This window comes from Castor canadensis, chromosome X (assembly GCF_047511655.1).
Source record: "Castor canadensis chromosome X, mCasCan1.hap1v2, whole genome shotgun sequence".
Taxonomy (NCBI): Eukaryota; Metazoa; Chordata; class Mammalia; order Rodentia; family Castoridae; genus Castor; species Castor canadensis.
In genome coordinates this window covers 118256275-118400453 of record NC_133405.1, presented here as the reverse complement: position 1 = coordinate 118400453, position 144179 = coordinate 118256275, and the positions used below count along the sequence as shown (strand labels likewise).

Here is a 144179-nt window from a genome sequence, read left to right as displayed (position 1 = left end):
GTATATAAATCCTTGAATATAAGAGAAGAGGGAAATTAATCTTGAAAGAATGAGCTGAGAACTGAAGGAAGAGGCAATTAGAAGACGATAGTATTCAGTCTTTTAGAACTTTACCTTTTCCATTATTTCTAAAGGCTTTAGGATGAGAGGAAAGATATAAATAATTGATTTGATTCCCTTTTGCATTTTGTTGAGAATTTGTCTATTTTGCCAACAGTTTTAGTTTAAATATTTCAGAATTGCACTTATGACCAAGGTGTCATAACGACTAGATTCATCTTCTCACATAAGATACTCAAACATAGACAAGAGTTAGTTGCAGGTTTCCAGAACATCAGAAAACAAAGGGCACATCATTCTCTGACAGAGAGAAGAGAGAGAGAGAGAGAGAGAGAGAGAGAGAGAGAGAGAGAGAGAGAGAGAGAGAGAGAGAGAATTGTATGGTTGTTTGGTGGTGCTTCCTCCTTGTAGAGAGAGTTTCCTTGCCATACCATATGGAGGGTGAATCCTGGTATGGTGCAACTCTGGAGACTCCCTGGAATAGAGACAAGAGGCTAAAGAGAGCAACATGGATATTGTTCTTGGAAAAGAGTATTGGAGCTGCATAGAGAACACCCCTGGGGAGGGTGTTTCTAAAGAATTCAGCTCACTGCTGATCAGTATATTCACATGGGAGAAAAGAACCACTAAAAACATTATGGGAATCATGCCTGGTATTCAATTGGTGGAGAACTTGAACAATCTATTCTTTTATTGCCAAGCTCTTGAAACAGAAATATTGACCCCCATGTTGTAGAAACACACGGTGCAAAGGACAATTTTATAGTTGAATGTATCACTCCTTTAACCTTCTTTGTCATCCTCATTGCAGCCCTCTTTATCATTTTGTTTCCTCATCAAAATTTTCATTTAGAGAAGAAATGATTTTTATATAAACACACATGTGGTCTATTACAGTTTTATGTATGTATTTCACATTTTTGTTACTTACGAGTGTGTATTTGAGCTGGACGTCACTGGCTCACACCTGTAATCTTTGCTACTCAGTAGCCAGAGATCAGGAGGACATGGTTCAAGGTGAGCCAAGGCAAATAGTTCCTGAGACCCTATCTCAAAAACATTCAACATGATAAAAGTGCTTGTGGAGTAGCTCAAATAGTAGAGTACCTTCCTAGCAAGCATGAGGCTCTCAGTTCAAACCCCAGTATTATCCCCAAAAAAGTGTATATTTAAGATATTTCCTGAATCTACATATTTAGATCAATCTTATTCTGTAATTTAATACTCTTATTTAGAAGGTTCAAGTTGGTACAGTGCCAACATTGCCATGGTGCCTTCAAACATGCTTAATGGATTCTTTCCTCTGTTTTTGACAATATTTATAAATTTTTTCAGTTACTTTCAGATAGTAATGGTAATAATATGCTTGTACTTTTTACACAATATACCAATTTAATCGAATAATAAATTTTTGTTTGTCTTGCTTGTTAGGCAAACACCCAACTGTTTGAGCCATGTTCCAACACTAATAAATCCTTTAGTGCAATGAACCTCCAGAAATGAACTTTTGAAGTGCTCTTTTAGTCTAGCTTGATTCAGTTTCAGGAAGGAAAGCTGCAGAGAGGACCAGCACTTCTCCCTCTTAGTCTCTTCCCCTCACCTCCCCCACTTTTCCTAGCAGAAGACAGCATCTGACAATTACACAAGGATAGGTTTAGAGTTCAGACTTACTCAGTCAACAAACTCTGGGTTTGGCAGTTCAAAGACTGTTTTCTCAGAGTGATCATTCATGTGATGTGTGTAATTGCTCTTTTGTTCCTTAGTTTCTGATAGGTTACCCAACATACTCTCCAGACATGAGTCTCAATTCTCATTCAGGTAGGTATTTTAGGACAAGTTCTTGTTAAAGTGTCTTTGATCATTTTTCTTTCTATTTCTCTTGATCCCATATCAACATACTAGTTTGTGGAAAATGCACTCACAGCTTTGCTCATTCTGCAGGCAGAAGTGTAGCTTGTTCTTAATATGACACTGTTTCTCTCTGAATATTTCCACAGATTCTTTGAAGTCTCAGTAAGAGTCAAACATGAGGACACTGTGCCCCCCCAAACTTAGAGAACACATTTCAAAATTTCCAGCTGGTTTTCTTAAATAAATCCCCTCTTTCTAGACTAGCAATGAAAACCCCTTAACTGTGAAATCAGAAGTACCAGAGTACTACTGCAATCATTTATAAAAATTAGTTTTACCTAACTTTAACTCCACTTACAGATTCAGGTGTTGGCTAAAAACCAGACAAAGTTTTTTCATCAAAATTTTTATATGAGCTGTATAAATGGACTAGTGTCTCACTTCAGCAACTATTGCTTTGTTTTGTTTTCCAAATTTGGGACCTCAGTTGAAACTGAAAGAAAAAATCTCATTTAAAAGGGATTTTAAAATGTATATTCTATATTACATTGTTATCTGTAATTCCAGTCACTGGCTGATGAGCACTTAGGGTGCTCTTCCAGAATCTGCTACTCTAAGCATCACTGCAATTAATATCAAGAAATATTTAATCCTAGCTACTCAAGAGGCAGAGATCAGGAGGATTGTGGTTTGATGCCTGCTCCAAGCAAATAGTTTTAGAGATCCCATCTTAAAAAAAAAAGCTCATCACAAGAAAAGGTCTAGTAGAGTGGTTCAAGAAACCTACCATCATGAGGCACTGAGCTCAAACCCCAGTGCTACCAAAAAATCAACTCATGATTTTTGACCATTTTGCTGGAAAAACTTCAAGAAAATAATATATGAGTCAAAAATTATTTATTTCTCTGAAGAAACTGCATTGGAACAGAATAAAAGTATTCCACTTTCTCCCATCACTATATTTCATCAAGGTTTAAAATCCTTACCTGTAAGTAATAGCATGACAATAACATGTCATTGTTGTTTTAATTCATATTTCAATTGTTACAGAGCATACTAGTTTACTGTGGTTGCTATAACATATGACCACAAACTGAGTGCTTAACATATGAAAACTTATTCTCGCAGTTCTAGTGTCAGTATCAGTGGGTAGAAATTAAGATATAAGCAGAGCTACACTGTTTTCAGAAACTCTAGGGGAGAATTTGCTTCTTGCTTCTTCCACCTTCTAGTGGCATTCAGGCATTCCTTGACTTGTGGCCAAAACACTGCAGATGTCAAGACTGGGATTTCAAATCTCCCTCTACTCCAACTTCATATTGTATTCTTTTGTGTTATTATCAAATCACCCTTTGTGTTCTCCTTATAAGGACACATGGAATTTCATTTAGGGCCTACACATATATCCTGGGATAATCTTCCCATTTCAAAATCCTTAATCACATCTGCAAACACTTTGCCATTTCATAGAGCATTTACAGCTTCCAAGGATTATGATATTGATATTTTATGGGGGAATAACTTCTTTAGCCTGCCACTGAAAGAGCCAAACTGCTTTCCTGAGACTTGGGAGTTTTTCTTTAGAAACTTAGAATACTTTTCAAAAGAAGATGAAAGAGAATGGATAAAATAATGGGTAAATATCCACTAATACAGAAAAGCATGCATTTTATATACATAGATACATTAACATGAAGTTCTTATGCTTATATTTATATAAATCCATGGAGCACCATGTTCATTTACTTCAAACTAATAAGGGTGAGATTCTGAGAAAAATGTAGGAATTATAGATCTTAGATTTTATGTAATAGTGAAAGTAGATTTAAATCTTTTTACTAGGTATTTTTGGAAGAGTACAGTATTGACCTATGATTTTATAAATTTCCAAGATAAACAGGCAAAAAAAAGTACAGATAATATGTCAATTTTCTGACATCAGCATTGAATATCTAAGAAAAAACATTTAGATGACTGGTATAGTGGCCCAAGTGATAGAGTGTCTGCCTAGAAAACATGATGCCCTGAGTTCAAACCAAGCCCAATCAAAAAAGAAAGTAAAAAGTAAGACGTTATGGCAAATCATTGCTTACAGTCTAATTTCAGGGTCACAATATGGGATTATATTTCTTTATACCCTGATATAATATTTTGAGAACTATTAATGAAACTTCACAGGTTGTTAAGTTTAAAAGATAAATTATTACAATGTCAGATTAACTAAATAGGCAATATAATATTCTTATGGTATTTTAACTTTGTAATTTTATCTACATTTTTATTCATGTCAGCATCATTTTATATAAAAGTACCCTGAAATTCAGAGTTTTTATGAATGGTCTGAGTTCCCATAGGTAGAAAGTACTTTGATAATGACGCATAACTAGTCATTGTAATTCCATATCCCAAAAATACACTTCTCACCTGTCTCTAAAATATTAGTGAAGAATAATAAATCCATCATGCATAATTCAAGGATTAATGTATTTATCAAAAGGAAAATGATATATTTTCTAGTTTATACATAGTGTGAGTCTCCTGTAATGTTATGTATTATATATTTAAAATATTTTATTACTTAACATCAATAGAAATCATGCACAATTAAGTTACATTTAAAGTATAATCCTTAAGTGTGACAAAAAGTGTGAATAGCGTTCCAAAGAATAACTTATTTTAGGTATGAAATGAATCTACCATTTTTTGGAATTTTACAATCTTTAGATACACACCAAAATACTGTAAAATTTCTATTGCCATATGTGATAGATTAAATTACCCTTTGGATTTTATAGGATATGTTCAAAAATGTGTACTGTAGAAAACTCCAATATTATTGGGCAGCATCCCCTGCTCCTTAGCCCATTCATATGTCTTTCTTTTCCATAAAGGTACCTTAGTAACTGTCCAACAGAAGTAGTTTTCTCTAAATAGTATCCGCATAATTGTTCAATTTAATCATTGCAGTAGTGCAGGAAATAATGTATGTCAAATTTGGTTTGTTTCTGGTTCCAACAGTTTCAAGACCAAAAATCTTCCAGTAAAAAACATGTTAACACATCAAATATATTAAAACACCAATCACATGTAATACTATAGAGAAATGATGGATATGAAATCATTTCCTTATTATTCAAGGGAACAATAGAATGATCAAATCTAGTCTGTGTAAAATGAACAAAGCAGATTACAATTTAAAGGTAACTAGCTACCAGATTAGAATAGAGTAACTTCTAATCAATAAAGGTAAAAGGGGAACAAACACTGAAATAGTTCACTAGGAAGCTTGAAAGGAACTGATGCATTTCTAGTGGTGAGGACACTCAGTTCAAACACTCTGAAGTATACAATATTTAATTTCAAGGTTTATAAACTTAGATATAATTTCTAAATCAAGATACCATTCTTCAGTGGGGTTAAAACTTAAGGTCATTAGATTAAGAAGGTGTTTATTGCTAACATTTTCCTTTAATAAGCAACTAAATTTTCACTTGGGGGGTCATGTGAGGAGTGGACCTGCACTGTTATAAAAGTATCCCACTGTATGTGTGATGCCACAGTGCTTGACACATAGAGAAAGTTGTTGTTTTATTTCTCTTGATTTCAGAAGGAAGACTCAAAATTTCACTAGCTACCACTTTAGCAACTCCTGTGGCATGTGTGATAACAATGATTGGCAAAGTACAATGTTTTTGTGGAGGTGTATTCAAGCAGTGTTATCTTAACACGACCTTTGGAAACATGAATAAAGCAGAAAAATGGACACTATTACTATCTATGTACCTAGATTGCTCATAGCCCTTATACATTGATTTTATGTTTCTACTTTATTGTTAATAAACATATAAGGTTGATGCATATAATGATTTTGACATTTAAGGTAATTTCAGTATAGATTTTGAGATATATGTTAGGGAAAAACAGTCTATGGAGTCAGACAGAATTATAGTTGAATGCATTGTCAGTAGAAGTTATGTAATTCTGAGCACACATTTCTGTGTACTTCTGTTTCTTCAAGAAAATGAAGTCATAATATACACTGTGTTATTCCAAGTTCTCCAGGAAGCTGTTGTATTCTGAGGATTTGTGATACACTGATTTTGTTAGGGAAAATTCCAGTGAAAGGCATTGGGAAGTCAGCTGAAGGAGGTTGGGAGAGCCATGGGATCATGATGCACTCTGACTCCAAGTGAAGAAGGAAAGCAATGAAGCTATGATAGAAACATCCTAGATCACCATGAAGTCCAAAGAAAGTTCAAGAAGACCTTCAGAAGTCCCTGAATCCAAAGTCTCCAGTTGGAGGAGTCCCTCATCTCTCCTAGAAGAATATAGGACAATTATATCATAGTACAGTGGTTGGGGCCCTAAATCAATTATACTCCCTCTGTGTAAGGTACATTCTCATGATCATCACACTTACCTTGAAGTTCATTGTGAAATTAGAAATATTGTGAATTTCCTAGGACAGTGTGCTTGATATAAAATGCATGCACAACAAAGAATAGCTACTGTCATATCTCATTTGTTAAAACTATATCATAATGCCTGTAAAATATAGTATTTAATTCTTACAAAATTTCTTGTTATCTAGTGTTTGTATTAATTTGTTAGGCCTCTAACAAATTATCACACACTGGTAGCTTAAAAACAGACATTTATTTTCTCACAGTTCTCAATGCAGGGATCAAAGTGTCAAAAGGGTTTGTTTTTTCTGAGACTTCTTTCCCTGGATTGCAGGTAACCATCTTCTCCCTATTTCTACATAAGACTTTCTCTTTGTGTGTCTGTGTACTGATCTAACATTGGATTAAGGCTGGCCCTAGTGACCACATTTTAACTTAATTATCACTTTAAAGATTATCTCAAAATACAGTTACATTCAGAGATAGTGGAGGATTAGAACTTGAACATGAATTTAGAAGGAACATGATTCAGCCATACAGTGTTATTGAACATACTGTACACAGAAGAAAGCTGAGAATCACAGGTTTCAAATAAGATGTCATGATTATACTTGTAAGAAAATGCACAACCAAGATCTCTATAATTCTAAGCGAAATCCATCCTCTTTTCATGAAAGTGCATTATACATATGACCCTTGTGAAATTGAACCCAATATCTACAAAGTAAAACAAGATCATGACTCAAGCTCCACACGTCTTTAAATGAGTAAATCACACTTCAGGGTGATTTTTTTCTCACAAGAGATATTTAACATGCTCTGGATACATTTTCTGGCAGTACTGGTGAAGCAGGCTAAAAATAGGGAAAGATTCCATGGGGCACTTCAGATCTCATGTAAATTATTCACATTACACACTAAACTCCTTATCTCAGCCAAATACTATTGTTTGCTGTTGTAAATTATAATTAGGACAAAAAGTCTTGGGGTGATTCTGACTTCCATTATCCCTCAGAAAAAAAAACCATGAATATTGATCTCACCCAAACCAACCTATTACCATAGTCCTGTACTGTCCAAACCCCTTCCCACTTGTCAATCATTGGTGTTTGGTAACCACCCAAATCTTTACCCACTCACAGATAAGCTGTGGTCTAAAAGGCCTTGAAACAGAGGGATCTCTCTCTCTCTCTCTGCTTCCTTCTTGTTCTTCCCACCTGACACACCTACCCAGATGGGACCATCATTACTTTTTATAATACCTTTCCCTTACCTTTAATAAACTCTAATACCTCCCTTAATACATTCCCATGTTCTGCCTGGATGATTCCATGTGGGACACAAAGAAATGGGAATCTTCTGATCAGACACTAGATGAGCCAACAACACTGGGGGTTTGAACTCAGGGCTTTGTACTTGTTAGGCAAGTACTTTATCATTTGAGCCTTTCCTTCAATTCTTTCTACTCTGGTTTGTTTTGAGATAGAGTCTCACTTTTTTTCCCCAGCAGGCCTAGACTGTGATTGTCCTATTTTATATTTCCCTCTTAGCTAGGGTGTCAGGCATGTGCCACCATGCAATGCTTTTTATGTTGAAATGTGGTCTCACAAACTTTCTTTTGCCTGGACTGGGTTGGAACTGCTATCTTTCCAATTTCAATCTTATGCTCCAAAGTAGGTAGGATTACAGGTGCAAGCTACTGGCTCCCTGCTATGGATACATTTTTGATACTCACAATTGAGTTTGTGCTGCTAGCATCTAGTTGGTAGGGGTCATGTGTGCTACTAAATATCCTACAGTAAATAGGACATCTGCCACAACAATATATTTTCTGGGTCAAAATATCAATAATTGTAAAGCTGAGAAACCCTATATCAAAATTAGAAAATTTGGCCACTGAATGAGCTATCCCCAGAAAAGGATCACTCTTTGTTATCCATCCCAAAGCTAGTGATCAGGATTAATGGGATGGGAAATTATACATGCTTACCTTGAAAATTTAGAATTTTGTCCTGCCTGTTCCCAGAAATGGTGCATAGTTCTTTTCCCAGGCCAGCCTGATTAATATTTCCTGTGGGTAGCAACCTGGCAAAAATGAGACCTGTAAGATTCAAACTTAATTCTGGTTACCTGTTATAAAAATGCCCTTGTCCCTCTTTCATCCAATCCTTTTAAAGGTTTGGATAACTGTTGATTATGATTTAGAAAATAAAGGACAAGGTTATAGTTACTGGAACGAGACATTCAAGGTATTATCTAAGTGGAGGAATAAGCCAGCATCTGTGGTTGTACAAGAGACAGAGGGTCTGATAGACCTTTGTCTATCAGAACTGTCTTCTTAGCTCCAACTCCAAGGAATATGTTCTGGTGTCGCTTTCTCAAACTGTTGCAAGCACCTTTAATTAAACTGACTGGTAGGTCTGCCATCTCTGACCAGATAACTCTGACAACTGTCCCCTTTCTTTTATTGAGAGGACTATGACAAGCAGCTGGGGATGATCTCAGCTCCTCTCCCCCCTTTTCCTCATCCCTAATCTTAGTCATTTCAGGGAGCAAACCAATACCACACCTCTACCCCTAGCTAATGACATGGACAAACATGCAAATTGGATTGACTGCCCTTTAGCAGAGCATCCAAAACAATGTATAGATTCAGTTATCTAAACTGTGGACTTTAAGACTTGCCTACTAGTGTTCTGAACTGGTTTCCCTGACTGGTGTGGGTAAACTTCTGTTTTTAACTTTGAGTTAAGGACTCAACCTATTATAAAGACTTTCTTCCAAGACTAGCATTTGTATTCTTGGGATTGTATTTCTTAGGTGGTAAGCCAGACATTGACATATATCTCTCCCGAAAACATTGTGACTGACATCTCAGGATGGTAAACTTTTGGCATCTTAAACTTTTCAACACACTTGTGTTAGTCAGCTTCACATTACTATAATATATAGCTGAGACAATCAACTTATGAGTTAAAAGTTTTACAATCATTCAAGGTTGCAGAGGTTCCAATCCATAATCCTCTGGTTCTACTGTTTTCAAGTTTATAGAGAGGCAGAGCTTCATGGACAGTGCAGGTAGCAGAGATAAACTACTCACCTCATGGCCAGAAAGCAAAGGAAAAAGAAAGGGAAGAAGATGGGGCCACACTATTCCCTTCAAGGGCATACCCCTCATGATCTAACTTCATCTCACTAGGCCCTACTCTTAAAGTTTCCACCATATCCCAATACTGCCAAGATGTGGAGCAGATTTTAAACACATTGGCATTTGGGGGATATTCCAGATCTGAATTATAGCAATCCTAAAAAGAAAGGCTTAATTATGAGGCAACAACATCCATATTAAGACCTTCAGCTTTGCCAGTTACTTCAATAGCTTTAGAAAAAGAATATTTGATGTATTATCTAGGGATACATTCTAATTGATTGTTCTGTCTTCTGCGATGAGGCATGAGGGAATAAAACTTAGCGACTCTTGTCACTTTTACCAATCTTCAATTCCTATGCCACCTCTCTTTATACTTCCCTAATTTCAATTTTACTCTTTATTCCTGCCATCTCCCATTTCTTGGGTAACATGCCAGGCCAGTCCACTCAAGTGTCTGCATTGCTTATAGGTTGTTTTATTTTTTTTAATTTTATGTTTTTATTTCAGTTGTGTCTCAGCAGGGCACAATGCCTGCATATAGACTTTGCCAGCCAGAACTGAACTCATAAATTTTTGATTAATTTATTTATGTCAATTTTATCCAGAATATAAGATTATTAACTTATGGGCATAGCTAGTGATATAAGTGGGTATAGCTGGCTTTATCCCTCATTTCTTAGGAATGATTATACTGTCAATACCACTGATAAGAAATTTTAAAAGCTATTTCTTGAGCACTAAATTTGTCCTAAATAATTTACATGTAGTTTCTAATTCTTTTAAGGCAAGATGGAGAAATTGTGGTTAGTGGAGAAAATAAGTTGTCATGGAAAATGTTATGGAAATAGTCATAAGTGTCAGAGCTTGCATTATTGTTTGTTTTTACAGCACTGAGGTTTGAACTCAGGGCCTCACACTTGCTAGGCAGATGTTCTACCACTTGAGCCACTCCACCAGACCCAGAGCTTGCATTATTATCAAGAGCTCTCTGAATATGAAGCTTTTGCTTGCCCTGTTATATTACCTTCCCCTTTTGGTGTGCTTAGAAAGTCACTAAGCTATAAAAATTATCACAAGTCATGTGTTTAAAGCCAAAACCTTGATGAGTTCAGGGCACTTCTACAAAAACACTTGCCTGGATTTCACAGTAAATACAGGACCATTTCAAACTGTTTCTTTTCTCATGTCATAAATAACCTACTTACCAGACCTTTTAAAATTACTTCTCAAAAAACTTAAAGATAAAATTAAATATTCTTGACATGGTATCTTGCCCACACACTGCAGCTAGAAAGACTGAACATTTTAGTTGATTTTTCACTCTGTATATAGACAGTAAGAATTGCTCTTTTGTGTTTTGTTGCCCTCTTGAATGTTCCCATAATAGTAGGTTATGCCATATGATGGGCAATTTGCCTTTGCACCACTTTGCTTGTCATGCTAGTTCACCTAACCTTAAGTAGCTGAGACTAGAAAAGAGCTCATAGAGGTTACACAGCTCAGTAGAATGCCTGCCCTTTTTTTCTCTGCTTCTTTGCCTTCTACGCATTTTACTCAGTTTTACTTCTGTTGCACTTACACTTTTTAAAATTCTTTGCTTACAAATTCACTGGGGAAAATACAGCAAGAAATGTAAATATTCTTTGTTTCCTCATATAGTGTCCATTTTTGGCTACAGATTAAAAGTAGCTGATAGGTGAAGAATAAACAGAAATAAAATTGAAACAGAAATTTACTTCTTGCTCTAATTTTAAAAAGCTGCTCTGTTAAGGAACTGAGGTTACTTCCACCACAATTAAGGCTTAAATACATTGTTTTTCAAAACAAAACTATATATAAATAAGATAACTGTCTCCACGACAGTCTAGTCTGAAGGAAAATATGAAGTACTTTTCTAACAAACTATCTTTTTGACATACAATCACAACATGAATAATACCATTATAATATTTAATTTAACTACCATAGCATGAGACATATGAAAAAAAGAGTCTCCTGGCCGTGTTGTGTTCTTGTCAATGTATAATTGTATCCCCTGAGGTCATGTCCACACTTTAGTAGATTTTATGTCTGATAAAATTATTGTTTCTTGTTTTATGAATATACCCTTTTTAGCTCTTAAACATCAGTATCTTAGTTTTCTATAAAGTGTATTTCCTATTGACAGAATAATAAATTGAATAAGGTCTTTATTATTTTCAGAATTACAGGGTCACATTTTAATTTCTGAATTTTATAGTTCAGTTTACATATCAACATGTACAAAACAAGAACAGTGGTATTTTTAAAATACAAAATAAATATCTTTTTGTGGAACACTAACTATACTTTCTATTTAAACAGACAGCTAATATGGCAAAACAATGGCCCAAATTAACATTAACTCTAAAATCATCAAAATAGGAAGAACTGCTTTTCAGTTTAAATGATTTTAGGAAAAGTTAACTTGCACCTCTTAAAATAGAACCACTTAACTCACTGCTGAAACTAATTTTTAGAAGTTTGTTTGAATTTATTCTTTAATAAAGCATCATTCACATTATACATTTGTATATAAAATATCTTCATGTGCTTATCTAAATGCTCACTTTGATACTTAAGTAACTTTTTCTTAATCCAAAATGACTTCTAGATATTAAATGTCATTTCATTCTGCACTACTTTTATATTAGTCTTTATAACATATTCTAAAACATTATATCCTACTGCTCTGAAAAGGAGGACAAGCTTAATTAATGAATAAGGAAATTTGGACAGGTGGCTCACTTCAAAGGTCCTAGAGAAAACCTTTTAAGGAATACTACCAGAATGATACTTTGCGTCTCTTATCTAAGAAAAAAATCATGTTAACAACTTCAACTTTTGAATCCAGCTTGGTTTTTTATTCATGAAATACACACCAAAAGTTGCTTTCCTTCAATTACTCATAGGATTGAATTTTTGCTTCATCTTTACAGAACTGTCTGAGAAATCTTTGTTTTTATATAGTTCATTTTGTTTTCCATAAGAACATAAACTTCTTTCAAAAAATGCAACTTCAGGAAAGAATACCATAGCTAGATTCTTTTTGCAAGTAATGTAGACTTGGAACAGGACTATTACAGATGTTTCTAATATATAATCCTGAGTCCAAATTAAATTAATATTATTATATGAAGCTGTTTCTTCTTCTCAAACCATCCCCCAAAGTAAGATTTTTTATATCCTAGGAAGTTTTATTTTATTTCCTTATAAAATTAAGACTTCTTAGTTCTTAATATTTGCTACTTATTGAATTATTTTTAAAAGTTTATCTGAAAGAATTGTAATTATACTTTTCATCTTGACATTTGCAGAATTTTCATTGAACTAGATGTTGAAGTTCTCCCATAATGATTTTATGAGCTAAGATGAGGTCGTTTGGGGGGTGATGCTTTGTCTTCTTTTTCTTCTTCTTCTTCATCATCATCATCAGGATAATCCACTAAAACATGCATACTGCTTCTTTGGGGGCTATTCATTCTATTACTACCACCAGCAGCAAGATGACATGAAGAAAATCTGAAGTCACTCGAAGATGTTGTTTCAGGAATATCTGCAGTGTCTTCACTTTCTTTTGTTCCTTTATTTTCTATAAATTCATCAGAATGATCTGGCAACTCATTTTCCATTGGTGGCATCAATTCTTTTGTATTTCCCTTAAGACACATTTCTTTCTTCACCTTCATGATTTTGGCACATTTGCAAAATATTTTGCTAGATATTATAGAGTGCAAATTCTCCCTTATTTTGTTTTGTTTTTCTTTCTCTTCTTCATATTTAATTTTCAATCCTTTGAATGTCTGAACATATTCAATAGATTCAAAAGCCTTATAAAACTTCTCAACTATATGTGCAACAAGAGGTTTGATGTTTTCCACTCTTATATATTCAAATATATCAATAATAGCTGAATTTAACATATTGTACCGAGTTCCATTAAGCAGAAAAGTATTTACAACTGTCTCAAAAAGATTTTCCTTAATGATATAACAATTGTAAAGTTCATCTTTAAGGCCTATTATCTTTCTCACAAAGCGGACCACAGAACAGACCAGGATTGTGTGTTTTGAACTCATCAACATCAAGACTCTTCTTAACAAGTCTTTGCTTAAAATATAATTTTTAATATAATGTGTGTGATGTTCTACACAAAATGTGAGTAATTCTAAAATTAAATCAAGCAGCTGTGCTGTTTGATAATTATTGGGGCTATTTTTGTTTTTCTCAGTTTCAAATGGATCATTCTCTTTACCTTTTCCTTCTGAAGTGGCAGACAAGAGTGGCGCTATCAAGTTATGCATGCAATGTTTATAGAAGATATTTAGAAATTCACTACTTTCACATTCATTAGGCGTTGTCAGCATGTTTTCTGGATCAAGAAGAGAACGAAGAAGTTCCATCATATTAACGTCACCTCCAAGCTCAGGATCAGTGTCACAGATCATTTGTTTGATTATTACATTAATGATGACTTCATTACCTTCACCCTCCTGGGCTTCTTCCATTACAAATCCTTGGATGGTAGATGGACTATATTCTACTAGATAAGCAAGTATTTCTGTAGCAGTTAGCTTTATTTGGACATCATCTATACTCATTACAATTTTAAGAGCAGAAATGATTTCTAGTTGTATCAATGTTTGGAATAGTGCATTCTTGCATTCAGGCTGTAAAGTCTGGGAAAATGCACAGATTTCCTTGAAAAATAATAGCAATTCAAGTCGTTTATCATCATCTGTAGTCTCATCCTTTAATTGTGCAAAAACTTCAAACATAAACATCTCATCCTCCTGCAACATATTGACTATTTCCACCTTGTTTAAGAAAATGAATGTTGTAAGAGTGGAAAGAAGACTCTTTTCAAATATAGATGGTATAGGTAAGAGAATATCATGAATGTACTGCACTCTATATGTCTGATGTATTTTTTGCCTAAGTTCAAAGTTTGTTATTGGTATAACTTCTTTGAACTTTGCATTTTGGGTCAAGAATTCCCTATGCTGTGTTGGTTGAGCCAAAGCAGGATCATATTCAAGACATCCCACCACGTCCATGATATACTTATCAGAAAACATGATCTCAAGTAGATGAGACTTGTTGAGAAATAATATTGCTTTAATAATGTTATGCAAATGGTATAATCCTTCAGTGTTCTGTTGGTTCTCACAAGTATGGAACAGTTGCAGTAGTTTTTGAACATAATCCTCATTTTCCAAGATCAGAGCCAGCCTTTCCTGGCGGAGAGGAGAAGCAGAAACGGAATCAAATAAATTCTCAATTTGTTCGAGTGTATTGAGTTCGCAGTCAGGCAGCTCAATCAGATTACTGCTTTGTGGCATTTCATCATTGTTTTCTGATGTATCCAAAACGTTTTGTGTTATTTCCAAGCTTGGATCTTTACCTTGGACTTGACATATATATTCCCAGATCTCTCGACAGCCTGCTGGATCCTGGAAGCTTAGTGCTAAACCATCACTGTCATTTTCTGCTTCCGACCAAAGAATTAACACCCCTCTTTGTTTCTGATAGCAGGTGTTTGGATGTATCTTGGACTGCATAATCAACAACCCATCTGATTCAGAATGAACAAGTAGACACACTCCGTGGAGTCGCCCAATGTATCTAGATGAAACTTGTCCTATGCCAATTTCGCTCCACTTCCGGTCTTCGTCTCTCACATAGACTTTGACGCGGTGTCGCCTGCTGGCCATGACGACTTTTAGCCTGTCCACGCTAGGTCTGGTCTTCCTGCCGACCTCTTAGCATATCCCGGCCTGTGGTAGCAACCGCTACGTTAGCAGCGACAGTTGGTGACGTTGGCAATTCGAAAATGTCGTAATAGAAAATGCAGATAACTAGTGGTTACCAGGATGACAGAAATTGAGAGAGGACTAAGGTCAGCAAGATTCCTCCAAACACTCTGCTACCTCTGATTTTCTCCCACCTTGAGCTTCATCAACCTTCATCCCTTCTTCCTTGAGCTTCATCAACTTTCATCCCTTCTTCCTCCCTCCCTTACCCACACTAAGTGAGTCTCTGTGCCTGCTTAGGCTAATAACGTCTCCGTACTGGCAAGAATCTTGTGATTCTCCAGGATTTTGCCTAAAAAGAATTTGCTTATATAAGACATATTATACTTGTTAAAGGGAACTGCCACTAAGCTTAGAATGGAAGCTAAGAAATCAGATATATGGGGATGGATACTTTAGGACCTTTGACAAAATAAAGTTTACCTATGTCCTGAAGGAGTCCACACCTGACCGTCTATGTTAGTAAAACACTGGGTGAAATAAAAAGCAGTAGTAGATGACTAACAGACATTGAGCATCTCCAGAATCAGAGAAATTGGGTTGGATTTTCTCCTGCTTGGTCTAAATCTGTATCATTCTCTTATTCATCTCTGAGAGAAGCTGTTGTTACAAGGAGGAATGTGGCAATGCATTGCTCTGTTCAGCTTTGTCTAAAGTTTTATCTTTTAGCACAACAGGTGAAACATTTCCTTAAATGTTTTCCTATCCACAAGCATATTCCTTATTCTCAGGGAAGAACTGGGCCAAAGGGAAAGTGAAAGTAATTTGCCAAGAGTGAGTGTTGACCATTACAGATCAACTATTTTATTTCTTTTCTTAATATTGAAGATGATAACAATCTCACAAGAATTGAATGAGTGCTTATTATTTGATGAAGAAAGGTAAAATCAGTTGATCAACTATAATACTTTGGTGTTACTATGTCCGAGACACTGTGATAAGACTTATACACATACATACTTAGTTTTCATAGTAATCTAATAATATAGCAGTATTAATAATCTTTTTAGGATCAGGGAACAAACTTAGAGAAGTTAAATAAATTGTCAAAGGTCACACAATAAGTTGGAGAATTCTAATTTGAATACAAGTCTTTCTAATTCCAAACTCAGACATTGAACTATTATCTCCTTTTCTTGGCCTTCATTACACTTTATTTCACATTCTTTCCATCTATATAATTTGTAATCAACATAAAATAATCAAGAAAAGATGAAAGTCACACACTTCCTCCTTTAGATTCACATCTGTGTATAGCCAACTGAAAAATAGAAGCTTGGATATGGCAACTGTGTTAAATATAATTTTAATAGTAACCAAGTTGATTTTTGATGTAGCAGCAACTTCTGCAGTTTTCTTTCTTCAAAAATATTTTTCTGAAACATTAACCCTGCTATTGCAAGGGAAAAATTGAGACATCAAACAAACTTATATTTGAAAAGTCTTATTTGTAGTAATCATTTCATTTTATATAATATTGTAGATTTGTGATAACTCTCAAGTAGGGCACAGAAAAACCCACACACCTCCCTTGCAGTGTTATCTCCAGACCACAGTCTGGGATTTTCAGTGGCATAGTGAAGCTAGGGCACTGGGGGAGTTGAATGTAAGAGACAATCATTTCATGACAAAAGGTAAGTCAGTGCCAGAATACTGCTGGTTTAGAAACATTTACAAATAATAAATAATTTTTAAACACAAGAATTAAGGACTAGTATGAGAAGTGACAGATATATTAGTTAGAAAACATACCATATTTCAAAAAGAGAGAATTACAAATATACAATAATGATAATGGCATGTATGTTAATGGTCCAATTTTTGTCTCTGTTGTGTTTGTAGTAAACATAGAATCAATTATAGTACTGTCAATTTTCTTGATATACACTCAGGTTCCATTCTCTGAGAAGCATTCAGCACAAATCTATGTCTTCTCACAATTTTGTCACTGGGAATTTCCCTTTATCCAATTAAGGTCATTTTATCTTAATTATGTTAATAAGAGTTCCTTAAAATCTAAAACAATCTCAAGTATACGTTTCTTATTGCTATTTGTGCAATAGTTTCTTTCAATTCTTTTCTTGCTTATTTGGGGAAGTAATGTTCCTTTTTGTTTCATTATTTGTACCTGCCTAAGACTATTATTTTCTTCTTTTTGTTGCTTTATCAGGAGTAAAGTCTTATTAATAAGTAAATATTATATACTTGGAGCTTTGTAAATCCTTTTATATGCATTATTGATGTTTTTAATTAATTATCATATAATAGTGGGCCAAGGAAGATTTTATTACTACCATATTAGAGGGAAAAAACTTGAAACTCCAAAACTTAATCAAACATTTGGTTCAAATTCCTATAATAAGTGATGATGTCACTATCTGAAGTCCAGCCTTTCATAGTTTCAACTTCTCTTTTCTGTTCCCAATCTGAAATGCTCTCTCTGTGATAAAATCAATGTGTTTCTATCTTATTTAGAATAAAAGCGACAGTTCTAAGACCCTTCTGTAGAGTTAGGCAAGATCTGGCCTCCTTGACTTATCTGAACTCTTCACCTAACTGTCTCTCTCTCTTCTTTATTCTGTCCCAGCTACACTAACCATTTAGCTGTGTCTGAAATATATTGGATATACTCTTGTCTCATGACCTTTGCACTTGCTCTTATTTTGACCAGAAACACTCATATTTCTCAATATCTGCATGGGTCACAACCTAATATCCTTCAAAAATTTATTCAAATGTTCTTTATCTCTAGTGAGACCATCTCTAATCACCCCTTTAAAATTGCAGAGACTTTCTACCCAACCCATTCAACACATTTCTTTGATGTTTATTTTCACCATAGCACTTAACATCATCCAACCATTTTTAGTTAATTTTTTTTTTTTTGGGAAAGAGACTACCACTTGTATAAGTGCTGTGATTTTTATTTTCTTACTGCTTTTCCCCTTTTCCCTTCATAAACATGGTACATGATAGTTTCTCAAAAATTATTTATGGTATAAATACATAGATAAAAATCTTTATTTTTAATAATCCTTTTATTTATTTCTAACATAGTCATTGACTAGCTCTGTGTACAAGCTTAGGTACTAGGGACAAAACAGTGAATATAAACTCTATGTCCAGCCCTTTTATAGAGTGGATAGTTTTATCAGGAGATTTTTCTAATTTACAAGATAAACCTGGTATTTCCCCTGCCACCTTAGACCTACTCTTTTGGATAGTTTCCTACTTATTGGTGGTGATTAAGGCCTTTTGTTACATATTGAATTAACTGGATGTTTTCTTCTATGTTCTGTCAAATGTTCCTTCTCCAACTGAGTGAAGTGTTGGGTACAAACTGCAGATTTTCTACTCACTGTTAAGTATTGAAAGAATTCCAATTTTCTAATATTAAAATATTCAATCCATTTCAAGCTTCGGTTTGAATTATTGCTTTTCCAAAGCAAGTTCATGGCCAAGACAAGAATCAAGATTGGGAATGCTATGCTCCAAATTGAGTGTGAAATTATAGCTAATTTATATAGCAAACAACATGGATATAGGGAAGGGTGAAGAATTGGAGACATTTATGCAATCTTCCATAAGGTTCAACAACAAGTGTGACCTGGAACTTTCCTAGACAGAGGGATGTAGCACTCTATATGTAGAGTGTTAGAATGTGTATACAATTAAACCACTATATTTTCACCTTCATGCTACTTTGTGTTCATTGCAACAATAGTGGATATCACTTTCCTAGAATCTCACAGGTAAGGATCACTCTTTTGTATTTTTTTTGATTCATAGACATTTGTATTAGCACTAGTACATTCTCAGTAGTGTGTTTCACTTCTTTGGAAGCTCCAAAAACTATTGTTGACACTTCATGGATTTAGGCAGAAAGAAATTGGAGTAAACATTATCTTGACCTCATGTAAAATTTAGAGTCTGACTTTCAGTGGCATACACTCTTTGTTTTCATTTGCTCAAACAGCTTCTTCTAGATGAAGTTTAAGTTTTAATTTTAATTCCACAATTCATAGATCTCTTCTTTTTTCTCTGTCTGCATATACCATGTGTTTTTCTTCCTTTACTCAGGTCAATGGCTGAGAAGAACAATTGCTGTCATCTTGCTCCTTTTCCTACACCTGTGTTAGCAGTAATACCAATGAGCTTGATTTGGAATTTAAAATCTCCCACTTTTTGCTTAGAGATACAAATCATCTTCATTTCATCAGTATAACTCTAGATATATTTATATTATTTATTTATTTATATTATTTTTAGGTGACAGTTGATTTTAACTTAATATTTTACTTCAATCCCATTAATATTTGAAGGAATGTCTTGAACATAATGCATTAATATTTGAGGAGAGAATTTGATTAAGCCAGAAACAGAAAAATGTTTCATGATAAATAAGAGAAAAAATTAAATACCTTGGTTAGTATTTATTTTGAATTCATTACTATTTATTTGAGGATCTGGTTCATTCCTCTTGGAAAATAGCCTTTGTGTTTTGTTACTGGCAGGTGAGGTGATCTGTGATCACATTGTTTAGGCAGGAGAGCTCACATGGAGGTATTAGAATAATTTTTTTTTGCAGTAGTAGAGCTTGAACTCAGGGCCTAAACCTCAAGCCACTCCTTTGGCCCTTTTTTATGATAGGTTTTTTGAGATAGGGTTTCACAGACTATTTGCCTGGGCAGGCCGTGAACTGAGATCCTCCTGATCTCTACCTCCTGAGTAGCTAGGATTACAGACATAAGCCACCAGCACCTGGCTAGAAATACATTTTTTAATTATAGGCTAAAAACATTCAGAAAAATATCTGATTTTTATTTATATTTACTTAAGAGTATGATTTAAAAAATCTTTAATTTAAGAAGTTTATCAGATATCAGTTACAATATTATGTAAAACAAAGATAAAAGGTTTTAGTACTAATTAATTTCTTAACTAAAATGACTGTACTGTTTCTCAATGTCTTAGACAGCTCTTAATCATTGTATTTCCCTTAAAGTTACCCTATAAAGTGAATTTTAATTAATATATAATAATAAATAAATAAATGGCCTTTGTTCATTTGTTTGAAAGGTTGGTTAGTTTGTTGATTATTCTGAATACTGGAAGGGTGGAGTTATCTTTGCCTTCTAGATTCTATTAGCACCTCATCCACCAGTTGTGATAAGCAAAGATGACCCTAGACACTGTGAAATTCCCACCTCCTCAGTGAGGGTTGGAAATAGCCTCAGTATGAGAATGACTATTAGTAATCATTTTCAGTTCTTACCATGTACTTACTTTTAACAATGCAAAGAGTAGTTTAGAAAAGATGTTTTCTGATAATTTTTCATGTCTGACATGGTAAAAACAGTTAATTTGGACTTTTGTCATTCAAGTTTTCTATTAACCAGGATTTCTGAACATATATTGTAAAACAATCAGTGGCATTTATTATCAGGCCTTTCTACAAGAAAATAATTAAGAAACAAATCTGTTGTTGTCTTGCAGCTCTTTGCCTGCAGCATCCCAAGCTATAATACTCATTTTTACAAAGTAATACTTGTTTGTATCTTCCCAGGCCTCACCTCTTTATGCTCATTTTTGATCTTTCCTGAATATCAATTTCCCATCAAGGTCTCTATTCTTGCTGTTTTCTTTGACCAGAACTGCATGACACTATTATATTTCATGTGTGAAATATATCATCATCTTTCACAGTAACCCCTTCTCTTCTTACTCTTACTAACATAACTCTACTTTCCTTTCTCAATAATTTTTTCAATCCAGAATTGCCACACCATTTATTTACTTTTATTGTTTTATGCTATTCCCACCCCAATGTTATATGCTGATTTGAAGTGTTGCGGACCATCATATAGGGTCCTTGCCGTCACAGGCCAGAGAACTGGCTTGTAAGGCAGCTGTTTGATGGGCCAAAGCTGGTATACAAACTAGGATTTATTAGAGAGAAAGGAAAGGCTACAGATAGGGAGTGCAGTGGAGCCCAGAAACTGGTAGCTCCCTGCTCAGGTAAAGACTGGGTTTTTTATGGACATTTTAACTCTGGGTTAGGTGGGTTCCATCAATTGGCTATGGATTTGCAGGCTTTCTTAGGTGAACTGGTTTGTTTTGCCCCTTATTAGAGGAGGGAAAACAACCCTGAGAGCATTTTGCTCATCAGCCCTGTGTCAGATCTATCAGACCAGGTATCTCCTCTTCAGGATGCAGAAATGTAGATTTACAACTCTTTCTCAGGATGCAGGAATGCAGATTTCAGGATGCAGGAATCATAGTGGTCTCCATGGGGTGAATGTGATACTCACTTACCTGCCTTAAGTCTCCAGACCCAACACTAACAAAGGCAAAGATGGGTTCCAGCTAGCTTTGTTCTCCCCTATATTGCTTTACTTAGATGACAATAGTCGTTTAGCAAATATTATGAATGAAAGAATGTGTAAAAATCAGTCTTTGCTGTTTTGGAAATATTTCATTATAAAAAGAATTAAATTCCTCCCTATTTTGTTAAAATCTATTAACAGAGTACCTGGTTTCGTTAGCCACTATTTTGTAGGTTTTTTCCTAAACTTCTTTCTCTATGAGGATAGTGAGTTGAGCAAACTTGTCCAAATTTTCACAGGGAGTAAATATTCTGAGCTTAGATTTGAACCCCAGTGGTCACATTAAAGAACATATTCATTTAACCTCTTTGCTACAAAAGTATGTCACCATTCTCTTTCTCTTCTCTTTAAATAGGTACTAAAGCCAACTTACATATCCTAAAATCATCAAGTTATAATCCTAAGCATTTATATACAGGTAAATATATGTCTTCATGTTCCTCACTTGAATTTTTTCTCCCTAGTGGAAAACATAGAGGACAATTAGATATAAAATGATTCTACTTGTTCATATCTTTCTTTTAAAAGGTTTGCTTCCCTAAATAGAATCATTCTTATAGTATTTATTATTCTTCTCTAAGTGGAAGCAAATGAACTTTGAATTTAATTCTCCATTTTTATGCCTCTGATTGAATTAAGCACCAGTTGAAATACCAACTTTATAGATGTGTGGTAATTGAATTTGCCTTCAGCAATATCTTGCCCCATTTACTTTTTGAAATATATTTCTTTCCAAATTGAATTTTTCTTTTTACATTTTCTCACTCTGACTCATAAGAAATTTTTGTAAACATAGATTTTACAATTTTTTTGTTCCTGTCATGCATTAATTCTTTAACATAATTACATTATGGAACCTGCCATTTATTAGCTCATACTGTATTCTTTTTTTAATGTATTTGGAAAACCTCTTAATTATTTTCCATTTGAGTTTACCTAAATATCTTTTCCCTTGCCTCACACATATAAACACATATTATCCATAGCCAGAACTGAATTATATATTATCTTGAGCAGCTATTCTTTTTGCTTCAATTTTAAAGACCTCCAAGTAAGGAATGTAACAACTTCCATATATAATATTTTCTAAAATCATTCCATTTGTACCAGTGGGATCTTTTTTCTCTTGAATAAACCTTCATGTTTTAATTTTATCCTATTTTGTTTTCAATGGTTAACATATCTTGAATTGCTTTCTTTCACGCAAAAATAAGTGCCAGACTTCTCCATGCTAAACATATCTGACCTTACAACTGAATCTATTTTTTCTATTGTAACCAACTATTAATCTGACTTTTTGGTTGTATTTTCTCTATTCAACATTCCAGTCACATATCTCAAAAAGAAATATCATTCTAATACATAACAATCTTATCTATAAATGATTTCTCCTCTATTCTAAAATTACATATACCTAATTATGTAATCTTCATATTATAGGTACTTATATTGCCTTCAGTAATATCTGCCTGTTTTACATGTTAATTCAACAGTGAAAATATGAGAGTAATAATGTGCCTTTTCTACAATATTCTTGAAGTTGCTTTGAGCACATCCTTATGGGAGTCTTTGCCATTTATTAAAAATAAGCGTCAAAGGAAAGCAAAGAAAAAACAATAAGGCATATCCATTCACTAAGGGCTCTAATGCTCAGGCTCAATTGGAGTCCTGAGGGTATTTTAACAACTAAGCCCTCTGACTATAAATCTGTCCCTTAGGCCTTTTCAGTTATTTCAGGGAAGTGTCAGTTGTTCGTGTTATAATAAGTAATTATCTCCACACAGAAAATAGTTCAGGAAAAGAAAAGAAGAGGCCTAGGTAGTGATACAAGGCACTGACAGAAGAAAGCTTATAAAGAAATGAAAATAAATGAGCACATTTTCAAAAGTGCAATGGTGTATATATATATATATATATATATATATATATTTACAATTTATTTTACATTTAAAAGATAAGTATAGACACAATGGCATATAGTTATATTCATTTATATCTACATTTGCATCCATATTTCCATCTCACCCACATATGTATACAGATCCTGATCCACATTTCTGTCCTTATCTGTATCTATAAATGAGATGATGTAGGCTTGGTGGTTAAAAGCTCAAACACAAAAATAGAAGTTAAAATCCAGACTCTGCCAAGCATTAGTCATGTTCCATGGTTTTCATGCATCTTTAAAGTAGAACCTACTTCATTTCCTTGTTATGGGATTCAAAGAAGTAACAAGTATAAAGCACAATGGTGCCTAATGAGATTATTATTTAAACATGATGGTTCATTTAAAAATCTTATCCCTTACTTCACACCTTTTAAAAGGTAATGTATGGGTCCAAGAAACTGAAGTCCATTTGTCTGTGTTGCTTGACTTGGCTAGGTGTTAAATGTAAATTTATCAAAGTTTGGATGTGCTTGTGAATGTGATTGGTTTAGAAACCAGAGGGAGGGAGCCAGTCAAAAGAAATGAAGTCCTTCCTGCTATGCCCAGGGCTTGGGCACTATCTATGGTAAAGACAACAAAAGAAAGCCACAAAAGAAGGCCCCTCTGTGATCAGCTCATGCCTGAGAAACTTTGGGGTAGGGGCTGGTCTAAGGTAGTTTTTGAAGATGGTAAATGAGGTTCTCCAGGTGATCTTACCATTTTTCAATGTCCTTGATTTTAATTGGTTTGCTTGTGAAGACAGGTCAAGTTGCTTGATTTCTTTACAGCCTTGGTCCAGAGTAGAGTCAGTCTGTGTAGACTCAACATTGTCATGGGTTTACACTTTAAGAAAACAACTTTAAATTGCTGAGGATACTATGATCATGACACCTACTTCCTTTAGGGGTAAGTACTTTACCCTGAGTTGGGAATTTTCTTTCAATGATATCTTCATCACCAAAGTTAACTTTCCTAAATCATTTATCATTTCATTACTAATTCAACTTTCAAATTTTGAAAATTTTGCTAGGTGTTTTTAACCTAGAGATAATTTATATTTGAAAATATCTGCATGTATCTTGTAAATAAAAATAACATCGATCTTTAAGGATCAAAGTTTACAAAATATATTCTTCCCCCTTGAAAGTTATCACAATTCGACAGCTGAGAATTCATATTAGATTCAGAATAACCAAAGGTTTAGTTTTGCATTTTAGATTTTCAGCATGTCACTTGAGTATGTCACCTGACTTCCTTTTTGCTTTAGTTTCTTTTGTGACATAATTGGAATAGTAAGACCTCTCTTTTGAGATTAGACAAGGTAAATAAAATTTAAATTATTTTCACACCTAAATTTTGCCATGCAAGTGCTGAAAATATCAGAGTGGATGTAGCACTCAACTAACTAAATAAATTGCCATAATATTTAAATACAAACAAACACACTGTTGATGATTATATATATATATTAAAGCTGGAATTGATATTTATGAAAGTTAAGTGAAATTATTTCAAGTATCCAGTTAGTATTTGTAGAGTGCCTCATATGAGCCACGAAATTTGTTGGTGACACAAAGATGAATGTTCGCCCTTAGTTTCTCTTGAATCTCCACCTTTGACAAAAGGAGACAAACACTTATAATGTGAGCACATCACAGGGGCAAAGAAGATAACCTAAATGTATCAAGGAAGTATTCCTAGAGAAAATAATGAGTTAGGTCTGGAAGTATAATTAAGATTACAGATGTGTGAGTGGGAGGGTGGCAAGGGGACAAGAGCAAAAGGGACTACAGCTAGAGAGAAAAGAAAAACAAGTACCAGATTATGAAAGTTATGTAACTAAGTAAATTTGACAGGGTGAGCATCACAGCATCCTACCTATATTAAAACTGCATGGAGAATGGAGAAAGAAAAAAGTCAGAGGTCTTTAAATAAAGAATGCTGAAGAAATCTTAGTGAGACACGGTTGTGATCTGAACTACAATGTTAGCAATGAGGATAAAGAGAAGTTGATAAATTGAGGAGATATTTAAGGGTTTTAATTAACAGAACTTCCTGATTGATTAGAATGGAGGTGAGAAGGGCAAGTAGAGACACAATAAAAAATAATTACCAACTTGGGAGATGCTGATGTCTTTCAATTAGAAAGGAGGTCAGGTTTAGGGGGGAAAGATTAATTTAGTTTGGACGAATTGAGGTTGAGGTACTTATATGTTAGAATAACATAATAATAGGGCTGTAGTATGTTAAATGATTATTTAATCTTTTCATTCTGTTTATGTGGTAGTGACACAATGATGATCTGCAGAGAGCAGGAAAGGACTTTAGAAATGATGAACTGAATATTTTCATGCCATTGAGCTGTTCTAAGCAGAAAAGCTCAAGGTAACTCTCAAGGCTGAAGAAAAACGTCAATGCATAACATTACAAAAAGCACTGAAAAAACTGGCAAGTGAGATTAATTTTACTGTCTGTGCCACTCTTCTCTTCTTGTCACATTATTTCTTTATAGGTTTGTCTCTGTTTAATTCTGGACAAACTCTACAAGAATCCTTTATACTATTAACAGATAAAGCTGTGTTTTCTAGGTTGTGGATGAGAAAGTTGAGAATTGCTGCCCTCCTCTTTCTTCCACAACCCACACAGTTACTTCCTAGGACTACTTGAAAATAGATAACTCATTGAAATAATTCTGTGTTCTTTCTTCACCTTTTAAAATTCCTGGAAATAATGGTAAAGAAGATTTAGAACTTTTTTGAACAGCTTTATTGCCTTCCATCTCTCTCTCTTTCTCTCCTCTATGATAGATAATAGAGAGATAGATAGATGGGTGGATAAGCCCAAAGACATATTATAACATATGGGACAAAATCTTCCTGCTTTCTTTGAGCCGATTTTAAATAACATGGTAATTGATCTAAAGAGACCCTGAGTTTGGACATTTCCTTGTTCTGAGATGTTGTGAGCATAAATGATTTCAGGCAAAATGGAGAAAAATAAGCTGTTTTTCAGTGTTTATGTTTTCTTTTTTAGCTGCTGTACCTTGAGTTTATTTTGACCTCTTTCTGTGCAGATATTTGCACAGGGTACTAATCAATGCTCCTCTTTTACCTTGCTCCGGAACTTCTCCAAGCACATTTTCCATCATAACCTACAGCCACTGTATTTTAGGGTATTCAGTATATAGAAGAGGAGGGGAAACTCAGTTGGTTTTTTGTAAGCAGTATTAAATTAGAATGTGTATTCACTCAAGAACAACTAACAAGATTTAAAAAACATTTCACATATTAAACTTCAAGTAATCCTTCTATACTAAATATTTCAGTTATTTTTAGAATGAAAATGCCTAGAATATGAATTGTTAGGTCAACAAGTAGTTATATTTAGCTTGGTTGCAATTGCTATGATTTTCAACTAATCTTTACTTTCATGCATCCAAATCTGCTTTGTCATTCTATTATTTGGGGGATGGTTATCTTTAGACTTGATGTCCATGAAAACATTTTTTCCGGTTATATTCAGGGCCCCTTAAATATTGTTAACTCTCACTAATAGTCACATTTACCTACAGGTAAGGCTGAAATTGCATAATAAAATAAAATATTAGCTTCACCCCTTTTTTGAACAGTAAAAGTTCTAACTGTGGGGGAGGTAAAAAATTGAAGATTTGAGCTCAAAGGAAAGATTTGGGCTCTAGCTATCTGCAACTGTAAGGAGATGAGATTCAAATAAGGAAGACCTAGTATTGTGCATCAGAGAGAACTAAATGTAGAACGATTGCTTCTGAGGACTCCAGGATCTAGATGTCATGTTTTTCTTCTGATCTTGAAATGTTTCTTTTTAAATGGAATCATGAATTGTCTTTCATTCACCTTCTCAAAGTAATGAAAAATCCCTGCTTAAAGTGATGTTTGAAACACTCTGATTAAGAGAAAATAAACTGTTGCATTTAAAAAAAAATTGAAGATCATCTTAAAAATAAATTCTTCCTTTTGTTTTTAAAGCGTATCCAAGCTACAGAACAGATTTATGCATTAATAAGTAGGTTTTTGCTTTTCTGCTGAGAAGAAGTTTACTTTAGCTAGAATCATTTGATTCTTTATGGGTAATGAATTATTTGAAGGCATTCTAGTTAGTTTTAAGAGAAATAAATATAGGGTGTCTCACCCATAAAGGGTTAGGGATATATTTGCTTTCTTTTTGTGAAAGATACACAATTCATAAGCTAATGAACTATAAAGGCCTTCTCAAAAGTAAAATTATATTATCACTCCCAAGAGTAAGATAGTCAAACTATCCTGTAATAAAGTATAAAACACAATCCCCTCCTAAAATGTGCCACTCAAAGAATGCCAGGATACAGAGAAAACAGAAATTAGTAGAGCAGAAAAAGAGAGAAATCTTAGGTTGTATTCCTAGTTTTTGTCTTTTGGTTTAGGGGAATTTGGTATTTAAAAATTAGAAATTAAAATATTGGTTGTTTACCAGTAAAATATAACTATCAGTAGACAACAGGAACATTTGTTTCAAGATGCTTACTTAACTTCCCATTTTATTTAGCATGCTGTGGATTTAACCAAGGGCCTTACACATGTTAGTCAAGTAAGTACTCTACCACTGAGCAACACACTTACTTCCTTCACCATTGTGGTTTAATCCCTGTGGTAAAAGCCTTCTGTAATGACTCCAGCAATCTTTTCTGCTGGTGTTTTTGCCTTTGTGTAATCCTCTTCATTTATGTATGTGTTCAAACTAACAATTAAAAAACAGAATACAACAAAATTGAGGGCTCTCTCTCTCTCTCTCTCTCAGCAATCTCTGACTTTTCTCTGCTGTTTGCTCCAAGGAATAAAAGTAGCATATAGATAGGCCTAACGGTCGGTCCAGGAACTGAGGCCCTAAAACCCTTGGCTTCCTCAAGAAACTGCACCCTGACTCCAATATCTTGAGTGCACTCATGCAAGTAGGCTTGAAAGCAGATACTCCCCCAGAGTTTACATGTGAGGGCATAGCCCTGGCTGAGACTCTGATTACAGTGTGGTGGTCCCTCAGCAAAAGCATATATGTAAACTGCACCTTGATTACTGAACCACATGTGCTATGATCTAATATATGTGTATAATTTTATAGTACTATGTTTAGGGGTAATTTACTTTGGAGAAATGAGTATCAAATAAAATTCCAAATAAAACTTCACCACTAGCATATTTTATGTATTTATTTTTCTATTGTGTGTAAATTTATCAAAGCTCAGTGACAGCTGTTATGTAAATTAAACATTTATAAATATGGAACTCACGTATAGTCCCAGGAGCCTTTTTAAAATCATGTGGTGTTCATGGCGAACTTCTTTCTCACCAAAGAAAACAAGAACATTATTTTGAATTTGTTGGACAAATAATTTTCCTGTACAGTATAATTTTAATCTGAGGTCCCAGACTTCATGGTAGTCATTTCAGGTGGGAGAATTTTTCTCAGCAGGAAGTTTATAATCTGTGGTCCCCTTTCACTAAATGACAATAGTGGGCCCCAGACATTGTGTAAACAAAAATATGCACCAACAACTCCTCATAGATCTGGTGAGCATCAGATTGTTGTCAGATTAGAAGTACAAGAAATCCCTGCATGAGCTTCAGCCTATGAGCAAAAAAAATCACTGTAAAACATTGTGTGCTTATGTATATTTTTCTGGTGAAAGAGTTCATGACTTTCAAAAAATATTTTAACAGGATTATGGTCCCCAAATATGTTAAGAGTACCTGGAAAATATGTCAGATTAACTGTTAAAGTTTTTAAAGGAGAGGGTAATGGGAGCAAATATGATCAAAGAACATTAAATGCATGTATGAAAATAGCATAATGAGATCCATTAAAATTGCTTAAATAGGGGAGGAAAAAGGTGATAAGAAAGAGTAATAAAGGAGGTGAATATGATTAAAGTACATTATTTATTTGTATGGAAATATCACAGTGAAAGCCCTTTGTATAAGTAATACGTACTAATAAAATGCAAAAAATATAAAAAACGTTTTTTAAAATATCACAGTTAGTTGATTGGTTAAATTATTTTAAAACATATTATTTCAACACATTTATTGAAGACTATGTTAGTCATTAATGATATAATACTAAATATACTTTTGTGATTCCCCTTCTAAGGAATTTATTATATTTTAGCAGGGAAACAGACTAATCATAGAGATTTTTGAAAAGATTATGGAATTAGAGAATGTTTGGAAGCATATACATAACTGGGTATGCCACTTATTTGCTTGTTAGCTCTCAACTGTATTCCCTTCCCTTCCTTGCTTTGTTTTAGATGACATGGGTTGATCCTACAAATACCATCTTGCTGGATCCTTGATGGACTTGCTTAATGGAATATATGAGCAGAAGACTGAAGGGTCAAAGGCAAAGACAGGAAAGGATAATCTCCTCTCTCTGCTTCTCCTATCTCTTGGCTATGGTTCTCTCTGCCCATTGACTCTAGCTTCAACTGGGCAGCCTCTACCTCTATGGTACAAGTATCTATTTGGTGGTTCTGACTTCTGTCATCTAATAACACTTTTTCTCCTTTAGTCTTTAACTCTATTCATAGTAGCAAATTCCTGCAGTTTCAAATCCATGGGTGTCTCATCTTCTGTTTATTCCTTTAGCTCATCTAAACCTTCATAACTTGCCGTCTGTATTAATTATTTATGTACTCAGCTGACTGCTACAGTGGAACACTAGATCTGGTTAGGTAAGGGATGCAGCATGGAGGCTTTCCTTGAAGATGCCAGGGTTGAACTGAAGTGGAACTATGTATTAAGTAATCAAAATGATGGTGAGGCAGAAAGGAGAACATTCCTCAAAGAATATGGGCTTGTGATTTTCCACAACATCAGGTCAGTGCTGTTGAAGTTTGGAGAGTAATTTAGAGACTATTATGAGTGCATAAAATAATGAATTTTTTAGGAATTTAGTCCTTATTAAGTATATTGGCTTGTACAAAAAGGAATGAGAAGCCTTTCATGAGTTTTGAACAATTTTTTTTATTTGGTTGTGCTAGGGTTTAAACTTAGGGCTACACTCTTGCTAAGTAGGTGCTCTACCACTTGAGCCACTCCAGGCCCTCTTATGTACTGGGTATTTTCATTATAAGATCTTTTGAATTATTTGCCAGGCTGGCTTTGAACTGTTGTCCTCCTGATCTCTGCCTCCTGAGCAGCTAGGTTTTCAGGGGTGAGCCATCAGTACCTGGCTGGAACAAGTGGTTTCGAACATGTTCAGATGTGTGTGTTTTTAAATATGTTTTTTAAGTGTGTATTTGAACATTTTAATACATGGAGAATAAATCAGGTAAGAGTGTAAGTAGATGCTTGAACAATAGACAAGAGACTCATGTAGTTAGAGTGATGCTAGTTCCTGTGTTATTGGTGTTTTGGGAAAGTGGAGAAATTAGATGACATAAAGGAAAGTGACATAAATAACCATCCTTGAGATGGGCACCAGTGACTCATGCCTGGAATTCTAGCTACTTGTGAGACAGCGATCTGGAGGATCATGGTTCTAAGCCAGCCCAGGCAAACAGTTTGCAAAACTCTATCTAAATCATATCCAACACAAACCAGGGTTGGTGGAGTGGGTCCAGTGGTAGAGTACCTCTTTAGTAAGCTCAAGGTCCTAAGTTCAAACCCTAGTACCAGAAAATAAAGGTATTAAATAACCATCCGTGGCAAAAAAGGTGAATGATGTCATTCACTGAGCTAGAAAAACTAATAGAAAGAATGAATTTGAAAAGGAAGGAAGATAAAAAGTTCATTTTTATTTGTAGGATTTGAATATTTTTGCAAAAACAATGGGAAAGTCTATCAGGATAACTGCATTGAATTTATAATTAATAATTAACTAGATTTATTTACACTTGCTCAGTTGGTGATTAACAAGAAAACAATCTATATATATTACAAATATGTCATTTGTGATCTTGATTAGATCAACATGTTATCTTCATAAGATAAGATTTTCATCTAAAAATCTTTTAAGTGACTTCGGAAACCTTAGTTCTATAAACACTTATTATTCACCTTAGTGTTAATATTTCCCACATACCTTGACATACACTAAATACTACTATTTATTTATTCATTATTTATTTATTTATTATTGTTGTGCTGGGTGGGGGTACATTGTAGCATTTACAAAGGTTCTTAAAATGTATCAAATATATCATACTTGAATTCACCCCCTCCACCACTCTCCTTCAGCTCCCCTTCCCCGATTCCTGGAACAGTTTCAACAGCTATCATTTTTGCATTTATATACATATGTGTACATTATATGCACTGTGCTCACCCTCCTACTCCATTTCTCCACCACATCCCTCCTCCCACTGATTCCAAAACCACCACCCCCATCTGGTCAAAACCTATTCCTCCCTCCTGTTCTCTGATTTTGTAGATGAAAAAACATAAAGGTTAATAAGAGAAACATGGCGTTTTTGCTAGTTTGAGGTAAAGATAACTATACAGGGAAGCTCCTTGTGTTTTTTCCATTTCCATGCTTATATGTATTACAACCCCAATTAGTTCACCTCTACCAGTCCTCTTCACTATTCCCTAGTTTCCTTCCCACAGTGGCTTCGGCCAGTTTAAGATTACTATATTCATTCCTGTAAAGTGAGCACATCAACCACATTAAAGTTTTTGGTTTCCTTTCCTTGCTGTATCCCTTCCATGCATGGCCTCCCCTTAGTATGACTCATGTCCAACAATATTTCTGCATTTGTTTTAGGTCTATAATCAGCATATGTAGATTGGAATATATTTATTCCACTTTACATTTTTCCACCTGAGTTTTGTATACTCAAGGTTAAGCATGAGAGGATATGTTCCTGTGCCCAGACACTGTTTGGATGTTTAAAAGCAAAGTGTAATTAGCTGCAAGCAATAATGGTTTTGGTACCTCCCTCTTGGCTTTCCACACTCATTTGCATACCACTCTTAAAGACTTGAGAAGCCATCTATTTTGACAACCTCCACCAAAACATGATTCTTTGCTTCAAGTGGATTGATCCATGTAGAGCAGGAAAATTCACAGGGGCTGTAAGGAAAGGACCTGTGGCCCCATGGATTTAGAAGCACTGAGGTTGATTACTCAAAGATGAGAAAAATTAGCAGGGATGACTTAGATTTCAAATGAATGTATAACAAATTCAATCAGACATTTTTGATGTTTGGTATTGTTAGAGAATGTCATTTTGAGAGTAAACACATATTGCTTTTGGCATCTAGGCACATTCTTCTAAAAATTATTTTTGATAATGGTATCAAAAGATTGAGTTAGAACTGCAGAGCAGCAAGTATTAGCAATTACTAATAGAGTTGGAAGATTATTAAACATTATCCATCTGTTTAGAGGCAGCAAAACAAACAAAAATATTGGTAGGTAGAGGAAGGTCTTTGTTACAGCATCTTTCCACAAGGTTCTAATTAGTATTTAGTGAAATTCAAACCTTCTTGAATTGTTTTTGTTCTCATGGTGATTTTCAGATTAACTTCAAATTCTTCTTCAGTGCTTCACAGATCCTCTTATACTCAAAATTATTTGTTCATTTATTTATTTTTGCAGTACTAACAGTTGAACTCAGGGCCTCACACTTGCTAGGCAAGCACTCTACAACTCAAGTCACACCCCCAACCTTTTGTTCCATAGTTATTTCTTGCAGGCCAGCTTTGGACTACAATCATCCTACCTAAAGCCTCCCACATAGTTGAGTTTACAGAAACATACAACCTAGCCCAACTTGTTGGTGGAGGTCTCACTAACTTTTGCCTAGGTTGGACTCAAACCATGATTCTCCCAGTCTCCATTTCTCAAGTAGCCAAGATTACAGGCATGCACCACCACACTCAGCACTATTTATTATTTTTTATAGATATGGGGATTGAAACCATGGCCTCACACATGTAAAGCACACAGCTTACCACTGAATTATCTTCCTAGACCTATCTTGATTGTACTAACTTGAAAGAAATCAGAAAATACGACTACATGAAAATTGAGAATTTCTCATCTTCAGACTGATGATGGTCAATGAATAATTTATCTAAATTGCAATATTAATGATAAATGAGAAAACAAAAGCAAAACAACTTGTGATATTGTACATAGCAGAATGAAATATTTCCTGTATGCTTTATAGATAATGATAATGAGTTAAAATCAGATCAGTCTTATTGCAAATTGAGTGTCTAATTGAATGTGATGAGAATTCTATGTGACACTTTATTCACATAAAACAGTAATTCCAATTTTTGTATGTTTTAATAAGTCTCTTTTCTTTTGTGCAAAAAAAGATCACTATAGTAAACACAAGCATATGGAGTATGGAGTATACACTAGATATAAAAGTGGTTCTAAAATGTCATGAATTGTAACAAATTATGCATTAATGGAGAAAGAGAACTATGGCATATCAATGATCAGATACATCTGAATGCATAAACCTACAAATACAATGAAAACATAATCAAAATGTAAAAAGGAAATTAGTAGAAGTTTGAGTCACGTCTTTAAGAAGAAAAGGTGTGAGTAGAGAGGGAGTTTATTTCAAATAATGAATAGAATTTTCATGATTTGAAAATGGATTGAAATAATCATGTATAACTTGCAATGGAAATAGTAAGAGATCATCCTTAAGAACCCAGTCTGTTGGTGATATAGTGAAAACACTGCTGCAAATTCCTTCAAACATCACAGTATATTTGCTGTGCATAAAGAGGATTATAACTTTCCACTATGAGGCCTGTGGGGCCTTGTCTTTGTAATTGTGTGTGGTTAGGCCTGAATATTATACAAAGATGTTTTTAGTATTGTATCTTTATTAACCTGTATGAGTTATACAAATTAATATGCTTCATTGTAATATTCGAACATATTCATATAGTGTGCTCTATTCAAATTCAGACTCCTTTTTCCACCCTCCCCTGACCTTTCCAACTTCTAATTATTACTGTTCTCCCTATAGCCATTATGGAGAACAGTATGGAATTTCCTTGAAAAAACTAAAAATATATCTGCCATATGGTTCAGTTATTCCATTTCTGAGAATATAGCCAATGGAAGTGAAATCATCATACCAAAGGGCTATCTGCAGGCTCATGTTTATTGTGGCACTATTCACAGTAGCTAAGACATGGATGAAATCAACCTAACTGCCCATCAATGGATGAATGCATAAAGAAACTGTGGTACAGATGCACAATGAAGTATTACTTAGCCATAAAGAATAGTAATGTCCTGTAATATATGGCAAAATAGTTGAAGTTGGAGGATAGTATATTAAGTGAAATAAGTCAGGCACAGGAAGACAAGTACCACATACCCTCTTTCACATGTAGAAGATTAGAAAATGTCTAAATGTAGTTTTCTATTAACCAGGAGCTAGCTGGACTCCAATCAGTTTCTACATTAATATCTAATCTAATGATGTCTCTGATGGCTAATAAGATACTTTCTTCCTTATTGATTCTTAACCAATCCTGTGATCCTCACTTATATTTCAAAATTAACTTGCTTAAATTGTTATCTGTGTAAAACTTTGTATGAATTTTATTTATCCCATTCGTATTCTTGTCCTGTATAGCAAAATTGAAAGTTCTCAAATGATACAAAGAACACATTTCCTATGTATTTATTTTCTATAGTATTTCTGGGAAGATGCTCAAGGAAAATAGAGGAAATTTAAGTCTAAATACATGTGAAAGACTGATGCCATAACTCAATAATATCCATTTTCTTTTATCTCTGTGGTTCACCTTCCTGATCAAGTGAAATTTGTTTTTCTGCTTTCAGATGGATACCACACTTCAAACACTGCACACATTTTTCAGGTAGGAATGTGGAAAAAGAGAAGGACAATGTTCTTGCACATGTCAAGAAAGCAAATATTTTCTAAAGTATCTTCATATTCTATTTCATTCGTTAGTAAATTCCATGTCTGACATCTGTTCAAACCTTTGCCCATCTTAATATTGAAGTTTTCCTTTTCTTACTGTCTACTTCAGAAAGCTCTTTATATATTTTTATATCATTTCTAGCAAAACATGTGATTACCCAATATCATTTCTAGTTGTGGCTTAGTCTTTAATCTTAACATTGTATTTTCCAGAAGATACACAATTTATTTTGGTGTAATGCCCACCCTTTCCATTTATGCTTACATGGGTTGTGCTTTTGGTGTCATGTCCCAACACTACTTTGTCAAACTTTAAGTCATATAGAATTTTATAATTTTAGATTGTACATGTATGTCAATTACATACTTTGAGTTAATTTTTGTACAAAGTATGAAGTTAGGTCAAATTTAACTTTTTAATATTTTTTTCTTAAGGAATGTAATTGCTCATGTACCATTTATTGAAAAGATTGTTCTTACTCCATTGGATTGCATTTTAACTTTTGCAAGAAATCAGTTGGACATATTATTGGGGTCTTTTTTTGTTGTTTTTCTCTATTCTAGTCTTTTAATCTATTTACCAGTCTTTACGTCAATACCACTCTATAACTATAGAGGAAGTCTTAAAATTGGGCAGCATGATTCCTCCAACTGTCTCCTTTTTTTTTCTGGCTTCTTTACTGTATCTTAAGATTTTCTTTGTTTTATTATTCTTTTATTCACATGTGTATACATTGTTTGGGTCATTTCTCCCCCCTGTCCCCCTCCCCCAACCTCTTCCCCCTTCCCCCCTCAGTTCAAGGCAGGTCCTGTTCTGCCTTTATCACTAGTTTTGTTGAAGAAAACAGACAAGCATAATAAGGAAGACAAAATGTCTTTGCTAGTTGAGTTGAGGATAACTATACAGAAATAGTCCTAGCATTGCTTTCGTGTACATGTGTTATAACCCATATAGACTCATCTCTAACTGATCTTTACCCTGGTTACTGACCCCCTTCTCATGATAACCTCTGTTGTTTTAAGGTTTTCTATATTAGCTCCTCTGAAGTGGGGACATCAAACGCTTTCATGTTTTGGGTTTTCTGCCTATTTCTATATCACCCAAATGTGCTCTCCCCTTATCATGTGATCCAAGTCCAACCACATTGCTGCATTTGCCTAGATCTAAAGTCTGCATGTGAGGGAGAACATACGATTTTGATCTTCTGAGTTTGGCTGACTTCACTCAGAATGATGTTCTCTAGTTCCATCCATTTACCTGCAAATGATAAGATTTCATTTCTCTTCATGGCTGAGTAAAATTCCATTGTGTACAAGTACCACATTTTCTTGATCCATTCATCAGTAGTGGGGCATCTTGGTTGTTTCCATAACTTGGCTATTGTGAATAGCACTGCAATAAACATGGGTGTGCAGGTGGCTCTGGAGTAATCTGTGTTGTATTTATTTGGGTATATCCCCAGGAGTGGGATTGCTGGATCATATGGAGGACCTATGTTTAGATTTTTAAGGATTCTCCAAATTTTTTTCCAGAGTGTTGTACCAGTTTGCATTCCCACCAGCAATGGATTAGGGTTCCTTTTTTCCCACATCCTCACCAACACATGTTGTTGGTGATGTTTTTGATGATGGCTATTCTAACAATGGTGAGGTGGAATCTTAGTGTGGTTTTGATTTGCATTTCCTTTATGGCTAGAGATGGTGAGCATTTTTTCATGTGTGTTTTGGCCATTTGAATTTCTTATTTTGAGAAAGTTCTGTTTAGTTCAGTTGCCCTTTCTTAATTGGTTCATTGATTTTAGGAGAGTTTAGTTTCTTAAGTTCCCTGTATATTCTGGTTATCTGTCCCTTGTCTGATGTATAGCTGCCAAATATTTTCTCCCACTCTGTGGGTGGTCTTTTCAGTTTAGAGACCATTTCTTTTGTGGTGCAGAAGCTTTTTAATTTTATGAAGTCCCATTTGTCCATCCTTTCTCTTAGTTGCTGGTCTGCTGGGGTTCTATTGAGGAAGTCCTTGCCTATGCCTATTAGTTCCGGAGTGTTTCCTGCTCCTTCCTTTGCTAACTTCAGAGTCTCAGGTCTGATATTTAGGTCCTTGATCCATTTTGAGTTGATACTAGTACAGAGTGATAGACATGGATCTAGTTTCAGTTTCTTGCAGATGGATAACCACTTTTCCCAGCAGCATTTGTTGAACATGTTGTCTTTTCTCCAACGTATATTTTTAGCACTTTGTCAAAAATGAGGTGGGTATAGTTGTGTGGACCATCTCTGGATCTTCTATTCTGTTCTACTGGTCTTCATGTCTGTTTTTATGCCAGTACCATGCTGTTTTTATTGCTATTGCTTTGTAATATAGTTTGAAGTCTGGTATTGTGATACCTCCAGCATTGTTTTTCTTTTGCTGAGAATTGCCTTGGTTATTCATGGACTCTTGTGTTTCCAAATGAACTTTAGAGTAGATTTTTCTGTCTCTGTGGTGAAAGTCATTGAGATTTTGATGGGAATTGCATTAAACATGCAGATTGCTTTCGGTAGTATAGCCATTTTTATTATGTTGATTCTACCAATCCATGAGTTGTTTCCATATATTCCTTGTCAGTTTGTTTGTTGTTGGTGTATAGAAAAGCTAATGATTTTATAGGTTGATTTTGTTTTCTGCCACCTTACTGTAGCTGTTTATGGTGTCTAAGAGTTTTTGGGTGGAGTTTTTTGGGTCTTTAAGGTATAGGATCATATCATCTGCAAATAAGGATATTTTGACAGTTTCTTTACCTATTTGTATTCCTTTTATTTCTTCTTCTTGCCTAATTGCTCTGGAGAGAAATCCCAGTACTATGTTGAATAGGAGTGGGGATAGTGGGCATCCTTGTCTAGTTCCTGATTTTAGGGGGAATGGTTTCAGTTTTTCTTTGTTAAGTATGATGTTGGCTATAGGTTTGTCATAAATAGCTGTTACAATCTTGAGGTACATTCCTTCTATTCCTAGTTTTCTTAGAGTTTTTATCATGAAGTGGTGTTGGATCTTCTCTTGTTGAAGGCTTTTTCTGCATCTATTGAGATGATGAAGTGGTTTTTGTCTTTGCTTCTATTGATGTCCTGTATTACATTTAGAGATTTGTGTATGTTGAACCATCCCTGCATCCCTGGGATGAAGCCAACTTGGTCATGGTGTATGATCTTTCTCATGTTTTGTTGGATTTGGTTTTCCATTATTTTATTAAGGATTTTTGCATCAATATTCATTACGGAAATTGGCCTATAATTCTCCTTTTTGGAAGTCTCTTTGTCTGGTTTTGGGATGAGAGTAATATTGGCTTCATAGAATGAGTTAGGCAGTGTTCCTTCCCTTTCTATTTATTAGAACAGTTTAAGGAGGGTTGGTATTAGTTCTTCTTTAAACGTCTGATAGAATTCAGTAGTGAATCCATCAGGTCCTGGACTTTCCTTTTTTGGGAGACTCTTGATTGCTGCTTCAATTTCTTTTTGTGTTATAGATCTATTCAGGTGATTAATATCTTCTTTGTTCAGTTTTAGGTGGTTGTAAGTTTCTAGAAATCTGTCCATTTCTTCAAGATTTTCAAATGTATTAGAGTATAGTTTTTCAAAGTAGTCTCTGATGATTTCCTGGATTTCCATGGTGTTTATTGTTATCTCCCCTTTTGCATTTCTGATTTTACTGATTTGGGTTTTTTCTCTCCTCATTGTAGTCAGGTTTGCCAGGGGTCTGTCAATCTTATTTATTTTTTCAAAGAACCAGCTTTTTGTTACATTAATTCTTTGTATGGGTTTTTTGGTTTCTATTTCAGTGATTTCAGCCCTTATTTTAATTATTTCTTTCCTGATGCTTGTTTTGGGATTTGCTTGTTCTTGTTTTTCTAGGAGTTTGAGCTGGAGTATTAGGTCATTGATTTGAGCTTTTTCTGTGCTTTTAATGTATGTACTCATGGGTATAAGCTTTCTTCTTAGGACTGCCTTTGCTGTGTCCCATAGGTTCTGATAGGTTGTGTTTTCATTTTCATTAACTTCCAGGAACCTTTTAATTTCCTCTTTTATTTCATTGATGACCCATTCATCATTGAGCAATGTGTTGTTCTGCTTCCAATTTTTTACTGCTGTTTTTTGTTGTTGATTTCTAGTTTTAATGCACTGTGGTCAGGAATGCGTGGGATTATTTCTATTTTCTTATATTTGCTGAGGCTTGCTTTGTGCCCTAAGATATGATCAATTTTTGAGAAGGTCCCATAGGCAGCTGAGAAGAATGTGTATTGTGCAGAAGTTGAATGAAATATTCTGTAGACATCAGCTAGGTACATTTGATCCATGGTGTGCTTTAGTTCCAGGATTTCTTTATTGATTTTTTGTATGGATGACCTATCTATTGGTAATAGGGGAGTATTAAGGTCTCCTACTATCATTGAGTTGGACTTTATATATGTTTTTAGGTCCTTCAGAGTATGTTTGATGAAATTGGGTGCATTGACGTTGTGTGCATATAGGTTGATAATTGTTATTTCCTTTTGGTGTATTTCCCCTTTATTAGTATAGAGTGTCCTTCTTTATCTCGTTCAATCAATGTAGGTTTGAAGTCTATTTTGTCCAAGATAAGTATTGCTATCCTTGCCTGTTTTCGGGGGCCATTGACTTGGTACATTTTCTTCAAGCCTTTCACTTTTGGCCAGTGCTTATTTCTGTCAGTGAGGTTAATCTCCTGTAAGGAGCAGATTGTTGGCTCTTCCTTTTTAATCCAGTTTGCCAGTCGGTGTCTTTTAATGGAGGAATTCAGTCCATTAACATCCAGTGTTATTATTGATAAGTATGTGGTGATCGTGTCATGTAGTTGTCTTTGTTGATTATGTGTAGCTGAAACAATGTTACTGTTTACTTTCTTGCCTTTTCTTCTCCTGTGGTTTGGTATTGCCTGCCCTTTCATGGTTTTGTTTACTTTCATTATCTGTGTGCAGAATTCCTTAGAGAACCTTTTGTAATGGTGGCTTGGTGGTCATATACTGTATTAATTTCTGCTTATCATGCTAGACTTTTATTGTTCCATCTATTTTGAATGATAATTTTGCTGGGTAAAGTATCCTAGGATTGAAGTTATTTTTACTCAGTGCTTGGAAGATCTCACCCCATGCTCTTCTTGCTTTTATTATTTCTGTTGAGAAGGCTGTTGTGATTTTGATGGGTTTACCTTTGTATGTTATTTGTTTTTTCTCTCTTACAGCCTTCAATATTCTTTCTCTAGTCTCTGTATTTGTTCTTTTAATGATGATATGTTGTGGGGTAGCTCTATTTTGGTCAGGTCTGTTCAGTGTTCTGGAGGCTTCCTGTACTTGAACAGGCATAGTTTTCTCTAGATTTGGGAAATTTTCTGTTATTATTTTGTTGAATATATTACACATTCCTTTTGCTTGCACCTCTTTTTCAATGCCCATGATTCTCAGGTTTGGTCTTTTGATGGAGTCATTGAGTTCCTGCATTTTCTTTTCACAGGTCTTGAGTTGTTTAATTAACCGTTCTTCAGTTTTGCTTTAATTGCAATTTCATCTTCAAGTTCTGAGATTCTGTCTTCTGTTTGTTCTATTCTGCTGGAAGGGCCTTCCATTTTGTTTTGTATTTCTGTTTCATTCTTTTTTTTGAGGTTTTCCATATAATGGGTTACTTCTTCTTTAATTTTGTCAATTTTTGCCCTTAATTCATTCATCTCTCTGCTTATGTGATCTTTGTTTCACTTTGGTGTTTGTTTAGGGTTTCTACTATTTCATTTATTTGTTTCTGTGTTTTCTGATATTCTTGAGTTTTGTCATCTTGGAATTTCTTTTTTTTTTTTTCAGGTTTTATTTTGTTATTTTTTTTTCATTTTTCTTTTATTATTCATATGTGCATACAAGGCTTGGTTCATTTCTCCCCCTTGCCCCCACCCCCTCCCTTACCACCCACTCTGCCCACTCCCTCTCCCCCCCAATACCCAGCAGAAACTATTTTGCCCTTATTTCTAATTTTGTTGTAGAGAGAGTATAAGCAGTAATAGGAAGGAAGAAGGGTTTTTGCTGGTTGAGATAAGGATAGCTATACAGGGCATTGACTCACATTGATTTCCTGTGCATGGGTGTTACCTTCTAGGTTAATTCTTTTTGATCTAACCTTTTCTCTAGTACCTGTTCCCCTTTTCCTATTGGACTCAGTTGCTTTAAGGTATCTGCTTTAGTTTCTCTGCATTAAGGGCAACAAATGCTAGCTAGTTTTTTAGGTGTCTTACCTATCCTCACCCCTCCCTTGTGTGCTCTCGCTTTTATCATGTGCTCATAGTCCAATCCCCTTGTTGTGTTTGCCCTTGATCTAATGTCCACATATGAGGGAGAACATACGATTTTTGGTTTTTTGAGCCAGGCTAACCTCACTCAGAATGATGTTCTCCAATTCCATCCATTTACCAGCGAATGATAACATTTCGTTCTTCTTTATGGCTGCATAAAATTCCATTGTGTATAGATACCACATTTTCTTAATCCATTCGTCAGTGCTGGGGCATCTTGGCTGTTTCCATAACTTGGCTATTGTGAATAGTGCTGCAATAAACATGGATGTGCAGGTGCCTCTGGAGTAACAGTCTTTTGGGTATATCCCCAAGAGTGGTATTGCTGGATCAAATGGTAGATCGATGTCCAGCTTTTTAAGTAGCCTCCAAATTTTTTTCCAGAGTGGTTGTACTAGTCTACATTCCCACCAACAGTGTAAGAAGGTTCCTTTTCCCCGCATCCTCGCCAACACCTGTTGTTGGTGGTGTTGTTGATGATGGCTATTCTAACAGGGGTGAGGTGGAATCTTAGCGTGGTTTTAATTTGCATTTCCTTTATTGCTAGAGATGGTGAGCATTTTTTCATGTGTTTTCTGGCCATTTGAATTTCTTCTTTTGAGAAAGTTCTGTTTAGTTCACGTGCCCATTTCTTTATTGGCTCATTAGTTTTGGGAGAATTTAGTTTTTTAAGTTCCCTGTATATTCTGGTTATCAGTCCTTTGTCTGATGTATAGTTGGCAAATATTTTCTCCCACTCTGTGGGTGTTCTCTTCAGTTTAGAGACCATTTCTTTTGATGAACAGAAGCTTTTTAGTTTTATGAGGTCCCATTTATCTATGCTATCTCTTAGTTGCTGTGCTGCTGGGGTTTCATTGAGAAAGTTCTTACCTATACCTACTAACTCCAGAGTATTTCCTACTCTTTCTTGTATCAACTTAAGAGTTTGGGGTCTGATATTAAGATCCTTGATCCATTTTGAGTTAATCTTGGTATAGGGTGATATACATGGATCTAGTTTCAGTTTTTTGCAGACTGCTAACCAGTTTTCCCAGCAGTTTTTGTTGAAGAGGCTGCTATTTCTCCATCGTATATTTTTTAGCTCCTTTGTCAAAGATAAGTTGCTAATATTTGTGTGGCTTCATATCTATCTGACCACAATGCAGTAAAAGTAGAACTCAACAACAAAAGTAAAGACAAAAAACATGCAAACAGCTGGAAACTAAATAACTCATTACTTAATGAAGAATGGATCATCAATGCAATAAAAGAGGAAATTAAAAAGTTCCTGGAAGTCAATGAACCTATGGGACACAGCTAAGGCAGTCTTGAGAGGAAAGTTTATAGCCATGAGTGCATATATTAAAAAGATTGAAAGATCCCACATCAATGACCTAATGATACATCTCAAACTCCTAGAAAAACAAGAACAAGCAAATCCCAAAACAAATAGAAGGAGAGAAATAATAAAAATAAGAGCTGAAATCAACAAAATAGAAACCAAAAAAACCATACAAAGAATTAATGAAACAAACAGTTGGTTCTTTGAAAAAATAAACAAGATCGATAGACCCCTGGCAAACCTGACTAAAATGAGGAGAGAAAAAACCCAAATTAGTAGAATTAGGAATGCAAAAGGGGAGATAACAACAAACACCATGGAAGTCCAGGAAATCATCAGAGACTACTTTGAGAACCTATATTCAAATAAATTTGAAAATCTAAAAGAAATGGACAGATTTCTAGATACATATGATCATCCAAAACTGAACCAAGAGGAAATTAATCACCTGAATAGACCTATAACACAAAATGAAATTGAAGCAGCAATCAAGAGTCTCCCCAAAAAGAAAAGTCCAGGACCTGATGGATTCTCTGCTGAATTCTATCAGACCTTTAAAGAAGAATTGATACCAACCCTCCTTAAACTGTTCCACGAAATAGAAAGGGAAGGAAAACTGCCAAACACATTTTATGAAGCCAGTATTACACTTATCCCAAAACCAGGCAAAGACACCTCCAAAAAGGAGAACTATAGGCCAATCTCCTTAAGGAACATTGATGCAAAAATCCTCAACAAAATAATGGCAAACCGAATTCAGCAACACATCAAAAAGATTATTCACCATGACCAGGTAGGCTTCATCCCAGGGATGCAGGGGTGGTTCAACATACGAAAATCAATAAACGTAATAAACCACATTAACAGAAGCAAAGACAAAAACCACTTGATCATCTCAATAGATGCAGAAAAAGCCTTTGATAAGATCCAACATCATTTCATGATAAAAGCTCTAAGAAAACTAGGAATAGAAGGAAAGTTCCTCGACATTATAAAAGCTATATATGACAAACCTACAGCCAGCATTATACTTAACGGAGAAAAATTAAAACCATTCCCTCTAAAATCAGGAACCAGACAAGGATGCCCACTATCTCCACTCCTATTCAACATAGTACTGGAATTCCTAGCCAGAGCAATTAGGCAAGACGAAGGAATAAAAGGAATACAAATAGGTAAAGAGACTGTCAAAATATCCCTATTTCAGATGACATGATCCTATACCTTAAAGACCCAAAAAACTCTACTCAGAAGCTTCTAGACATCATCAATAGCTATAGCAAGGTAGCAGGATATAAAATCAACATAGAAAAATCATTAGCATTTCTATACACTAACAATGAGCAAACGGAAAAAGAATGTATGAAAACAATTCCATTTACAATAGCCTCAAACAAAATCAAATACCTAGGTGTAAACCTAACAAAAGATGTGAAAGACCTCTATAAGGAAAACTATACACTTCTGAAGAAAGAGATTGAGGAAGACTATAGAAAGTGGAGATCTCCCATGCTCATGGATTGGTAGAATCAACATAGTAAAAATGTTGATACTCCCCAAAGTAATCTACATGTTTAATGCAATTCCCATCAAAATTCCAATGACATTCATTAAAGAGATTGGAAAATCTACTGTTAAATTTATATGGAAACACAAGAGGCCACGAATAGCCAAGGCAATACTCAGTCAAAAGAACAATGCAGGAGGTATCACAATACCTGACTTCAAACTATATTACAAAGCAATAACAATAAAAACAGCATGGTACTGGCACATCTTGGAATTTCTTGAGTGCCTCTTGTACGTTTTGGTTGACTATGTCTAGTAGCATCTCTATGAAATTCTCATTAAATACTTGTAGAATTTCTTCTTTTAGAATGGTCTTGTGCTCTTTGTTGGGTTCCTTGGTATAGTTTATCTTTGTTTTGTTGGAGTCTGTGTCTGGGTATCCATTTTCTTCATTTTGCTCTAAATCCTTACTACTTTATTTTTGGGGGAAGAATGGTTTCCATCCATTTTTCTTCTTCCCATATTTCCACTGGTACCATTTCTGTCCCTGGACTATGTGTAATTTGGTATTAGCTGGGTTGCAATATTAATAATAACAAAATCGTTAGAGAAGGTTAAAAAAGAGAAAGAGAAGGGAAGCTAAAAGGAAGAGAGAAGAGAGAAAAAAGGAAAGAAATAAAGGAAAAAGAAATGGTAGAGATGGTGGAAGATCAGACAGCAATCCAGGCTGTCAAGCCCTTAAGGAAGGGAGAAAAAAAATCACCAGTTCTGGAGCAGTAGGATTGCAGGCTTAGTTGTTTTTCGTTCTTTAGTGTTCAGTCCAGTCTGTTGTGAGTGTTTCTTAGGCATGCTTGGAGCCCTCTAGAGGCAGCAAAGCAGGAGCCTGGTGGAGCGGTTATGTGGGAAACCTGTAGAGCTGGGGCCAGCTCCACACAGGGAGTGGGGTTCCTGGCAGGCTGGTGGGTGCAGCTGTCTCACACCAGGATGGGTGCCTGTCCCAGCAGGGCAGGGCTTCAGTTTTTCCACATGGAGCTGGAGCCAGGCAGGGCCTAATGGGTGGAATGGGTTCTGGTCCTCCCACGTGTGGCTGGGGCTCAGCAGGGCCTGAAGGGCAGTGGGCTCAGGGGGAGGGGCAGGTATCCCAGCGAGCTGTGGGACCGGCTCCAGGCTGGGTCCGGCGCAGACTGGTGGCGGGGATCCCGGTGGTCGGGTGGTCGTGGATCTGGCGGCAAAGCCAAGGGGCGGGTATTCATGCATGTGTGGGTCTGGAACAGAGCTGTGGCCTGGCGCAGCCAGAGAGGCAGAAAGCCCAGCAGAATGGAGCAGTGCCTCTGCAGACCTGCGGGGTGGGGATTTAGCAGGCCCTCTATTCTTATATTAGATCATGGTGTAGTGAAGTCTTCCACAATCTAACTCTTTATGCTGTGTTTCTGGCTATCCCTGGAGCTTTACCTCAGGCATGTCTCCAGCTTCTCCACAGAATCCCTGGGTCAGCTCATGAGGTTTGCGGCTCTGTCTCCATCGCCATCTTGGATCTTTCCTCCTCCAACTGTCTCCCTTTTTGAAAATTGTTTCAGTTGTCATAGCTTATTATTATTTAACATATCTCTAAAGCCATGGTAAACAAGCTTGTGGATTATTCGCATTGCTATTTTAAAAGATTAAATACATATACATATTTCTTATTCTTGTTTTTGCTTACACTAAGCATAAGAAAAGGGATAGAATATGTTAGTTGCTTTCTTTAGATTTTGTGATACTTAGAAACAAATAAAATTTTAGGATTGAATTTTCTAGCCCTTTGTGATACATGATGAAACATAGATGATATGGTTCATTGCACTTCTGAACTTGAATTTTCTGACTTCATGCAAGTTGCAAAAATTGTGCAGCATCCATTGCATTGTGTTGTGTGAAGAAAAATTGCAATGTGGAAATATATATAAATCAAATAAAAAGAAAATTAAGTAAATAAAATGTTTTCCAATCTCAATGATTTGATTGTCTTTTAGATAAATCTAATATGACCCTAATTTCAGTATTTTATAGTCACAGGGATTGTAGTGGAAACTCAATTTACTTTGGAGCCAGAAAACCTATGTTTAAACCCAATATCTAATGGCCAGATGCAGTGATTCATCATCTCTGTAATCCCAGCTACTTGCGGGGTAGAGATCAAGAGAACTGTGTTTCCAGGCCAGCCTGGGAAAAAGTTAGTGATACCCCCATCTTAAACAATAAGCTGGGTATGATGGCACAAGGCTACATGGGAGATATAGATAGGAGAACTGTGTTCTGAGGCCAGCCCCAGGCCAAAAGTGAGATCCTACATGAAAAATGGCTAAAGCAAAAAAAAGGGGAAGTGTTTGAGGGCATGGCTCAAGTGGTAGTGAATCTGCCTAGCAAGCATGAGGCCTTGATTTCATACCTCAATACCCTCTACCCCAAAAAAGTACCAACATCCGATATTGATATGCTCTATGCATTTAGGCATATCTTGTATTCAGATTTCTCTTCTGTAAAAATTGTATAATGCCTGACTCAAAGTTAAAAAAAATATGGCTGTGCCTATGTGTATGTATGTGTATGTTATTCATGAAAATGCCTGGCAAACAGTAGGATATGTGTACCATTTTTTCTTTTGAAGAATGCAATGTCAACTCCCCAAATGTGTTCCTCATATTTACACTGACCCCAATTTTGTTCCAGTTTATGGACAGAAATTAATTGTTACTTCCTCAATGAAATTTTGTGTATCTTTGCTTGAGGAAAATGAAACTTCTTCCATTGCCCACTGTTACTCCTGGCATCAGTAACTATATTCTCACTGATGCTGAAGTACCCTTCTGTTCTAAAGAACTCTTTATTTTATCTCCCAACACTTGAATTCTAAAACTAGTAAAACACACAAAATAACAAATGACTACTGTATAGGCAGTTTAAACACTTTGCATATACTATCTGATTTAAATACCATATTCAGGCACTACTACTCTTTATAAGTGAAGAAACAGAAAACTCAGGTGTTTTAAATAACTTCCTAACATCACACAACTCATTTATGGTGATTGACTCTGAATTTGAATCCTTGTGCATATAGCCTCTAAGATTCTGATCTCCCCAAAAGCAAAACACAAAAATCATTGACTATTTGTCATCGATAGCTGAATTTGAAAAAATAGTGGCTTAGAATTCTCATTTGCACCCATTTTTAACATATAATTTACTTATTATTGATTGAAAAGTATTTTAATAAAACTTATACTTGATATCAGTTTGTGAGAAACTATTTCATATTTTATTACTTCTATACATAGGTATATTATCATAAATGATATTGGGCATATTTTTAATTTGACCCACATTAATAGAATAGGCATTTCCTATCTTGGTGCTCAGTGACCCTTATTTTCTGGTATTAACGTGCTTGTGGAATCACTTTTCTTTGAATGAGGTCTGGCAAAAGCGAACTGTTTCTAATGAATAAAATACGGTAAAAGTGAGAGCATGCCAATTTTGTGATTAAGTTACAAAAGACTGTATCTTCCATTTTACAGGAACTCTCATTTTTTGGTGGTACTACTGCTCTCTCACTTACTGATAAAGTAAGCTTATGTGTTGTGAGATGATCTGAAGAGAGGCCCACATGAACTAAGGGAGGCCTCTGGCCAACAGCAGCTCACAGTGAACAAAAGCTTCAATCCCATAACCCATTAAGAGCTGAATCCTTCCAACAGTCATACGAGCAGATCCTCCCCAGGTGAGCCTGTAGGTTATGGCAACCTTGAGAGATACCTACAGTTGGAGAATCCAGTTAAGTCATGTCTAGATTCCTGACACATGGTAACTTTACTGTACGTGTTTTTAATTTAAACCTTTAACTTTTGAGATAAATTGTTTCCACAGTAATAATTAACTCATCAAATAAATTATTCATGTTTTTGAAACTGCTGTGTTTGGATGGTATGTTCTGGCCATTACCCTGTACTAAAGTGAAATGTGAATTTAAAGCAATTATCATATAACTGAGATCAAGGTTTTGAATAACCTTGGTAATTCAGAGAAAAATATAGGTTGGGTATAACTTTCTTAACTCTTAGTCTATCAATATTTGAGAAAAGAGAGCAATAAGAAAAAATAATTTATCATTGAGGACAAAGAAAACTCATGTTATCACAGATTTATAAACCAGTGAAAAGCTTTCATTCTCACTTCAAATCTTTGTCAAGAATGAGAACATTCCACGTTAAGATATTTATGGAGGTGAAAATTGAGAGTTTCACACAGCTCTCCACTCTAAATCAACTTTGTATACTCTATGGCCTAAGAAAAGGTAAGTGAGGAGAATTTCTTTTGCAATAAAGATTTGGAAAATATTGCTACTTTCCTAGGACTTTCATAAGAAAGTACCACAAACCTGATGGCTTAAAACAAAGATTGTTTATTATCATGATTCTGGAGGACAGAAGGTCAAAATCAAGGTGTTGGTAAGGCCACATTTTCTTTGAAGTCTTGGGGGAAGATTCTTCCTTTCCTCTTTCATTTTCTGGTAGCAATATGTGTTCCTTGACTTGTGGTAGCATAACTCCAGTGTTTTCTTCTATTTTTCCTTAGCTACCTGCTCTCATAGGCCTGTCTTCAAATAACATTCTCATATGTATACCTGTTTATTTGTGTGTATGTGTCCATTATATCTCACTTCTTACAAGTAAACTACTTAATCCATTAATTAAATACACTTAATCCATATATTGGATTAAGGCACACTCTAATTATTTTGTCTCAATTTAACTACATTTATAAATACCCCATTTCTAAATAAGATCACATTAAAAGCTGCCTGGGGTTAGGACTTCACTATGTCTTTTTGGGAGACACAACCAATTCATGGCAAATAGCATTTTCCTCTTTGACTTAGAAGATCTCTTTTTAAAACAGCTGTCCTTGGCATTGTTTTATCATTCAACTTTTTCTATGCCAATCAAAGAAATTATAGTTTCAGTCATCCCACACTTTTTTAACTGCAATTGCCTTCAATCCTATTTACCTGCAATACCTAATTTTTGTACCCTTCAAGAAATTATAATCAATGTTGTAGCAGTTTTCTTTATACAATTCAATAAAATAAGAGTTCTATCTCTATCTAAAAGAAATATTTAAAAGTCTTACCTGGAGTTTCATCCATTTACTTATAAATGACAAAATTTTATTCTTCTTTGTGGCTGAGTAAAATTCCATTGTATATGAATACCATATTTTCTTAATCTATTTGCCAGTAGTGGGGCATCTTGGCTGTTTCCATAGCTTAGCTATTGTGATTATTGTTGTGAAAAACATGGGTGTGCAGGTGCCTTTGTTGTAAGCTGACTCACAATCCTTTGGGTATATCCGTAAAAGTGGTATTGCCGGATTGCATGGCAGATCTATTTTTAATTTTTTTAAGGAGCTGCCATACAGTTTTTCCATAGTGGTTGTACTAGCTTACATTCCCATGAGCAGTGCATGAAGGTTCCTTTTTCCCACATCCTCACCAACATTTGTTGTTTGTGTTCTTGATGGTAGCCATTCTAACAGGGATGGTGAGCATTTTTTAATGTGCTTTTTAGCCATTTGGACTTCTTCCTTTGGAAAAGCTCTGTTCAGTTCATTTTGGTCATTGGGTCATTGAATTTTATTTTTTGGAAGTATAGTTTTTTGAGCTCCCTATATTTTCTGATTATTAACCTCTTGTCTGATATATAGCTGGCAAAGATTTTCTTCCATTCTGTGCATGGTCTTTCCAGTTTACAGACAATTTCTTTTGTTGTGCAGAAGCTTTTAATTTCATGTAGCCCCATTTGTTGATCCTTTCTTGTAGTCATTGAGCCACTTGAGTTCTACCGAGGAAGTCATTGCCTATGTACATTGCTTCTAGTATATTGCCTGCTCTTTCCTGCACTAGCTTCAAGGTTTCAGGTCTTATATTAAGGTCTTTAATCCACTTTAAGTTGATACTTGTACACGGTGTCAAACATGGATTTAGTTTCAGTTTTCTCAGTGAAATTAGCCAGACTCAGAAGACCAAAAGCCACATGTTCTCTCTCATATGTGGAATATAGACCTAATACAAATGCAACAATACTATGAAACACTAGTCACACTAAGTGGAGGTCATGCATGGCATGGGTAGGTAAACTAAGAACTTGAATGTGGTTGATATACTCCCTATACAAGAATGAATTAGAAATCTTAAACTGGCTGAAACTAAGAAGGTACAAAGAAGAAAATTAGAGGAGAAAAATTAATTGGGGTTATAATATATATGTACATGGAAATACCACAAGGAAACTCCCTGGGTAGCTACCTTTAGCACAAACAAGTTAAAATGTCATGTTTTCTTTTTATCTTTTCTCTTTGTTCTTTCACAGAACTGGAGAACAAGAGGGCAGAACATGTACTGTCCAAGGGGGAGGAATGGCAACAGTGTGGGGGGTGATGGAGAAAGTGAGTAGGGGGTAAATATGGTGCAAAAATGAGTACATATGTATTTAAATGCAAAAATAGTACCTGTTCAAACTATTCCAGGAATTAGGGGAGTAGGGCATAAAGGAGAATGGTGGAGGGGGAGAATTCAAGTATGAAATATTTAATACACTGTAAGAACCTATGTAAATACCACAATATGCCCCACCCAGCACAAAAATAAAGGAAAGAAAAAATTAAAAAATCTTATATGTTAAATCAGACTACTTTTTCCTTTGTTATACCTGATCTTAGAAAAACAGGGCATTCTGAAATCTATCCTAATTTTAATCGTTCTAAGTATAGTGAAACTCTCTATCACAGATTATGTTAATAGAAAGTGGTTGGAATATTAGCCATATGTTTTCCTATAATTCACAGGTTAAAAAATGCAGATAAAATGATATTAACCAGGAAGGGCAAACTGTAAAAGTATTATGTATCCATTCACTAGATATATATATATATATATATATATATATCTACATATACACCTATACATATTAATGTATACATAAATGTATATGTGCCTTAAAATATTACTTACATATTTTCTGATCACTGAATTCATTAACACTAACATTATTTTAAAAAACAACTTCTTTTGAGATATAACTCACACACATACAATTTCCCAATTTAAAATATATAATTCAGTGGTTTTTAGTATGTTCACAAAGTTGGGCAACCATCATCACAGTTCAAGGGAATTTTCATCATCCAAGAGTGAAACTCCATAACCATTAGCAGTCATTTCCTATTTCTCATTCTTCCTCCCACTAACTGTCCTCTCCTACCTACTGGCTCCAGGCAATAGCTTATCTACTTTCTCTCTGTATATATTTGCCCCTTCTATTCAACTGTAATTATATATCCTTTGACCAATATATCCTCCTCTTCATACCTAAGCCTCTGATAATACACTTACCTTTCTATGAGATCAGCTTTTTAGATATCTTTTTTTGTTTCAGGTGGTTCTGGGGTCTAAATTCAGTGACTTGCACATACAAAGCAGACCGTCTACCACTTGAGTCAAGCCTCAACCCACACTTTTAGCCTGGGTTGGTATCAAACCACATTCCTCCTATCTCTGCCTCCCATGCACCTGGGATTACAAATGTCAGTCCGTGCCCAGCTTTACATGCATTTCTTTTAGGAGCGCAATGCAGTATTTGTCTTTCTGTGTCTAGCTTATTTTATATAACATAATGTTTTCCTTTCATTCAGGTTTTCAAAAGTGGCAGTTCTTTTTGGCCCTGAATAGTGTTCCATTGTGCATATATACAACATTTTCTTTAGCTATTCATTCATCAGTGGATACCTAGTTTAATTCCATGCCTGGCATTCAAGTCTTTAATCCATTTTTAGTTGGTTTTTATTATGGTGAGAGAGAAGGATCTAATTTCATTCTTCTCCATATGAATATACACTTTCAGGGGTAACATTTAAAAAAAAAAAGCTACCCCTTCTCCATTTTGTGTTCTTGACATCTTTGTTGAGAATCACTTTTCTGTAAATGTGTGCATTTATGTCTGGGCTCTCAATTCTGTTCTGTTTGTCTATGCGTCTGCTTTTAGAACATTAGCATGCTGTTTTTGTTACTAAAGCTTTGTAGTCTATTTTGAAGTTAGGTAACATGATGCTTCCAATTTTGTTTTTTTAATTTTTGAAACAGGGTCTGGTCAGATAGCCCAGGATGCCCTAGAACTTACTAGCATAGACTGACCTTGAACTCACAATCCTCCTGCCTCAGCTTCCCAAGTGCTGACATTACAGGAGTGGGCCACGATGCCTAGCTTTTTTTAGCTCTGTTTTTATCACTAAAGATGACTTTGGCAATTCAGAGCTTTTATGATTCCAGAATAATTTTGAAATTGCTTTTTGTATTTCAAAATTTGCAAATATTTTCACCTTCTTTAATTTTGTGGAATGTAGGTTGAGCATCCCTAATGCAACAATTCCAAATCTAATGCTCCAAAATCTGGTGTTTTTTGAGTATTGACACACCATAACTAGAAAATTCCATACCTGGTCTCGTATGACAAGTTATAGTTGAAATGCAGATGCACTAAAAATATTGTACAAACATACCTTCAGGCAGTGGGTAGAAGTTTATATAAAGCAAATGAACTTTTTGTTTAGACTTGGGTCTTGTCCCCAAGATACATTATATATGCAAATAGTGTAAAATATGAAAAGTGTTCAATGTCTGATATAGTTCTAGTCCCAACTGTTTTGAATAAGGGATACTCAACCTTTAGTTTGAGAAGTATTGGTATTATTTTTCTTTAAATATTTGCCAAGAATCAGCAGTGAAGCCATCGGGTCCTGGACTTTTCTTTCATGGGCAACTTTTTATTACCGATTCAATTTCCTCACTTGATAATGGTACGTTTAGATTTCTATTTCTTCATAATTCAATCTTGGTACAGTAGCATTATTAGTTGAAATATTATAGACTTATAAGTCAGACAAACTCAGATTTCAATACTTGTTTCATCACATGCTGATAATTCTTTTAAATATCCAGGTCTTTAGTCCATGAAATAACTATATTTATATCATAGATGTATTTTGAAAATTAAATATGATTGTATGGATATAATGATCTTGATAAAACTGACAAAATATTCTTGATTTCTAGCAATTGTATTTAATAAATTTCATATTATAAAAATACTTAGAGGCTTTAATTTTTGCTAGTAAAGTGGTTAAGTGTCTACTTGATAATTTGTATGATATGATCAAGCAAATATGCGGCACAAGGTATGTATTTAATACATACTGGGCTACCTCACCACTGGCATTATGAAATTAAAAAATCAACAGCAGTTACTGCTAGTTTTTGTGACATGTAAATTTATGTCTGTCCTCATGCATGAATCCATTTACTCATTCAAAACAACCTTTTACGTGCTACTTAATTTAAAGAACTTTATGTGATGTGTAAGAATGAATATGCCAATAAGAACTTAAAGTTCCATGAAATAATTAAAGTTCCAGATGGGAATGACAGGCACTCCTCTAATCCAGCTACTCAGGAGGTGGAGACAGGAGGATCACCAGTTTGAGTCTGAGGCTAGCCTAGGCAAAGTTAGTGAGATGCTATCTCAAAAACAAAAACAAAACCAAAAATTACCTATATGTATACATGGAGATACACATACACGCACACACGCACACACTCACACACACACGGAGAGGGAGAGGGAGAAGGAGAGGATGAGAGAGAGATAGAATAAAGAAACCCAGCAAGTATTGCTTTTTAAAGTGAGGGAGGAGGAAGGGTTGAGGGAGTGAACTTGCTCAAAATATACTGTATCCATATATAAAATTTCTACATGAACCCCCCTTATACTATTAATGAATCCTAAATAAATATTTAAACAAAACAGAAAGGCTGGGGGGTATACCTCAGGTGGTATTGCACTTGTGAGCAAGCAGGAGACCCTGTGTTCAACCCACAGTACTACAAAGAAAATTGAAGTTCCAAGGGGTTAGCATATTTTTCTCTACATAAAACTGTCTTTGGTTGCAGTTCCAGATACAATTCCAGATCTGTATGAGTCTAATGATTTTTTTCATCCCCATCAGTGCTAAATTTCCACACTTTGGGTATAGGAGAAAATGTGGGAGATTTTGATAAAAATCCAAAAGTATAGCAATAGAAGTAGGAGAAAACTAGACTCAAATTCTTAACAGGAAAACCAAAGGAGTACTTTAAACATTAAGTGGAAACTCAATGAAAGTGTTTACTCTGATCAACAAGAGATATTGTCCAACTTTGGATTGACAGTGAAACTCATGAGACAGATTAAACTTTACTCAGTATTGTTTACTTAGTCTGAAAAAGGAATACAAGACAGACAGCAACATACATGCACAGCAACATCATAATGATGTTCTTATGATTTCTATGTACAGTTCTGATGTCCCAGTTACTCCACCCTTGGAACATGTCTGAATAAATCAGATAAGATTGTTTGTGTACAGAATACTCCAGACCAGAAATTCAGTGGTTCTGAAGCCTCTTCAACGTTTATATTTTGCTAGCCATATAGCTCCTTCAGAGTATAAAAGAAGTACCTGTTTTCTGGTGTAACTACATCTCATCACTTGCTATATCTCCTTGATAATGATGCATATGTAGGTGCGTGGTCTGGTTCATATGACTCAGAGGGATTTTCTTGAATCATACACCTTAAAATTTCTTGAATTAGTGTTGCAAGGAAAATTGGACTAGGTTTAACTCCTCAGACATCTTTGAAGATAGAGCATGGCCACAAAAATCCACTGTTATAACAGGAACAACTGTGGCAGTAGAAAGATAGTGTTTTAGGTTTTTTTTCTCTCTCTCAGGTATCAGATGATACCTGATGTTTCACTGGCCAGAATAATATGTCTCCTATTGGGCCAAAAGGTGGAGACTCAAAGCATATGAGAAATTCAGAAATGCTAAAATTTGAAACATTTCCCTAAGCTCTGAGACTTTAACACCATGTCATGCACATCCATCTCTCCCTCTCTTCCCTTAGAAAAAGTTGAATGCTAGTGAAATGAAGTTCAGCTTCTGACTTGGTACTCATGATTAATTTCTAAGGATTTGTATAAAGCTGCTACCTGTTAAAAAATCTCTTTCAACTCTGAGCATAGATATTGCTGCAAATCTAGGATATGAGAACATTTGTCAGCCAATTTGACATATCCTGTCTTATTAATAGAGACTATATCTGTACAGGAAATATTCTTGTAAGTGAAAATTTAAAAAAATAGAAAAACAATTGCAGGTTGTCTAATGAATACTGTATTTAAAAAATTTATGTTGAATTTATGTTATTCACCTGTGAACATTCACTGATTTCTCCTTGTTCTATGTTAATTCAGATGTTGACTTTTACTAAAATTGAGAATCAAGTAAATCACGATAATAAGCTCTACTCTTTTATTATAATGCTTACAGAAAAATAAAAATGTTAGTAAAGGGGAAAGCATGAAGACTTGGCTTTAATTATAGTTTAGAACATCAACAAAGAGAGTAGAAAGTGAATATGTGCACAATGGATGTATTGACTATTTATGGAATTCATAATATCTATAAATAAATGATCTTTTCAGCTAACATAGAATGAGGAAATGGTGGTTCAAAAATAAATATTAAGAAGCACTTTTTCCCTTTAATTCCCCAGGCAAAAACTGCTTAATTAAAAATATTTATTATAATTTGATCAAAAAGTCCAAATTCTATGTGTCCTACATCTAGCTACTACAGTATTCTCCATCATAGGCCTCCTGGGTCTGAGGATTTTGACTTGTTAATGAAGTCATTAAAAGAATAGGCTAAGTCTTTAGTTAAAACTGTTTGTTCCAAGATGCTCTGCAAAATATGCTCGAGGCTTTTCTTAGGCAACTCTTTCATTTTTTCCTTCTTAACTAAAATCTAAAGCCTTCTTGTCATGCTTAATTAAACATCTGAATCAAATTAATTTTTTGTGACCAGAGTGGTGTGTAAGATGTAAATTTCAAATTAAGCATAGGATATTAATTGAAGAGGCAGATTGTTCTTTACAAAATATGATTATCTTTTGCATGCCTTTAAAAATACAATTAGTAGAAACCAAGAATTGACATGAAAATTTCTCAGTCACATGCAGGACTGAAAGGAAGGACGCTCTAACATGTTTAGCAATGAGATATATACAATATTATCTTCTTGGACTTGTAGGAATTGCATTGGCATACATATGTATGTATCTGCAAACATACATGCACAGGTATGTGTGTGTGTATCCATATTGCTTCAGTGAAATTAGGAAGATTTTTTTGCTTTTTGTCAGTCATACCTTGGCTTTTATGTAAACTGCATATGTTTTTGTATAAGGAAATGCATGATGAACACTTGCTACTGCTTCTTATTATTTTAAAACATCAAGAATGATTATTGTCAAAAAAAGCCTAATTTTGAAAACTGACATTTATCTGCTTAAAATTGTATTGGCCTAATGATAATTCATTTTGTGATAATCTGGGTCAGGCTCTGATACTTTTGCATTGAAAAGCAAATTATGTAAATGAGGTGACTGATTCATAGAATGTTATTCTTTGAGAATGCTTGCTCTGTGTACTTTAAAGGAGGAGTAAGAGTCAAAAAATGTACTCTGTCTTTGCGTTGATTTTCTTGTGTATCATCACAAGCAGGGCTTTTGTATTCTCATAGAGAAGATAAGATTAAAAAAATAAAAACGCCTCAGATCTTGTAACAGACAGTGAAGCAAATATACGCAAAAGCTAGGCTTCAAGGCTGTATAAGTTTCTGCCTGTGTCAGGTAGAGTACGGTACCATACAGTTTTTAAGTACCAATTACTGTCATTTTACATTAATGATAAAGCTTGCAAATGAAGTTCTAATCTTTATTGTTGACAGCTTGTGAAGGGAAAGCTATGTAATTAAACCACCTTAAATAATTCCCATGGCAGTTTCCTTTTGCAAAGGTAAATTGATTTAATTCTCTCATCCTTGGAACCACCAGAATTCTCCTTTTATACAGGTTGAAATATTTCACATGTGCATTCAAACAGCTGCTAATATTTCCCAATATAAGTGGAATAGAACAGTGACTATTTACTATCTTAGTTATAACTTATGAAATATTTTAGTATATTGAATAAAATAGAAGAATTACACCCTGTGGTTAATTAGGAAGAAGATGAACTACCAATGCTTTAAAGAAGGTAATGTTTTATGACAATAATACTGTTTTAAGCATAAATTCTGTGTTCTAGACGCTTCTATATAAAATCTGAACTGAATAACTTCTGGCTTTGACACTTGATTGCTTAGTAACCTCAGAGTAAGCTATTTATAAATTTTGTGCCTGAACTTAATTATCCAAAATGTAAAAATGGTGGTATTTTTATCTATCTGAATGCTGTAATAATCAACTTATACAGATAAAATATTTCTGGATCAATAAATGTATAAAAATATTTTCCAACTGTGAAGAAGTGAGCACAAGAGTAAACCTAAAAGAATACAACTTTGGCTATACATTTTATTATGGTGTTTTAATTACATACTTTGATTGTAATATTAAAATTTGAATCCAAATTGTCAAAAGTAGATATATTAAGATATTCATAGACTAGATGAAAGTTAAAGTTCCAATACTTACATGAGATTCAGTTTTTAAAAATATAACATTTAGCTAATATATTTATATACTTCGTTATATTCCCATGGAAAATTCTGTATAGGATAATAAAACAAATGTTTTAATTCAACACTTCAAGAAAATTGACTACGTATTTTTTCTTCAAAAGAAAGAAAAAACAATTTATTTAATTTAATCAGTGTTGTTTTTCAACCTCTTTTTTTCTTTTCTTTTACCCTGTTGCTCACTGCCCCAGCTATGTGTGAACACATGCTCTGGAGCTGCAACTTAATGCCTGGCGCCATGCTAAGAATTTTTACTTCTTCATTCCTTTACAAAGAGACTTCATGTCAAGTGTAATTTTAGGAAGAGATGAAAGATATGGAACATGAATATTATAAACTGATATTCAATATTTAGTAGATTTGTATTTAGAATTACATTAAGAAATTTTAAAAAGCTGGAGAGAATGTTAATGCAATCAATAGCAAGTGCAGAGCTAAATGATTCCTGTCAAATAATATTAGTGCATTTTACAAATTTCATAAGTGCTTACATTAAGGTATGAATTGTTTAACTCTTCTCTTTCATCTAATCTCTTCTGTTGCCAATTAACATTGCTGTATTATATTTTTTAAGTTAAAATAATCATTCAACTTATCTTCAAATAGAAAGAGTCCAAAACAGTGAAATAGGAAGGTTCATTTCTGCTCTTTCAACTGTTTGATTGGTTGTACATAATATCACACCTGTTAAATAATAAATTTTTTTCTCTTAAAAAAAGTTATATGGTGAGACATTGTTTCAATCCAAACATTATCTCTATCTCCATCACTATCTAAATTAAGATCTAAACATGTCAAGAATCATAACCATACTCTTTCCAAGAATCTCTGAAGAGAATGCTTAGTTTTAATCCAATTAGGTTTACTCAGTGTATGAAAACAGAATTTCTGGCTGATAGGTGCATTTTTAAGAATATATAGGATAGGATTTACTAAAGGAAATATAAAACTATTAATTCCTCTGGGTGAATAGAAAATAGCTTATTTCCATCATAATATTTCCACATGATACCCTTAAAATTGCCAACATAGGTTTAAATTTCCAGCAGGAAAATACAAATGTTTCATGAAAAAAAAATCACAAACTTAGTAGTATTCAACTCATTTTCTCATATACATATCTAAAATGTATTTAAAAGAATAAAATGAACAAATCACATTCCCTTACATAACTTTTCAATGGCCTTCAATACTGACCTAACTACTTGGGAGGCTGAGATTGGGAGGGCTATGGTTTCTGCCCAGCTCAGACATGGAGTCCTGCCATCCCAATCTATGTCAGAGGCTGAGAATGGAAGGATTGTGGTTACAGGCCAGTCCAGGTAAAAAAGTTGGCAAGATCCCATCTCTATGGAAAAAAGCTGGGCATGGTGGTGCATGCTTGTCATCCTAGTGATGGCTTGAAGCTTAAAACAGGAGGAATTTTGTGCAGGCCCACCTGGGCACAAAACAAGACCTGAGATCTCAAAAATAATCAGAGCCAAAAGGACTGGGGGCATGGCTCAAGTGACAAAGTGCCTGCCATGTAGAGTCCTGAGTTCAAACTCCAGTATTGCCAAAAAAATAAGAGATCTACTCACTTTACAAAAATTTAATTTGGTTAACTATAAGAAAATGTACAGCAAATATCTATTAACCTTCTTATCTTGAATGACTGAAAATTTATACTTGTTGAACAGTACTTACCCATTTCTACCACCCCAGGCTCGGGCAATGATCATTCTACTTTCTTTTTCTATGAATTTGAGAATTCTAGACATCTTATTGAAGTGCAGTTATGCAGTGTTGTCTTTCTGTGACTGGTTTATTTCACTTAGCATAATGTACAGTGCTCTACCACTTACACAATGCCTCTAGCCCTTTTTGCTTTAGCTATTCTTTCCTATAGGGTCTTACATTTATGCCTAGCCTGGCCTAAACTGTGGTTCTCCTATTTATGCTTTCAGCATAGCTGGGATGACAGGTATTCCCCACCATGCCTAGCTTTTATTGGTTGATATGGAGTCTTGCTAAGTTTTTGCCAGGGCTGGCCTCAAACTATCATCCTCCCAATCTCCACCTCCTGAGTAGCAAGGATTACAGGTGTTAGCCACCATGCTTGGCCCTCTTTCTTTAGTTTTTCAATGTTCATTTCATGGGTACTGTGATGTTGGGTGCATATATATTTATAATTTTATACTTATGATTATATGTATATATATGTTTAAATTTATAATAATATATTTATAATTGCTATTTTGTCTTGTTGAATTGATTTATTATATAATGTCCTTTCTTCAAATATTCCAATTATTTATTTTTTAAAAAATTTAGCATAAGTTAATTGTACAAAGTGGTTTCATTGTGATATTGACAACATGCATATAATGTACTTTGATCAAATTCACCCCAATATATTGCTTTTTCTTAACCACCATCCCTCCTTCCTGATGCACAGTTTTGGTGAGTTTCATTGTGCTATTTTCATATATATATGAAATATGTATATATAATGTAATGTATATATATGATACACTGCTGTAGTATTCACCTCTGTCACCCTCTCCTTTTAAGACCTGAAACTTTTTTTGTGCCAGTACCATGCTGTTTTTATTATTATTGCTTTGTAATATAGTTTGAAGTCAGGTATTGTGATACCTCCTGCATTGTTCTTTTGACTGAGTATTGCCTTGGCTATTCGTGGCCTCTTGTGTTTCCATATAAATTTAACAGTAGATTTTTCAATCTCTTTGATGAATGTCATTGGAATTTTGATGGGAATTGCATTAAACATGTAGATTACTTTTGGGAGTATAGACATTTTTACTATGTTGATTCTACCAATCCATGAGCATGGGAGATCTCTCCACTTTCTATAGTCTTCCTCAATCTCTTTCTTCAGAAGTGTATAGTTTTCCTTGTAGAGGTCTTTCACATCTTTTGTTAGGTTTACACCTAGGTATTTGATTTTTTTTGAGGCTATTGTAAATGGAATTGTTTTCATACATTCTTTTTCCGTTTGCTCATTGTTAGTGGGAGAAAATATTTGCCAACTATACATCAGACAAAGGACTGATAACCAGAATATACAGGGAACTTAAAAAACTAAATTCTCCCAAAAGTAATGAACCAATAAAGAAATGGGCAGGTGAACTAAACAGAACTTTCTCAAAAGAAGAAATTCAAATGGCCAGAAAACACATGAAAAAATGCTCACCATCTCTAGCAATAAAGGAAATGCAAATTAAAACCACACTAAGATTCCACCTCACCCCTGTTAGAATAGCCATCATCAGCAACACCACCAACAACAGGTGTTGGCGAGGATGCGGGGAAAAAGGAACCCTCTTACACTGTTGGTGGGAATGTAGACTAGTACAACCACTCTGGAAAAAAATTTGGAGGCTACTTAAAAAGCTGGACATCGATCTACCATTTGATCCAGCAATACCACTCTTGGGGATATACCCAAAAGACTGTTACTCCAGAGGCACCTGCACATCCATGTTTATTGCGGCACTATTCACAATAGCCAAGTTATGGAAACAGCCAAGATGCCCCAGCACTGACGAATGGATTAAGAAAATGTGGTATCTATACACAATGGAATTTTATGCAGCCATGAAGAAGAACGAAATGTTATCATTCGCTGGTAAATGGATGGAATTGGAGAACATCATTCTGAGTGAGGTTAGCCTGGCTCAAAAGACCAAAAATCGTATGTTCTCCCTTATATGTGGACATTAGATCAAGGGCAAACACAACAAGGGGATTGGACTATGAGCACATGATAAAAGCGAGAGCACACAAGGGAGGGGTGAGGATAGGTAAGACACCTAAAAAACTAGCTAGCATTTGTTGCCCTTAATGCAGAGAAACTAAAGCAGATACCTTAAAGCAACTGAGGCCAATAGGAAAAGGAGACCAGGAACTAGAGAAAAGGTTAGATTAAAAAGAATTAACCTAGAAGGTAACACCCACGCACAGGAAATCAATGTGAGTCAATGCCCTGTATAGCTATCCTTATCTCAACCAGCAAAACCCCTTGTTCCTTCCTATTATTGCTTATACTCTCTCTACAACAAAATTAGAGATAAGGGCAAAATAGTTTCTGCTGGGTATTGAGGGGGGGAGCGGGAGGGGGTGGAGTGGGTGGTAAGGGAGGGGGTGGGGGCAGGGGGAGAAATGACCCAAGCCTTGTATGCACATATGAATAATAAAAGAAAAAAAAAAAAAAAAAAAAAGACCTGAAACTTTGAAGCCACAGGAAAACACACTGTCCATTTTTATCTCAGCATTTTATTATAATGTTCTTTATTCTAGATCTATTTGAATTCATTATATTTGGAATCTGTTGAAAGCTTTTTTTGACACTGAGAGTTGAACTCAGAACTAAACTCACCTGATTGCTAGGCAGGAGGTGCTCTACCCTTTGAGCCACACTGACAGTCTGATGTTGAGCTTTGTGATTCTGGATTTCCATTTGATTCCCAAGATTTAGGATGGATATATCAATTGTTTCTTTGAAAAAGCTTTCTTTCTTCTCTTTTCCTTATGGAATTCCGTTATGAGTATATTTTCTGCATGACAATGCACCCTAAGCTCCTTTCCATTATTTATTTTTCTTTTTTGCTCCTATGACTTGATAATGTCAAAGAACTTCTCTTTCAGTTTGCTAATTTTTATTTTTCCTGCTTGATCAAGTTTGCTTTAGACACCACTAGTGAATATTTCTGTTCAGTTATTTCATTCTCTGACCCCCCAAGTCTGTTTAGTTATTTTTTGCATTTTATATAACTCTGTTGCATTCCTAATTTTTTCCATGCATCAATTTTCTGAGCTTCCTGAACATCTTTACAATGACTGTCTTGAATCATTCACTAAGTGGACTTTTATACCTCAATTTCAGTAGGGTCAGTATCTGGAGATTTATTTTATTTCTAAGATTGGCCAAGTTCCCTCTGTTTCTCTGTAGTCCTTTTATTTGTCTTAGTATCTGCACATCTTTTAAAAATCTGCCATCTCTTCTAGACTTCACCCCATGGCCTCATACATGGAGAAACCTTTATAAACTGGTTAGAGATTCTGGAGTTTCTCTCAAACCATTTCTTTTGATATGTTTTCTTTCAATTTGTATATGTAGATTCCTAATTAATGTTATTATAGGGTTTCTTTTTCCATGACCTGGTGTATGTTGCTCCTTTTGCTTTCAGTCGGCTGTACCACAGGTCCTCTGAAGCTGCATAATGCTTCCCAGCTTTCTTCTTTCTCTCTCTCTCTCTCTTTCTTTCTTTCTTTCTTTCTTCTTTCTTTCTTCTTTTCTCTCTCTCTCTCTCTCTCTCTCTCTCTCTCTCTCTCTCTCTCTCTCTCTCTCTCTCTCTCACTCTTTGGCTCCAAGCACCTAGAGTATTCTTAACTACCTTGACAATCTAGTAGGAAGAGAAAGAAACTAGTCCTTTTGGTCATCCGTCTCCCCTGAAGCTTAAAAGTCTTATGCATGTTCACCTCTTTCCCTCTAGGAGTGAGGTCACTGCATTGTACCAACATTTGTTTTCTGTACTGTGGACACTCTGAAGCAACAGCACATTGCCCACATCTTTTTTGATGTTATTCATTTCAGTAGACCCCCCAGGCATCCAGAGTATTCCAAGTCTTCTCCATACTCCAAGACATGCAAGACAGAAACTAGTCCCTTGGGTAGTCCCCTAAAAGCAAGAAATATTTGATGTATATGCCAATATTTTCTTTACCCCTGATAAAGAGGCTTGCAAGCTCTATGTGTCTCTCTCTGCTCTAACATAGGTCCTCTGGAGCAGCAGCATACTACCCAGTTATTTTCATCCTCAATGCCGCTAGTCACTTAGAGTATGCCCAATCTCATCAATGCTCTGAGACAGATGAGATCGAAACTACAGTCCTTCAAATAGCCTCCTGAAAAGGCAGAACATTGGGTGCATTGTCCAGTCTTACCTTTTCCTCTCCAGAGCTGGGAGTTCCTCCTGGTGGTATAGTTGTGTGCTGAGATGAGAGATTAAGATGGTCCCACAGCTTTGATGCAATTGATTTCACACTATCTTAGGTTGCAGAATCCTCTTACATAATTGATTTCTATATTTCTTGTACAGGGAATTGGTCTATGTGTTGTTGAATTGTTATCTCTATGAGAGGAAAGAGGATAGCAGCTTCTTTTATGGTCATCTTTTTGACATCATTCATTGTTATAAATTTTGAAATGCCATTAATATAGTTGTAGCATTGGAAGAAACAAATTTGTTTCTTTTGCCAGATTCTATTTAACTTATACTTTAAGACATAAAACAGCTATGAAATAATCATTATGGCAGTGTTTACTCTTTATAGAAAATAGAAGAATTTAAATTATTTTCCAAGAAGCCATTCTTATTGTTAGTATTATGTGATCTTTTTCTCTCTTACATGCTTCAAATTTATACATAATAAAAATCATAGGTCCATTTCTGAGTCAGTGCAAAAAATTCAAAATCTAGCCCTGTGCTTTGATTTTAGCCTGAAAATCATCTTTTCATTTTTATATAAAAGTATTTAAATTAATTTGTGGAATATTTGTGTCTCCTTGTACATATCAAGAAAAAAATCCAAGATTATTGTTCTGTGCTGTAGATGATTAGAGGTGAGGCATGAAAAAGCATCATTCTGAAGACTTATTAAAATCCAAGTGGATAAAAAGCAATGATAATTCTCAAAATTTCTTACTCATGAAGCTATGTTTGAATTAATAAATTATCAGGTCTAAACATCTTACTGATTTGTATGGTTCAAATTGTTAAGCCATGTAAATGAATATAGATGATACACCCATTATATGAGTTTTGTATCTTATATAATCATAGCAGAAATATCACCTCCAACTCTTGTATGATACTTTTTACTGTAATACATATTTAGATACAAAAGTAGGGAAATGAGAGATAACTTTCTGATTTTGTACTGTATATGCAAAATTTTGAAAGAATTTATTCTCCAGAGATCTTCACTCTGCATAAAATTAGAGTAGATGATTTTAAGCATGTAATTCTTGAGTATGATATATATAAGATAAAATATTTCAAATATGAATGTATAAAACATAATTATACACAGCACACATATAATGTAATTATATCATATATGCATGCAATATATAATTATGTAGAATTGTATACATATATCCATATATACACACATTTACATATACCTATCCAGAAATTTTGGAGGCCTACAGTATTCAAGTTATACAATTCCTTCTAACTAGAAATTTGCCCCAAATGCCTAAGGAGTTTGGAGCATTTTTTCTTTCATTTCTTCTTTTAGTAGAAATCCATTGAGCATTGACATCCAGCAAGTAATAAGTTTAATATATCGACATGAACAAGGATGAGATAAGTCACAGACTTAGGACTAATGTTTGTACTTACTAGCCTGTTCATGTATTGAATGACCTTACCAAATGGATAATGTAGAGCAAGGCTTTTCACTATATTTGCATTGAATTTGCTAAAGCCATCCTTTATTTTAAGCATCATTCAAAGATAAAAGTAGACATAAACAGCTTAGCTATTACATAAACACTATTGATATTAACTAAAGCATATTGACTATATCCTATGACACAGTTATTGTTCTAATTATTACCCACAAAATCTAAATCCATAATAATTACTATTCCAAATTATAGATGAGGAAAATGAATCACAAGGAGGATAACAAGACAGCAATGATGTAATGGCATCAGAACTGAACTTTGACATTTATTTCTAGAGCTTGTGCTTTTAAGACTTAACAGATATTACAACACAGGACAGCCTATAAGAGGATCTAATTTATAATTATATATGTGGTATATATATATATATATATATATATATATATATATATAATCTAGCTAACTAGCTAGTTTTCTATTTTCTGCCTGAATGTGCATACGTGTGTGTAACAATGGCAAATGATTTTTTAAAGAATATCGAAAAATATCAATTCCCTACAATAAACAATCCCTAGAATCTAGAATTTACAATAACAAAATCAGTGCATTTCCCTATAACAAACATATCTAACAAGTTTGATGGGAAAAATGTTACTATGTTTAGAATTATTACTTGGTTGTGATTCAAAAGAGGTACTTTCTTCTGCTTAAATAATAAAAAGTAGAAATATAATTTATTATAAGAAACTGTATTGATTGAGAAATAATTGAAACCTTTGCATATCTTCATTATTCACCTTAGAGTATTCTGTATTCACCATGATTTTGTGTTTACCAGTTGCCAGAAGGTACTTTTTTCAAATTATGTTTCTTTATATGTTTTTTAAAAAATTTACACTGCTTTTTTTACTCCTTCTTACATTTACTTACATGTATATACATTATTTGTGCCAACTCTCCCCTCCTACCCACCCCCCCACCGCTGCTTCCAGGCAGAACCTGTTCTGCCCCCTTCTTCTCCAATTTTGTTGAAGAGAAAACTAAGAGATAATAAGAAAGACATATTGTTCTTGCTAGTTTGAGATGAAGATAGTTATACAGAGAGATTCCTAGTGTTGCTTCCATGCACATGTGTATTACAACCCACATTGTTTCATGTCTACCAGACCTCTTCACTACTTTCTGTCAGTTTAAGAATACTATTTTTGCTCCTCAACAAGGAGCACATAACCACATTCAAGTTTTAGGTTTCATTTCCTTTCCCTATTTCTCCCGTGCGTGTTCTCCCCTTAGTGTGTGACCCATGTCCAATAATATCACTGCATTTATTTTATGTCTATAATTAGCATATGAGGGAGAACATGCAATTTTTGGCCTTCTGAACCTGGCTAACTTAGCTTAAGATGATGTTCTCTAGTTCCATCCATTTCCTTGCAAATGACAAAATTTCATTCTTCTTTGTGGCTCAGTAAAATTCCATTGTGTATAAATACCACATTTTCTTGATCCATATGTTGGTAGAGGGTCCTCTTGCCTGTTATCACAGCTTGATTACTGTAAATAGTGCTGCAATAAACATGGGTGTGCAAGTGCCTTAAGAATAACCTGGGTCACATAACTTCTGGTATATCCCTAGGAGTGGTATTGCTGGATCATATGGAAGATCTATGTTTTGTGTTTTAAGGTCTATGTTTTGTGTTTTAAGGAGCCTCTATATTGTTTTCCAAAGTGGTTGTACTAGCTTACATTCCAACAGCAATGTATGAGGGTTGATTTTTCCCCACATCCTTACCAGCATTTGCTGTTGGTGGTGTTCTTGATGATAGCCATTCTAACAGGGGTAAGATGGAATCTTACTGTGGTTTTGATTTGCATTTCCTTTAATGGCCAGGGATGGTGAGCATTTTTTCATGTGTTTTTGGCCATGTGGACTTCTTCCTTTGAAAAAGTTCTGTTTAGTTCAGTTGCCCACTTCTTTATTGGCTCATTGATTTTGGGGGAGTTTAGTTTTTTGAGCTCCCTGTATATTCTGGCTATCAGTCCTTTGTTTGATGTATAGCTAGCGAATATTTTCTCCCACTCTGTGGGTGGTCTCTTCAATTTAGAGACCATTTGTTTTGTTGTGCAAAAGTTTTTTAATTTTATGTAGTCCCATTTGTCCTGCCTTTCTATTATTTGCTGGGCTTCTGGAGTTCTACTGAGGAAGCCCTTGCCTATACCTATTGTTTCCAGGGTATTCCCTGCTCTTTTGTGTATTAACTGCGAGGTTTTGGGCCTGATATTAAGGTTCTTAATCCACTTTGAGTTCATACTAGTTCAGGGTGACAGACATTGATCTAGTTTCAGTTTTCTGCAGACAAAAAGCCACTTTACCAGCAACATTTGTTGAAGAGGCTGTCTTTTCTCCATCGTATGTTTTTGGTGGCTTTGTCAAAAATAAGGTAGGCATAGCTGTGTGAATTCATATCCGGATCCTCTATTCTGTTCCACTGGTCTTCATATATGTTTTTGTGCCAGTACTATGCTGTTTTTATTGCTATGGCTCTGTGGTATAGTTTGAAGATGGGTATTGTGATACATCCAGCATTGTTCTTTTTGCTCAGTATTGCCTTGGCTATTCATGGTCTTTTGTGTTTCCAAATGAACTTTAGGGTAGATTTATGATTTTGGTGATGAATGTCATTGGAATTTTGAAGAGTGTTGCATTGAACATGTAGATTGCTTTTGGTTGTATAGCCATTTTTACTATGTTGATTCTGCCAATCCATGAGTGTGGGAGATTTTTCCATTTTCTGTATTCTTCCTCAATCTCTTTCTACAGTGGTTTGTAGCTCTCCTTGTATTGGTCATTTACATCCTTCATTAAGTTTATTCCAAGGTATTTGATTTTTTTGAAGATATTGTAAGTAGAATTGTTTTCCCATATTCTTTCTCAATTTTTTCATTGTTGGTGTATATAAAGGGTACTGATTTTTGTAAGTTGATTTTGCATCCTGCTACATTGGTGAAGCTGTTAATGGTGTCTAGGAGTTTCGGGGTGGAGTTTTTTGGATCTTTGTGATATAGGATCATGTCGTCTGCAAATAGGGATATTTTGACTGTTTCTTTACCTATCTGTATTCCTCTTATTTCTTCTTCTTGCCTTATTGTTCTGGCTAGGAATTCCACAACCATGTTGAATAGGAGTGGGGAGAGTGGGTTACCTTGTTTCATTCTTGAGTTTAGAGAGAATGGTTTCAGTTTTTCCCCATTAAGTATGATGTTGGCTATAGGTTTGTCATAGGTTGCTTTTATTATATTAAGGTACATTCCTTCTATTCCTTGTTTATTCAGGGATTTTATCATGAAGAAAAGGCGTTGTATCTTATCAAAGGCTTTCCTGCAACTATTGAGATGATCATGCCCCTGCTCTCAGCCTTTGCTGTTTTATGGCGCACCACTGAGAGTTCAGTGCTGCGAGCTTGGTTCCTTGCCCTACCCCTGACAATTCAGCAGTGAGAGATCAGCTCTTTGCTCCATCCCTGTTCTCCAGGGAGGGTTCAGCGTTTCACTCCCACCTCCGATGTCAGTATTAGATTACAGATCACCATTTATGGTTTTCAGTTTTGCTGGGAAGGGTTCAGTTTGCCCAGGGGCTGTGCTGGATTATTTTCATGGGGTGGGGTGGGGTGGGGAGGTGAGTAGGGGAGCCATGGGTGATGTGTGATGCTCACCTGTTTCTTCTGCAGTTTCATGCAGGTAGCTTTTTAGTCAGTTGGTGGGGAGAAATGGCACTGTTGTTTTCAGTGCAGCATTGCATAGGGAGGCTTTCCACAGGCTAAGGGTCCAGGATGTCACAGGTTTAATTTTTATTGATGCTCTGTCTTCTGCTTGTTGGAAGAAGAAAGAAAAGAAAAGAAAACAAAAGAGAAGCAGCTGGGGGCTTTTTTCCCAGGGCTGGAGGCCAGACACACCTTGCTGGCTGTGCTGGGTGGGGTTTTGGTGGCTGTTAGGTGCAATTAAAGGCTGATTTAAGGGTCAGTCTTTGAATTTTATCTGCACCTAATGTGATGGTGGTTATTATTTTGACTAGGAGCAATCAGAATTACCCAAGTGTGGCTCCACAGTCTCAAGGAGGTTTCTGGAGTCATGGAGCCTTGGAGAACTGATTCCCTACCTTAGCCACCAATTTTTCCTCTCTGTATTTCTTTTTTGTATGATAGTATTAAACATTATAGTATTTTGACTTCCAAAACCACTAATTTCAGCAAAATTCTTCCTTTCAAGGATTCTTTCCATGTTTTATTCCAAATACATACCATTACCCAATTTGTGGTCCCCTGCTACATCAACTTTCATGCTCTATGATCATATGACTTGTTTGACAGTGACATGTGAAACCTTATTGTGGAAGTTTCAAATGCTTGTACATTGGAGGCTGCATTATGTTTCCCTTGCTAAAAGTAACCATGAAAGTACCAATTATGGCTGTATTATCATGGGTTCCTGACTAGCTATGGTAGGCCAAGACCCTGGCCAACTTATATTTATTATGTACTATATCCAAGAAGTACATAATTTTGTTCTAGGCGAAGGGAGCATTTTGAATTCAGTATCATCTTGCCTGTCATGAATAGTATTGAAGTTTTCCAAATAGCATAGTACTCCTATAACAAAACTGCTTAGATAGCCTACATAGAAGGCAGTGAAAAGCTAAAAGATTACTTCTAGTTAGTGAAAGTAAAGCAATTCATATTATGCAGTGGTAAATATGAGGTAAAACTCTCAATTATAATAATATAAAAATTAGATCAGGTATGTAAAGAACTTATAGCCCCAAGGTAAGAAAAGAAAGGATAAAATGTTAATGGTGAGCATTTCTTGCTGCTGGTTATGTTTACAAGATGTTACAGGAAATAGGTGAGCTCACAAAATAATGGGACGATTTACAAACAGGAACAAAAAAAAAGAAAATCTTTGAATTTAAAGACATATAGAATTGAAAAAAGTGATTAGCAAAACCAAATAGTAATAGATTAAAAAGACTGACTAAAACCCAGAATTGATTTGCATGAAGGACTGAATCAAGAGTGGGTCATCCAAAGGCACCGAATATACAATGGGGAAAAGATAACTTCTTCAACAAATGTTGCTGGGAAAAGTGGTTATCTGTATGCAGGAAACTGAAACTATATCGAAGCCTATCACCCTGTACTAGTATCAACTCAAATTAATATCAGACCCAAAACCTCACAGTTAGTACACAAAAGATCAGGGAATACCCTAAAAATAATAGGTATAGGCAAGGACTTCCTCAGTAGAACTCCAGCAGTTCAGCAACTAAGAGAAAGGATGTACAAATGGGACTACATGAAGTTAAAAAGCTTCTGCACAACGAAAGAAATGGTCTTTAAACTGAAGAGACCACCCACAGAGTGGGATAAAATATTTGCTAGCTATACATCAGACAAATGACTGATAACCAGAATATATAGGGAGTTCAAAAAACTAAACTCCCCAAAAATCAATGAACAAAGAAGTGGGCAACTGAGCTAAACAGCACATTTTCAAAGGAAGAAATCCAAATGGCTAAAAAACACATTGAAAAATGCTCACCATTACTGGCCATAAAGGAAATGCAAATCAAAACCACACTAAGATTCCACATCACTTTTGGTAGAATGGCTAGCATCAAGAACACCACCAACAACAAAAGTTGGCAAAGATGTGGGGAAAAAGGGACCCTCATACTCTGCTGGTGGGAATGTAAACTAGTACAACTACTCTGGAAAATAATATAGGGGCTTCTTAAAAAGTAAATATAGATCTGCCATATGATCCAGGAATACCACTCCTAGGGATATACCCGAAAGAATGTGACTCAGGTTATTACAAAGGCACCTGCACACGCATGTTTATTGCAGCACTATTCACAATAGCCAAGCTATGGAAACAGCCAAGTTGCCCCACTACCGACAAATGGATCAAGAAAATGTGGTATTTATACACAATGGAATTTTATTCAGCCACAGAGAAGAATGAAATTTTGCCATTTGCCAGTAAATGTATGGAACTGGAGAACACCATCTTAAGTGAAGTTAGCCAGGCTCAGAAGGCCAAAAAATTGCATGCTCTCCCTCATATGGGAATTATAGACCCAAAACAAATGCAGTAATATTATTGGACATGGGTCACACACTAAGGGGAGAACACATGCAGGAGGAATAGGGAAAGGAAAGGAAACCTAAAACTTGAATGTGATTGATGTGTTCACTGTAGAGGAGTGAATACAATAATCTTAAATTGACAGAGGCCACTATGGGAAGGGGACTAGGAAGCAGTGAAGAGGTCTAGTAGTGATCAACTAATATGGGTTACAATACATATGTGCGTGGAAGCAACACTAGGAATCTCTCTGTATAGCTAGCTTTATCTCAAACTAGCAAAAACACTGTCTTTCATATTAACTCTTATGTTTCCTCTTCAACAAAATTGGAGAACAAGAGGGCGGAACAGGTCTGCTCAGAAAAGGGGTGGGGGTGGCCCAAACAATGTACATGTGAGTAAATGTAAATACAATAAAATTAAATTAAAAAGGGAAAAAAAGAGTGGGTCATTACACAAATTCCTGAATCATACGAATAGATCTGATTTTGTCAGAATAAATATCTGAGCCTCATGATAATGTCAGTATTCTGAAACTCTTTTCAGCTAAAAAAATAGTGTCAAGGCTCAGAGGATAACACATTAGTCTCATACCATAAGAAATTAAGTCCACAAGGAAAGGAACATTATCTATATAATAGGTAGAAGTCACTTGCAAGGTTTCCCCAGAAAGAACATACACCTAAAATAGAAAAATGATTGCTGAATTTTCACCCTGTTTTTCTATTTTCTAAATAGGAGTATTTATTGTACATATACTATCCCTGAGCCCTGTTCGACCAATGTATATTAACTGAGTGTGGAGCAGAAAACATTTGATTATCAATGAGTGGTACTGATATTTACATTTTACTGAACTAGTTGGAATTCTTGTGTTATTCTTCAAGGGAATAATCAATCCATGTTGCCTATAGGATGGAAATAAATTGAGGTGCAGTCCAAAACACAGGTTGCAGTAGTCATCCATGCAATTCACTGAGTTTGTTTTGCTCTCTGCTATACAGGTGCTTGGTAGAATTAAACTTTTCTCCACCATTAACTTTAGGTATGATCATATTACTTGCTTTGCAGAGGAAATGTACTTAGATGCTGCTTTGGACAGAAGACTTAAAATCAAGGATATGATTCTGCACATTTCCTACCCCCTACAGAGATGATCCTGTAAGCTTATGATGAGATGGAGAATCTTGAGGTCTAGTTTGCTGAGTTACTCTGCAAACTCTGAGTAGTCGTGCTCTCCCCCAATGACCTATATTAGCCACATAACAAGAGCAAGAACTAAAATTTGGCATGCTAAATCACAAAAATTTGTGGAATTTTTGTCAATACAATATAACATGGCCTACAACGACTGATTCTGAAACTGTGTAAGGTGAGTACATTGTTGAACTAACCAGGCTATAATAATCAAGAAAAAGGTTTCATGTACCACCAACTAAAATAGGGGATATGGAAAAAACTAGACTTTGAACAATTTATATAAAATAATCTCCAAGGAAATATGTTTGCTTGATTTCCTAATGCCAAAAACAACAGTGTTTGAGCAAAATAGACCACTATATTCACAGGTACATTGCTTTAATCAGATGGATATAGGCCTAAGACAAGGATTATCAGTGAAGTATTTAAGGGACCACATCTGCTTTCCCTCCATGTGTTTGGAAATAGCTCCCAGTCATGAAGGCAAACAAAAGTATAGAACCCATAGTGGGAAACTTACTTTCAAGTTACAGTTGGTACATTTAGCTATTCTAGGGAGACAAGGGGCATTGCTGATGTAGATGACTCTCTCTCCCTCCCTCTCTCTCTCTCTCTCCCTCTCTCTCTCTCTCTCTCTCTCTCTCTCTCTCTCTCTCTCTATATATATATATATATATATATATATAATATACAGAAACAGAATTCTAATTACAAAGGAAGAGCTACTAGGTAAACTATCCTCCAATCTAGCTCAGCTTTCATATTATCATATGATGTTAGATCACTAACCTGATCAAGGAGTTAGAAATTTAATTTTAAATACATGGTTGTTAATATAGACGGATGAATAGATATCTAGTTAGAGACAAATATATGTGTATACATATATTTTCTAGTAATAGGAGGACATACATACATACATATATTTCCTCATTCCATTGCATGGGTTTTGAAGTAATGACTGCCCAGTAGCAATGAGCAAATGAGATCACCTAAGATCAGATCTTTATTTTGGTCAAGGTAGTTCCTAAATATCCTTTTTTTATTTTGTTTTTAGAGACAGGGTTTTGCTATGTAGGCCAGGCTGGCCTCAAACTCGTGATTCTTCTGCTTTAGCCTCCCAGGTGCTGGGATTACAGGCACACACCACCATGCCTATCTTAAACCATTCTTTACTAAAGGGAATAAGGACTCCTTAGATGAATGATTGATTGAAGGAAAACTTTGAAATGAACCTCGAACATCAAGCTGTGTCAGATAGTAAAGGTCTGCTCAGAGAATAAATAGGAACATTGCAAAAGGATACAGGTGCCAACCTTAAGTCGTTTTCACCAGGCAAATCTTGGGCAATTTGAGAAGGAAAGTAATCAATTATAGCAGTAAACTATATTCTATAGAGGAAAAAAAAATCCATGAGTCCTTTAAATATAAATGAATAAATAAGTAACTGAAAAGTGAAAGCTATTTCTTATAAATATATGATAAAAGCAGAATATCACTATTTTGACAGCTATCATAGCAGAACTTGCTTCAGTCAAGAATTATCAAGGCATTATATTGTAAAAACTTTTGTAAATGTCACAATGTACCCCCAATACAACAATATGGTAAAAAAAAAGAAAAAAGGATTATCAATGAATGTTAAAGTCCATGGATAAAACCCTGATAAGAAAATGTATTTATAAATTACCTAAAGAGATTTATTAATTTAAAATACTCACTTTATAGTAAAGAATCTTGGTAATTATCACTTTTACCAAATAGCTGAGGTTAATTTTGTCATCAGGAGATCAAATATGCATCATATGATATATGCTACCATACAATGAGGACACATCACTTCTTTTGTATTCTGGTCAAAAGTTCACAAGCTCAATCTAAACAAGAGAAAATGAAAACTAAAGGATATTCTGTAAAATAAAGGATTTATATTCTTTAAAATGTCAGCATAACTAAAATAAGGAAAACTTGAGGAATTCTTCCAGATTAAAGCAGATTAATGAAACAGAGCAGTTAAATTCAAATTGTAATCCTAGATTGGATCCTGGACTGGGTTCTCTTTCCTTTGATGGACATTAGAAAGTCATTGTCAAATTTGAATAAAATTTTTTCTTCTACATTGATGTCAATTTTACTATGGTTATATAAGTGAATGTCCTGATTTTTAGGAAAACATACTATAAGAATTTAAAAGTATCATCACTAAAACTTACTCTCAAATGTCTCCAAAAATATTTAGATACATAGATACATATATTACATACATACATGCATACATGTACACATAAGTAGAGAGTAACAAAGCAGAGATGGTGAACTCAGGGCCTCACACATGGAGGCAAGTACTCTACCACTAAGCTACAACCCCTACCCAAACTTTAAAACCTGGGAAATCTGTATAAAATCTGTGTAAAAGATATTTTGGGAAAGCTTTGTAGTCAATACTCACACACACACACACACACACACACACACACACACACACACACACACAGCAATTCTACCATCTGATCATGCCATATTTTTAGAGAAAACTCCAAACCCCTTCGAAAGGCTTCACAATTCTTTATGACCTGGCCTTTTGCTTTTTAGTCCTACTCTCACTCTCCTTCTACTCTGTCTCCCCCACCTTCCCCCAGTTCTTCTGGAGCCATCCAGAATAACTTCATAGTGCAAGAGTGCTGAGATAATCTCAGACCTGATGTATAAATTGTGCAGAAAACAGCCAAATTCAGATATTTTATTTCCTTCTTTATTGAGATCCTAAAAGAAAATTATTGATCTTTAAGTTTATTTACTAGGCCTGATTCATAGTTGATAGTCACAAATATTCATTGAAATCAATAAGTAAAAATGCAGTTATGTTTTATCCTTTAAATTATAGGACAAATAAACTGTAATGTTTAGGATTTTAGATTTTTGTCATAAGTTGTTACTGGTAAAAATTACATTCTGTTCTGAGGGATGGAATCTATCTATATCTATTTACTGATTTCCAGTTTCATCATAATTTAAACATATTTATTGAAAATCATCTTTGGGGATGGAATTATGCTAAGGAAATCCTATCTCCATAATACAGCATCCCAAACAGAACATTACTTTCTGCAGAAATGAGCTTTTATTCACCTTTCAAATTCTTACCAATTTAACATTCTATTAAATTCTACTGAAGAACTAATTTCAATTAATAAATCAATAAATAAGTTAATTAATTAATTAATAGTATTTTAAATTTTTCTACTTTGACTAATGAACTTCAGGCTTGGCTCGAGGTCAAGACTGTTTAAAAAGTGAGCTATGTTTCCCATGTTCTTCTTTTGGAATCATTACTGTTTGAAAATAAGGGTTAAAATGTAGTTTAATATTTTTTATTTCTAGATATAATAAGTTATTTTAAAAACCACTGATGCAATCATCTCTAAGGAACAAAAGATAGCATAGGCCACATTTTTTCCATCACCGTATTTTGAAATAAAAATAAGACTTGGAGAATGCACCATGTCTGTCCTCTCCATGTAAGTACTTGGGAATAAAAAACAAAACTGATTTTTTTACCTTTCCTTCTTTGATAAATGAATATTAAAATTACTGTCATTTGCTATACCCTTTTGTAAATAATAGTTCTTTAAAAAACATTGCTATCTGTAAAATATAAACATTTTATTCACCGGGAGAGGTGCTCTGTAAATGGAATACAGTGTGACAGTTTGTATAGTTGGTGTATTTTGAAAATTGAGTATGTTTTTGTGTTGAACATACAAAGAAAATTCACAGTGAGAACAACAACCTGTAAAAGCCAAAATAGGAAGGAATAGAGAATTTGTTGGAAGCTTTTCAGTTGGTAGGGAAGGGAAAAAAATATCAGAAGGCATAAAGCTGAACAAAGGCTTCAGTTTATGCTGTTTGAGATTGTTATCCCTCTTGTTAATTATAGTTTAAGCAGTGAAATCACAAAATAATCAGGTAGGAAAGTATACTAGTGAATCATTTACGTATCATTTAAGTTTATAGTCTATGGGGAATTTATGCTAAATATTTAGTGACAGAATATTGCAAAGACTTAGAAATTTTAGTTAAAATTAGACAATTAGGTTAAAAACCATGCACCAAAATGAATTTTAAAACTATATTAGGTTTTATTGCTTAGATATTATTTTAGACATTCAAATTGCTTATATCTTTCTAGTGTTTTTGAAAGCCATTCATAATCCAGTAAAGGAGAGAGGTTTACAAACTGATTGCACCTTAACATGGTGAGAGCACTGATGAAAAATGGCATACATTAGTTCTAGTGTGTGGTGTGTCTGTGTGTCTGTGTGTGTGTGCATGAGTGTGTGCATTTCTATACAAGCATCTGGGATGATTCTCCAAAGCAGGCAGAGTTTTATGTGCATAGCAATTTGTGAGACAGAGATGTGCAAAGAGAAGAAATGTATTTCAAACCGTGCAAAAATGCTAGGATGTGAATGAGCATGGCATATTTAGCAACTGGTGAGAAATGTATATGTATTACAACATCTTATGTTATCTATTACTCTCAAAATAATGTTTTTTCCCCAGTATTATTTTATCATATGATCTTTTGCTCAAATACAATAATACTTGGAAACCCTATTTGAAAGCAAATTATGTCAGATAATCTCAGAAACAGATGTTTTGTTTGATTAGAGTCTACAGAGGACCACCTTCCCCAACAATCTCTTAAGGTGATTTCTTATGAGATTCAGAGAAAACCTTAGGGATCACCCCAGTACAGTTTGAAATTCATTGTTCTCAGTCATCTGATCCAATATTATATGTATTCAAATTTACTTTTAGTTTACATGTTTGTCATCCAGAAATTCTAAGCTGAGATGTCAATGTTTTTAACTACAGTTTTACTCTTTTACTGTGGAGTTTTGCTACCACAACTGTTTGCAATTTAACTAGCTGTATCAGTAAGAATGGACTATATTATGCTGTTATAATAAACAAACCATAATTCTCAGTGGGTTAACACCACAAAAATGTATTTTATACTCATACTATGTGATGCAATAAACTAAAATCTCTGCTCATTGTAAACACTAAGGAAACCTAGACTGGTGAAAGTACCTTCGAGACAGCTTCTTCTATAATAGAATTGACAGAGAGAAGAGGATATTGAAAATCCTTTATTACATCTTAATTGCCACAAAAGAGACATATTTCATTTATATTTAACATTTTATTGGCCAAATAAATACATGTATATATATATTTATATATGTATATATATAAATATATGTATATATATAAATATATGTATATATATATTTATATATGTATATATATAAATACATGTATATATATATTTATATATGTATATATATATTTATATATGTATATATATAAATACATGTATATATATATACACTAAACCTAAGCTATGTCAGGCAAATATACTCCAAATATGTACCTGAAAGTGTACAAATATTTAGCAAAATGCATTAATGGCTTATATACTCCCTATAGCTATTTTTCTTGGTGATGAACATCTTCTTAAGTTACAAGGATATTTGACTTATATCAAAAAGTGTTTTGCATGTATGTGATAAGGGAGAAGAAGCTATAATTCTTTTTTGAAAATGGAGATTTAGAAACTGATAGATACATAAGTAGGCAATTTGGCCTTGGCTGTGTCTTAAAAACATTATTATTGAACTATGGAAGAAAATGACTAGGCAAAACAAAACAATATTCAGGAAGAGGAATCCAGTTCAAGCAGAGGGAAATTAAACAAAAACTAGAGTAAGATACAGTCACTGTAACAGGACTCCCCGTTCCCCTGACCTGTGTTCTGAGATTGGAAAATCTTTGTGCTACCCTTCATACTCCTCAGATACTGGTAAGATAAAGCTGAAGCTAAACTCATCCTGAAACAATGCTTTTCCAGCTTCTTCACTGGAACCATCCCCATAATGTACTTCCTAGCCTATTCTGTTTAGTACCTAGATACTGAATACTGTATATATTTGGGTCTAACTGTTTAAACTGCATCTCCAAAATGATGCTTGAAGGTAATTTTTTCAATACTTATTTGAAAATTAAATCATTAAAAGATTTTTTTGAAAGAATTTACATTATACTTGTGTCTGTATATTTGCACACATGTACAATTAGCTACTAAAGTTTTAATTAAGTACAGAAAATTATGATATATATTTGATATAAAGTTTAAACACATTCCTTTTTTAAAACAGAATTTTGATGCTGCTTTATCCAGAAGGCACCACAAAGGTTTTATCTAGATTGAGGCCTGTATCTCTCACGTGTTGTAACTTCTGTGTTCCACATTTTATCATGCTGTGCTGGTTGCTTTAGGTTATCAGAAAGGTTAATTGTGATAATTTATCAATGTCCCTCTGCTTGCAGTTGCTTTCACCTCACTCTTTAATATCCCTCTTCCTGTATACAGAATTAATCAACTGTACTACTAGGTCAATCAGTGTTACTACCTCTCTTCCTAATTGCTATTGCACTTGTCTGTATGACACTGGAACTGACAGTGACACTGGGAGACACACACCTCTCCTATGTTACAACTTTCAGTTGTGCTTGCCTTAATTTATTGATGTCATTTTTACCCCAGTAGGAATATTTTACAGGTCTCTCTTACTTTGGGTTGAAAAGTATATATTTTCTAAAAGATTCTTTACCTCCTCTATAAGCATTCATTCTAGTAAACATTTGTAGGGAATCAATATTAGGAGATACTTTGTTATTGTTGGGGGTTTGGAAAAATATTAAACTTGGTCCTTGCCTAGATGCTCTTAGTATATCTTAGGAGTCCCAATGCAAAGTACATAAAATGGCCACAAAGGTCTTACAAAGCAATCTTCACTAAAATGGTGATTCCTATTATCTGATATGTTGCATGAGAGGAGCAGTTATTGGATTAAAAGTATTTTATCTTATTAGAAATGATTTTTTTCTCCATTGCAAATGTTTAAAATTTTAGATTTATGTGAAAATTGTCTATTTACATAACTGCATTAAATTGGAGATGCATAGTTTTTAAGGGAAACTACTAAACTTCAGTCAAACTTTGAGTTTAAAAATGAGGCAGGTTGAGTAAAATTCCATTGTGTATACATTTTGTCACTTGCAGGTAAATGTATGGAACTGGAGAACATCATTTTAAGTGAAGTTAGTCAGGCTCAGAAGGCCAAAAGCCGCATGGTCTCCCTCATATGCAGATTATAGACCTAAAACACATGCATCAATATTATGGGATATGGATCACACTAAGGGGACGCCACACACGGGAAGGATAAGGCAAGGGAAGGAAACCAAAAACTTGAATGTGATAGATGTGCTTTCTGTACAGGAATGAATATAGAAATCTTAAACTGGTCTAGGTCACCATGGAAATAGGAGTAGGGAGGAGTAAACAGGACTAGAAGAGATGAACCAATTGGAGCTGTAATGCATATATGCATGGAAACAACATAAGGAAACTCCCTGTGTAGCTATCTTTACCTCAAACTAGGAAAAACATGTTTTTATTTTTATCTTTTATGTTCTTTCTTCTACAAAATCATAGAACAGGAGGGTGGAACAGGTTCTGCAGAGTGGGTGGCTCCGTGGGAAGCTGAGGTAGTGGGGAAAGAAGTAGAAGGATGACTTTGGTGCAGATAATGTACACACATATGTAAATGCAACAATGCTAACCATTGAAACTGTTCCAGAAATTGAGGGAGGGAAGAGAGAGAGTGGTGGAGATGGTGAATTCAGGTGTGATATATTTGATACATTGCAAGAACCTTTGTAAATGCCACAATGTACACCCACGCAGCACAAAAATAAGTGAAGCAGATTGGATATAAGAAAATAAAGAATATCTGTAGTATGGTGATGCAGAGAACTTATCCATTGTTTTCATGAGGGTAAATAATCAGAGAGTTTCCAACTTGTGTATGGGTTAAAATTTAAATTTTTGAGTGCTGGAAACTGCTGAAACATTTTATTTTCTTGTAGTTCTAAGAATCAAACCTAGGGCCTTGTACATGCCAGATAAACACTCTAATACTGAGGCACATTACAAGACTGTGTCCAATCATTTACAAACACTCTGCAAACCCAATAAAGCATATCAGTGGTTTGGGTAAAACTTTAAGACCATCAATTTTGATTTCTTATGCAAGCCACTTCCAATATAATGGTTCCTTTACTCTTCTGCCTTTCATAAAAATAATCCCTTTCATGGATTTATACATTGATCATATAATCCAGATAGCTCTAGGCACAACCAATAGGAAAAAATCATGAATTCAAAACCAGGAAGAACAAATCTAGCTCAAAAATTGACAAAGTAACTTCAGCTGAAACTTTGTATTCATCAGGAGCCCACTAAGGGATCACTGTTTTCTCAAGAGCAGGAAATTGAGAAGGAAATGCCAGAGGACATGGCACTGAAGCATGAACTATATGAGTAATCAGGCGTACTGAATCTAAGTACTCAATTCTTACACTTAACCAATATTTCTTGAATGTCCTGTGCCTTAACAGTAGCATGGTTAGGTTTCCAAATTTTAGCCTGTTAAAATCCTATATCACAGCATAATATAAATATACGTAATGTGTTATTTGAAGAAGCTAGAAAAGACATAGTTTCCCATGTGTAGCTGAAAAGTAAGAGCTGCAACACAGAGGATTTCTGGTGTATAAGAATCTGATGGCAGAAATGGGGAACAATGAAGAGTAAGGAGTCAGGAGGGATTGACAGACTTCTTAGATCATAGAATATGTGTATAATCTTCTTCAGATACAGAAAGTCATTCCAAGAGAAGCACTAAGTTATGTAAATCCCTAAAATAGTGAGTGAATATTCAGGATCTACCAGTTATTGGAATTAAGAGTGTTTTTTTGAGGATTTAAAACTGAACAGTTGCCCTAACTAGAAAGAATCATTTATCCAGTTGTCTGGACTCTTTCTTCAAAGTGGTAAGAAAGCATTAAGGATTGTAGTCAAATAAAAGTCACCATACAAATAGAAGAGAATAATAAATATACTATAGATATTCATCTATACTAAAACAGATCCAGAACAGAAGCAAAACACAAGGCTGCACACAAGTTTGCAGAATAAAAAGTATCCTTAATCCTCTAGAAGTACCAAGAGTGAACACAGGTAATTATTTTTAGTTTAGAACCAGTGGGAGGCAGCTTTATTTTGTGAAAATTGCATGATTAATGTATATGAGAAATATCCCGTTCTTTTATTCCCTTTCAATTCTGAAATAAAACATTCTTAAAAACAAACCTTTTTTTCTTAATCTTAAAAGTGGATGAAATAAGATACTTCTAATGCACGACATATATATAGTGATTACTTTTTTAGTTTATGAAAGAAAAATGTTGATCACAAGCATGTTGAAATATTTTTATAATGATATTTAACTAACTGATGTTCATGCAAATAAGTTTAAATAATGGCTTATGGCTACCTTTCTCTAAGAAGGATAATTTTAAAGAAGGAAATGTGAGTGAACATTTATTATGCAATATAGATATTGCCAGGGCAAAGTATATTTAGCTTCATAATTATTATTATTAAAATCTAATGCACTCCAAATTCAAGTCAAAGATTTAATGGTAACCAAGTGAATAAGAGAGGGATTGAGAAAATTTCACTGAGGCCAATAAACCAAAGGCCCATTAATATCTCTTAGAAAATGGGATATGCATATTATGCGATTCTTCTCACTGATGTATAGATAACTGGTTGTAATGGGTACCAGAAACAGACACTTAAATTCCCCCTTCAGAACCATGGCACTCATTTCTCCCAGAGGCTGGAAATGTTACAAGAGTATCCAAGTGCCTGTTTAAGAATTATCCTTAGCCAAATAATTTACCTCTTGCAAGGTCATGGAACTCCAAGGTCTCCTCCTAGGGCACAGTGCACACCCTGCATTGAAGGCCCATCCCATCTTGAGAGCTCCCTACAGCATTAGATGATGCTTTTTTGCAATAACTTTATTGCAGTTCAATTCCTCCTCCCTGATGTTGATATTATTATCCCTCATAATTGGTAGAGTCACAGAATCTGTTTCTAGCAAAACTCATTCTATAATAATTGCTTTCAGGAGTGGTCCTAGAAAGCAAATTTAAAATGAGATGTTAGAAATAGATCACTTGGAGAATTCCAAGATGGCAGCTAGAGGTAGGAAGCAGAAAGCGACCCTCCTATAGTGAAATCTTGGAGAGACGCTGGAGACACACTTTGCAGGCATAATCACCGAGAAAAGGCATAACTTTGACTCCTCCTCATCTCCAGCCGGCGCAGAGAATCTCCACTTCACGTTAAACGGAGAACCAAGGAGGCCCCCGGGCCGCCAGTGGCCGGCACCCATACGGCTTGGGAAGACGCGGACCAGGTGAGCTTCGCGGTACCGCGGTTCCCCCACAGACAAGCCTGGGCCAGAGCAGCATAGCCCCCTGGACAGACTGACCTCCACCCGGGAAAAAAAGAGAAACTGAGTACTAAGCAATAAGAACAGTTAAGACACGCTGGAAAGAGGGTGGGGCGCCCTGAGCGCTGAAGATTGGGGGAAGGGAATCCTTCCTGGGACTGTAAATAAACGAGCCGGGCGGGCCGGAGAGGCTCTGGTGGGAGCGGGGCGCGCCCAGCAACCAGGAGCTGGGACGCTTGTGAGAGGAGGGAAGACCCACTTCCCACGTGAACTGTAAATAAACACGCAGGCCTGACAACGCGGGGCAGTGTCGCCTTTCCCAGTGCTTGGAAAGGGAAAAGCCTGTAGCAGAGGCCCCCCTCCCCCGCACAGGAGAACTCTGAGCAAACAAAGCCTGTGGGACCAGGTGAGTGCTAAGCTCACCCCAGAGATCTGCATAAATAACGCCACCAGCTACAGGCTGAGAGCAGCAGGCAGGCAAGCCACAGTTGCAGATACCACTCTCAGAACTGCCTCCAGACACTTTTTTTTTCTTTTTCTCCCTACCTTTGATGAGAGAACAACCGAATTACACCTGCAAGCCGAAAAACTTACTGAAACTGTATTGCATTTGAACTGGGGACACTTGGTGGGTTTTTTTTTTTTTTTTCTTCTGTGTGTGTGTGAGTGTAATTTTGTTCTACTTTATGCATCCCCTTTGATGAGACAACTACAGAACAACATCTGAGGCACCAACTCCAGGACTGGAGATTGAGACGGACATCCAAATTATTAAGACTGAAATTGCATTGCATATAAACTTGGAAGTTTTTTGGTTTTTTGGTTTTTTTTAATTTTCTATTTTCCATTTTATTTTAATTCATTTTTATAAATAGATATTACTTTCATATACTTATTTTTTTTTATCTTTGATTTTCAATCCTCTCTCTGTCACTCTATTGTCTGTTCAGCTTACTGTCGATTAGTACACTAAAACTCCCTGTTTATACCTTTGAAACTCTCTTGTCTGATACCTTGTTCTGCTCTCTCCCTCTTGTCTGTATATTTGTTTTCCCCTTTTCTTTAACTTCTTGCTTTCCATCTCAGCTCACTCTTCCATTCTCAATATTACCATTGTTATTATTACAAGCTAGAAAATACTTAATTACACACAGTACAGGGACAGTAACAACACCAAGGACAATGACAGGAAGACAGAAAAAACAAGGAAACCAGTTTCCCCACAGCAAAAAATTAGTACAGGAACCAGAGGGGAATGAAGAGAACAGAAACTCAGAGCCAGACTCCAACAAAATGAAGATAAACTATGCCAAAGGACCCAATGAAGCCCACAAGAATAATTTAAAAGAAGACATACTACAAGTACTCAATGAGAATTTTATAGAGATGATACTGGATAGGGTCAACCAAAATGTACAGGAGACACTCAAGAAATTCCAAGACAATAAAAATAGAGAATTTGAAAAAGCAAAAGAAGAAATAAAGGAAACCATAGAAGCACTGTATAAACACCAAAGTGAAAGAGAGAACACAATGAATAAATGGATAAATGAACTCAGGACAAAAATAGACAACAATAAAGAAGAAAACAGCCAGGATATGGAAAACCTCAGAAAAAAGAACGAAACAGAACTGCAAAACAAAACGGAAGGCCAATCCAGCAGAATAGAACAAACAGAAGACAGAATCTCAGAACTTGAAGATGAAATGGTAATTAAAGGAAAAACTGAAGAACTACTAATTAAACAACTCAAGACCTGTGAAAAGAAAATGCAAGAACTCACCGACTCCATCAAAAGACCAAACTTGAGAATCATGGGCATCGAAGAAGGAGAAGAGGTGCAAGCCAAGGGAATGCGTAATATATTCAACAAAATAATAATGGAAAATTTCCCAAATCTAGAGAAAGATATTCCCATACAAATGCAAGAGGCCTCCAGGACACCAAACAGACCAGATCAAAATAGAACTACTCCACGACATATCATCATTAAAACAACAAGTTCAGAAACTAAGGAAAGAATATTGAAGGCTGCAAGAGAGAAAAAACAAGTAACATACAAAGGTAAACCCATCAAAATCACAGCAGACTTCTCAACAGAAACATTAAAAGCAAGAAGAGCGTGGGGTGAGATCTTCCGGGCACTGAATGAAAATAACTTCAACCCCAGGATACTCTACCCAGCAAAGCTATCATTCAAAATAGATGGAGCAATAAAAGTCTTCCATGATAAGCAGAAACTAAAACAATATGTGACCACAAAGCCACCATTACAAAAGATTCTGCAAGGGATCCTGCACACAGAAAGTGACACCCAACTTAACCATGAAAAGGCAGGCAGCACCAAACCACAGGATAAGAAAAAGCAAGACAGTAGAGAGTAACATCAAGTTAGGTACACACAATCAAACCTTCAAACAACTAAGATAACTAAATGGCAGGAATCACCACATACCTATCAGTACTAACACTTAATGTTAATGGACTTAATTCACCCATCAAAAGACACTGTTTGACAAAATGGATTAAAAAAGAAGATCCAACAATTTGTTGCTTACAGGAGACTCATCTCACCGACAGAAATAAGCATATGCTTAGGATGAAAGGTTGGAAGAAGATTTACCAAGCCAATGGCCCCCGAAAACAAGCAGGAGTAGCAATACTTATCTCTGACAAAGTAGACTTCAAACCTACATTGATCAAACGAGATAAAGAAGGACATTCCATACTAATAAAAGGGGAAATAGACCAAAAGGAAATAATAATCATCAACCCGTATGCACCCAATGTCAACTCACCCAATTTCATCAAACATACCCTGAAAGACCTAAAAGCATATATAAACGCCAACACAGTGGTTGTGGGAGACTTTAACGCTCCATTATCATCAATAGATAGGTCATCCAAACAAAAACTCAATAAAGAAATCCAAGATCTAAAATATGCAATAGATCAAGTGGACCTAGTAGATGTCTACAGAACATTTCATCCAACCTCTACACAATATACATTCTTCTCAGCAGCCCATGGAACCTTCTCCAAAATAGATCATATCCTAGGGCACAAAGCAAGCCTCAGCAAATATAAGAAAATAGAAATAATACCATGCATACTATCTGACCACAATGCAGTAAAAGTAGAACTCAACAACAAAAGTAAAGACAAAAAACATGCAAACAGCTGGAAACTAAATAACTCATTACTTAATGAAGAATGGATCATCGATGCAATAAAAGAGGAAATTAAAAAGTTCCTAGAAGTCAATGAAAATGAAAACACAACCTACCAGAACCTATGGGACACAGCTAAGGCAGTCTTGAGAGGAAAGTTTATAGCCATGAGTGCATATATTAAAAAGATTGAAAGATCCCACATCAATGACCTAATGATACATCTCAAACTCCTAGAAAAACAAGAACAAGCAAATCCCAAAACAAATAGAAGGAGAGAAATAATAAAAATAAGAGCTGAAATCAACAAAATAGAAACCAAAAAAACCATACAAAGAATTAATGAAACAAAAAGTTGGTTCTTTGAAAAAATAAACAAGATTGATAGACCCCTGGCAAACCTGATTAAAATGAGGAGAGAAAAAACCCAAATTAGTAGAATCAGGAATGCAAAAGGGGAGATAACAACAAACACCATGGAAGTCCAGGAAATCATCAGAGACTACTTTGAGAACCTATATTCAAATAAATTTGAAAATCTAAAAGAAATGGACAGATTTCTAGATACATATGATCATCCAAAACTGAACCAAGAGGAAATTAATCACCTGAATAGACCTATAACACAAAATGAAATTGAAGCAGCAATCAAGAGTCTCCCCAAAAAGAAAAGTCCAGGACCTGATGGATTCTCTGCTGAATTCTATCAGACCTTTAAAGAAGAACTGATACCAACCCTCCTTAAACTGTTCCACGAAATAGAAAGGGAAGGAAAACTGCCAAACACATTTTATGAAGCCACTATTACACTTATCCCAAAACCAGGCAAAGACACCTCCAAAAAGGAGAACTATAGGCCAATCTCCTTAATGAACATTGATGCAAAAATCCTCAACAAAATAATGGCAAATCGAATTCAGCAACACATCAAAAAGATTATTCACCACGACCAGGTAGGCTTCATCCCAGGGATGCAGGGGTGGTTCAACATACGAAAATCAATAAACGTAATAAACCACATTAACAGAAGCAAAGACAAAAACCACTTGATCATCTCAATAGATGCAGAAAAAGCCTTTGATAAGATCCAACATCATTTCATGATAAAAGCTCTAAGAAAACTAGGAATAGAAGGAAAGTTCCTCAACATTATAAAAGCTATATATGACAAACCTACAGCCAGCATTATACTTAATGGAGAAAAATTAAAACCATTCCCTCTAAAATCAGGAACCAGACAAGGATGCCCACTATCTCCACTCCTATTCAACATAGTACTGGAATTCCTAGCCAGAGCAATTAGGCAAGAAGAAGGAATAAAAGGAATACAAATAGGTAAAGAAACTGTCAAAATATCCCTATTTGCAGACGACATGATCCTATACCTTAAAGACTCAAAAAACTCTACTCAGAAGCTTCTAGACATCATCAATAGCTATAGCAAGGTAGCAGGATATAAAATCAACATAGAAAAATCATTAGCATTTCTATACACTAACAATGAGCAAACGGAAAAAGAATGTATGAAAACAATTCCATTTACAATAGCCTCAAACAAAATCAAATACCTAGGTGTAAACCTAACAAAAGATGTGAAAGACCTCTACAAGGAAAACTATACACTTCTGAAGAAAGAGATTGAGGAAGACTATAGAAAGTGGAGAGATCTCCCATGCTCATGGATTGGTAGAATCAACATAGTAAAAATGTCTATACTCCCAAAAGTAATCTACATGTTTAATGCAATTCCCATCAAAATTCCAATGACATTCATCAAAGAGATTGAAAAATCTACTGTTAAATTTATATGGAAACACAAGAGGCCACAAATAGCCAAGGCAATACTCAGTCAAAAGAACAATGCAGGAGGTATCACAATACCTGACTTCAAACTATATTACAAAGCAATAATAATAAAAACAGCATGGTACTGGCACAAAAACAGACATGAAGACCAGTGGAACAGAATAGAGGATCCAGATATGAAGCCACACAACTATAGGCAACTTATCTTTGACAAAGGAGCTAAAAATATACGATGGAGAAATAGCAGCCTCTTCAACAAAAACTGCTGGGAAAACTGGTTAGCAGTCTGCAAAAAACTGAAACTAGATCCATGTATATCACCCTATACCAAGATTAACTCAAAATGGATCAAGGATCTTAATATCAGACCCCAAACTCTTAAGTTGATACAAGAAAGAGTAGGAAATACTCTGGAGTTAGTAAGTATAGGTAAGAACTTTCTCAATGAAACCCCAGCAGCACAGCAACTAAGAAATAGCATAGATAAATGGGACCTCATAAAACTAAAAAGCTTCTGTTCATCAAAAGAAATGGTCTCTAAACTGAAGAGAACACCCACAGAGTGGGAGAAAATATTTGCCAACTATACATCAGACAAAGGACTGATAACCAGAATATACAGGGAACTTAAAAAACTAAATTCTCCCAAAACTAATGAACCAATAAAGAAATGGGCAGGTGAACTAAACAGAACTTTCTCAAAAGAAGAAATTCAAATGGCCAGAAAACACATGAAAAAATGCTCACCATCTCTAGCAATAAAGGAAATGCAAATTAAAACCACACTAAGATTCCACCTCACCCCTGTTAGAATAGCCATCATCAGCAACACCACCAACAACAGGTGTTGGCGAGGATGCGGGGAAAAAGGAACCCTCTTACACTGTTGGTGGGAATGTAGACTAGTACAACCACTCTGGAAAAAAATTTGGAGGCTACTTAAAAAGCTGGACATCGATCTACCATTTGATCCAGCAATACCACTCTTGGGGATATACCCAAAAGACTGTTACTCCAGAGGCACCTGCACATCCATGTTTATTGCGGCACTATTCACAATAGCCAAGTTATGGAAACAGCCAAGATGCCCCAGCACTGACGAATGGATTAAGAAAATGTGGTATCTATACACAATGGAATTTTATGCAGCCATGAAGAAGAACGAAATGTTATCATTCGCTGGTAAATGGATGGAATTGGAGAACATCATTCTGAGTGAGGTTAGCCTGGCTCAAAAGACCAAAAATCGTATGTTCTCCCTCATATGTGGACATTAGATCAAGGGCAAACACAACAAGGGGATTGGACTATGAGCACATGATAAAAGCGAGAGCACACAAGGGAGGGGTGAGGATAGGTAAGACACCTAAAAAACTAGCTAGCATTTGTTGCCCTTAATGCAGAGAAACTAAAGCAGATACCTTAAAGCAACTGAGGCCAATAGGAAAAGGGGACCAGGAACTAGAGAAAAGGTTAGATTAAAAAGAATTAACCTAGAAGGTAACACCCATGCACAGGAAATCAATGTGAGTCAATGCCCTGTATAGCTATCCTTATCTCAACCAGCAAAACTCCTTGTTCCTTCCTATTATTGCTTATACTCTCTCTACAACAAAATTAGAGATAAGGGCAAAATAGTTTCTGCTGGGTATTGAGGGGGGGAGCGGGAGGGGGTGGAGTGGGTGGTAAGGGAGGGGGTGGAGTGGGTGGTAAGGGAGGGGGTGGGGGCAGGGGGGAGAAATAAACCAAGCCTTGTATGCACATATGAATAATAAAAGAAAAATGAAAAAAGAAAAAAAAAAAAAAAAGAAATAGCTCACTTGTCAATCAACTGGCAATGAGGAACTTATCACTTGTGGTAGGTGGAGTCCTAATAACCTCTTGGTTCAGGAAAAATTGTTAAAACTTTCATTAGTGACAAACTACAATGAAACTCTGACAAAAGGTAATTCATTTGTGTATGCAACTCTTCAGGAATTTGAAACTTTCAAGTGAAATAGTAATTATAAGGACAACAGAATTAGATGGTTATCACTGGGGCTACATTATAGTAAGGTACAGTTCTCAAGCTATGATTTTTAAAAAATATTTTAAATTTTTTGATTAACTTGTTTTTCATAATTTTGCTTATATTTTTATTGGGTCTATATTCCACATATGAGAGAAAACGTGTGGCCTTTGGTTTTCTGAGCCTGACTAACTTTACTTAAGATAATGTTTTCCAGTTCCATACATTTACTTGCAAACAACAAAACTTCATTCTTTCTTATGGCTGAATAAAATCTCATTGTATGTAAATAACAAATTTTCTTAATTCATTCATCAGTAATGGGGCATCTTGGCTGTTTCCATAGCTTGGCTCTTGTGACTAATGCTACAATAAACATGGGTGTACAGGTACTTTAGTGTAACCTGATTTACACTCCTTCCACCTAGGAGTGGTAATACTGGATTATATGGCAGTTCTATTTTTAGTTTAAGAGTAGGTCACATATGAGAGAGGGAAGGTAAATGAAGTAAGTTAAGAAGGTAAATATCGCTGATGTACTTCCTATATAAGAATGAATATAAAATTTTTAAACCTGTTGAATCACCATAAGAACAGGACTAAGGGAGAAAGGAGAAATAGAGGGGATGAACCAATTCAGGTTATAATACATATATACATGGAAATGTCACAATTAAATACCCTGTATATATATTTTAAACAAACAAAAATGCTTTTTTTAAAAACCAAAACAGAGAATAGGAAGGCAAAACAGGTACTGCCTGGTGGGTGGGTATTAGTTAGAAGGGGAGGATATAAAGAAATGGGGTAGGATGGTGAATATGGTAGAAATATTCTGTACATGTGTATGTAAAGGAAAAAAGGAGACCTGTTGAAACTATTCCGGGAATGGAGAGAGTGGGGATAAAGGAGATGATGGAGGGGGTGATGTCAACTACGATATATTGTAAAAACTTTTGTAAATGTCACAATGTACCCCCAGTACAACAATAATAAAAATAAGTTATAAAAAAGAATGTTAGAACTGAATTTATCAGAGATAATTCATAAGAATGTGTAACTACACCACTGTACAATTTGAGTTAAATTATTTAGACTTTTCCTAAAAAATAAAAAATATAAAAATAATATTTTAATATATACAAATGTGCTTCTATATAACTTTTTGCAAATGATGGCAGTTTTCATAATTTCCCTTCAATGGATTGATCTTTCATGGTTTTATTTTTGTTATCTTAGATGGAAACATCAACTTTAAAAATGTTATAGAAAATTTAATTTTTTAAAAATCAAGAAGTCAAAATGGGTCTAAAATTTGAAAATATTTACTCTCTAGCCCTATACAGAAAAAATTTGCTGATCCTTGTATTAGAATAATAAAAGAAAGGATGAAGGTGATCAATTACAATATAAAGTGAGTTGTGAAAACCAGAGATCCAACCTTATTACACATCTCCTGTACCCTGAAACAAAAACTACTGAGCATTAGATATAAAAATTGTAGGATAAACAGAGATTCAGAAAAGGTTGATTTCTCAACCCAGGGATATCTGCTATCCTCAGCTTCAAGTCCTTAAAGGAAAGAAATGCATGAGGGAGACTTGAAATGGAGATATCTGAGATGGTGTACATGAAAAATTTGCATTCTATCACTTCTATGATACCTTTGTTCCTGAAAATATAGCCCATTCCTCTCCATTAGAAGCAAGTACCTTCTGTCACCTTGCTTGAGGATAACACAGAAACCTATGCCATTCAAGACAATGTGTAGTATCTCCACCCAACACAACAATAAAAAAAGTAGACAGTGTGCATCTATTTCAGGTCTATCTTTACCTCTTTCTTTCATCCTGACTACTGCACCAATAACTAAGATCAAGAAATAACATTTCTTTAGACCTTTAACATTCCCTTAGTTCCTTACTCATCAAAACAATGCTTTATGTCAAGGAGCTTAATGGAAATTAATGCCACCTCTTAATATCTCCAGAACACAGGAATACACCTATCTAATCTATTCAGTAAACAGATGGATCCTGGATGATGGCATTGAAAATATCTCACATTTCACTATGTACTATCCCTAGTTGCAACAGTAATGTCAGATGCCTTTTATGAAGTGAGATGGACAAATCCTCATGTATTTGGTATGTGGTCCTTGATCCTACAAATATATTGTTTTTTCAAATTTATATTAGAAAAGGGAAGTAGAAACAGTTCATATTTATCTCATTCAGACAATAGTATTCACTGACAGCCTTGACCCAAGGCTATGTTAACTCCCCCCACAATCTGTCAAAATGTAGTTTAAGAGGACCTAAAATGTGGACATCCCTTAGGAAATTACATTAGGTCTGTATATCATTGATACCATTTTCACTGAAATGGAAGATCAAGAATCTGCAACTACATTTTAGGCCTTAGTAAGATAAATGTTCTGTAAATGGTAAGAGATAATCCCCTAAAGATTTAGGACTTTCATATTTGTGGAAGTTGTTAAAATTCCATTGATCTGAGGCATGTTGGGACATTGTCTCCAAATGAGAAGCAAACTATTGCATCTAATTCCTCAAACTACCAAGAAAAAGGTAGATCTCTGAGTTCTGGACACAATTTATTTCACAGTTTAGAATACTGTTCTATTTATATAGTGACAAGGAAGGTTAGCAGGTTTAAGTGGGTACCAGGTAGTGAAAAGATTCTACACCAGGCTGATTCTGTTGTATTAGCAGTCAAGCCACTTGAATGGTATGAGTCAGCAAACCCTACTGTATTGGAAGTATCTATTTTGGAAAAAGATAAGGTATGCATTCCATGGAAAGCTCCAATAAGAAGATCACAATGTAGACCCTTTTGATTATAGAGCAAAACCATACAATCTTCAACAGAACATCTTGCATCATTTGAAAAGCAGTTCCTGGTGTGGTTCTAGGTTATTTTTGAAAGGGAGTACCTGACTCTTCAACAGCAAATTGCTTGCCATAAAGTTAGAGCTGCCCATCATGAGAAGGGTTATGTAAGATCCACAATGTTATAAAGTCAGGTGGGTGCATTAGCAATTTTTCATAGGATGAAATCAGTACACCAAGGATAAGAAAATAGCTAGACCAGAGAGCACAAGTAAGTTACACATGTGGATGGCCTAGTCTTCTGTATCACCAAAAAAGGTTGGACCAGAAACTCTATGCTCATGACTATGGCCACATAGCAGATTCCTATGAACAGCAGATAGAAGAGAGACAACTCAAGCCCAGTTTACAGGTAAGTAATTCTGGTTATGGATGCAAGTCAAAAATGAGACAGTGGCTACATAACATCCTTTCACAGTTGTAACATTGAAAAGTTTCTATAAAGGAAATATACCTAACAGGCAATGGTTCTATTCACATGTTGTACTTGATCACTCACTTTGAGCATGGCCATTGACTTTGAACAAAAAGAAACAAGCTGAGATAAATTATGTGGACTCTTGACAATTGTGAGTAATTTGGTTTAGTCTACAGAGTCCCAAAAGGAAAAAAAAGATTGGAAAATGGGAACAGAGATTTGGTAGAAAGGCGTGTAGATTGACATGGGAGTGAACATAAATTGAATGCTTATACCTAAGAGGGAGCATCTACCATGACCTAATGCCCATAAATGTGTTGAATGACAAAGTTAGATGATATCAACAACCAGGTTCTAACACTGGCCTTTTAAAATGTTGGTAAAATGGGCCTAGGAAAGGAATAGAGATGTTGGCTGAAATTAAGGCAATACATGGGTCTCATTCAGGAAGGCTCATTTAGCTACTGCTGTTGCCAAATGCCAAATCAGCCAGCTTAATAGATGAACACCAAACCCCCAACAGGGTATTCTGATAGCTGTTACTTTATTGTATCCCAGCTCCAAATTCATCCTTTAATAACTACTCTGTAGTAATGCATAGAATTCTTGTAAGCATTTCTCTTTTACAGTGATCATTATGTTAATCTTTTTCACTAGAGGTAGCTGTAGTGACATTGCAGAGGAAGACTGTTCTATTGATTCAAGCTGTACCATTGGTGGGAGATTTGAGAACAACTGGGTGTAAGCACCTCAGTAATCTTAAAGGTCTGGCCTTGTCTAGTGACCATCTTCTTATAGGCCCTTGCAACATTAGCATCAAATGTGCCAAATGTCCTTTCAATATTTATACTCCACTCCCTTTGCATGCCCATGTACCCACCAACGAGATGTGGATTGCCTACACCCCTACTTAAGCAGTAACTATTGACCAGCTCTGGCCCAGAAAAACAAGTGTATTTTTCCAGTAAGCTGGAAACCATTTTCTTTGATGAGATCTTCATGCCTACATTCAGGAGTTTTCCTTCCAAGCTTATCCCTATTTGGGTATTCTCTCCTATCCCTAGGTTATCATACAGAGTTCCCATACATTTTATAATCACTTATTGTAGCTTAACAATTATTTATATTAAACTTCTCTTGCTTAAATCACAGTTTCTATGGGCCCTACTATTCCTTCTATAAGACTGAATACTAAAGATTACCCAAACAAGCTCACATGTTGTACAAGAATCTTGTCAAGTGTTAAATGCAATGTGCAATATAAACACAAGCTATTTTAGATTTGTATTAATAATATTAAGTGTTAGACTTTGTAAACTTAACATCTTATTGATAAATGTGTTTGGTTATTATGTTATAACCATTCCTAATTCTGATAAATGATCTAGTTGTTTGTGGATTATTTCCAAATTACCATTCTCACTGATGCAGAAAAGTTGAAAATGCAAGCTCTGATATGATGAAACATTCCCTTCTCTATCATAAAATTTTATTTAGAGGAAGAATTCTGACTGAAGTGCCATAAGAACATGATAAAGATCTGAGGACTAGAAGTACAAAATGACCCAAGCAAGTCTATAAAGCTTAGAAATCCCATGCACTTGATATTTATCACACAGCCAAATGCTAATATAACCAGAAAAATAGCATCAGTTCCAGATGCAGCTGTTAGAGATGTGCTGTGGGACAGGTCATCTGTGCTTTTCATCTGCCAAATGCATTCTTTAAAGAAACTGTGTGGTAAACTTTGATGAGAAAAGGAACAGGGAGAATTTAAATACCAACATTAACTTTGCCTTACCTCTGAAAATACTCAGACACCAATTATACCTAAATATATTAACCTAGTGTTTTTTTAACTCAGTACATGTCTTTGAAATAAATATTTTCAAGCACTCAAGTCAGTACTATGGAAAATATAAGAATTTGTTCAATAAATACAAATGTAAATTATCTTCCTTGAATTGCACAAGTTCCTGCAAAATATTTTAAACATTTAATTAAGAGTTGCAGAAAATAATAAAAATCAGTAAAAAAAAACCCTCAAATGCAAATTCTTCTCAGCCAAACTTCTATAAACTTGAATGGTAAAAAATATACATATTTTTCAGATTATCTTGTTTTCAAGAGCTGATTTAATAACTTTCAATGTAGACCATTCTGGCAACTCAAAGAAAATAAAAGTGAAAGTTGAAATGTTTAGCTTGAGTAATATCCTAGTTATTAAAAATTCATTTTAAAGGTTGATTTAGGTTAAGTAATAATGCCATTTCCATATTGGAGAAGAATATATAACTAAATAAAAGAAATATAATATAAGCATTACTACCACAAGTGTATTGGAATTTGAATAAAAATTGCTATTAAATTTATTGCCCCAGGTTGCATTCTCTAAGTGCAATTTCTAATAAAGCATTTATTAACAATATTGTTCATTATAGAGAACAAAGAATTTGAACTGTATTTCGGAGGGTCTAGGGTAATGACTTGCATAATGTCTCATGCCCTTTTTACTCCTGATTTTCTGTAGTGAGAGTATTAGCCCAGTAGAGTATTGGACTTGCCTAGTGAAGGTATAGTTAAAACATCAGCTCAGAAGCTTTCTCCATTCTGTAGGATGCTGTGTATACCCCAAATTTAACAATCTTTATATGATATATTGTTCCCAGTAGGCAGAATACCTGTCACCGGGAAGTGGAATCAGGATTTTCACAGACTTATCATTATTCCCAATATCTCACTGGGGGCTTGTGTGTTCTCTAGTTCTGCAATGGTGGGCTTGCATGGTTAGATGTGAGATTCTTTTCCCACTGACTCAGTAAGAGTCCCATTGAAGTATCAACTACAATGTCATACATGAAAAGTAGTCACTTTTTTGACAGGAGAAACTAACCCAGACCGTGAAGAGAAGCAGTGCTACTTACACAATGTTCTGAGAAGGATGTTACCTCTGAGGAGCAGTTCCATGCAGCTGAGGGAGACCCCATCAAGACTGACATTAGAGGTTGGCTGCTGATACTTCCCATAGCTGAGCATCAAGTCTTTCCTTGAAAGTAAATCTGGGTGTTGGATCTCCATATTTATTAGAGTCCACATCTTATGACATGTAGATATACTTCTCTGTGCACATTTGTAAAAGAACTCTTATAATATTCCAATGAGCATCTCTTTCCAAAGGAAAACTTAGAAGAAGAAGGTAATGACACAAACTATAGTTACCATGGCTACATTGTTCATGTGGCCATCATTCAGTACTGGGATACTGATGAGGGGATGGGTTAATCTCAGTTGGCCAGATAGGTCATTTTAATCTAGCTGTTTAGTGCCTCTGCCATAGAAGATGATTTCTGTTGAACATTAACATTTTATACAAAGATCTTCTGCTCATATTTCATGTCTTACTACCACAAACTCCATTTTCACAATCTTCTAGTCTTATTCCTTTCAGGCATTTGACCATTTGGTCTGACTGTTTGCCGACTTTCTATGAATCTGTATCTACTTTAAACAGGGTACTTCTCATTTTACACACAAAGGTTTACCAGGTGAACTTCCTTAAGCTCTATGCATTTGGAATATTTTCCTTTACAACTTTCTGTCAAGGTCATTTATGTATGGGGTATAATCCATCCACTTTTCAACCTGCACCCATGTACTAAGTTAATCCATGTACAAGCCAATTTTAGGCCACCTTCCTCCCTTCAACAGGTAATATAGAATTATTCCATGCATCCTTGGGAGTAAGCTGAGGGAGTGGTACTTATGTAACAGTGATAGATAGCATGGTACTCTGGGCTACCTGCCAAGCAGTTTATTTGTGCTTGATCCTAGATGTATCACTTCTGATTTTAACTTTCTAATTAACCCAGCATTAAGATTTAGTGCCTTCATGTGGTGTAACTCATGATGAGTAGTACTGGTCATAACTTAGTGTCCTTTGGGCAATCACCACATCTCCACAAGAGGCCAGCATCAAAACAGAAGTCATTTTCCAAAAGGAATATACTTTGTTGGTGATGGCATGGCCCTATTTCAGAACCCTCAGAGCCAGTATTTCTACTCTTCCAAGGTTTGCCCCAGTTTCCAAGCAATATCTTTTTCCCAGTCTTGAAACTTTAAGCATGGTGATATCGGCTAAGTCTCATGGCCTAAGCAGCAAGGCTGCTTGTCCAGTAGTGTGGAATTGTTGTACAGGCCTTTTACTATCTGGGTGCTCTTTGAACCTAGTACACTTTCATGTCACATACTAATTGGCTAGCAGCAGTGTTCCAAAGTGTGGCATATACTACTTTTAGACTCTGAAAAGGTAAATTTGTCTTTTATATTGTAGGGAATGTCCCAGCATGGGACTAGAGGATTTCTACAATTATAAGGGTGTGGTTTATCTGGAATCTTTGATGTTTATCTTCTATTTCTGAAACTGTGTCTTCCTAAGGCTTCTCTCTGTGCTAGCCGTCTCTTGTTTCTTTCTTTCTTTTTTGGTAGTACTGGGGTTTGAACTCAAGGGCTCATGCTTGCTATGCAGGCACTCTACCACTTGAGCTACTCCACCGGCTCATCTCTTGTTTCTTGCATATTACTAAAGTGGTCAGCTGGATTTCATACATGGCAATCAATTGTCTGTTAGTCTCTCTCAGGTCAACAAGCTCCTCTTGTTCTGCAGAGCATCAATTGCATTTAGCTATAGTCATCCAATCTCATAACATTTTAATGAGGGTCCTTCCTAGGTTATGGTGAGTTTATATTTTCAACAATGTTACCAAGATAAAATTCACATACCATTTAAAATACCAATGTAAAAGCTACATTAAATATATTTTTAGTATATTCAATGTTGTAAAAGTATCACTATAATCTGCCTATGTAATATTTTTGTTCCTCCTGAAAGAAACCTGTACCTATTAGCAGCCATCCCCACCATCTACCCTAAGAAACTATTAATTAATATTGTATCTCTATAAATTTCCCTAGCCTAGGTATTTGATATAAATGGAATACTAAAGCATCTTTGTGACTAGATTAACATACATTTTCTTCAAATTTCATCCATGTAATAAGCATGTTCCTATACTTTGTCTTTTTTACTCTGTAATAATTTTTAATTCTATGGACACAGCACATTTTGTTTATCCACTCATTGGATTGACGGTCCATTGTTGATGGACATTTGGTTTGATTTCGCTTTAGGATATTATGAATAATATGGATATGAATATTTCTATACCATATTTGTATAGAAATATTTTTCCATTTCTTAGATAATTACTTAGTAGAACCACAGCATCATATGGTATCTCTATGACTAATGTTTTAAAGAACTGTTTTTCAAAATGACTACATGATTTTACATTTATCCACTAGTAAAATATAAGAATTTTAGTTTCTTCACATACCCACAAACACTCATTATTGTCTGCCTCTTTAAATTACAACCACCTATATCTTATTGTGGTTTTCATTTGCATTCTCTGATGACTTATAATGTTGAGTATATTTTCATGCAGTCCATGATTCTTTTATGTAATAGTTTCTGCATAAGTATCACAAATATAATTAATATGTTGTGACTGCTAAGGCATTCCCTTCTATTGGCGTATCCTTCCAATTCATTACTAGTTGAATTTTAAAAATGTAATAGACATTTTCTGCCAAAAGCTCACCAGCCCCACTTCTCACCAAGAGAGCTGCAAAACACCATCTAATAGCTTGTTTTCTCAGATCACCCCTGGTACCAGCTATTGTTGATTAGCTTTTTCAGAAGCAGATGGGTGGAGTTTGAGGGATAAGATATAATAGTGGAGGAAAGATCAGGCAGAGGAAGAAGTCAAATAGATGTAGTTCTGACAGTCTTGTCCAACCCGGGGAGAGCTTTAGAGCAACAATTGCTTATCTTTGTGTCCTGATTTGGGCTAAAATGGTCAGGTCTTTATGCTCTCCCCTAATATATCCAAAATAAATATGCTGGCCCCAGAAGATGATTTTAGTTTAAGGCTATTCTCTGCATCTAAAGTAAAAGTTTAAGAAGCTGACAGCTGGAGTCTGCCTGCTGACTTCCCTCCCAAAGCTGGATATCAGATCTTTTCTTTCAGACAATCTGAGTGCAACATCACTATGTTTACCACATATGTTATACTTCGGCACCATTTAGAGGCATTCTTAGTATTTTTATTTTATTAAGTGGTTTATGATCATATTGAATATTTTCCAAATATTCAATAATTGATGAATATGAAGTGTAGATAAGTACCATGTGTAGGGGTTAATTTCTTTTTCAGTTATTTACTGATTGCATATATTTATATATTACTACCTTCTGTAGAAATAGAAGTACCAACTGGTTTCTCATGATAAAACACATAAAATTGTACAGCCTGAGAGGTTCACTTGGCTATGAATGAAAAAAAATCGTTTATCTGTCTATTTATCAATCAATCTACCTATCTATCTGGTCTGTTGGTTTTTATTGCTAACACTCTTTATAAATCTACATATTGCTTAAAATGGTTTTCACCCATTTGAAAACCCTGGTATATGATAGTCACTTAATTTCATGCCAAAGAAATTTATTGCACAATAAAAGATAAAATTTCACCCAGAGTTCACAGGCCTTTAGAGGGAACCATAGATACATATTTTACATTTTTTTAGACTTTCTGTAATTTGACTTTTTGATACCTGGACAGGACTCTTTCAATATACTCTTGTTATGTTACAAACACACTGATCTTTCATATCTTGGACATTTCCTCTTTGGTATGGAATCAACTGAAATAAAATGTAACACAATATACACTTTGAAGAACTTAAATAAGTTTAGCAATTTTGCTACAGAGAAAGAAATTTACTTATGAAAGTCAAATTGTATTGGAATTCCTATCTTAAGTGGCGGATACACAGCCCATTTAGACTTAATATGAAGTAGTTTTCAAATATGCTTATGTAGAGGTGAATAACAAGAACAAATCGTTTAAATAAACATTTATATATTGCTTACTTGCAATGGATTTCTCATTCAATATGTATTTGATTTTCTTCTGAATAAGTAGACACTTCATTTGATTTGCTTTAATGGCTTCAGTATTTAATAGCTTATGTATTTATTTAGCTTAATAAGAGAGTCCAGTGGTGGTCTCTTATTATAAGTAATTTACACTGGTATGTGCTTTCTACACTTTTACTTCAACGTCTGTGCATACTGTCTGAAAAATTTGAATTCTCATGAGTGGAAATGAGAGGTAATTGATTGAATTTTTGGCATCACAAAAACTGGCAGAGGGAAGGGGATCAGAAAGTAGTGAAGAGGTCTGGCAGAGATGAACCAATGTGGGTTGGAATACACAAGTACACAGATGCAACACTAGGAATCACTCTGTATGGCTATCTTTATCTCAAACTAGCAAAAACGCTATGTCTTTCTTACTATCTCTTATGTTTTCTCTTCAACAAAATTGGAGAACAAGGGGGTAGAACAGGTTCTGCCTGGAAGTGGAGGAGGGGTGGCCCAAACAATGTATACACATGTGAGTAAATGTAAAAACGATAAAATAAAATGAGAAAAAAAAGAAGTGATGGGAAAAAAAGTGGGTCATTGCTTATATAACAGTTTAAGCTCTTCCACCCCCCTCCCCTGCTCTTATGGACACACAGACACAGACATGAGAAAGGCAGACAGACAAAGATAGAAAGTTGAAAGAGACAGAGAGAGAAAGAGAGAGAGAGAGAGAGAGAGAGAGAGAGAGAGAGAGAGAGAGATCAAGTGTACATAGGTACATAGGTTTCTATGACACTGGGACTGTAGAATTTGTCAGACTGGATACAGAGAGGAAATAGAAATGAATTGATGGCATCTCAGATACCAGAATAACAGGTTTATGTCTCAGTTTAAATGTTTGGAGAAAAGTTGTCAAGGAACAAAATGGTAAAATTTCCTCTATATGAACACAGCTGTCTATACAGTTAGTAATTTTGAAATAAACATCCTTTGAAAAACTTCTCAATTCTTGCAAAACCCCAATGAGAAGTAACTTTTGTTAAGTGTAATAGTAAAATCTCCTACTCTTTCTTTCACTTTCTGTTGAGGTAAAAATTTAGACACAGCTTAAATTGAAATAACTTCTCTCTTAAATACAACTATAGGAATACATTGGACTTGTAGTATATGAGATATTGGTATAATGTCAAATTATTAGTTCTGCAGTCATTCTTACATGTTGGTGGTACTGGGGATTGAACTCAGAGACTTGAATTTCTAGGCAGATACTAGCCATGTCTCCAGCCATTTATGCTTTATTTATTTTTTTGGTGGGGTCTCAAGTTTGGCCTGGGCTGGTCTGGACTGTGATCTTCCTATTTACACCTTTTATATAGCTAAGACAGGCAGATGCCACCATGCCTAGTTTATTGGTTGAGATGGAGTATCACAAACAAGATGTATTTAATGTATATAAATATATACAAGTATGAAAATTCTCTTCGATATAACAAACATCCTCTTCAATATAATAAAATAAATTTAATATGTGAAATATTTTACTAATAAAGTTCAGCATTGTGTAGGTATTAAAATATAAACACTCAAATTTTTTAAGCAGGCAAGAGTTATATTCAACTCTTTGTGGGTGATTTTTGGATTTGAATTCAGGGCCTCACATTTACTAGGCAGAACTCTACCTACCACTTGAACCACACCCTAGACAGTTTGGCTTTTGCTTTAGTTGTTTATTTTTCTAATAGAGTCCCATGCTTTTGCCAGCGTAGCCTTGAACTGCAATCCTACTGATCTCCACCTCCTGAGTAGCTGGGATTACAGGCACAAGCCACCACACCTGGCCTATCAATTCTCCATTCTTTTCCCTTATTGTTATTTCTATGAGTCTGTCTATTTTAACACCAGATAAAAACGTTGGTAGCAGAAACTATTAATTTGCTTCTCTTCCATTACTGAACTGATAGAGAACTTAATATATATGTGGTTATGGAAAAAAAACTTATTTCTGTTTGCCAAAATGTTTTTTATTGCAACTTTATGGAAGTATAGTTGACAATTAAAAATCATATATGCTTAAGTTATACAACTTGATTACTTGATATATGAATATATTGTGAAATATTTACCAAAACTAAAGAAATAACATATCTATTACCTCATTCATGTGCATGCTTATGAGAATATTAAGACTTGCCCTCTTAGCAAATTTCAAGTACGCAATTCAGTATCTATATGCACATTGTTTTACATTAGCTCTTGATAATTTATTTTATTACATATATATAAAATGTGACACCTGTATATATTACAGATTATTCCTTCCCCAGTTTGTATTCTTGGCACAACTGTGAAGATCAGTTGACCATAACTGTACACACTTACTTCTTGACTCTTTAGGGGTCCATTCATCTACATTCCTCTTTTAATGCCAGTACCACTGACTTTTTTTTTTTTACAGGATCTCACTACAGAGCCTAGGCTGACATTGAATTCATGACCTTCCTGCCTCAGCCTCCAAGTCTATGATTGGAATTACAGGCATGTGCCACTGCATTTGGCTGTTTTTATGCCAGTACCTTACTGTTTTGATTATTGTGGCTTTGAGATATCAAAAATCAGAAGCGTGATACCACCAGCTTAGTTCTCCTTATTCAAGATTGCTTTAGTTACTTGGGGTCTTTCTTTTGGTTACATATAAATTTGTGATTGTTTTCTCTATCTTTGCAAACATTTTATTGCAGTTTTGATGGCGATCACATTCAATATATAGATCTCTTTGGGTAGTATGAACATTTTAACTATATTTATTATTTCATTCTGTGAACATAGGTCATCTTTCTACTTGTGTTTGTCTTCTTTGATTTACCTCATCAATGTTTTATAAGTTTTACTATACAAGGTTTTTAAAAATGTTTTATCTTCCTACCCCCCATTTAAGAAATAGTTTCAATAGGTATTTCATTTTCTTAAACTTAATTCTGAGGTATTTCATTTTTTTTTGCTGTTGTGAATGGAATTACTTTCTTGATTTCCTTTTGGAGTAGGTTGATATTAATGTATAAAATATAAATGATTTCAGTATATTTATTTTATATCCTGCAACTTTATTTAATTGATTTGTTATTAATAAAGTTTTAGTTGATTTTTATAGAGTTTTCCCCCTATATGATGGTGTGATTTGGTAATAAAGATAATTTTACTTCTTTTTGATTTGGATAGCTTTATTTTTATTGATTGATTTTTGGTGGTACTTGTGTTTGAACTCAGGCCTTTGTGCTTGCAAAGCAGATGTTCTACCTCTTGAGACACACCTCCAGTCCTTTTGGCTCTGCTCAATTTGGAAATAGAATCTGGTGAACTATTTGTCATGGTTGGCCTTGAACTGCCAACCTCCCAATCTCAATGTCCTGAGTAGCTAGGATTACTACGAGTAATCTACTCGTAGATTATGAGTGTGCTACTGGTGCCCAGTCTTTTATTTTATTTCTTTTTCATATCTAATTGCTCTGGATAGGACTTCCAGTATTATACAGAAAGGAGCTAGTAAGAATGGGCATGTTTTCCTTCTACTGGATTTTAGAAGGAAAGTTTTCAGTTATTTCCCTTCAATTATGATGTTATCTCTGAGATTTTCATACATGGCCATTATTATGTTAAGTTTCTTCTTTGTGTATTTTGTTCACAGTTTCAGCCATGCATGGATATTTGACTGTGTCAAATGTTTTTTTCTACATCTATGGAAGTGATAATGTGCTTTTTTACCTTAATTTTGTCAATGTGTAGTATCAAATTTATTTATTTGTGTATGTAAAACCATCTTTATATCCCAGGGATAAATTTCACTTGGGCATGGTACACGATCTTTTTAAATATGATGTTGAAATCAGATTGCTAGTATTTTATTGAGAATTTTTACTTGTGTATTCATCAGGAATATTTAACCTGTAGTTTTATTTTCTTGTACTGTTCTTCATAAATTTTGGTATCAGGGTGATGTTGAACTCATCATATGGTTTTGGAAGTATGCCCTTTAACTGATTTTTAGAAGGGTTTAAAAAGGATTGGTTAATTATTTGGTTGACACCACTTGATCCTGTACTTTTCTTTGTTGGGAGATTTTTGATTGGTGATTGAATCTCCTTATTTATTATTCTGTTCAGGCATTTTATTTCTTCTTGATTCAGCTTCAGTATGTGTGCATTCCCAGGAATTTTTCCATTTCTTCTAGGTTATCCAGTTGCTGGCATATAAGTTTTTATAGTTCTTTCTTATGATTCTTTTTAATCTTAAAGTATACAGTGTAATGTCTCATCTTTCATCTCTGATTTTATTTATTTGAGTCTTCTCTCTTTTTTCTTAATTGGTCTAGCTAAGTTTTGGTTCACTTGCACATCTGACTTGTTAATGTTCTTATTGTATTAAGAAACCAACTCTTACTTTTGTTAATTTCTCCTTTTTTGCATTCTCCATTTGGTTTCTTGTTTTTCTATCATTTATGTTTTCTTTGCTTCTGTTAAATTTGGGCTTAAGTTATTCATATTGTTTTAGTTCCTTGAAGTGTAAATTTAGGTAGTTCTTTTTTAAAGGTAGGCATTTATTACTATAAATTTTCCACTGACTTAGTATTGCTTTTGCTGAATCCCGTGGGTTTTGGTATATTATGTTTTCATTTTCATTTGTCTCAAGATATTTAAAATTACTTTCTGATTTTCCCTTTGGCCCAATGATTATTTAAGAATATGTTGTTTGTTTACTTTTTGTGTATTTGTGAATTTTTGTTTTTTTACTACTTGTCTCATTCTGTTGTAGTCAGAAAAAATATTTGGGATGATTTTGATCTTCCTAAAATTTTAAGATTTATTTTGTGACCTAACATGTGATCTATACTGGAAAATATTCCATATGTGTTTTTTTTTTTTATTCCTGTGGTGCTGGGGTTTGAACTCAGGGCCTTCACCTTGAGCCACTCCACTAGCTCTTTTTAGTGATGGGTATTTTCGAGATAGAGTCTCACAAACTATTTGCATGGGGCTGGCTTCAAACTGCAGGCTTCCTGATCTTTGTCTCCTCAGTAGCTAGAATTACAGGTGTGAGCCTGGCGTCTGGCTTCAACGTGCTGCTTAGAAAGTTTGTGCTTCTGGTTTTATGCAGAAAGTTTCAGATATGTCTTCTGCATCCATTTTGTCTACAATGTTGTTTCAGTCAGCTGTTTACTTATTGGTTTTCTGTCTGACTGCTCTGTTCTTTTATTGTAAGAGAGGTATTGAAGTCCCATGCTATTAACGCATTTCTGTCAATTTCTATCATCAGGACTGTCAATATTTACTTTATATGTTTAGGTGCTCTGATGTTAGCTGTGTATATATTTATAGTTATAATAGCTTACTGATGTATTGATGCTTTTATCTTTACATAACAACTTTTTTGTCTCTAGAGGGCAATTTTAGTCTTGACATTTATTTTGTATGCAGCTACTCCTACATGTATCTCTGTATACAAAATATAACCTAACAACCTTAGAAACTACAGTTTATGCCATATGCAGGCATGATAACTCTCTAAAGTAATTTTGGTGAAGTTTCTCATACACAGAAGACTTTGTTATCATAAAACTATTTTCTTCAAATCAAGCTTGAAAGTTTTTATCAAGTCTCATTTATCTATTCCTATAGCAATATTTTTGAGAATCACAACTAGGTTTTAAAGCATGATATGAATGAAAGTCTTGCCTTTAAATAAATAATTTGAAAAACTATATGATTTAAGTTGGTAAGTCATTATTTCTGAGTACAACCACTATAAATATATTCTTTTCTGCAGACAGTTACTATAATTTAAACTGAAGCTTAGTTATAACAGCTAGAAGCTGGTTTTTCTATTTTATTGTCTTTGTGACATTTTTACTCAATTAAGCAGTATGTACAGCAAGGACCATACATGAACTAGTTGACACTCAGTTCTTGGTTCTTCTCTCTCTTCAGTCATCTCTCATTAAGCATTTGGAACTTAAAAATTACATAGAATTTAGTTTCTAACTTCTCTTTTTAGGAACAGTTTACTGCCTAGAAACCAACTCAAGTTATTATCCACATATTAAATGCATATTATGAACCATTCATTGGCTTAGAAATTCAAAGATGAAGAGGATATTGCTCTGCCCTAATGGAATTATGTATAACCAGACTTCTTCTTACTGTCTACAATTTGAATCACTCCCTTTCCACCACCAACCTCAATAATGTGTTCCTTGATTGTATTAAGAACTAGACATATTAAGTCTCTCAGCTCTCTTTGAAGCCTATTTTTGTTGCCAGTAGCTTGGATCTCTCCCCCTCTTTTTGAATGTCAGAGCCCAGAAAAATACAGACACCATTTTCATCTTACTGACAGGTTGAATCTGATTCTCAACTGACAGAATATACCTCTGTTTTACAGTCATATGTCCCAGATTAGGCAGAATCCAAGTTTTCAACATCAATGGCCAACAGGTTTTTCTTTATTTTTTATATTTTTCATTCCCTTTATTATTGTTTTGATTCATTTTACAGGATCTTTGTGTGTGAATGTGTGTGTGCATTGCAAGGTATGGAGCCCAGAGCTTCTCATCTGTTAGACAAGTGCTCTTATATCTCCAGTTGAGTAAAAGGATTTTTGTATAGGGAGTATCTTCAGGAAGTTGAATTCACAACTTAGAATATAATGGTCTAACTTCAGTAAGTGTAAAAATTATGCTTAACATAAGAAGAAGCCTTTATAAAACTATGCAAAATAAAACCTACCTGATTTAAAATACCAACATGTACCAACATGATACAAGTATATTAGAGATATTTGATGATATTTTAGAATTGATAAAATTCTATTATGCTTGCTCCTTTTCTTACTAACCATGTGATTTTTGACAAATTATTTAGACTCTTAAGGCCTCCATTTTATCAAATGTGTCATATATATCAGAAGGTTAATAATAGTCTCTCAGAGTTGCTATAAAGATTAAATTATGATTTATTTTGTCATGGTTCAATATTTTTGAATCTAAGAATGATTTAACCTAAAATGTATAAAGCACTTTGTACATAAAAACAATTAAATGACTTGTAGTTATTATTTTTAGTTTGGGAAATCAGATACATTCAGAAGCACCCCTCTCACCAGACCTCCCACCATCCCTTCAGAAACTTGCTGCACAGAAACTTAGCTTTGCTCCTTTCCTTACATGTACATATGTTTTGATTTCTTCAGTGCACACTTCTGGGTAGTATTCACATGCATCCCATGAGGCAAGAACTTGAAGAGAAAGAAGAAGAAAGGAATGCTTCCATGACTTAAAAACGTAGAAATGTGATTCAAACTAGAGTGTGCTGAGAATTAACAAAAAGACTGGTATTGAATAAGGAGAGGGTTGGGGCTCCATCAACTGTGAGGATGTAACAAATTCAGCAGATTGGGAAGAAGGATATCTGTTGGCTATTTCTATCCTCATTTATTTTTATTTATTATTTTTATATCTGCTATAATAAGTGATGACACTTCTATCATTCCTGTATACTGTATACATATTTTGCACTGTCCAGTAAATTAATGGACATTATGTGTGAAGAAATCATGAGAACTCTCTTTTTCCCCTTTCTATAATTCCTCCTACAACTAAAGGGAAGGAAATTCTCCGAAGCAATCAAAAGCAGACAAAATGAATATTCTATAGAAAGAAGTAAATATGGGCTTGCAGCAACCTATTCAGAACAGCTCTCCTCAAGCTCAAATATATTTTTTAATTCACTCTGTTACCTTTAAGTAGTTACTTAATGTATATTTAATATCTTCCCAAATAGACTATAAGTAATGTTGGGGCCACATTACATGAATGTGTATTATGCTAATACTTCTTTCATTCTTCATTCAGTTTATTTTTCCCATAAGTAAAGCAGTAGTGTTCAATAATAATAAACTAATTTCCAAAACCAATAAAATCACTTTTACTTTGGAAGCACCTTGTTTGAAATTCTTTTCATTGTCCTACCCCTTGTTTTATCTGTTTTCATGTAAGTAATTTCTTCTTGCTACAGTGTTTTCTAAGTGGATCAACTGTTTAATTTCCTACTGAGGATGTCCTCTCATATACTTGAAGACATCTATTAAGCTTGGATAGCTTCCTTTGCTGTGGCTCAATAGCCTGAACTCCTTCATTTTTGTTCAGAGAAGTAATTTCCTATCCATTAATCTTTTCAGTTGATCATCTCTGGATCTTTTCCAGTTTCTTCCATATAGTTTAGCAAACAGGAGGATTTAAACTTTGTCTTGAAAGGTTCTAAGGCAAAAGCTATATGATCAACCACTTTCCCCTATCAAAGGTCAGTTTCCTTCATAATAACTGGAACAATGCCTTTGGTTATAGGTGTTGGGTATAATGCAATCCAGGTTTAAGTAAGCTTAACTATTACTTTTATATTCAGTGATGGAGCTATGATTTTTTTTTGGCTTTGTAAATGATTTTTTTTGTCAATACTGGGATTTGAACTTGGGACTTCATGCTTGCTAGGCAGGCACTCTATCACATAAGCCATACCTCCAGCCCTGTAAATGGTTCTGTGATTCCACATTCTGCAGCTAAGAGTGAGGAGCCTGAATAACTCTATGAAAATGAGGTGTAGATTAAAGGTGGCCACCCATTTTTGCTTCACTTTCTGTGGAAAGGTTGAGTCTTACTTCTTCCTTTCAAATTAGAGCTGGTCTGGGAATGCTTTGACCAATAGAATATGGAAGAAAGAATATTATGCCTAGTCTAAGTTTAACCTTTTATAGGTATAGCAATTACAACTTCATTGCTTTTGTAGCTCAAAGCTGCCATGTAAGAAGCCTAACTATCCTTTTGGAAAAAAACATGTGCACAGATAACACCAATAGGGAGAGAGACCCTTATTGATGAGCCAGGCCTCCCAGTGGTCCCAGACAAGTTGGTAGGCATCTTAATGAACTCATGATGGACCCTCCAGACCAGTCCAACCACCAGCTAAATACCATGGATTGACCATGTAGATGTCAGGTAGAAGAGGAAAAAGTTTCTCAACATGCTCTGCCCCAATTCTTGACTTATAATATTCTAAGACATAATTGTAGTTGTATAATGTTTCATTATGTAGCAATGGATAATATGAACATGAAGGAAACACAATCCCCTCTCTTTTCATATTGCCCGCATTTTCTGTGTGCCCCTCACTATTCCCTTAAATTTTAAGTGTCCTCAGGTACTCTAACTAATTTTCTGTGCTTGTGAATGTTACTACTGGGGTTAATATAGAAGGTTTGATTGTTATCATACAGTCAAACATTCTAAGTATTTCTCCAAAACTTAGATTTCTAGGCTTTTGAGATAGTACAATTAGTTCATCAAGGAACACTGGGAAAAATCAAAATGCTAAATAGTCAATTTCATCTCTTTATGGCAATTTATGTTATTTTCATCTTGAAGCTCTAAGTTTCCATGTGTGTAGTATGACCGCACCATGCTAGACAGAATGTTTATAGTTAAAATGTTACTTTTCATCATTATAGGAATAACATGAGCTTTACACCAACCTAGTCTACATCAAAAGTTGTGTCATATCTCATATATTTATATGAAGTAATGATTCCTAATTTAATTTCTTAGTAAGAATAAATCTATAGTGATGGGGTGGAGAAGATGGCTGGACGTGTATAGGAAGGAAAGGGGAAGAATTTCAGGATATCTCAGAATTCTTTAGTCCATACATAGGTCTCTGTGTATTGAACTATGCCTATGGACACAATATTAATAGTAACCCTTCTCTCTAGGCTTGTCTATTCAGAACTCCTAGTTTGGCTATATTTTCTGAAAACTTTTGCAAGTCTCAAAACATGACCTAAATAAGAAAGTTATACTCTGCATTATTTCTAATCAATGAACAGGAATCAATCCACCCAGAATAATAATCTTCCACTGGGATTAATCTTCTCTGTGGCTAGTACATCACAATTAGGGTGTTATTTCCTATTGGTTTATTTGTGTAAAGTCAGAAAATCGAAAAAATTGGTTCTTATGGATTCAAATATTTAAAAAATGTAAAAAGTTATGTCAAAATAGCTACCAACACATATTTACAATCAGAAGTCACCAGTAGAAGATTATTTTCACTTTAATTGCCAAAATCATGGTTTATATCTGTATTACCTCTTCTTAAAGGCATGAAAATAACAGAACAGATACATAAGCAATCACATACACACAGGCACTCATACACATACACTTATATACACACACCAACAGTTAGAGTGGCAAGGGATACTAGCTTTGAATTTCTCAATGTTTCAGTCTACCTTCTTATGGTGATATCTGGCTACTCATGTATATCTGGCAGAATGAGAGTTCTTCCCACTGCGATGTACCTTTTTCACATTTTACTTCTGTTGAGAGTCACTGGTGTGGTCAAAGAAACTCATGAAATATGGACAAGAACAAGGTAATTTGGGAAATGTTTACTTTGGGTTTACTGGGATGCATTTATGTAGCTTTTAGTCATGTACAAAAAAAAGTCATTTCTAGCTATCCTACTTAGCAATAGTTTCTAGGAAATCTCCCACAGTCCACAGCTTAGACTGACACAGTGTTAAAAGAGGAATATACAGGACAGGGAACTTTCTGTGATACCAAAATGTTCTAAGGCACTTAGAAATGAAGGATTGTGGTTACTTAAGGAAAACTAGGTTTAAAATGTATGAAGCCAGGGGATAGTCTTTGGTAAATTCTTCCACTCATTAGTCAAATAACATTTTAATGGAAATATGTGGCTTTCATCAAACCCTGTCAAAGCAAGAATCCTTCCAGTCAAACAATGTTGCTAAGATAGTATATGCCATTATGAATGCATTTGTAAATATAAAGGCATTCACCTGAATTCCTGTTTGTGGGGACAACAGGGAAAAACCTGTACCACTACTACCAATAACTAGTAATGTTTAGAAAGATGCATTCTCTATGCTATAAGCACTGAATTGTGCCTTAATGTACACATTCCGATAAAGCAACAAAGAATTCTCACTTAACTGGAATAAGTTCTGGGAGATCTAGATGAAACAATAAAAAAGTTGCCATATGTATAGCAAAACAAGATGAAAACAAGTGCTCTAGTGACAATTCACCTATTTTTCATTAATAAAAGAGCATATTGATTATACAACTTAAGATGCATTTAATTATTATGCATTTAACTAAATTATTGATTTGTGTTTTTTCTTTCACAAATATATTATTTTTATCCTTGTTCATGTACTTCCATTAAAAATTCCATGTATCAATTGTAAAAGGTACAGAGAAATTAGATGTCACTTTATAGACATGGTTTAACTTGGGTCTTAATAGTTATATGTTCTTTTAAAAGTTATAGAACTATGTAGGACTTATGTTCCTTTACTTCTAGAACAGAAATAGCATTGCTGCATTCATTTATGCATTAAGAATAATGTTGCATAATATTCATTACAAATATTTGTGCCTGCCAAGGTGATGATTGAAAAAAGAAAATGCTATCTCATTTTATTTACCTCTTGAATTATCCTTCACATCTGGAAACCCTGGCAATATTTTTTTCTCAGCACTATAATAGCCACAGGTTTATTTCTCTACATAAAACATTTAAATTACTTAAAATCACCCAGTGTAAAAATATAGAAAGAAAGAAAAACTTCTTAAAAACTAGAAACCATTGATAGTGATGTTTTGTGAAGTTTTTCCAATAATTTCAAAAACAATTAGGTTAGCTTCCTGAGCATATTGAAGACAAATTAACCTTATTCAAAGTTATATATGAAGAAAATCACAGTTATAAGAAAGTAGTGGTTTTTACATAAGATTGAATTCAAGATTTCTATTATATTTAAATAATATTATCTCAGACAGCTGTGAAAACTGATGAATGGCATTTTAATAGACAGGTGAGCTAGTGAAGAAAACTGGCTGCAAAGGCCTCTCACCCAGTTGACATTACTTAGTGCACTAATCATGATCCAGGTCTAGAAAAATCAATATTTTCACTGTTTTCGTGTTTATCAAACTTAGAGATGTTGGCCTATGCTACAACCCCCCAGAATACATCAGAGTAAAGCTAAGTTCTGATCTGTTAATTTACAATGAGAATTACAACTTCAACCTGACTGGAGAGTCAGGTCAGCCAGACCAGCACATTCTCTCCCTATGGAAAAACTCAAAAAGAAGTCAACTACTATTAGAAAAGCCTGTGTGAGCAAGTTACTTGAATGACGCAGATATGGTAGTACAAAGTAATTATGTCTTTTTATATGGTCAGCCCATAGCAGGGTCAGGGTGAACTTCTCATAAATCTTTTCCAGATCAAAGAAAAATTCTCTTAGAGATGTTATTAACAGAGAGACAAAAATGTGTTGGGTCTGTACTCTTCCCTCACCTCAAAAATGTGGAGGCAGATTACTGACCTGTTAATGTTAAGAGCACTGCATATTAATAAAATACTAACAAAATTAAAAGCAAGACATATATCAATGTTAAAGATAAACCATAGAATTTGAGGGAAAGTAGTAAAAGTAGGAGATTCATAATTTCATTAAAATATTTCATTTTCATTTTAAATATAAATAAAAATTGCCTAAAAATAAAAGTTTTAGGTGTGGCAAGGCATATATATATATATATATATACACATATATATACATACATATATTTATACATACACATATATATATATATATATAATCTTACTTCACTAAAACCCACCAGTAAATAAAATTCTCTTGTATTTGCATTTCTCATGAACACCTTAATTTTTGGCTCATTTTTCATGCTAGGAAAACTAAGTCAATACTTTCAAGTGCTAACACCTCTAATCAAGAGATGGGGGATTATTTAGAGAAAACCACAAATGTATCAAATCAAATATATATTTAGCAACTATTGATTGATCACTGTTTTGGTTAATTTTAGGTGTCAACTTGCCTGAATTAAGGAGTTCCTAGAGAGTATGTAAAGCGTGATTTCTGAGTGTCACAAATGATTTACTGCTTTGGGCAAAAATCTTCTATTCTGTCTATATGGGAAAGCTATTACTTACAGTGAAAATCTAGGCATGAAAATGGTGTCATTGAGAGATAAAAGAGTCTATGCCCATACCACTCTGAATGTGCCTGATCTTGTCTGATCTCTGAATCTAAGCAGGGTTGGGTCTGGTTAGTGCTTGTATGGGAGAGATAAAGGAACCAAAGAGATTATTCAGACCTTCATTTTTGTCTAGTTCTGTATGTGTGGAGAGTCCATTATATTCTTCAAAGGGAGTATATGAGGTTAAAAGATCTAATATGTAAGTTTATAATATAATGAAGAATAAAACAATCTCTAACAATATTTCCAAAATCTACACTATAACTTACTTATAGGAACTTCCACTTGTCACATGGATATGAAGTACAGTGTCAAAGCACTATACATTTAATTACCATTAAAGATTATTAAAATATTCCTCCCTTTGTAAAATCCACATCTGTGTCAGCCTACATTTTATTCATATATATCAGCCAAACTTATACAGCTTACCACCTTAAATGTAGAAGTTGATATGAAATTCTACTGAGCCAGATTTAGACTTTAAAAGGCAGTGCCATTCTCTTTACTGTTTTTTGTTTAAAATATACCATTAATTTTTTCATGCAAATATGTTTTAAATATATTTAATGAGTTATCATAATTTTATATGAAGTAACAAATAAATATTTTTAAAAGTATCGCAGTTTTAATTTCTAGTTTGGTAACTATAAATAATTATAAAACACATTAATAAAAGCTCTTTTTGGTCTGCAATGATTTTCACCAGAGTATAAGGGTCCTGGAACCAACCAGTTTGATAATCACTAATCTAGAACTTAAATGAGACATGTTGAGTATGGATCATTAAGTTTAAAATTCTCGTTTATAAAGCTTTTTCATGGAAGAACCAAGCAGTTTCTCAAGTTAAAGCAGCAAGTTGAAGTTGATTAATCAGAACTGTCTGTGGTCTGGATTTCAGTGGAGAAAGATAAAAAAGGGACAAAGAGATCAGTATGTTCCTTATCTCGTTAGGATTTCAGAGGAGAAGGGAAATGGGGTTTAAACACAGAGAGGAATAAAGCTGTTTTTGTCCTTTGTGTCCTTTTTTTTTCTACAATCTTCAGAAACTTGGTGAGTCTACCAAAAGTGTCCAAATCTTTTCAGAGATATTGAAACACAATTCTGTTCTGAACACTGAATTAGATGAATTAAAAAGTGACACACGAAGTCTGTCAACCCATAGGAGCCAGATCAGCCCATGTTCTGAAGGATTGACAGTGCACAGAATAAGTCACTTAAGCAACCTCTTCATCATGTTACTCCAGAACATTGTGTCTTGGAATTATGCATTTAATACATAGTTGACTACTTAGGTTCTGAGATGAAAAGATGGTGCCAGTGGAGATTTGAAAGAAAATATAAATGTAAGAATAAATATTAAAACTGATAGGGTCTTCAATGCTGCTGAAAATACAGATTCCCTATACAACTCTCTTTCATCTTCTATATCAGTGCTATCCAATAGATATTTAATGCAAATATAAATAAATTTGTATCCATATATGAAAATAGAAGAATTAAGCCAGCTGAAATTGTTCTATGAAGGGGGAGAGGAGGGATGAGGTAGAATGTTGAAGGGGGTAAGTATAACTAAGATATATTATAAGCACATATGTAAACATCACGATGTGTCACCATGTATAACTATTATATGCTAACAAAAATTTAAAAAGAAATAAATAAACAAATAAATACAATTTTTATGTGACTAAACTTGGACTACATACATTCCAAGTGTGCAATAATCACATAAGACTTATGAAAAACATACTTCAGACTTCTATAAGCTGCTTTAACCAGAGGTCTTAGAAGTCCCCTTTATTTAGTTATTTTTTTTCATTTTCCTTTTTGCACTACTAGTAAAACACATCAAAATTCTCAGTTGTTTTCCTCTCTACTGAGTGTGTTAGGTTGGCACTTGCACTGATTATCAGATCTCAATATCATTATTTCTATGTATTGTTTAAATACAGGTATTAAAGTGAAATTTTCTAACATATCTTAAGTGTTTATAAATCACCAAAATTACCATTCTCTCTTTTGCCTATTTTTTTAATTTTGGTAGGGGCCTCTTTGATAAAATGGTATTGCCTTTCTCCAACTAAAACATACTGTTCCATATGTTTTGTGCATCTTCTTATTCTAAGATAACTAGCAGCTTAGATTTAATATATTTTTTAATTTAATATTCAACGTAGAGCTTTTTTTTTCATTTTTATTAGCATACATTAATTGTACAGGGGGGATTCAGTTTAACATTTCTGAATAGCCTTATATTAAAATTGGTTAGGTTCTCCCCTACCATCTTTCCCCCTCACTCCCATTCCTGCCCCACCTAAAACAATTGCAAAAGATTTCATTGTTCTATTTCATATATGTGTACAAAGCACATCGACCATATTCACCCTCTTTCATTTCCTTCATTCACTCTCCCTTCTCCCAAAAGTATTCATCCACCCCCCCCACAGGATCTATTTTTACAGAACTGGCCTTCATTTTTAATTCCAAAATCAGTGTTCAAAGAGATTATTCAACGTATCTCAGCTGTGAATATATTGTACATTTGTCAGTTCTACCCTCTCTATTACTCTCACTTACCTTTTCCCTCCTACCACCTATTATTAAACAACTTTCAGTATGTATTATTATGTCATCTACCTGCACGGATGCATTGTATTTAGATATTATTGACTCACCATCATTTTCCTTTATCCCTCTACTCCCATTCTTAGAATAGTTTCAACAGTTCTCATTTTTAAAAACATTTCATACATGAGTACATAATATTTCTACCATTTTCACCTTCCTACATCCTTTTCTTATATCATCCCCCCTCCCACTGGTACCAACACCCTCCCAGACAGGATCTGTCTACCTTCCTGTCCTCTGTTTTTGAAAAAAGATATTTTTATTTGTTTAAGATAGCTACACAGAGAGTTTCATTATGACATTTCGATGTATATATGCATTATAACCCAACTTGGTTCATCTCTTTCTTACATATTTTTTATTTGTGATTTTTTTTAAATATACATATGTACTTGTAAGCATTCATCTTACTGTGTAGACTAAAATCCAATGTTATTATCTTTGTGTAACTTGTTCCATCTTTGACAGTTAGGAATTCCTTAAGATTAACTACCATATCCTTTCAACAATTCCACATTCCTTTTTGTTCATTGCCTTACTCCATCATGTCATAAGATTTTCAAGACTCATTTTGTATTTTCTTCCTATCTAAGACCTGGAATCATCTATTTTTTCAAGTATCTCTTGCTCCCTTTTTTGGAGAATTGAGTTAAAAAATGAAATTTGGATTCTTTTGCTCAGTTGTTTCTTAATCCTTTTTTGGGTCCTCTGAGTTAGAAAATCAAGTCTCTAAAAAACTAGCTAGCATTTGTTGCCCTTAACGCAGAGAAACTAAAGCAGATACCTTAAAGCAACTGAGGCCAATAGGAAAAGGGGAACAGGTACTAGAGAAAAGATTAGATCAAAAAGAATTAACCTAGAAGGTAACACCCACGCACAGGAAATCAATGTGAGTCAATGCCCTGTATAGCTATCCTTATCTCAACCAGCAAAAACCCTTGTTCCTTCCTATTATTGCTTATACTCTCTCTACAACAAAATTAGAAATAAGGGCAAAATAGTTTCTGCTGGGTATTGAGGGAGGGGAGAGGGAGGGGGCAGAGTGGGTGGTAAGGGAGGGGGTGGGGGCAGGGGGGAGAAATGAACCAAGCCTTGTATGCACATATGAATAATAAAAGAAAAAGGAAAAAAATAAAAAAATAAAAAAAAATAAAAAAAGAACACATGATTAAAAAAAAAAGAAAATCAAGTCTCTTCTTTGTTTATCTGACCCTCTACATAATGTCTGTCATTTAAAATTGTGCTTAGTTGAAATAACTTCCATGCAGCCATTACTCTGTACTTTCCAGATATATTTTTAAATATTCAGTCGTTCTATGTGTAGTGTTGATCTATAAAGATCAGAAACTTTCACAAACTCAGTGATCTACTTTCTTTGCATTTGAATTCTGGAAGCTGAGTATTCTTGAAGAAGTATTCAACAAACAAAGTTGACTTCATCACAAATTTATGGTTTCCAAATTTAAATTTACTGGTAATCTTACCACATTTTTCTGCATAATTCATTCTTAAAATGTTCATAGCAACCATTTAAAACCACAAACTTCTTATCTTCAGCCTTGTTAGCAGCAAAAGATGCTTTTCAGAACTTCATGAAGAAAATAGAACCCTTTGGATGGGGTAGATTTTGACATCCTCTCACTAACAGAAAAACTAGTCTGTTTACACACACACACACACACACACACACACACACACATTTTCCTTCTACTTTTTAAGTCAAAACCTTCTGCCTGAGTACTGAATACCATGTCATAGAGACAAGGGTAGTCTCCTTTCTTTGATATGCCGGCCACATTTAATCACTTTAATCTCTCTATATCTTTTGATTCTTCTACATAACACCCAAACATGCTCAGTAATCCCAATTTTATTACAAATATAACAGTGCTGGGAATTGAACCCAGGGCCTTGTGCATGCTAAGCAAGTACTTTGCCACTAAGCGACATTTTCAGCTCCCATTAAGCCCACATTAAAAAAAATTTATGTGCTTCTCCAATTTCTACTCAAAATGCACTTTCTTTTTTTAATTATTATTCATTTATTAACATGTGCCTACATTATTTGGGTCATTTCTTCCCCGTCTCCCACCCCCACCCTCTTTCTCCCAACATGCCTCACTTCCAGACAGAATGTGTTCTGCTCTTATCTCTAATTTTGTTGAAGAGAAGGCATAAGCATAATAAGAAAGACAAAGCAGTTTTGCTAGTTGAGTTAAGGATAGCTATATTTAGAGATTCTTAGCATTACTTCCATGTACAAATGTGTTACAACCCAAGTTGATTCATCTCTAACTGATCTTTACACTGGTTCCTGATCCCCTTCTCATGTTTACCTCTGTCCCTTTAAGGTTTCTGTATTAGTTCATCTGCAGTGGGGACATCAAACGCTTTCACATTTTGGATTTGCTACCTGTACCCACACCACCCGTATGTGCTCTCCCCTTGCCATGCGACCCAAGTCCAACGACATTGCTGTATTTGCCCTAAATCTAAAGTCTGCATATGAGGGAGAACATATAATTTTTGGTCTTTTGAGCCTGGCTAACCACGCTCAGAATGGTGTTCTCCAGTTCCATCCACTTGCGAATGATAAGATTTCATTCTTCTTCATGGCTGAGTAAAATTCCATTGTGTATAAATACCACATTTTCTTGATCCACTCGTCAGTAGTAGGGCATCTTGGTTGCTTCCGTAACTTGGCTATTGTGAATAGTGCTGCAATAAACATGGGTGTGCAGGTGCTTTTGGAATAACCTGTGTTGCATTCCTTTGGGTATATCCCAAGGAGTGGTATTACTGGGTCATATGGCAGATCTATGTTTAGATTTTTGAGAATCCTCCAAATTTTTTTCCAGAGTGACTGCATCAGCTTGCATTCCCACCAGCAGTGTATGAGGGTTCCTTTTTTCCCACATCCTCGCCAACACATGTTGTTGGTGGTGTTTTGGATGATGGCTATTCTAACAGGGGTTAGGTGGAATCTTATTGTGGTTTTGATTTGCATTTTCTTTATGGCTAGAGATGGTGAGCATTTTTCATGTGCTTTTTGACCATTTGAATTACTTCTTTTGAGAAAGTTCTGTTTAGTTCAGTTGTCCATTTCTTTATTGGTTCACTAATTTTGGGAGAGTTTAGTTTCTTAAATTCCCTGTATATTCTAGTTATCAGTCCTTTGCCTGATATATAGCTGGCAAATATTTTCTCCCACTCTGTGGGTGGTCTCTTCAGTTTAAAGACCATTTCTTTTGTTGTACAGAGGTTTTTAATTTTATGAAATACCATTTTTCCATTCTTTCTTTTAGTTGCTGGGCTCCTGGGGTTCTATTGAGGAAGTCCTTGCCTATACCTATTAGTTCCAAAGTGTTTCCTGCTCCTTCTTGTACTAACTTCAGAGTTTTGGGTCTGATATTAAAGTTCTTGATCCATTTTGAGTTGATACTAGTATAGGGTGATAGACATGGATCTAGTTTCAGTTTCTTGCAGACAGATGACCACTCTTCCCAGCAACATTTGTTGAAGAGGCTGTCTTTTCTACATCATATGTTTTTGGCAGCTTTGTTAAAAATGAGGTGGGTATAGTTGTGTGGATTCATATCTGGGTCCTGTATTTGACTCCACTGGTCTTCATGTCTATTTTTGTGCCAGTACCATGCTGTTTTTATTGCTGTTGCTTTGTAATATACTTTGAAGTCGGGTGTTGTGATACCTCCAGCATTGCTCTTTTTTCTGAGTATTGCCTTAACTATTTGCAGTCTGTTGTGTTTCCAAATGAACTTTAAAGCAGATTTTTCAATCTCTGTGATGAAAGTTATTGGGATTTTTATGGGAATTGCATTAAACATGTAGATTGGTTTTGGTAGTATAGCCATTTTTACTATGTTGATTCTACCAATCCATGACCACAGAAGATCTTTCCATCTTCTGGTGTCTTTCTCAATCTCTTTCTTCAGGGGTTTGTAATTCTCCTTGTACAGTTCAGTCACATCATTTGTTAAGTTTACTCCAAAATGCAGTTTCTTCTTTATTACTAAAGATGTGAAAAAGTTGTCTTCACTATACCAGTAATTTTAAGAATTTTGAGTTTTATATAGAGTAAATATTCAAAAAATCAGACTCTATTTTTAAATTATTCTATATACAAAATTAAATACACAAGCATGCACACATACACAGACCTACACATGTCCAATATGCTATTACTGTCATTTCATAAAAAGAATAACAGAATGATATAGCTTAATTGTATAAACAGAATCTCTACTTAGGTGGTTCTAGGATGATTTGAAGGCAAGGAGACCTGGAAACATTTTTATTATAGCATTGTGTAGTGGATGCTTCTGACATCTAGTTAGTAGAGAGTTGGTAAATTGATAAAACAATCTTCTATGTACAGGATAGCCCTCTAAAATAAGGAATTATATAATGTGAAATGGTGATAGTATTGATGTGAAGAAACTCTGTTTACCTTTATGAAAAACCATATTTTCCTCACTTTATTTGAGATCAACTAAAAAATATACAGATGAGTATTTGGGAAACCCTTATCTACCCTCATTGTCTACTTTTTCTCATAACTCCATCATTCCAAAACTGGTTCTCTCAATCTGGTCTTTGAAATTGCCATAATCTCATGTGCACTAATCCCTTTTGTTTTATTTTAGTCCTTATTCTACTTGTAGCCTCAATCTTGACATCTGTCATCACATCACTCTTGCTAAATCACATTGTTTTCTTGGAATTCAAGACAATTCACTCTTTTAGTATCTGCTATACCATTGCATGCACATCCTCATCTTCTGTGAGTTTAAAATTCTTGTTTCCTACTCTTTCTGTGTTAGTAGTGTTTCTCAGCTTGCTCTAGGTTCCCTTTCTGTCTCATTCGTACTAACAGCATTTACATTTTCCCATAGTTTCCACTACTATCTATATTACAATGGTTCAAAAAATCAAAATCATAGGCTGGCAGAGTGGTTCAAGAGGTAAGAGCACCTGCTTAGAAAGCATGAGGCTCTGAGTTCAAAAAGTGCAGAACTTTCTCCTGGGCCTCAGACCTTCATATTTTATGTCTATAGAGGGATAATTCTATTTATGTATGTCAAAGAACCTCAAACTCAACATGAACAATATTAACACTCCTCTCAACTGCCATACTCGATAAATTAAACTTATTTTGCCTGGAACAAAAATATCAAATCCCCAATTATCAATACTGTGGTCCAGAATATAATTATTTTGCACTTGAATTTATCTGTGGTTAATTGGTCCTGTGGCTTTCACCTTCTCACTTCCCATACTTATTCCTTTAATTAATTTCCAGTAAGAAAACCACTTGTTGGTTTCCTGACACTTTTAAGATAAATTTTAAACTTATTCATATGACATGAAAGGCCTCTCATCATTACATATTCCCTTAGTATTTAAACTCATTTTCTATCAATGTTAATCCACAAACATGGAATATCATGATTTATTGTCAGTTACTCAAACCATTTTTCCCTTACTCTGTAGCCTTTTGCATATGATGTTCTGAGCCTGGAACACTCTATTTAGCTCCAAACTCTACCTCTAATAGCCTCCCTTTTACCTTTTTTATTTCTCTAAACTGAGACAATGTTATCGAAGTGACTGGAGCAAGTGTAACTTGAGGCAAGCTTGTTGCAACTCTGTTAGGCAGTGTTCACTAAATCTGAACATATTTAGGTGCAGATAGTTAGATAGAGATAGATAGAGATACAGATAGAGATATAATCTATGTCTTGGCAGCTATATAATTTATATACTTGGTCAGTATCTCCTCTGAGAGATCTTTTCTGATGTGCCATATCACCCTCACATCCTGGCTTTAGTATCTCTTCTGTATCTTTTCATATTAACATGCTTTATTGAAATTTGTACTTGTACAAATTGTTAACTTGTACTCCTGCAAATACTGTCTGTCCCATAAAGATGAGGAAAGCAATATTACTATGAATTTTATTCATAACCACTCTCTAGCTCTGTTCTTGGTGTTAAAAAGAGAGGATTAAAAAATAGGTTGTTGATGCCTGGTTACTGCCTGAAAGAGTTTAATTATCAGCAACAGGAGAGTTTATTTTTAGATAATTTAACCTTAACATGATCATGGCTAGACTATATTTCTAATGCTCTGTTCTGGACATAACAGTCAAACTTACCATTAAAATTTTGTGAGTTTTCCAAAATACTGTTTTTATTTTCATTCTTAAAGTTTTACATCTCAAGATTTTTTGTTTTTCAATTTATCTTTCCCCCAAAATAATTATATTATACAGATAAAAAACATGTATTTATCCCTACATCATAAACCCTGAATTAAACCTTTAAAATGTATTTCCAAAAGAAAAAAATTTATCAATATACTGTTACCACAATACTTATGAGGGATTTTTAATAATAACCTGACTTCCATATGCCTTACATTGAATAGATACATACATTTAATAAAATATATAGTATATCCTAATAAATTCTTTGAAAATTGTCAATAAAAGAACTATACAAGAAGTTCTTTTTTACTGTGGTTATTGATTTTACTTTAGAGAAAAATAGGAGAAATATAGGTGCTATGGTTTATAATGTAACAACAATAAAAACAAAATCATAAAAGGGAATGTTTGAGTTGGCTTTTGAAGAATTAGGAGGCTCATGGGGTGGTTTCCAGTACACTTTCCATTCTAAACATTTGATATCACTTTTGATGTATTTCTCTTTTATATGTTAATTAACTTCATTTGTATACTACATTGAAATGTTATAGTTAAAGAATGTGGACAAAAAAGAAAATGTAAATGATTTGGAATGTTTTCATTTTATTAAGATGCACAATGTTGCTAGAAATTTTTCTTCAGGTATTTGAAATTGAACTAGTACTACAGGAAGGAACATATAACCAGAAGCTAGTTAGTGGGTTGACAGAAGAATTTCCTCAAATGTACTGTTTTTCATTGTGGTCAAAATCACAGATTAAAATAAAAGATACATTGAAACTTCTTCCTCCACAACATAGTACTAAGGACAGTGAATGAATCTTGACAATATGGGACTTACCTGTCCCCTTATTTATCCAGCATTGCCTCAGGGCCCCCAACCATATAACTACAGTGGAAAGAATTATGTGCTCTGAGAGAATCAGAGAAACTAAACTATTATATTACTGAAATGATTTCACTAGTGCCTCCTACCAGTATAAAAAAGCATTATATAAGAAGTAATATTTTAAACCTGAAAGGGCAACTCACACACCAAGGACAGATAAACTATGATTTGTAGAAGTAAATGGAGTTAGGTAGTTTTTTGTCATTTATGGAAGATAGATCCAATAGATTAACATATACACAAAAAACAAACATGATCCCATACACATCTACAGATAATATGCTGGCAATAGTGGAATGACATTATAGAACTTGGAGGAAGAGGAAAAGGAAAAGAGAATGATAGTCAACACATCGAAATACTTCACATCTGCACAGGTAGAGTACATAAAGATATGTACTGAAAGCTGCTGAATAATGGTGCATGGGAGGAAAGGAATAAGGGAGAGTAAGGAGGGGTTTGAACTGACCAAAGTAAAACATATTCACAGCTGGAATACATTGAGAAACACCTTTGGACAATGACTTTGGAGTTAATAATGAAAGACAGGACTGTAAAATAGGTACAGTGTGTGTGGGGGCGTGCTTGTGGGAAGGGGGAGGGTGAATGGAGGAGATGAAGATGAAGGGTTGATAGGCTTCATTTACACATAGGAAATAGAATGATGTAACCTCTTGTAATTGCTTTAAGTGGGATAGGGAGGAGGTGGCAGGTGGGAGATGCACAGGGAGATAGATCTATTTAATGTACAATGTAAGGCTATTCAGAATTGTCACAACAAATCCACCCTGTACAATGATTATATGCTAGTAAAAATGAAAAAGAAAACAGGGATTTGGGAGGCTAACAGGCAAAGGGCATGTAGCTCAGGTACTTGTAATGAAAGATATAAAGACAATGGCAATTATGTATCTCATGAAATCAGTTGACTGTTCTTAAGCCCTGCCTATGTTAATCAGCTTTCCGGAGATGTGACAAAATACCTTTATGGGACATTCTAGGTCCAAACTATAGCACTGCCCATACGGATTTGCTGATTCAGCCCATGTGGCCACTTTCTTGAGCTGGTTTTATGTGCTGCCTACAGCAAGCATTCCATGCTCCTGGAATCACTACCATAGGGATTCCTTCACAGCTTTGGCTTCACTCTTACAGCTCCATGCATTTCCTTGTCAATAGTTGCTTGCATGAACTCCATCCCTGATACACTCAGTCTGGACTCTATGGTCTTCCTTTCAGATATTAGTGTAAACCTTCTTGACACATTGGCTCTTGCTTTCTGCATAATTGTTAGGCTAGCATCATATGGATGATGGCAAGGTCTGTCTGCAGGGTGAGCCATACTTGAAATCACAATGAGTACAATGGCCTCTGAGAGCTTGTATGTTTTGTTTCCTTGAAATTTCCTCCAACAAATAACCCATCCTGTCATCTTCAAGCCCAGCTTGCCACAAAAACTCAAGGTATAGCATGAATGTATTCAAATTTTTTGCAACAATGTAACAAGTATAGCTCTAGTATAATTCCCAGTAGAGTTCTCATTTCTATCTAAAACTTCTTTTTCTTTTATTGTTCTTTTTTAAAATTGTTGTGCTGGGTGGGGGTACAATGTGGCATTCACGAAAGTTCTTACAATATATCTAATATATTATACTTAAATTCACCCCCTCTACCATTCTACTTTATAACTCCTCTACTCCCTCCCAGTCCTAGAACAGTTTCAACAGGTATCATTGTTCCATTTATGTACATGTGTACACAGTATTTGCACATACTCACCTACGCTTTCCCCATATCCTCCTTCCTACTGGTATGAACTACCCTCAACAGACAAGACCTGTTCCATCTAAAACTTTATCAGTATAGCCAATACTGTTTGCATTGTTATCAGCATTATGTCCTCTGAGCACTCTCCAAAATTTCCCACTAAGTGCTGATTGCAGGATTCTATGCTTTCTCTATCCTGTTTCTCCAAATGCGTACAAACTCCTCCTGTAAACTAATTCCAAAGGCTTTTCCACATCACCTCAAGTATAGTAGGAACCACACTACTTATTGGTACCAATTTTATATATTAGTCAGCTTTCCACTACCATGACAAATACCTGAGATAATCAATTTATAAAGAGAAAAAGTTTATTTTTACTCACAGTTTTGGAGTTTTCAGTTCATGGTCTGTTATTCCATTGCTTAGGGGCCTGTAGCAAGGCAGCACATCATAGCACAGCAAACCCATTCACCTCATGACTGGGAGTCAAAAGAGAAAAAAAGGAAGAAACCAGAGTCTAACAACACCTTTTGAAGACCTAAACTTCCCACTACAGACCACCTCTTTCCACCAACGCCTCTCAATAGTATTTACCTGGGGAATAAACTTTTTAACACATAAGCCTTCGGGGAACATTCCATATTGAAATGTTAGTACATAGAATAATATTTATGACATATGGAATCATAAACAGTAAAAATCTTAAAATTTCTAAACCCAAAGAGAGCATTTTGGCCAGGTGCCAGTAATTCATCCCTGTAATCCTAGCTACTTAGGAGGCAGAGATCAGGAGGATTGCAGATCAGTCCAGGCTAATAGTTCCTGAGACCAACTTGAAAAGACCCAACAAAAAAGCAGGGCTGGCAAGGTGGCTTAAATGGTAGAGCACCTGCCTAGCAAGCATGAGGTTCTGAGTTCAAATCCCAGTATAACACAAAAAGAGTGGAAATTTATTTTTTAGGAAATGACACAATACTCTGAAATTGTTAAAAGAGAAATTAATCTAACTACATTGAAAATGTAAATATGAGATGATGACATTAACAGCATCATATGATAAAGCACAGACTGGGACAAAAATCTCCAAAACAGAAATGTTTAAAAATTAGTACTCCAAAAATGCTGAGGATGGGTCGATAATCCATTATAAAAGTTCAAATTTCCAACAAAGAGAGGGGTAGGTTATGAAGAAGTAATTCATAGGAAATGAGCTCCAAACCACCATACCTGAGTGCCTTATTTCAGTTTTTTAAAATAGTGATAGTATTAAATAATCTATATGTTTATCAATAGAATAAATTACAGGTTAGTCACACAACTGAATAGTATATATTAGTACAAAGAAATAAAACACATATCATTTACACATTGTGAAATTAAAATGTCAAGTGAACAAAAAAATAAGTTTCACACTCTGTATAAACACCAAAATTTGAAAATAAAAAGTAGAATAGATTGTAACCTTAATCAACAAGAAACTTTTCAGGATTGCTTATTTAGTGGTGAATCTAGGACTAGATAATACAGTTTCCAGATCAATGATTACGGTTGGTTCCTTCACTGTGTCTTGACTATATGAAGAAATTTCTGTTCATCAGCTGGAGACCTTAAAACATTATGGAGTGAAAATAGTTTTAAGAAAATGCTGATAGAGTTATATATCATACTAAAATGCTATTTATCTGACCTTTGAATGGGCTATCAACATAGAAACTGAGTGGTGTAGATATGTGAACTATAAATTCTGAAGAGAATGAGTAAATAAGGAAAATGCAGTGCAAGAAACAATTTGGACAATAAATATAACAATCTCTTACAAGATATAAGTAGGTATAAATATGGTGAAATGAGTAAGTTTTAAAATAATTCAATTTATTTGTTACATACCATATTTAATCAGTCTACTACATTTGTAGCTGCATTTTCTTACATTTTTCCTGGAAATTTTGTATCCTGTAAGAAAACATGAAAAATTAATTTATTAAACACAGAGAAGAAATGATCAAGTTCTATGGCTGGGAACACTTTATTTGAATTTGATCTCATCATGATATGCACATAAAAATAGGATGGAGGTAAAAAAATGATTTTGCAGTTTCCCAAAAAATCTTAGCTGTAAGTAATGCTGGAATTGGGTGAAATAAAACTATCTTAATTAATGTCACATAATAAAAGAGTAAACATCTAGTATAAATTCAAAATGTAGAATTTTTATTCATTTCTACTTTATAATTATATTGAACCTGCAGAGTAAATAAGGACCAAGCAAGACAAAATTATTCCTGATGTCATTGCCATATTCCACCAGTATTAATATCACCTTTATTTTACTTTTACAAATATGTATTAATTATATGTATTAATGGGATTCACTGTGATATTTCCATACATATATGCAGTATGCATTAACTATTCTTTGATTATTTACATTCCACCTCTTTAAATTTTTGGACTAAATACCTAGATAAGTAGGTATGAATTGTATGGAAGTTATAGACTTTCTTATAAAATAAATATCAGGTAAACAAAGAAATAAGTATCTGTCACTAAGACAACTGATAGAAAACAAATCTTTTTATTCTATACCAGCACTATTTAGTTATTTATTTGAGTATTTTGTTTTATTTCATTTTATTTAGTCTTTTTTAATTCCATCAACACATAATAATTGTACATATAATGAGGTACAGTTTAATAAGTTAATGCAGGTATAATGTGTAATGGTTAAACTACAGCACTTAACATTTCTATCTTCATAAACATATATAATCTCTCTTTTGTGTTGGTTAGTGGTACATTGTGGCACTTACAAAAGTTCTTACAATATGTCAAAGATAGCATACTTGAATTCACCCCATCCACCATTTTCCTTCATCCCTCCTACCCCCATTTCCAGAATAGTTTCAACAAGTATTATTTTCCATTTACATATATGTGCACACAGTGTTTGCACTATATTCACACTCCCACACCCTTTCCCCACCTTCTTCCTCCTCCTTCTGGCACCAACCTTCCCCCACAGGCAGGACCTGATCTGCCCTCCTGTTCTCTGATTTTGTTGAAGAAAAAAAGAAAAAGAAAAAAATGACATTTTTGCTCGTTTAATATAGCTACACAGGGAGTTTTTTTGTGGCTCTTCCAGATATATATGTATTACAAGCCCAATTTAGTTCATCTCCTCTATTTTTCTTCTTTATACCTTAGTCGCTTTCTTATGGTGGATTCAACCCATTTAAAATTCTATATTCATTATTGTATAGAGAGTACACCAACCATATTCACCTTCTTAACTTGCTTATTTTACCCTCTCCCTCTCATATGTGGCTTCATCTTAGCATGACTGGTTTTTCATAATATTCCTCTATTTGTATTAGGTCTATATTCCATATATGAAAGAAAACCTGCAGCTTTTGGCCTTCTGAACCTGGCTAACTTCACTTAAAATGATGTTCTCCACTTCCATTCATTTACCTGCAAATGACAAAACTACATTCTTCTTTGTAGCTGAGTAAAATTCCATTGTATATAAATACCACATTTTCTTAATCCATTCATTAGTAGTGGGGCATCTTGGCTGTTTCCATAGCTTAACTATTGTGAATAGTGCTGTAATAAACGGATGTGCAATGGGTGTGTGGGTGCCTTTGTTGCAACCTGACTTACACTCCAAGTATATCCCTAGTAGTGGAATTGCTGCATCATATGGCAGTTCTATTTTTAGTTTTTTGAGGAGCTTCCATACTATTTTCCACAATGGTTATACTAATTCACTCTCCTGCCAGCAGTATATGAGGGTTCTTTTTTCCCCCATATCTTCACCAACATTTGTTGTGGTTTGTGTTCTTAATGTTAGCCATTCTAACAGTGAGATGCAATCTTAAGGTGGTTTTGATTTGCATTTCCTTTGTGGCTAAGGATGTTGAGCATTTCTTCATGTGATTTTTAGCCATTTGGACTTCTTCTATTGAAAAAGCTCTGTTCAATTCATTTGCCCATTTCTTCATTGGATAGTTGGTTTTGTGGGAGTTTAGTTTTTTGTGCTCCCTGTATATTCCAGTTATCATTCCCTTGTCAAATGTATAGCTGGCAAGGATTTTCTCCCATTCTGTGGGCAACCTCTTCAATTTAGAGACAATTTCTTTGGTTCTGCAAAAGGTTTTTAATTTTGTGCAGTCCCATTTGCCAATCCTTTCTCTTAGTTGCTGAGTCAGTTGAGTTCTATTTAGGAAGTTATTGCCTATGCCTATTAATTCCAGTGTATTTCCTGCTCTTTCCTGCACTGGCTTCAAAGTTTCAGGTCTTATAATGATGTCTTTAAGTCACTTTGAGTTGATACCTATACAGGGTGACAGACATAGATCTAGTTTTAGTCTTCTGCATGTAGATATCCAGTTTTCCCACCAACATTTATTGAAGAGGCTGTCTTTTCTCAATCATATGCTTTTGGTGCTTTTGTCAAAAATCAAGTTAATATCTGGGTCTTCTATCTTGTTCCACTGGTCTTCATGTCTGTTTTTATGCCAGTACCATGCTGTTTTATTGCTATGGCTCTGTAATATAGTTTGAAGTTGGGTATTATGATACTTCCAGCATTGCTCTTTTTGCTCAGTATTGCCTTGGCTATTTGCATTCTTTGTGCTTCCAGATGAACTTTAGGGTTGATTTTTTAATCTCTGTGATGAATGTCATTAGAATTTTCATGGGGATTACATTGATCATATAGATTGATTTTGGTAATATGGCTATTTTCACAATATTATGGAATGAAATCATTTTACCTTGATCCTATTGCTATGAAAAGATGCTACCCAAGACTAACCTTTATTCTTGTGAAGTCCCATTTTCTCTTATCTAATCCAAAACATAATTCTCTCTCTCCTTCCTTGAGTTTCCCTCTTTCCAGGGCATTCCTCACCAGCACCTTAATAGGATGTGTTATTACCTTCCCTAGAGAAAACTGCTCCTTCAATATCCATTCATAATTACCTCTCCCTTTCTTTCCTCTTTGGTACATTAAAACTCTCAAAAGAGGTATTTGTGCATTGTGTGTCAATTACTCTTGTATTCTCTTAAACCCACTCTATCCAAGCTATTACCCAAACAACTCCATTAAACAAGTTTTACTGACATTTTATCATAGTCTTACTTTGTGAGTTCCATGGTCAGTTCATAAAATTTATTGTAGTGGACCAGTTAACAGCATTTCACACAATTATTCATTCTCAAATTTTCTTCTGTTGGCTTCTCTTGGTTTTCCTCTCATCAAATGAATGAACTTCCTCAGTCTCTATTGCTATATACTACTCTTCTTGGCTCCAAAAAATAAAATACTCCAGGACTCATTCTTCAGACATCTTTTATTGCCTTTTCTCAGTCCTTAGATCACGTCAAGCTCCATGGTTTCAGTTACCAACTACTTGGTACTTCTCTTTAAGAGTCTGATAAGCATTTGAAAAGTAGGATATGCAAATGCAAACTCATCAGCTTTGCCACTCCTCTTCTCTAGTCATACTCATCTCAATTTATTGTAACCAGCTTTGATCATTTCTAATGTTCTCCCATAGATATTCATGTTTCTCATCATTAATATAGAAGACTTTTCTGATTTCCTTATATTTGTTCCTTATTTATTTCTCTTTATTCCATTTCTTTTTCTTTATTATATATACATTTTACATGGGTTTAGCTATTTTTTGTCCATCTCCCAACTATAGCATATAAGGTATCATCAACAGGGATTTGTCTTTTCAGTTCTGTAGCCCCAAGGTTAAAACATTGCCTTAGAAATGTTGGTGGTTTAGAAAAGCTTACCAAACAAATAATTCTATGAGTGAAGACATAATTTTCTCTTATTTTGGAAACAAGTAAGCTAATTATATGTTGATTGTACTTTGAGGATCTCAGCATTGTTAATATTCATTTTGTTAGCAGAAGTGTCTTATTCCTACTCATCCTATTTGCCAGATTTTACTGTCTGTATTTTCTTTGTGTACATTCTACAAGAAAGAAGATGTGTGATTAATATAGGTATGAGGGAAGTATTCTAGAGAAATTCTAATCCCTTAATGCTTTCAAAATGAAAGACTGCATTAATTTACATGTAGTCTGAATATGGAAAGGCCTAGAGTTGGTGAGAAGATAATTAAAACCTAGATCTGACAAGCTTATAGAGGAACAAAGCAATTCTTGTTAAATTACTGTATCATTGTACTCTGGAGGGATTAGAGATGTTATGATTACTATACATATATTTGGTTTGTTTAAGCAAATGCATTATTTAATGTGTGAAAAGCAAAACATTTGCTACGAAAGTTTACCTAGCACCTTTACAGTTTTAGCAGTCATAGCATTATGTATGATAAAAAAGATCAAGTTTAAAATGTCTGAATATGAAAAGTAACCTAGGTGAAATAATTACACAAATAGTAATAAAAACACTCAATATTATCTATCTATCTAAAACAATTATTTAAGTTAATTTTCATGACAATTTTGTTGTTTCATGTGTCAATATTATGTTATTAATCAATTGTGTTAATTTCTTATTTCAATCCTTCCAAAATATTTAGTTACTATTCTATTTAGAAAATATTTTAGGATGTATATATACCACTGTTTCTATAATCAGTACTCAAAGAAGAATGCTATTGCAAATGATTTTTCTGGGTAATTAAAATATTTATATTCTTTTCTTGATGGTATTACAAAAGTGCTCTTGAAACATTTTCATGGGCAGAAGTGCTTGTTACAAATATCTTTGGAGTACACACTCTTGAAACCATTTAGATTTAGAAATAACATGAACATATTTTCACATAGGTAAGATTATCTAAGAACTTATTTTGGTGCTGATTGCATACAAATATTTGTTTAATATCAGACAATTTTTCTTTCCTTTTCCTTTTTTTTGGAAGGGTGTTGGGTAGCGAACCTAGGGCTTGTACGTTCTAGACAAGTACTTCATCAATTGAGCTACAAAAACATCCAAATAAGGTTAATTTTTTTGATTTTATTTAAATTGGTAATTGTGTTATTAGAATTTCCAGCAGATATAAGAAGAGAAAAGATAATATGGAGCATATTTATTTATAAAACTAAATCCTGAATTTCTAATTTTTGAATTATTTCCAACTGTATAATGCCAATGACATTTGTTTGCAATGCTTAGAGATTTCTTTTGTATATCAGTTGCATTCAGTAGTCAATTTAAAAGGCAAATTATATAAAAAGTGACAGATTAAAATTAGTCCAAATTTTAAAGTAGGGTAAAAAGGCCAAAATAAATATGAAAATTATGTGTGGAAGGCATTATAGTGTGATTTACTTGTAATGGAGGGAAGTAAACCATGGAAAAGAAAACAGCTACAAAAGCAACGAATGTTTTACTGAAAACATAAGATGTTTTCTCCTCCCATTCTCATATCATGGAAGAAAGTTGACTTTGGATGAGAATGAATCACATTCCACTTTAGACTAATGAACAATACAATTCTTTATGCAGTACACAATCAAGCTGTGGAATTCAATTCTGCAGTATATCATTGTGGTAAATAGTTTGGCAAAATCCAGGAAATCATTAAATGTTGCTATGAAGAAGAATGACATTTACAGCCTTGCTAAGTAGGTCACAAAGTTTAAAGGGCTCTCAGCCCTCTAATTATGGAGTATAAGGAGAATTTTTGTGAAGGTCAGAAAGTAGTACTCTCTCCTCTGCTATTATTATACATTACTCATGCAATATGACATATTTATGTAAATCTCAAAGCTTGGATTTAAAAGCATTTTACTTGATTTGAAAAAACAACCTTATTGTTTTCAAAATATGAATTAAATTATATAGAAATGATCAATTATACTATTAATGGCTGCAGTACTTCTATAAGATATAACTAAAGGAAATAAAATATTGTCCCTAAGAAAGAATAAGTGAGTGAGAAAATTTGAAGGATGTGGGAATTTGGAAAGGTAGAAATGGCTGAAAAACAACAATTTGATTTGGTTGAAAATATTTCTTCAAAAAACATGGAAATGTTCAGTCATGAAAAAGTACCCTGACTCTGTTACTGAACTACATGTGAAATTAATTCTTAATTTGTGAAGTTAGAGGTTTGGACTGCTAAGGACTTAAATTTGCTCCCCCATGCCCTCTTCAAATCAAGAGTCTTATGGAACAATATAGTATATTGCTACAAAAGAAAGGCTACACAACAGTGGATAAAGACAGCTGCATGCAACAACATGGTTACTTCTCAAACATAATAATACTAAACTAAAGGTGTTAAGGGTATCAATAGTCCCAATGCAATCCCCACCCAAATACTAATGATATTCTTCACAAAAATAAGAAAAAAATCCTAAAATTCATATGGACCCCCAATACCTAGAATACTCAGTTATCCTGAACAGAGATCACTGGGGGACAGCAGGAAACATTACAATACCTACCTTCAAAACATACTACAAAAAAGTACCACAACCAAAGCAGCATTTTACAGACATTAAAAACTGACACATAGACCAAGAAACAATGGAGAGTTTAAAGAAGGGTGAATATGGGTGATGTATTTTCTACACCTGTATGAATATGGCACATTGAGACCTATTGAAGCCATTTTAAGAAGGGGAGAGGGAGAATAATGGAGGAGATGAACTAAACAAGGAGTACATTGCATGCATATTTGGAAATGTCACAATGAAATTCTCTATACACCGATTATATGCTAATAAAAATGTTTAAAAAAAAGAAAACCAAAAATTAAGTCATAAATATATAGCCAATTGATTTTTGGCAAAATCATCAAGAACATACATGGAAGAAAGAGCTACACTCGTCAAATGAGTGTAGCTAGGAAAATTAGATAAACATAAGCATAAATGAAACTAGATCCTTTCTTCTCACTAAACATAAAAATCAACTCAAAATAGGTCAGAGACATAAATATAAGACCTCAAATTATGAAATCTCTAAAACAAAGCACAGGGCAAGTAGTTTAAGACATTGGTATGGACAATGACTCTTTAGATAAGACATCAAAAGCAGAGAAAGCTAAAGCAAAGCAGACAAGTATGAGTGTATCAAATTAAAAAGATTCCATAGAGTGGATAGGCAATCTAACGAATGGGAGAAAGTATGTGCCAGCCAGTTATCCAAGAAGAGCTTAATATCAAGTATATAAGTAACTCAAACAACCAAAAAAAGCTAATAATCCAATTAAAAAGGAGCTACAGATGCAAGAGGCCTCCAGAACACCAAACAGACCAGATCAAAATAAAACAACCACATGGCATATCATCACTAAAACAATAAGTTCAGAAACTAGGGAAAGAATATTGAAGGCTATTAAGAGAGAAAAAACAAATAACATACAAAGGTAAACCCATCAAAATCACAGCAGACTTCTCAACAGAAACATTAAAAGCAAGAAGAGCGTGGGGTGAGATCTTCCAGGCACTGAATGAAAATAACATCAACCCCAGGATACTCTACCCAGCAAAACTATCATTCAAAATAGATGGAGCAATAAAAGTCTTCCATGATAAGCAGAAACTAAAACAATATGTGACCACAAAGCCACCATTACAAAAGATTCTGCAAGGGATTCTGCACACAGAAAGTGAAACCCAACTTAACCATGAAAAGACAGGCAGCACCAAACTACAGGAAGAGAAAAAGCAAAACAGTAGAGAGTAACCCCAACTTAGGTACACACAGTCAAACCTTCAAACAACTAAGACAACTAAATGACAGGAATTACCACATACGTATCAGTACTAACACTTAATGTTAATGGACTTAATTCACCCATCAAAAGGCACTGCTTGACGAAATGGATTAAAAGGGAAGATCCAACAATTTGTTGCTTACAGGAGACCCATCTCACTGACAGAAATAAGCATAGGCTTAGGATGAAAGGCTGGAAGAAGATTTACCAAGCCAATGGCCCCCGAAAACAAGCAGGAGTAGCAATACTTATCTCTGACAAAGTAGACTTCAAACCTACATTGATCAAATGAGATAAAGAAGGACATTCCATACTAATAAAAGGGGAAATAGACCAAAAGGAAATAATAATCATCAACCCGTATGCACCCAATGTCAATGCACCCAATTTCATCAAACATACCCTGAAAGACTTAAAAGCATATATTAACGCCAACACAGTGGTTGTGGGAGACGTTAACACCCCATTATCATCAATAGATAGGTCATCCAAACAAAAACTCAATAAAGAAATCCAAGATCTAAAATATGCAATAGATCAAATGGACCTAGTAGATGTCTACAGAACATTTCATCCAACTTCTACACAATATACATTCTTCTCAGCAGCCCATGGAACCTTCTCCAAAATAGATCATATCCTAGAACACAAAGCAAGCCTCAGCAAATATAAGAAAATAGAAATTATACCTTGCATAGTATCTGATCACAATGCAGTAAAACTAGAACTCAACAACAAAAGTAAAGACAAAAAATATGCAAACAGCTGGAAACTAAATAACTCATTACTTAATGAAGAATGGATCATTGATGAAATAAAAGAGGAAATTAAAAAGTTCCTGGAACTCAATGAAAATGAAAACACAACCTACCGGAACCTATGGGACACAGCTAAGGCAGTCCTGCGAGGAAAGTTTATAGCCATGAGTGCATATATTAAAAAGACTGAAAGATCCCAAATCAATGACCTAATGATACATCTCAAATTCCTAGAAAAACAAGAACAAGCAAATCCCAAAACAAATAAAAGGAGAGAAATAATAAAAATAAGAGCTGAAATCAATGAAATAGAAACCAAAAAACCATACAAAGAATTAATGAAACAAAAAGTTGGTTCTTTGAAAAAATAAACAAGATTGATAGACTCCTGGCAAACCTGACTAAAATGAGGAGAGAAAAAACCCAAATTAGTAGAATCAGAAATGCAAAAGGGAGATAACAACAAACACCATGGAAATCCAGGAAATCATCAGAGACTACTTTGAGAACCTATATTCAAATAAATTTGAAAATCTAAAAGAAATGGACAGATTTCTAGATACATACGATCATCCAAAACTGAACCAAGAGGAAATTAATCATCTGAATAGATCTATAACACAAAATGAAATTGAAACAGAAATCAAGAGTCTCCCCAAAAAGAAAAGTCCAGGACCTGATGGATTCTCTGCTGAATTCTATCAGACCTTTAAAAAAGAACTGATACCAACCCTCCTTAAACTGTTCCACGAAATAGAAAGGGAAGGAAAACTGCCCAACACATTTTACGAAGCCAGTATTACACTTAACCCAAAACCAGGCAAAGACACCTCCAAAAAGGAGAACTATAGGCCAATCTCCTTAATGAACATTGATGCAAAAATCCTCAAGAAAATAATGGCAAACCGAATTCAACAACACATCAAAAAGATTATTCACCACAACCAAGTAGACTTCATACCAGGGATGCACTCCTATTCAACATAGTACTAGAATTCCTAGCCAGAGCAATTAGGCAAGAAGAAGGAATAAAAGGAATATAAATAGGTAAAGAAACTGTCAAAATATCCCTATTTGCAGACGACATGATCCTATACCTTAAAGACCCAAAAAGTCTACTCAGAAGCTTCTGGATATCATCAATAGCTATAGCAAGGTAGCAGGATATAAAATCAACATAGAAAAATCATTAGCATTTCTATACACTAACAATGAGCAAATGGAAAAAGAATGTATGAAAACAATTCCATTTACAATAGCCTCAAAAAAAATCAAATAGCTAGGTTTAAACCTAACAAAAGATGCAAAAGACCTCTACAAGGAAAACTATACACTTCTGAAGAAAGAGATTGAAGAAGACTATAGAAAGTACAGAGATCTCCCATGCTCATGGATTGGTAGAATCAACATAGTAAAAATGTCGATACTCCCAAAAGTAATCTACATGTTTTATGCAATTCCCATCAAAATTCCAATGACACTCATTAAAGAGATCGAAAAATCTACCGTGAAATTTATATGGAAACACAAGAGGCCACGAATAGCCAAGGCAATACTCAGTCAAAAGAACAATGCTGGAGATATCACGATACCTGACTTCAAACTATATTACAAAGCAGTAACAATAAAAACAGCATGGTACTGGCACAAAAACAGACATGAAGACCAGTGGAACAGAATAGAGGACCCAGATATGAAGCCAAACAACTATAACCAACTTGTCTTTGACAAAGGAGCTAAAAATATACGATGGAGAAATAGCAGCCTCTTCAACAAAAACTGCTGGAAAAACTGGTTAGCAGTCTGCAAAAAACTGAAACTAGATCCATGTATATCACCCTATACCAATATTAACTCAAAATGGATCAAGGATCTTAATATCAGACCACAAACTCTAAAGTTGATACAAGAAAGAGTAGGAAATACTCTGGAGTTAGTAGGTATAGGTAAAAACTTTCTCAACAAACCCCCAGCAGCACAGCAACTAAGAGATAGCATAGATAAATGGGACTTCATAAAGCTAAAAAGCTTCTGTTCATCAAAAGAAATGGTCTCTAAACTGAAGAGAACACCCACAGAGTGGGAGAAAATATTTGCCAGCTATACATCAGACAAAGGGCTGATAACCAGAATATATAGGGAACTTAAAAAACTAAATTCTCCCAAAACTAATGAACCAATAAAGAAATGGGCAAGTGAACTAATCAGAAGTTTCTTAAAAGAAGAAATTCAAATGGCCAAAAAACACATGAAAAAATGCTCACCATCTCTATCCATAAAGGAAATGCAAATTAAAACCACACTAAGATTCCACCTCACCCCTGTTAGAATAGCCATCATTAGCAACACCATCAACAACAGGTGTTGGTGAGGATGCGGGGAAAAAGGAACCCTCTTACACTGTTGGTGGGAATGTAAACTAGTACAACCACTCTGGAAAAAAATTTGGAGGCTACTTAAAAAGCTAGACATTGATCTACATTTTGATCCAGCAATACCACTCTTGGGGAATACCCAAAAGACTGTGACACAGGTTACTCCAGAGGCACCTGCACACCCATGTTTATTGCAGCACTATTCACAATAGCCAAGTTATGGAAACAGCCAAGATGCCCCATGCCACAAATGTGTGCTAATAAAAATGCTTTTTAAAAAGGTAAAAAAAAAAAGATGAACGAGAGTAAGCATTGCCAAAATACGGAAGAGAACTCTTGTATACTTTGTGGGAATGTAAATTAGTACAGCTACTATGGGAAACAATATGAAGGTTCCTAATAAAAACTAAAAATAGAATTACCATATGATTCAGCAACCCTCTAATGGGCACATGCCCAAACATTAAAATATGAATATATAACAGATGTCTATATCCTTCTGTTCAATGCAGCATTATTGACAATCACCAAATAAGGAAATACCCTAACTCATATATCCATGTGTGAGTGCATTAAGACATGTGGTACATATACACAATAGATACAGTAGAATACCATCCAGTCCTAAAAAACAAACAGGAACCTCTGTCATTTGCAAAAAACATTGATGAATCAAGAAAATATTACGTTTACTGAAATAAGCCAAGTACTGAGAGAAAGATGAGGTTATGATCCCACTTACGTGTGAAATCTAAACATGTCAAAATCTTACAGGTAGAATATAATGGAGGCAGTGGTGAAAAAGGGAAGGAATAATGTTGGTATATGGATAGAAAGTTTCAGTTAGATATGAGGGATAATTTCTATTGCATAGCACTGTGTATACAGTTAATAATGTATATTTCAAAATAACTTAAAGAAGATTTTAAATGTTCTCACAACAAAAATAATAAATATTTGAGGCAATGGATATGATAATTAGCTTAATTTGATCGCTTCACAATTTATCCATGTATTGTGAACATCACATTATACCCTAGAATAATTCAATTATTATCATTTAATAATTTATAGACTTTCATTGACACCAAGACACATTTTAATTTTTACTTATCATAAGAAAGTAAAAAAAAATGGTTTGATCATTTTGTTGAAGAAAAAAGGTAGAACAGATAAAAATAAATGAAAGAAAAGGAACACAAAATTAAGGAAGTTTCTCCACTCAATATTTTCAAATACTCTTTATGTTTAGTTAATATAAATGAAATGAGACTATAACATTTTATATAACTACTATATAAAATAGTTTTTGTTTTAATTCTGCTGGTAAGTGAAATGCGTTACTTGAATAACTGTATTAACTATCAGTAGAGCAATGGGAATGGAAATAGAAACGCCTAAATTTATGTATATATTGGCAAAACAAAGAGCGTACATTTAAATTATAGTCATATTAATATGATTATTGTTGGCTACCTAGAAACAACAGAAAACAATAAAGAAATATACTGAAAATAAAGGCTGTCAGTAAATTCATAAATAAAAGAGGATTATAATTTTTAATGTTTTGGCATGTCCTTCCAGTTTGTTAACTGTTTTGCAAAATTTGTCTTCAAATTACCTTTATTTAATGCAAATTATGTATTTATAAATTGCCATACAAGAAGAGACTGCACCAGTTTCTTTCTTTAAAAAGGCACCATAATTTTGCAATTTTTAGAAACAGTCATTTTGTAGGGTTAACCTTATCATGTGTGAGATTCTGGTCAAGAGCACAAATAGAACTCTATATGCCTAATATTCTTAAGTTATGTTTAAAAACTGTTAAATATGCTATTCTCTTAACATCAATAATATACAAAACAGAAGACTGTGTTACACTCTGGTTTCATATGACCAAAAGCTATAAAATCAGAACTATAATAAAATTTAATATCATATGCAGGTAGATTAGCAATGTTTAAATATCTAATAAAGGTATAATCCATAAATTGTATTTTAATTGCATAAAATATGTATCATGCCTTTATAGGATTACTAGTTGGGCTGTTATAACTGAATTTTTGCATTATTTTTTATATTTTGAATGAATTAAGGGATTAAAAATGTATCACATTCACAATGTAAATAATTGGAAACATTTTCACTAAAACATGAATAATGGGATATATAGAAATAAAAATTAAATTTTTGGTTATTATTTTAAAACTACTTTGGTCCTAATAAATTCAAAATTATCTGCTAAAATAAAAGACAATGCACACATTTCATCCAATTAAACTCAAAATTATTTTAAACAGCTATGATTTTAAATTTCTTTTTGAAAACACACATTTTATAAAGTATTTTTATCACAAAATTATAAGTGATAGAGACACTTACATGTTTGATTTATTTTGTGATATGTGAGACTGAAGTACCAGGGCAGGAGCTTTCTTATCTTCATTAAGGGAAGTACAATTTTGTCTTAATTTTTCTGTTAACATTAAGTGTATTTTCACATTTTATTGCCTTATATTATTTTGTACATTTCTATTGGAATAATTACTTCTTGTTTAACTAGTTTGCTTAAAAACATTTGTGAGATCTGGATGACAACCTTCAAACCATACTGTACCCTTTCTGCACTTTATTTTTGGCTTACAAAACAGCTTAGGAATTTAAAGTGTTGAGGGACCATATTTAAAATGCATCACTCCAGTTATTCAGTTATTCACCTTTTATTCAGCCAAAGAGAATTATTCATAGCCTGCATTATGAAGTTCAAAATGATATAAAATCACACAAAATACATTTGGAGACTTTAATTCAAGCAAAGGGATTACAGTCATATATCATTCAGTGGAGATTTATTCAAGAAGTTTTCACAGAGCTAGAAGCAGAAATCATAAGATAAGAACTGATATCACAGGCCTACAACATGTATAAAGCATATTTCTGAAGTATACTGCACTGGAACAGAACTATTTCAACTATATATCAATCAACACTGATAGCCATGAGTGCACCTTTTTATTTTGTTTTGACTGGATATGAAATATGTGTTGTTGTCAACTGGGGGCTTAGAGGGTTAGATAGTTTTAAAAGATATAGAAATGTAAAGTTGCTCTGAGTATTTGCAATTTATTTGTTATGTCTGTTGCCATGTTGAGATCTTTGCCTTATACCTTTTTTCATACAATAACACTTAAAACAAATAAGCAGTCATTTATTCTCATTTAAGTTTTTCACAAGGCTATTGAATAATAATCTTTTCTAATTTTTCATTAACTCATTAGAAGAATTCTTCATAACTGTACAGTGATGTATGATACTCTGATATATTGTATTTGACAGAGCAATACACTTTTTTGGCAGTACTGGGTGTTAAGCCTCATACTTGTTAAGCAAGTGGTTTATCATTTAAGCAGTTCCACCAGGTCTTCTGGCATTGGTTGTTTTGGAGATAGGGGCTTGATTAATGCCCAAATCAGCCTGAACCACTATCCTATTTGTGCTTTTCGAGTACCTGGAATAACAGGTGTGGACCACGATCCTCCCAATCTCTGTCTCCTTAGTATCTGGGATTGCAGGTTTATGCCACCGTGCCTAGTGGAGCAACAGTACACTTTTATTGAAACTTTCCTCCAGAGATTCTAGTAACATAACCACATTTTGCATGCATATATGGGCAATGGATTTTCTATACCCTCATCTTTTCACACTCTATCATAACATTAACTATGAAGATTCCGTTTGTGGGGGAAGCTGATCTTTTTGGGGGAAGCAGTACTGGAGTTTGAACTCAGAGCCTTGCACTTACTGGGCAGGGGCTCTACCACATGAGCCATACTCTCAGCAATTTGTACTTTGGTTATTTTTGAGATAGAGTCCCACTTTATGCCTGGGCCAACCTGAATGTTGATCATCCTACTTACACTTCCTGCCTAGCTGAGATGACAGGTGAACACTACCACACTTAGTTTTTATTGGTTCAGATAGTGGTCTCATGAACTTTTTTCCTGGGCTCCTCTGGAACCATTATCCTCTCAATCTCTGCCTCTTGAGTGGCTAGGATTACAGGCTTGAATCACTATGCCTGATCTTTCTTAACGTTGCAATATGGATGTGTATCTTTAATTGCCAACCATATTAGACTGTCCCTCCAGTCTATGTATGAATTCATTGCACAATAATAAGTTGTACAATTTAAGGCCTTAAGGTGCTAACGAAGGATAAAATTTCCTAAATGTAAACTATAGGAGCAAGCCATTTCTACATTTTATGTCATGTTCATATTCTGAACTGCCAGTCTCAATTACTTTTACCCAAGACAGCTGTCATTGTCTCTTTAAGCCAGCAATATGTTCCTGAAAGACCCAGAGAACATATCATATTTTTGGTTTATTATGTCCATCCTCTCTAGTTCCTACTATGGAGGTATGCATGTTGTAAAATGTCTGTAAATGTTGAATGAATGAATGAATGAAGAACATTATATGTATGGTATAATTTGAGAATTCCAAGAAAAATCACTTTACAAAACTCTGTCTATGTCTGGGCTACCAAAGTGGAGAATTTTATTCACCAACTTGCCCACGAATATTAAGAGAAACTTTTAACTTAAATTAGAGCCCTCTCCATGCTTCCCTACACAAATTAATTCTAGCATGAATATATTCAGATAATAGAGGCAGAAATAAAGAAGCAGTCTGATGGTAAAGAATATAAGGGAATGTATTGAAAAATAGATACAAAGGTACTGAGGTGTTGTTTTCTTGTCTTAACAACCCCAAAGAGTGTGAAAATTTAGGGGAAAAGAATGACATCAGTATTTTTAGCACATGTTATTTGTGAAGCGTTATGGGATACTCCTACAGGGCTTCTCTTTTAATTTAAATTAAACATATTCTTTCAACTTTTACATAAGAATATAAAAATTATAAACATTGATGAAGTGCCATGTAATTTTTGATACCTTGCATAATGTTTTAAAGTATTAAAACATATTTATTTCCTTAAACATTTGCTATTTCTTTATGATTAAAACATCCCAAATCCTTTTTTATAGCTTTTTGAGATGTTCAGTAAATTATTGCAATCTATAGTCAATCTATGGTTGAATAGCACACCAGCAGTTCTTATTCCTATGTGACTGTAACTAAGATAATTTAAAATAGAGATACATGTAGAATAAAGGTATCTCAAGTCAGATAGCTGTGAGGCTGGACCTTTTTATGTTTGTGGTATATCTGAAGACTGTCACCTGTGATTTCTGATGTAATGTGCAAAACTTAATTGAGCATAAGGACACAATAATCATTAAAATGAACAAAGGCCTCATTATTCTCTCTTACCAACTCACTCTTCCAAGACACTTTAGGCTATTATGTGTCATACAATGCAACCAATATGTAATCAATATTGTATAACTCATAAAGGAGATGAAAAACTTTGGCTAAATTTATGTGAAGAACTAAATTAAAAAGCTTTTGTGCAGGTCTTTGTAAAATTGAAAATTAATTATTTCTCATATATATGCATCTATATTTTATATATTACATTCATATTTTGGTATTTGAGAATTTAAGAGACCTGCAGACTTTGGCAACATTGAAGTAGATTCCTGTTTAGGTAAGACATACTTCATTGAAGCTGGATTATGTGAGTAAATGCAGCAAAGTTGCTGCCCTCTTTTATTCAGATCAGACACTGAAGTGAGGCATTTGCTAACAGGAATTAAAAAGGAGTTCTAAGGGACCAGGTCTTT

At 34.6% G+C, this 144179-nt stretch overlaps 1 protein-coding gene across 3 annotated transcripts; it reads right to left on the bottom strand.

Annotated features, from left to right (window-relative positions):
* Nucleotides 1-12842: 12842 nt before the first annotated feature.
* On the bottom strand, nucleotides 12843-15197 carry LOC109675250 (serine/threonine-protein phosphatase 4 regulatory subunit 3B-like). 3 transcript variants are annotated; one of them, XM_020152006.1, is made up of 2 exons: nucleotides 13702-15197; nucleotides 12843-13542 (listed from the first exon to the last, which is right to left on the bottom strand). In XM_020152006.1, the coding sequence occupies exons 1-2, from the start codon at nucleotides 15195-15197 to the stop codon at nucleotides 12843-12845; spliced, it is 2196 nt and encodes a 731-aa protein (XP_020007595.1). The 3 variants fall into 3 exon arrangements, with proteins under 3 accessions (XP_020007595.1, XP_073918965.1, XP_073918966.1); XM_074062864.1 differs by having other exon boundaries at nucleotides 12843-14197; nucleotides 14276-15197; XM_074062865.1 differs by having other exon boundaries at nucleotides 12843-14278; nucleotides 14567-15197.
* Nucleotides 15198-144179: the final 128982 nt, after the last annotated feature.

Coding starts and splice junctions, on each gene's coding strand:
- LOC109675250 (XM_074062864.1), bottom strand. CDS start 15,197: ATGGCCAGCAGGCGACACCGCGTCAAAGTCTATGTGAGAGACGAAGAC. Junction 14,198..14,275: donor AATAGTCAATATGTTGCAGG/AGGATGAGATGT, acceptor GACTTGAATTGC/TATTATTTTTCAAGGAAATC.